The following is a 107,754-nucleotide window of genomic DNA, read 5'->3' on the forward strand; positions in this document are numbered from 1 at the left end:
TCCAAAGCGGGAGCGAGTGAGTGCGTCGCGTCGTGGAGCTTGTCGTCGTCGCGGATCTGCGGCCACATAAAAACACACACACCTGCGACACACAGTACAGGACCACGGAACCACGGGGACGGGCGAGGAAAAAAAAATGAGGCCAAAACGGTATCGGATTCTACGTCTCACGAGCGCGCGCGCGCTTGGCCACAGTGTGATCCGGCGACCGGGTTCAGTTTTGCTCGCACTTATGATTGGGAACGGTGCGGAGCGTAAAAGCTAATTATCTCGTAATAGGTTGACCATACGATAGTTACAATACTGGGGGCACCGCATCGGTTACGTGCCGTGCCGGTCATTCCGTGTCTCTAATCATGCTTAACTCCATCCGGTTTTTCTCCATCCAACCGGTTGGATGGAGCACATGGTTGGCCCGGGAAGCGGATTTCCGAGCGCACAACTGGCACCCCCTCTCCAAATGGGGCGTCGTTTTCTCTTAACGATTTCGGATGCGATCGCGTTCGATCTAGCTGCATGCATGGTTCGCGTGAAAGGTGGCGCGCGGTGCAGTGAAATTAGAATTGCCGGCTTACGTGGTCCACCTTATGATCCAAGCAACCTGGCGACACTTACGGGCAAGGTACATGAACGTTGGAGCTGCAGTTTTTCAAATAGAAACTACAGCCTTGATAATGAGATTACCACTGCCCGATTGAACAACATTATTGCAGCGTGCAAAATCATCTCCCAACTACGGAAATTTTTTCTTTCAACGGCTTTGTTTCCACTTGGCGCCGATCAACAACAAAAAACCTAACCAAATTGAACCACAAAAAGACAGGCGGTAATTAGTTGAGTAGCAAGCAGCTCCCTACAAATACCAAGAAGCGCCGTCATTCATTCATCGAATCGAGTCCGGAGCGCCAGAACGATTCCACGGGACATTCTGGGAAGCCACCAAGGGACAACATTTGCACAGCGGCGTGACGGTTGCACCCATCCTTTGGCTGTTGATTTTCCTTAAAAACGATTATGTTTTATGCAGGCATAATGGCCGTCTCCGGTGTCCCTACGCTCCAGGACAGCGGATCCAATTACGACCCGTGGTGGGGAGCAAAGGGGACGAAATTGGCGCTAATCGTCGGGTACGTCAAGGGGGGAAGCGCGTTACAGCGACTTCGATCATCCATCCATCAATGGGCATCGATTGGGATCGAGCGCGATCGCGATCGCGGCAACCCTTCCGGAAAAGGCGGCGGCAACGGCAGAAGAAGATTCGGACGAAGGGCTATTCGGCAGACGATTAGCACAGGACTGCAGCGGTGGACGGATGGCGGTGGACCTGTTCGTTGGTTTGACGATTCTTGCCCGCTGTTTGGTGAAGGTCTACGAGAAGTTTAACGTCTGGGAAGGAAGTTGCAGCCAGATGGTTCTGGAAGTTGTGTGTATCGCATGGTTTTGATAGGGTTGGAACACCGTCAGAGTTTACAATGATCGAGTTTTAAGCAGCAATAAGGAACATTTGTAGGTTGTGTTAGATTGTGAAAGGGAAAAAGGTGAACATATTGGATCAATTTCAGTCTCTTGCAGCTTGGAATATGTTTATCAGTATGCTTTGATACATATTCAATAGCTGAAATATATAACAAAGCAATAATCACTGCTTTACTTTACGCCCAAAGAAATGAGATTTTGCTATGGATTAGGACAGTTTTTGGTACAAAAAGTCTTACTCACGATATTGATCGATCAATAAATAAACATAAATACCGAAGTTTTTTTTATCGATATTTTGAATTGTGAACTGCTTCTTGAGATAATGTTCTGTCTTTTTATCATCAAAATGTTGTCTTGAAGCGTCATAGGACACATCAAATTTGCCCCTGGGTTGGTCCTGCCGGTATATTGGAATTGAGAAATATCCGGAAAGAAATCACTCTGATATGACTATCATGCTTGTTACAACGCTGACATGTTCTACCTTCTGTCGGCGTCTTGAGAATTGCAATCTATTGGGGGTAATTTATTTTTTTAAGATCAATCGCAAAATAAATGAAGAAATCCATCAAAACAGTATCAGAAACAAACCACAAAAAAGACCAGTTTTAGTGCAGAACTTAAATAGGCATAGAAATATAGCCTAAAGAATGGTCGAAATTGTTCTTCCTTGCGCCTTTGAAATATTGAAAAATTGCGCTTTTGAAATAATCAATTTTAAGTGCTATAAATTAGCAATGGTTTTTTATTAAAAATGACGTTAGCTAGTGGCAGTGGCGGATTTAACGGTACGCGGACTGAGCGGCCGCGGAGGGCCCCGTCAATGTAGGGGCCCCGTGTATGGTAATTCCAGCATATAGAACAGTGTGTACAGTAGTCTCAGCAAGAGCTAGATAAGGGCCCCATAGATGAAGGGGCTCATAAACTATAGGGGCCCAGTCCAGGGAAAAGAGTCATAGTGTGCATTAAATCTGATAGCCATCGCAGTCAAAGGTTCATTATCGCTATATGCACGTCTAGTTTGGTCACCACTTAGTAGCCTAAAGTATCATAAAATACGAGCAGGTACGTGAAAATTCAAGTACGTGGAACTCTAGCTAAAAGGTCCGGTGAATTTATCTCTCCTAGAATGATTTTCTTCATTAAACATGATTTGCGCCGTTTCGCGACGAGTAGCGAGAGACTCGAGTCCAAAAATTAAACACCGGGCATGATAACTAGGTCTCGCTGCCACGTTACGCCAGGGTGTGAACTGTAAGACCAAACATTGAAAAATAGAGAAAACAGCAAGGGTCCAAGGTTACTACCCTGTGGCATGCGTGAACAACTCACGAATTCCCTAGATGTCGTGCATTGCAAATAATTATCATGAAGTGATGACCATTTCTTAAGAAATTACCAAAGAAAATTTCAAATGACATCAGACTGCTCTAGACTTTTATGTTGTAATGATTATGTCTAGCGGATTATGTCGAAGATATACTCATTCGATGTACATCGTAATATCATAATATTCAAAAGCGTATTACTAAGGAAATCTTACTACGAATATATTTGTGAGTAGCTTCCGAAGTTCGAAATCCTGCGAAAACTGGATTTGTTCCTGGAGACGGTAATAGCTGTCTGTTCTTAGATGCAGCCTGATTAAGAAGATTGATTATATTGGTTTAATTATCATCAAGATCTTCGTATCTTCGTGTTGTTGGAGTCCAACTTCTCGTGCGCTTTTAATGCAATTACAAACTCAGCCTAAAAACCTTCTGTTTAACATTCACTTTTTTACGCTTTGAGGTATTGCAACTGAATACATTGTCTATCTTCAATGCAAACACACTCTAAAACCCAACGCAGCATGTCAACACACCATTTATCCTTTCATCGAACCTCGAAACAGTCAGCCTGCGTTTAATTCAGTCAACAGTCAACGCCGTCACAATACAGCCCAAACAAAACGTCCCAATCGACAGCCGAAAATCTAATGCATAACAAACGACCCCCGTCGTCGGATCGATCGCGCCATCTCGCCATCACTCGATCTCGGTGCTGCCATCGGTTTTGTCTATTCCTTTCATGGTTTTCACCCAGCCCTTCGGACGGCCTCCTTGGCCGGGAATCCTGTCCCGTCACCGTCGCTCCACGGGGGTGTTTTCGGAGAGAGGCCTCGGTTTGCCGCCCTGACCACACGGCAGGGCAGGATCCGCCCGGTACGGGACTTCTCCGTGACCGCACAAACCTGGCAAGAAACAAGCCGTCAAGCCAGCGGGAGCAAAGGAAGCGGCACCGGGCGCGCACCATCGATGAAAAGCCACCGAAAAGGCAGGTTCGATTTATTTGGGCCGTTTTGTTGTGCAGAGTCGCTTCAAGCCATGGTGACGAAGCATGTTCAAACGGCCCTTTTGAGGGACGCGCCTCACGTGTGTTTTTTTAGACACAAAATGGCCGACTAGAGCTAGCGAACCAACAACAACAACAACAAAAACGATTGTAACAGAAGGAGCTACACACACACTCCCACCCCAGCTGAGCCGACATGACCCAGAAGCTAGAAAGAGAAGAGCCGCCAGCACACACTCACACGCACTGTGTGGGCAAGAGGGATATGATCAAAAGGAAGAAGAAAGGTGAACTAAAATTACGTTGTATATTACGACTAGATGACGGTGCAACAATTGTGCAGGCTCGGGCGAAACCCGTCCGGCCAATAAGGGGGGGCACACGAAACTGCGGCACCGGCACCGGCGGCAGCCGAAACCGAAGGCCAGCCAGCCACAGACCGAAAGTCGATCAATCGATCGACGGCTAGCCGCACCCGCCGAACCGGCAAATCATCATTGCTTCCTCCCTGCTTTGGGCCAGCGTCTTCACGGGTTTCGATTCGCTTCCCATGGTCCCACCGACCGCTGCCGCTGCAGTGAGTGTGGCCGAAAAAAACAAAAGACTTCAATCCACGTCCCACAGTGCGTCCCCGTGTGCACTTGTGCCGACGCAGAGAGAGAGTGAGAGAGAGAGAGAGAAAAAAGGAGATTAATTATTATTTTTTTCCCTGACCGCCCCGGTTAATCTTACACGGCCGCTACACGATTGGGTGTGCATCCTTCCGTAGTAGTGCCGTAGTGGCAGGGTGGCCCTTCCCGAAGAAACGCTCTCCTTCCCACTACACGGGCTGTTTGTTGCGTTCGCCCTCACATTGCCCCATCGTAAACCCTTTCCCGAAAGGCTTAAGATGATGATAGCGTAGCGTAATCGAAGGGAAGCGCAACGAAAAACGGGGCCCCCGAAAACCACTTAAATGGATCAATGATGACGCGCTGAAATTTCGAAAAACAAACGTTTGCTCACACTGTCCACCGTGTGTCGCGGCTCGATTGGCTCGAGTGTGCGGAGGCTCAGTGAGGGAATTGTTACGACACGTTGCATCTGTTGGCAAGCTCCCGTCTATTTGTAGCGGCCAAACATCAAAGTTTCACCTGTTTAAGAGGGTGGAGAGGGAGGTAGGCGGGTTGAGGGAAGAGCGGGTGAACCGATTTGGCCAACTCATGGGCAGGCTTCCTTGAATTAATGATGTTTTGGATTATTGAAAAATGACTCGCTGTGGCCCACTCACCGACGCTCGATCGCGATCTTGCGGTGTGAGAGTGAGTTGTTTGGAAATTTGGGGCGGGCGGAAAATGGAGTCAATTGAATGTTACGCAGCTACATCCTTGAAAATGTAACCGAAAAATGTCATGTTTTAACATTAAACCAACATGAGGCTTGTTCAATCCATGGCTCTATGGCAGATATAGACTTAAGGGGAAGGCTCTAATGTAAAATATCTGAAGATTTCGTATACGCTGCACCTTTCAACTTCAATTTTCTATTCTCTATGGGGTCTTTACGGGACTACTCTTCTCATTTGGCACAACAACCATTATTGGCCTAAGGACTGCTCTACTCACTGTAATATTTGTTGGACTTACAATCTACGGGGTTGAAGGTGGTCGCTCAGTCTGCTTACCGTAAAACCCGCCAGTGTCATTTGATCATGAATTAAAGCTCACGAACATAGTAAAAGACTGCGGAAAACTCTTTTGATGCAATAGTTGGTATTCGGAGGATTATTTTTAGGAAAAAAGTTGATAATTTCTAGCACAAAATTGATCATTTTTTTAAATTTAGGAATCTTGCTATGCCATATACTTTATGACAATTATACTGAATATTATACCTTATTAAACAGAACAATCTTGCTTAGATTACTTATAAAATACAGTCTTAAAAAATGCTCTCATATGAGGAGCTCAACTTCAACGGTTAATGTACATTGAAGTCTCTTTAATTTTATACCTCTCTTAACTATAACACTGTCTTCCTTTCATATTGGAGAACACGGTTCCGATATTTTAGATACATTTGTTGCTTCTCAAAGATTGAAGTCTTTAGAAGGCGAATATTTTCTGCAGAGCTATTCATTGTGTGGGCTTGTTCAATTGAAATAGTTGTCTAACCTTAAAAATCCGCCTAAAATCCATATGAATCTTTAAAACCTTCAAGATCAAGTTCACTTCAATTTCCGATAAACAAATTCCCAATAAACATCTCTAAAGGAAAATAATATCGAAGTCAACTTCATCAAAAAAGCACCCCAACTTGGGTCTGTAACATCTTCCCTCTAAAACAAGTATGCAACATCGCGTGTTTAAAGTATGCAAATCACAAAAATCTGTACCAAACGTGCAAAGATGTCAAACAGCTCGTGCTGGTGATGTTTCTCCCACCCAAACTCTCATACACACGATGACCGACCGGTGTCATTTCCTTGTGACACAACCCATCGTAATCCATTAAGGGATTATAACTCCTCCCGACGCGCGTGTGAATAATTTCGGTCGATTTTTTTTGCTCACTGCAATCCCCTGGAGAAACATGATCCCGCACTATCCACGAACGAGAGACCCGGGATAATCATTCATATCTGACCGACATTGCATGCGCACCGTCTCTCTCTCTCTCTCTCTGTCTCTCTTCCTACTGTCACCTGCCCACGAGCGTTCCACCATTTCCGGTTGCTGCCCATCACCGCCTATCACAAAAACCCATCATTTAACCCGGGCAACAGCTTCCGGGACGGCACGGAAGACACGGTTACTGGACTATGTGCACGGAAGCGGTAAAGCGAAAACCTGCCCGTTCCCGTTGCCCGACCAACCAACGGGCACGGGAGTTTCTTATCGTCAGCACAGACATCCTCGACGTTTCTCCCCACTGCCTTTATACCCGGGAATGACCCGGCAGTTCCCATCCGTGAGGCAATATTCCCGTGTCGCCCGTGTCGTTTCCGGTATCGTAACCGACCGACGGGCTGTGACACTGCACGTGACTCTCATCCGCGCCATCGTAAATCAGATTTCTGCGCACTTCCATCGGATTAGCTCGCCCGAAACATTCCCGGCACGGGTGGCACGGGAGGTTCGAACTATCTAAATCCTTTAACGTGACATGATCATGGATAACGGACTGACAAGAGGGAAAAATGGGGAAGACGTCCGAAAGGACTTGCCGAGAAGGTGGCAAAAGTACAGCGCAATAAAACAAGCTCTCGGGGTGTGTTAGAGCTGGAGAGTCTCGGCATGAAATATGAAGATTATCTTCTGCCAAGACTCCCAGGTGAATCGAAGCATGTGAATATTCGGGGAATACATTTTTCTCATCGTTAGCTCCCTTTGGGATCATACGTGAGAGCCCCCCTGTTTGGTCCCATTCTTCGCTTCACCAAGCAAAAGTGCATTTGAGGTTCTTTTGCTTCTTATTTTTAGGTGTTTTGGGAATTATTTTATCCCACTTGCCCTTCAACAACCTTTACCAGAGCGTTTGAGCAGTGATTTGTCTTCCGTGCGCTTCAATCTCTTACACGCCGAAGGAAGTTGGTGGAAAACAATATTGCAAAAAATGTACAGAAAGCTCAGGACCTCCAAACCCCAAAAAAACAAGTCTATAGACACAGATAGACGGAAGTGGGTTGGGCCAGCGATAAAATCTGTTTCTTTCTTGGCGAGGCTGAATTTTTCGATTTAAACCCCCGTTGCTGTCCGTTCCATCCGTTCCACAACAGCAGAAGCAAAGCTTTAAGGCTTCTTTATTGTAAGCCCTTTTACCCCTTTACAACTCGTTCTCGTGATTCACCCGAAAGCCGCCCCAAAACGTTTGGCTTTCATTCATTCAGCTTTCATTTTCATTCATTAGAATGTGCTTGCTTGCACATGGGTAAGGGCAAGGAGTGATCCCGCAGCCGCCTTCAGTCCAGCTGTCCAGCGGTCGGCATATTTCTCAACCTCTGTCCACGCAGCAGGGCGCTGGGCCTGCAAAACTGCATCGTTCTGAACGAGCCTGAAGGACGGCGTTGTTGGCTGAAACTTAATCAAACCTCCAACACTGGCGCGCATTTTTGGCCGCCACCAATGCGTTTGCAGGGCTAAAATAATGGCCAACTAAAATGCATTCCACGTTGATTTATTAATAATCAACATTGTTTTGAATTATGCACAGTTCCATCGAGGGTAGATTTTGCCTTTTTGTTTTGTTTTATTCCTGGTGCTTAATCAAAATGGCATAAATCAGAGCAGCGTTCGTTCTCCCTCCCTTCTGCTGGGTTATGCATTATTCACCAGCCTGGTTTGTTTTTTAATTACAATTCCAATGCTCCAATGCTGCATTATGTGAATACGAATTATGATTTTGCAACAGTTTTGGATTTACTTTAAAAAACCGTGCAAACTCATAAAAGCTGAAGATATTCATGGAGGACATGGACATATCCTTTGCTCTACCACCGACCATCATATTTCACGTCCGATTTTCTGTCAAATCCTGCCTTCCTATCCCATTCATTTGGTGCTTTGATCTTCCGGCTTCGGTATTGAACCGGAGCACCATCACTTCACTTCTGCTGCTGATAAGCTTGAGCGCGCTCCCACCATCGATTACACACAAAACATGCTCGCTTCTGTTTCTGACTGACTCAGGACATTCCTAAGAAGACGGTATATGAACCGAAAAAAAACACACACTCACCAAACGTCGGCAAACTTCTCTAATCTCAACCGTTACAGCAGCAGCAGCAGCAGAAGGTGGATCCGTTGCAGCCCGAGCAAATAACTATATTTATGCACCCAATCTGGGGCGTTTGTTTGATAATTCTTGCACGTGACCGACGGTGCGACACGTGACACGCGTGCGGGGACACCTTCCGCCGGCAAGGAACTGATGAGGGGGAAGACGGTGGAAGTGTGCGCCACGTGGCTGCGTGTTTCCCATTGTTATCATATCATGTTCCACTTACTGCATTTATTTTGCTGCTGAGCAGTGGCTTCTGCGAAAAGGATGGAAAAATCTCCCACTTGGAGTGAAGCAGGGAATTTCCTCTTGGCAGGCAAATCCTCTGCACCTTAAATTTCACCCGAAGCTTCCCCTCCCCGGAGGTAGACCTTGCGAGGGGTCTTGTTACGCGGCCAGTTAACCGTTTCGCTATGGCGCTCGTACTGCCGGAAACGGTTTTGGGGTGCTTGGTTTGCTTGGGTGGTGGTAACGCAATGAATAGGCGACACTTGCCAGATTTTTTTTCTCCTCCCCTTAGCTAGAATGAATGCGCAAAGGGGGAAAATGTGAGTCTCAGGAAGTCGTTCTATATTGCCGGATCGGGGTGCCCAATCCAATTGGAATTGGTAATGGTTTAACACATTAGCTTCGCGCACGTTTGAGCTGAGCCAATTTTGACTTAATTGAGTTATCGAGGAGTGGCGTTTGGACAACGGTTTTGGAGCGATTTGCTTGAGTGTAAATGTGTAATAATTGCTGCGGTGGACAAATTGTTCGGTAATGAATAGCGATTTTAATGCGTTATGAATTGTGTCAGTTTCATAATGTCTTGTTGAATCTGTTTCAATGTTTTCTAAATTAAGGTCAAAAGATTCTTATTACATAATTATATTTTTAGACCATTTCTGTCACAAACTTCATAAGTTAGTCGTATTTCTTCTGCACTTTACAAGTACAGTCAGAATTCAATAGTTGAACGATTTTTAATTGGCTGACAGTTCAATTAAAAAACAAGAGTTTGTATGGAAAAACCGGTTTTTGAAAAATTCACAAAAATCTCATGGCCTGGCGAAAAAAAATCAGAATATTCTTGTATGGTAAAACGTGCCAACTAAAAGGCTCATGTTCAATAGTTGGCAGAATCGAAGTTCAACCAATGAGTTCAGACTGTATTTAATTTTTTTAAACAGACAGAAAATTTGAAATCATGGCTTACTTATAAGGCAAAATGCATTGATAGCACGACAATTGAAGGAGCCGATGCAGTTCCACATTCAAATCAAACATTAAATAATGTATGTGCTTTCAATGTGGCCTTTTGCTTGTAAATATGGAAATAGTAATAAAATTGATGCCTTAAACTTGAGAATAATCTTTTTTAGCTACTTGCATTTCGAACTAAAATTCTATAAAAAAAATACAAATAAATATAAATAAGCTGGCTCAATATTTATAAAAAGAATGTACAAAAATAGAAAAATGAAGTAACAAAAATGGACATAACTTTTTAAAACTTAAGAAAGACGAGAAAACAACTAAAGGTTTTGATTAAAAATACTCCCATCGTTTACAAATTATGTAAAACTCTTAAAACATTTTAAATTGTGAATTATGAGGTTGAATCAAAAGTGTGAACATGAAGAGGAACGTGAAGTTCTGAGCTGATGGTCTCAAACATAAACGTCAATAGAAATTCTTGTGTTTTCTTTAGCATCGTTTTGTTTTCCTTTGAACTCTTTGATTGTGGCATTATAACAGACCTGTTCAAACATATTTCTCCGTGATAAATTTCAACTAAATCGAAATAAACACCACAATTCTGCCACAATACACCAAACCATCTCTTCCTCACGTCACAATAACTCACAGGAAACTGGTACGCAATTTTGTCATTGTTGTCCCCTTCTCACAAATACGGACCAAAACCATACGCATCAATGCCAAGAGTCAAATCAACCAGCACGTCGTTGTTCATTGCCGCTTGTAAGACCGGTGATAAAATTATCATAAATATCTAACCTCATTGTTTTATTGTTGTTTTTTCCCCCTACTCTCAAGCCCTAGCACCCCAAAAATCCCCTTATCCACCCGCACACGCAGCCCGGGATAGAAACGATATATTTATTTCGATGTGCCCAAAGCCAAAAATCAAATTGTTCCACTTTCCGAATTCGACCAAACCGAACCAAATGCCTTCCAGGGGGGTGCGTTACTGCGTTCTGTGGCAGACAGCACAGCCACACCATCACCACGCGAAGACAGCGCGAACGCCTGCGACGCCCGTTTCGGGCACACACCATTTGGCAAGGACCGGAACAGTTTTTCCCTCTTAATTTGCACACCATCTGTCGTCGCCGATGTCGTGCAGCGGAGAAGGGCTCGTGCGTAGTCGTAGCAGGGAGTGGAAATTATAAAACTGTTACAAGTTTGATATTGTCCGTTAATCTTTCGCATTTTTCCCTCCCATCCGTGTACGTGCGGGCTCATCTACCGTCGGCTACAGTACAGTGTTCCGATGCAGTTCTTCACCGCCCTCCCCAAGGGAGAGTGTGTCCTGGGGTGTGCTTACGGTACGCAGGGAGTTACGGTACACAAGTGTCGGGGCAAGTGGATGACAAATTTGAGGAAAAATATAAACGGATTCTCCTTAGCCGCGCGCACGATGACAACGATGTGCTGAGCAAACACATGGGACTCCGGTGTTCGGGTAGTCCTTGGAAGTGAGCGCACTTGAACACTTGTTGAAGGACGGCGAACAGTTGCAAACATATTTTAGTACACGCAATTCAAAGTGTTTGCTTCCCCATTTGCTCAATAAAATATCCCATGAATCTCAGGAACGGGCGATGGGCTGGGTGAATCGCGAATTGTGTTGAAAAACAGAACTCACACAGATGCTGTTCCGCTGTGCCCGAATGCCCATCGGAACACAGCGACGTTGGATTTTATATTGTCATTATTTTACGATTATTTATCAAACTGTTTGCCTTCCGAGGAGTGTCCTGCATACACTCGAAGCACACCCTTTCCAAAAAATGTGTCATCCAGCACACAGCAGGAACAGCGCGGCGAGGCGGGAAGTCTTCTTTTGCATCCCCCGGGGGAACGGGAAAACGATTCCCTATGGCGCCTTCCACAACCAACGACTCGTGTTGTCATTCGCAAACCTGGCAGGACAAACATACATACAAGGAGCTCTGTGCTGTGCTCATAAACGAGCGGTATGGTTATAAGAGTATTAGCAATTATGATTACCGATTCGCATACCCAACGGGATTGACTTTTCCATCCATCCAGTGTTGACGTCGCCGGGGTCAGCAAAGCCGAGCTGCGGACGTACAGGGCACAAAGGGAGACCCCTTTTGCTTTTTATTTGGTGCCGGATTTTTATTGACACCTCGGTAGCAAAATAGTCGTCATAAGGGAGCACAGTTGTCAGATCGCTCGCTGGCTCTCTCTCGGGAGGGAATTCCCTCCCGCCGTGGTAGAAGGACGATTTGGTGTTGTGATGATGAGATTTCAGCATGTTCAGGTTCGTATGCAAACATTTGGGTCGATTGGTTGTCAACATTTTATGACCATTATGATTACGAGCAATCGTCCACCGGGTGTTTAAAACGGTCATATAGTGGCCCAAGGGTGTGAGCGTTGATTTAAAGGGTTGGTTGGAGGGAAAACTGTGGTGCACGTAAAGGAACTCTTGCTGAACTTTATCTTTTTACATTTATTTCTTTCATATTTACTAAACGGTTGACCATTTGATGTAGAAGCAACGTCCATCAATCTAGCTTTTCTAAAGTTCCAGTTTCGTTTAATGAAGTACGCAATTTAAAAAGTCTGGTTTTATGTGGAATTTACATAGTATAAATTAGAAAGAAATGAAAAGAAAAGGAAGGAGAAGAGATACACAAGCAATACAAATTCATAATAAGATAACAATAATACAAAACACAGAGCAACAACAATAAAATACAGATAAATTAAAAAAGAAGAACAATAACAATACTCTAAAGTATAAGCCGCTAACAAGTAAACGAATACAATAGATGCATAAAGAAACAATACAAAGGTAAGTAAAAACAACGCAAAAGTAATTAGGAAAAATAGTACAAAATAGCTAAATAATGGCTTTGTAAAAATAGGAAAGTAGTCAATAAGAAGACATATACAATATTGAAAATATCAAAATTTTAATTTAGTAAAAGATCAACCAACAAAAAATGTAAAAGAGCAGATTGAAATAGAGTGTAAATCACAAAAAAAACCCGAAAACATAAACAATAGCAGCTGGTAAATAGATTTAACATTATAATCGCTTACCTAAATGACCACAACCAATAGCAAGGTGTGGAAAGGACCCGCTGTTGAACAGTCCAATTTATCAATGTCCAGGAGGGATATAGCAACAAAATTGCGAATGTACGAAAGGGTTAGTCTAAAGGGGTTGGAATCACCGAATATCCGTGCTAATCTCACTTGATCACTGTTGTTGCTCGTGTGCCAATCCCTATCGTTGGACCAACTGGTATTAATTTTAGTTCGGTTTTTGTTTTTGAAATAGGACACTGTCTCTTAACTCGCTAGGCCTCAAATTTAGTGGCAAATGTTTCATTTTTATGTCTAGCTTAGGTCTCAGAATAGATACTCTTGCTCTGTTACTGACTTGGTCTCAATATCCCAACATATCAGTATCCTTTGTGTAAAGAAATTGGATAAGACATCAATCGTATGCTATATGGACCAGTTTACTTCACTCCAAACGCTAAAAAATACATTTTTTCTTGAAAGAATATCTCATTAAAACCATTTTGCCTTCAGGCAAAACAAAACAAAACTACCTCATCAACGCTCAACAGCTCTATCCACCTCCATTCACACTGCGAAGCTTATTAGAAGCAAAAATGCTACACATTCCTTCGCCCTTCGGCTTCAAATTGTTTTTCAAATGTGATTTTCGCCTGCCACACATTCTACCTTTTTTCCAAGATCTTGCTACTAAGTCCACCGCCACCACCGGCTTCGAGCTGCAGTGTGGTGTGTTTAATGATACTTTGTAACGCTACCCTTGGACGCGTCTAACTGACATGCCAATCTACACAGCTCCCCAGCAGCAGCAGCAGCAGCATCGTCAGCCTCGCACTATCCCACGCCATATCGTCCTACACGGTGGTGGAAAAACTAAAACCCCCAAACCTATACAGCGCATCTGCGCTTCGGTGTCTACTTTCCCATGATTTCTTCATCAGCGGTGCAAAACGGTGTGTATGACAAGTCAAAGATGACACGTGTGTGTGTGTATACACTTCGAGTGCGCCCTTTTGCTCCCCACGTTCAACGCAGGGGCAGAGTGGTGAGCCGCATGAGCGAAAACAATCTGTCACCTGTCATCTATCGGAACACGACAGGGAAATGGTACTCCTGTGCTCTCCTCCCACCCGCCCCCACAGGAATGCACACAGAGTGGCCCAAGGGGCAATTGCTACAAATGGTCGCTTTTCCGGGCGCACTCCAGGCGGTTGTGTTGTGGAAAAGTCGTAAAATGTAGCAATGAAATACACGAAGAAACCTCAATAGCTCATTGGCTCAGTAGGCTGTACATTCCACAACGAAACACCTTGGCAACACTGTACACAGCCTGGGCTGAAGGAGGCTCTACCAACCGCCCGCTTATTGTTTAATTTTCTCGCTCTCGATTGAATCGAAACGAATCGGTATTCGACATCCTTCAAGCTTCATTCACATCTCCGCCCGAGCAACAGATCGTCTTCTTCTACCGTGCCCCGATGAACTCCGGCCATACATACACACGCGCGAGCTTAGACAATGTGTTTCGCAACCCCTTGTATTACGCTACCGCCACGTGGATTCGTTCCGGGCGAAGTTTATTAAACACCAGAGCGCTCTAGTCAAACACAGGCGAGCGTGGCAGCCGTCCGGAGTCCGGTGCTGGGTGGAGCGAAGGTCTGGCGAAAGGCCCAAAACCGGGAAGGCGCTTACCAAGTGGTGTGTTTACAAATAAATTCAAATTAACACACACGCACCCGTTCCCCTTTGGCAGAGCTGACCTTGCCACGTTCGAAACGGTCAGTCTCGAAGAGGCGTGAAAAACGGAAAATGCTTCTCTGGGGGGGTTTTGGGATGCGTTGCTTTCGCTTTCCCATCGAGGGCGCAACGATTGTAGGATGCAGAATCGCACTGTCCGTCGGGGCCGTTGAGTAGATTGCACATACCCAGGTGCAGGTTAGGTAAATACATCTTCCCAGTACCGTCGCCGATTCCAGGATCTATCCGACCTGGGCCACTTTGCACGCGTTGAAACATGGGCGTTGTTTTCCTTGCCTCCTTCTTCTCCATCTTCCACTGACTCTGTTTCCCTCTTGCATTGCACGTGTGCGTGTGTGTGTGTGGGTGGATTGTGTACAGTTCCCCTGTAAATGTCCCCCCACCCCCCAAAACCGGAACGGAACCTAGGAATTCGTGAATTTTTACGGATGGTCATTGGAAATCGATTCGCTCTGGCATCTGCACTTCGATTCCACATCCCTGCTTCCCGGGGCCGGGGACTTGTAGTTGTAGTGGGCTGCGTACGCGTCCAATTGGTTCCGGTTTCGGTTTCGGCACCGGAAAACTCACGTGCGTCAGCAAAAAGTAGCTATGAAGCCCCCCTCTAGCGCGTACGACTTCTCGTTCCGAATTCTTGCCACGGTTTTCGTTCTGGGTTGTAAGAACGCCAGCCAAGCAAAAGTGCATTGGAGTTCGTGGATTGAAATGCGTTACTTTCGGGTGGAATTTAGTGGAAGCAATGATACGCATTAGGAACATCAGTATCATCGAGACGAATGGAAGGAAGAGGCGTAATAAAGTTTCAAGAAAGTGTGAAGTGGAAATGTGTAAGGATTTCCATCGTCGAGTATTCACGTAAAGATGTTTCTTGTCTTGTCTTGACCTCACCATCGCTTGGAGATTGGCTTTAGTTTGGCTATAAGAAACACCGAAGGCTATTATATGTATTATAACATAAAGAAGAATCTTTGTCTCGGTAGCTCCATTGTAAATCGTACCTGCAAACAGACTTTGAACGATAAGACATCATTAGATTACGAGATATGTCAACTCCAAGATGCATCAATCAGCTTGTAATCTTTAAGTTTAAGAAAGAATAAAGATAATATTCAGCAGATCCTTTGGACGAAGTTGTGATGGTGTCACACAAATATCCCAAATAATGACTTGTTGTAAGCCACCTTCATAACATTTTACATTCACATAAAATTACATTGAAATTACTCCATTAACCCAACGTGTACACGTGCGAACCCTTCGCAACGAGCAACCTGGTCAGAAATGATTGCCTGTGATTCAAGTCAAACCCCCTATTTCTAGTAAAACAACGACACAAATCCTTTTTTTAATCGCTGTACAGTCCTGCACCTGTCCATACATAGCCACGTCCACCAAATGCAACCATACCGTGCCGTATATATTCCCTATGCACCACCCGCACCATTGCATGATCCAAACGCATAACAAACTATCGCATTGAACCGTTCCATCGGGAAGAAAGAAAACAGGGCCCGCGCGATGTCAGAGTGCACCTCGTGAGCACCTATCAATCAACAAATAATTACTTATCAATCATAGACGAGGCCGACACAGACACTCGAGAGAAAGAGAGAAAGAGAGAGAGAGAGAGAGACAGCGAAAGAGAGTTCGAAGGATCGCACCCGAAGTTGTTGTTTGTTGTTTGTTGCGATTGCGTTTGTTTTTCCCCCGTGCGTTGCGTAGCCCAAGGCACAAGCTTAGGGAAAGCTCATGGCCCTCTGTATGTGTGTTTTTTGCCTAGTTTGCCCTTCCATTCTAGCCGAAAACGTTCTGGAAAAAAACGCAGAAACCCTTCAACAGCAGCGGCGTAAGCTGGGCAAAGCAGGAAACTAATTGCACACAATTAACTTGTCGTCGGTGTCATTTCGGGAAAACAATTCCGGAAGCGAGCTTGAATATAAAAATACACACACAGCACAGAACGATAGTCGACAGTTTCTGTTCTAGACAGGCCAGTGTTTTACTTTTCAAGACAGTTCCGATTCCGGGCGAGACACATACAAAGGGAGGGGGAGGAGGTAGACAGGAAAGAAAAAGGGAGCACAGTATAGCACATAAAAGCCCATCGGGGCTAACGTTTCGTTGACATGCAGGTGGGCAACCGGATCGGTTCACGCGGCATATAGCACCACGCCGTGTGCTGGGACATGATGGCTGCGCACACATTGATGTTTTGGTCCCCACTCGCCCGGGTTTTGCGGTTTGCTGCTGTGTGTGGCTGTTCGATGATATACGACGATGGATAACGGCCTGGTCGTCGGATGATATGTTCCGGACGTGACGGCATCAACCTTTTACCACGAGCCAGCACACCCAGGCCAGGCCACCCAGGAAGGGTGGGTTTGGTTTGGTCAGCTGGCCGGGGCGGTATTGCGGTATTGCTACCGGGACCAGAGCCTGCGCCTGCGGGTCCCGGCCACAAACAGTGTCATGTCTGTCATACTATTGTTGCTACCGTTTTTGTTGCTGTGGCACAGTACAGTGGTCGCCAGAACAGTGGGCGCTAAATTCTGGGGGTAGACAAAACGTGGTCGGTTATATTAAAGTACTACGGAACGAACTTCTAGTTGGACATCTTTAAGTACTTCCAGTTGAATGGAAGTTCTAGATGCACTCTCTTCATCTCAAAAGGTCAATACTAACACTCAACACATTGTTACAATTTCCCAAGGATTTTTTTATACGCCACAAATAGCGCAAAAAATCCCGTCCCGTCCATCAAAACCTCGAAAAGAAATTAATCTTGTTCACAACACACACACTCAACGTACAATAGTACCTCTGAATTACATGAACACAACCACGCACGCATCCTTCACATGCTGCCCTGCTGCCACTATTGTGTCGCTCAGTGTGTGGTGTCTCCAGTGTCTGCCCCCCCTTTGCGTTCGGCTCTATCAGTCATTCCGTTCGAGCGCTCTTGCTTGGCAGGTGCCATTGCCGCCTCCTTGCTGCCAGTCCACGGGCTCGGGACGAATGAGAAATGGCACCACCGCCTGAAGGGAAACGCGTCGATCATTGAACATCGATGAGCTTCTGGTCTTATTTGTCCGCCCGTCGCCCCTGTTCCATGCATCGAGCACACGGTAAGAATGTGTTTTCTGTGCGGTCGTCGTTTGCGTTTATTGCAAAACGTCGAGGCGCAACAACAACAACAGACCGCAACAGACGCAGCCACATACGCAACGCCAACGCCATCTGTCTTACGCATATGTAGCGTCCAAGAAGGGGAAGAGTTTTGTTTTCCGCAAAAGAAGAAAATGATTGATTTTCTTCTACAATGAGTCGTTCTTTCTTTTTCATTGTCCTTCAGCTTCTTCAAACAGAGCTCCGTGTTTGTTGGCACGATGGTTGTGCCGTGTGAATTAGCCATCGCCACGCCAAACCGGGGCAAGGAAGGACATCTTTCTCTCGCTCCTCAGACACGCCGCCGAAGGAGACGGTCTCCGCCCGCCAAAGTAGTCCATGAATGATGAACCTCTGTCACGCCACGCCGGACAGCCGACAGAGAGTGGTGGGGAAAACCTCAAACAACTCATCATGTAAGCGCGTACAATGTAGGAGGAAGGTGTTGGTCTCGGTAGGCGCTGCTGTGCAGGTAACCCCACCTCCATTTCGTGACATAGGCCAAGGTAGAGGTTTGTTAGCACGCAATCAACACCTTCGCCACTGTCCTGAAGGATGTAGTGCGCGGGACCCAATACAAAGCGGGACAATACAAAAGCGGCCACGTTTGGACATCCGCGCTAAACACTGTTTTGATTGTCATCGAAATTGTTTGGACAAGAACAGAAGGGAAGAACAGTCCTGGACACCAGTCGTAATCCATTCCAGTGGTTGCTTTAATGGGTTGTAGTTTGTACGTGTTTCGATTCATTTGGGATCGACACCAATCTAAACCTGGTTAGATAGGGATCAGCAGGAAACTCCACAAAAAAACACCCTAATTAAAAATGTTTGTTTTTTTACTCGTTTAAAACGACATTCCGTGTTAAGCTGCAATAGCGATTTATTTTCCCTACGAAGGATCATGTCGTGTATGATATGTAAGATTAGATCGGACTTAAAATTCAATGTTTTATTTATTCAACCTTTCTAAAACAATATCATACTCAAGTTAACATTCTACAATGATTTAAAACAAACTCAACCCCTAATCGATTGAACCGTCCAACGCAAAAACCCACACTGAAGGCTAACTTTTGCATTTTTTGCACAAAAAACCGATTACTGCACCCGACCCCCACCGATTAAAGCGGAGAGTTGTTCCGCAAAGAGTTGTAATGCTCCAAACTTCTCACAACTTCTGTGCACCAACAGCGTGTGCAAACGCAACAGGTCAACCGTTAGCGCTGACCTTTTCAACGGCAAAACCATACGCGAGCATATTAAGCGAGGCAAAGAGGGAGCAAACTTCTTTATGGCCATCGCGCCCTCGTGTTGGGGGGTTTCGCTCTCCAATTAGGCCAACGGGCGCGCGCCAAGGGGTTTTTTTAGTGACAACCGGTTTTCGTGAAACCGGCATGATACGATTGCTGCTCGAACAACTATCATTAGAACGGCACACCACCATTTTGCATCGGCAATTTGCTCGCGCTTATTATGATGTTTAACTTCAACACCTAGAAGCTAATTGACATCTTTACGTTAGAACCACTTAATATACAGGCGCTCCGGGGCCTGCCGGATTGTGACCGTGGTTTTCTCACGGTATCATTTTTCCACCCCCCCTCTCAATCGTTTATTTTGTAGCTTTAACACACACATGCACCAGCGGGGAAGACTAAAGGTAAAGCTTTATTATAATTAAATTTTCGCAAAATATCAAAAATGAAAGCGAACGCGGGCGGCACATTTTAAAGCGCGCATAAAGTGTGGCATCAATCTTTACGAGCGGTACTAATTTTGCTTTACTACACCAATTTCCACCAACGTACAACAGCCCGTCCGCGCACACTACTAAGGCCAGGTCCGGGACAGTGTTCTTTATTAGTATAACGATCATCATCATCAGTTCATCGTGTTCGACATAAATGCGCATAGTTTTGCAGGGTAATTAACTGCGTTACGATGCGTATCGCACGGCGTACCAGGGACCGGCGAAGACAGCAGAGCCCTGTGTTCTTCACCCATGCTGCGTGCCAGTCGTATGCCAGCTCGGGCCAGTTGAAGTGTGACTGCAAAATTTGTACCGACACTTGTGCCTCTTCCGTGACGAAACGAAAGCGGCGAGAGTTTCTTAATGCAACCAAAAAGGGTGCAAAAGAATACCCTTCAGTGCTTCAATCCACGGCCAGATTCACAAGAATGCCATAAAAAATCCGCTCCGCATTACCGGTACTCTGGGCCGTACCGAAATTCCAACTCCCGAAGGAACCTTTCCCCCGGTAGCATTCCCCATGGGAGTCCTTGCTTTTGTTGCTTTGTTGGAAGGGATTTGGCCTTTGGCGCACAGATAACATTCAAATACGACGCATCTGTCATCATTTAAACGACACTAAACAAACACTGCACCACCTTCTGGGGTAGGCGAATCTCGACCACGCTCTGCGAGTCCGAAGAGTTTTGGGTGTGGGTTGAATGATTGATACGCGATACACGGTGCGTGTCGGACGGGCGGTCGGTTGGTCCTGTGTCCTGTCCTGTTCCGCGTTCTGTGCCCGTGATAAAGCCTTATCAGGGTACGGCCACCATGCCACCAAACGGCTGCGCTGTCTCCTATCGACAAGTGGCCCCGACAGAATCGCTCGCCTGCAACTGCTTTAATCGTTTTCGCTCGACCCCCTCGGCCGATGAGAATGCGAACGATTTCCACCTCCCTGTCCCTCACGCGTCACCACGCACCACGTCAGAGAGCGAGCAGAGTTTGGGTTGCAGGGAAGGAGAATCGTAGTAACCGATGCGTGGATAACTTTTTACCGACGTCAACAGCAGTAATCGAAGGATGGGAGAGGATCGGCAGAGGAGGTAACACAGTACCCGAAGGGGATGGTGATGCGTGCGTGCGAGGCAGTTTACCAGGGGTTGAGCAAAACATGTGCTTGACTTGTTGTTACAGTGCGTGTCGGAAAAGGGGAAACGTATGGTAGGCTGATGAACAAGGATATCATAGGTAAGGGAAGGTAGTATCAATTGGCAGAGAGAGAAAGAGAGAGAGAGAGAGAGAGAGAGAGAGAGAGAGAGAGACATTATATGGCTTTTTTAATTTAATATTAAACCAACAATATTTTTTCAAGGATATTTCATTAAATGCATCACCAAGTTAACAACTTTCATGTGGAGCTTTACGGAACTACAGTGAAATTTCCCCAACATGAATCTTCAAGGGACCGTCAGCTTAGAGAGATATTTATGTTAGAGACTAATGAAACTGTTGCTATGAAGTATTCAAGAAACTAAGAAAAAAATCCCCTTTTTATTCCCCTTTTTACCAATATTTGTGTGAACTAACTCTCAAAATTCATCTAGGAAAATATAAGACGTCAAGTTACATGTGCAACTTACAATATATTTGCCTTAGTGAGATATTCATCTTGAAGCGGCAAGAAATGAATGGACTGTGACAGGACCGTCAAAATGTTAATCTTAAAGAAACAATTAATCTTTAATAGACTCCATCTTAGAGAGATTTCACTGTAATTAGATTTGACAAACTACAGGAATACGCCAAACTATTTCGTCTGTGTATATTATAACTCCAGGATTCTGAGTTACAGGATAAAAAAAATGAGTTCTCAGGCTTCTTTGCAATCCACAGGCATGTTTCTAAAGCACGACTAGAAGTAAAACTGTTCCTAAGCCCATATCGGTTTTGGCACTGATCCTAAACCCAAACCAATACTGAAACTGATCTTTAAAACTCATCAAATTGGGCCAAACATTGTTCCCGAATTCAAGTAGCTTCTTGAACTAAACCTCAATCCATACTATTAATGGAATAAATCTCCAACTCATTCTCGTCCAAGAACTGATCTTGTTACCATTATGACACTGATACTGAGCCCATACCATCCAAGGAACTGATACCAAAAAAATATACCATTCCTGGACCGGATTCTGAACTCCAATATTCCTTACTCCAATACCTGAATTCTGATTTTTGACAACGAAATTTAGATTTTTCTAACTGGAAATTACGACGAATTTTATCTTTCATCATATAATACGATATTTTGTCTATTTCCTATTGTAACTCAATCTACAGTGAAGCACAACATTTGTCAACCACTGTACACCGCATCCACCGAAAATCTGGCCAGAACATCCCGGGGACAGAAATGCTGCGGTCTTATCGACACGAATGCAACCGACCGTATACACGCCCGGCCACGGGGAAAAGGCAATTCGTCGCCGGCGCTAGGGTGAAAGAAAAGCGTTCACTGCAAACCCCTGATGCCTTGCCAGCAAAACACACACACACACCGAGAGGGAAGCATGGTAAATCTGTTTCAGACCTGTGCACCGCACGATAAACCATTCATCCCCGGTGGTACCCGGGCCCGATCCGGCCGCACTAATCCCACGGCACCCGAAAAACACCCCTCTACCAGGCGGCCGGGGAAGAAAAACCAAACCCTACGCAACCCCTCATCAGCATCACAACGAAAGGGCCACCAGCCACTTGTGTGTGGAAAACAACGAAGAAAAAAAGCGAAGGGGCGACGACCCGGTATTTTATGATCGTTTGAAAAATGTTTCATCTTCCGCATGAGAGACATCTTGCCATCCCCTGGCCGAGCCACCGTCGAAACACGGACATGGACGCCCCGGGACCGCTTCCTGATTCGATTATTCTACCAGAAATTGCGGAAAAATTAGCGGCTGATTTAGTTTTAGTTTAGTGTTGTGTGTGTCCTCGGGGTGGTCGTTCCCTTTTTTCTTGCAGCAGAGGGGCATGTTCGATGTTCGCCTGTCCTGCAGCATCAATTTTCCGACCGACCGGGGTGCCACAGCAGCAAAAGGTGCCAATTGAGAGGGGAAGCTATACGAAATAGAGCGAGAGAGAGAGAGAGAGAGAGCGAGCGAGAGAGCACGGATCGAAGCGCATGGCATCCTTTGTGGCTGTCACAGCGTTGTTTTGTAAGCGCTGTCGAATTTATGATTATTATTATGATTAGTTCCATTAGCCGGTGGGCCTATCATTACCCGTGGCTCGCTTCACGGGGGAACTTCTACAAATGCAACCCAACAACAAAAAAGGTGCCGAAAAACATATCATAATTGATAATTTCAGCCTCTCTCTCGTTTCGTTGCCAGCACACACATATCGAACCGACCGAACAGAATTCCCGCGCGATGGTAAACCAACCTCGCCTACTATGCTAATTAGCTTCCGACATGCAAAGTGCACCCTGACATGCAGCGCACAACGAAAGCCCGAACGTGAAGAGGGGATTCTCGGCCATCCCTGGCCAACGCTGGAATTGGGATGGATGAAGACATAACCACACACACTTCACGCTACGCTGTTCGCACGTGATCATTCGAATTCCGGAACATTATTTCACCACAATTCGGACACATGTTTTCCGGCCCTGCTTCCCTCCATTCCGGTGGACCGGTTTCCATCGGTGGTTCGGGAGTCTTTTTTATTCGTCGGTGTTTCGAACCCGGTAATCGATGTCATCATGCTGGAGTGTTCATTAATTGGGTAAGCCTTCAGGTAGCCGACGGGAGGGACAGGCGCGAGCATTAAAACTTAATCGACGTACAGAATGGACCACCACCAGCTGAAAAAGGGATCGACGAAAATACAAAACAAAACGTGGAAAAGATTCCTTTTTCTTTCTTGCTTTCACACGCTTACCTCAAATGGCGCGCCACTTGTCCACTTTGCAGAGGGCTTAGAAATTAATTAACCTAGAATTAGGCGGCAAACTTCCTTCTACCCACAACTTGCCAGATTTCTCAGCCACCAACAATGCCAATGGTAGAAGCAAAAATCACAGAATAATCGAGTTTTTCGGAGGGGGGTTCATTGTTCATTGTTTAACACCTCCAAGTGCAAACAAATCCTTCCAAGTGCTGTGATGCGGGGTCGGGGGGATCGGCAAGTGAAAGTGAAGTTAGCGAATCGTTTCTTTCCCGCTGAGACGGTTGGATGCTATTAGTAGTCGTTATTATTTTCATTTATTACTTCTCGCTTCACCACTCCACATCATAACGCCCATCTTTACATAATTGTTTTCGTGTTTTTTATGATTTTTTTGTCATCTTTTCTTTCTTTTCATTTGTTTTTTTTTCCATTGTTACTTCACTTTTCTACTGTACTGCGCTGTGTGTGTGTGTTTTGTTTGATTTCTTCCTAACTTTACTCTGCTTGTCCTTAAACAAATAATAACACAATTGGGTTGTTGTTGTTGTTGTTGACGCTTTCCTTTTTCATCTCATCTCCTGATGCGATTTCTTACTTTCCTGTTGTTGATGTGTTTTTTTTTTGTTCATCTTATGTTCATTCATTTTCTTTTTAATCTTTTTACTTTTTGTCATTCAAAAACAACTTGCCTTACTTCTGTTTTTTCCTCTTATTTAGACTCTCTACAACACTACCGCCACCTCACCACGACCTGCCTGCGGCGGGAATATGATTTTGTTTCTTTGTTGTTTTTTAATGTTATTTACGCGTTTTATGCGTTTGTTTGTGTGTCTGTGTCTGTGTGTTTATTTTCAAGATGCCCATATTTGTTTACTTACTTTCACTCTCTCGCAAACCACTTTACTTGTTCGCTAAAATTGTTAATTTTACAACTCACTAAGCACAATTCGAGAAGACCCTCGGAGGGTTTTTGTTGGTGTTTTACCGCTCCGGGAGTATGCTTCTCTGTTTTTTTTTTTTACTATTTTAACCGTGTTTCTGTTTTGCTGTTTCACTGCAATTCCCATTCAATTTGAGCTTCATTTATCGGGTTTCTTGAAGCTTTCCTGTTTTCTTGGGGCTCGAGTTTCTATTTACATGCCAGCGCTTCTTCTTGCCCTCGCTCACGCTATTTACACACTCACTCACTTCTCCGGTTCGGTCCGTACAACGAACGCCGATACCGACGGGGATTACACCTGATTTTTCGCGACAGTTTTACCACTCGCACTCGGATTGGTGGGTTATGCCTAAAACTTATAACATTCACCTTCGCCAGATCGCCGGAATCCTCGGCTCGAATGTAAGGACAAAGCCTCGAGAAGCAAAGCTTACAGCCACCGCTCGAGCTTTATCTTGTTCATTGTTTTTTTTTTTTTACATTAATCTCCCATCTACTTTTGCCATTTTTGCTGAACCCATTCTACTAAACTTCTGTGCAGCTAACATTCATACTAATCCGAACCCACTGGGGGGGATGCGTGCACTACCAGCCACTCCGCCCCTCTTCTAAACATAATTCTTCATAATTCATAATCGATTAACTAGGAATTAGGTAATATACATACACACGGGCGCCTAATGATGAAAGGCTTGGGGAAAGCATAAATGTGTGGGCTCTGTGCCTCCTCCAAAACCAAAGCGCCAAAATGCCAAAATGCTTTAGGTAAAGGGGGAGAACGTTGTAATTATAAAACAAAAACGAAAAATGCTGACCATCCACAGCACCGTCCAGCAAATAATTTAATTTACCGTACCTTACACACGAAAACAAAACTATTTAACACTACAAAACAACAATTGCTTCTCGATCCCCGCTGTTTGCCGGTTGGAACAGTTCTTACAAACAGATAAATATCTTACGAGCCGTGTACGAGTCCCTGTCAACTGCCACCAGGATATGATCGGGTTGAGGGGAACAGCCTGACCCTGATTGGCTCTAGAGCCTGCCGATTGTGTTGCTGTGTGTGCCGTCATATAATGCTGGAATTCTGTGTGTCTGTGTTGATTATTGTGATTGCTGCTGCCTTGCGCTTTTAATACTGATCGGTTGATAGTTCCTGAAGCGGAGATGGTGGATGGTGGATCCTTCCCTCCTCCCCCCTGTGTTTTACTATTGTCAAAATTGCTTCCAGACATTGCCCGCATACCCACACACCACGATTGCCCTGCTCGTGTCCCTGTGGCATCATTCATTCCCTCATCTTCCCATTGCATTGCAACGACTTGTTGGTGGTTACGTCATCTTCTAGTAATTTGCCCTCCACTAGACCTGGACTTTGGACCAATTTGATTTACGAGCGCTTCGGGTCGGTTTGACATTTTGTAATAAGCAAATAGCTCGAAGCGAACCCAGCTCACTGCTGGCGCCATACATGCGTCAGCGAACGAAATTAAACATTACACCGTGTGTATGTGAGTCACCGAAATTGAAACTGTGGCGCCTGGCCAATGGTTGTCCAAATGCACAACCAAACGCAACAAGTGAAATGCACGCCTTGGAGCCTCTCATTATGCACGCCTAACCGGGTTTTGTCAACGAGCACTGGCGACCATTCGACCAAGTCCCAAGACAGTGCGTGCCGTTTGGCGTAAACAAACGCGCGCCAAAAGGTCACGGCACACGCTTTCGGCGTGTCTGGGAGTGCAAAATACAAACCACACATTGCAACGTAAAAAGGAAGAAGGGGAAGAAACCCCCTGCAGAACTTTACTTTCCCCTACAGTCCCTCGTCACGTCTCGCACGACGACACTCTGCCCTTGGGTCTCCGTTTGGGTCGCTACAAAATAAATTAAAACTCTTCCTGCTCCCGATCCGCAAGATAACAACCGTGATAAGATGCTGCCGCTAGCAGGACCTGCTGTGCCTGGGAGGAACGGGAATGCTGCTGGTGAGCGCTCCTATTCCCCAACCGCACTTACCACACCAGGCCCTCGCTCTGCATGTTCTGCGACTCGGAGAAGTTGCCGGACGTCAGGAACTCCACTGGACTGCCGCCGCCACCGCCGCCGCCGCCGGGCCGGGAGGGTGCATGTGGACCACCACCACCGCCGCCACCTCCACCACCACCACCACCGCCACCACCACCAACACCTCCGCCCATCATCCCGTCCGGTCCGTGTCCTTGCTGGGGTCCTCCCGGTCCGCCCGGTCCACCCATAAATCCGCCAGGACCACCGCCCGGCCCGCCGGGACCACCCGGTCCGCCGAGCATTCCTCCGGGGCCACCGTCCGGACCGGCCATGCCGAAGTCGCCTACCATTGGGATCGGGTGATCCATGGGTCCTCCTGCATCGGTGAAAAGCCTGTCATTAACACCGCACTGTTATTTGCAACCGAAACGTGGGGGAGGGGGTGTGTGGAAAGGAAAAAGGGGGAGGTTTTTTGCACACTTACCGGGACCGCCGAACGGCATCGGGCCTGCGCCCGGGTGTCCACCGAAGAATGGCGCGTCGTGCGGATGGAACGGGGGCCCACCGTACCCGAAGTCGAACTTACCGTCCGCGGCAAAGTACGGGAAGCCGGGCTCGTCCAGCCCGCCGGGCGACAGGTTCATCGGGAAGCCGCGCATCTTCCGGGCGCCGCCGAAGAACGGACCGCGGCCCATGCTGGTCAGCTGCTTCAGCCGCCGCTCCTTGGAGCGTTTGTTCTGAAACCAAACCTGGGGGAGGGAAAGCCAGAAGCGAGTTCCGATTAATTCTGAGCTGTTCGATCGGTGCTCGGGAAATCGAGGAGTATGATAATCGCATTAGGATCACACTTTGTTGCGTAGCGACACTAAATGACAGGTTGCCGGTAAACATCTCAATACCGAAAGCCAGTATCGTTGCTGACTGTAAAGTGCGATAGTGCTGAAGGGCTTAAATGGCCGCTTAACGATTAATTTACGTTAAGGAGCTTACCGCAATCAATGGCAAGTGTCGACATGTTTAATATCGCTCTAAGGTTATGTTTGTCAGTCTCTGATATCTCTGAGTTACGTCTGAGTCTCTGGTCTCTTTGAAAAGAGAATATTTGCTTTCATAGTTCCTTTATATTCCTGAGTTTTTCTCTTCCACCCATTCTATGTTCGTTCTATATTCCCTACCTCTACAAGTCACAGCTCGTACTGGCATAATGAACCCTTGCTAAACTGTTGCCGACAAAAATACTACCACTGATGAGTTCTATGTAATAGCTAGTTCATGTAGGCAATATTCTAGATTAGTACATCTTAAGTCTCTTTCAAACATTGTCTTTTTGAGATTAAGAAGAAAACGTAAGTAGAAGAAGAAGAAATTTTGATGTAAAAAAACAACTACTACATTGGAGTGAGTGCTCGTAGTAATTTAAATCAATATATCATTTTTAGAAGCATATTTAAATTTTACTCTGTATTTTTCAAAATTGGAGTAATTTTCTCCAGTATTTGCAACAGCACTATCCTAAATTTCATAAATACATCTTTTGAACAATGCTTTTGAATTGCAAATAATAACCACTTGGATGATTGCTATAACGCGACAATAGATTTAACTAAGATTCGAACGTGCGACCTACGCTGTGACGGCCCCGAACAAATGCCGCGACACTATCGGCTCCGCTCATTATCATTGAGCTGTTACCGCCAATAAAAGCTCTCGTGCGATCATCTTATCAAATTATCATTCCACGCCACACTGTCTAATTGAAGCCCTGCTGTTCGAACACTACTCGTATCCTCCCCGGGTTTCGTAATTCACACAAAAATATGTGACAAATATTGACTACAATCATTACGACACACACACATGCTCATTCTGCTTGTACAATTCACGCTTATGTTCTCTCGCACGCAACCTTCTTCTTTGTCATTGTTTCCTCTCATGTTCAGATATTTTCATACATGTTTTGGCCCAAACGACCTTCTCACCCGATCGATATGGACATTATCACATCATGACTCGTAATCTACTGTCGCCCGAATCGATCGAGCCCGTTTTGGCGGGCGGTCGGAATTGCAAGCACCGAACGCGATCGTACGTTCTCCCCCGGCCCAAGCCCCGGCAAGGGATTAGTGCCGGCTCTTGTCAAGCAGAGAATAAAATTAGCATAACAAAAAACCGGTGACAACAATGCCGCTGACGCTGCCGCGCGTCGACCGAGCCCCGGTGCGGTTCGAGTACCCCGCGACTGGAACTAATTTTTAACGACTCCTTTTTCCGGCTCCGGGCTGCAGAAGCAGGCTGGGGACCGGGAGACATTTGTGGCCGCAACAGAATGGGATGGTGAGACTTGTGAGAACGATGCCGCCTTTACGGCATGCAAGCACATATGGGAGAGACACACAAACCTTACCGGCGCACTAAATGTCCACCGGCTGACCGATCAATAAAAAATCTCAAAGAGTCAATAAAAATCGGGAAAACGGTCCCCGTGCCGACCGACCCCTCCTCGGTGCGCACTCCCGTTGTCCCGAAGAAGCCGTCCAGCCGCCGCATTGTCACCCGCGTGTCATAATGAGGGAACTGATGCGGCGGCGAACGATGATGATGATGATGATGATCTTCTGACGGAACCCCGGCGCGGCCAGCGCGAATGTCCACGAGTCGCGTGAATAAAATCAATGAAATGATGACTTTCCAATGGTTTACGGCACCGGCGTGCAAGCGGCAAGCGGGGGCCACCTTTAACGGGCGCGTTTTATTTGCCGCGGCCGGGTCTTTTTTTGCCTCCGAGCGGCGGCTTTTGCCGCTTGCTCGCCACACCCTGCCGAACTGCTGTGTCGAGAGCTTCCCGTTGCCGCTAATGCCGCTAAATGTTGCCGCAACTGCTGCTGCTGCTGCTGCTGCTAGGGGACTGCCGATGCTGCTGTTGTCGATTATTATTAACATCATCGAAAACATAAGCACCCCCCGGGGGGAAATTGGACGTTTTGTTCGGCACAACACGACACAGCATTCACCACCGGCACTGACACACACGGACGTGATTTTGCGCTTTCGCTTCGATGATCGAGGCTGCGGTGAAAGAGACTTCGGCCTTTTAACACAACATTCTGGATGATTTGTCCCGCCGGACGGAGAAGACGGAACATCAGAACGGCTTTTGGGACGCGTGCTTATGTGACTATGTGTGTGTGTTTGTGTGTGTTCGTTTTGGGTTGTTTATTATTTATGACTCCACGGTCGGCGCACCGGTCAGTTTCGGTCATCAAAAAGCTTAAGATGCTCTCGGACGGTACACGTCCGCGCGATCAAACATAATTTTATGTCTGGAAGAATGTATTTTATTTCTGTGTTTTACGATCGTCATTTTTTTTTGCTTTCGTTATTTCTGTGGCTTTGACTCCAGGAAGAAAATAACCGATTTTCAACCACTAATCACCCCGTTTTGCGATAAAAATTAGGCTCATTCCATTCATAACGTTCTAGCCAGCGCAGCGCTGGTCTATCGATCGTGTTCGGGGAAACGATTCACCTGGCCCGTCACATGAGAACAGGTCCCAAAATGAGTTGGAAACGGTTTGCTCAAAAAACGGCCACAATTTAACCAATCTACCGGAAGATTTATAGCCCCTAGACGTGAGCAATTCCGAATACCCAATATCTTTTCTTCCGGTTTCTGCCGCAGCATCTCAGTGTTGCATTAGTCACAGAAGAATTTTACCGCGAACGAAGATCATCAAACGACACTTTGGAGTCATCATCTCGTGGTAAATTTCAAACCTCAATATAACCAAGCCAAAAGCTCTCCAGAAAAACGTGGAAGCAATCGCACAGCGAAGCCACAGCTACCTCACAACCGCACCGCGAACAACAACTGGTGGCCACAACTGGTGGCCAAAACATGCAACACATGCTGTGTTTGAACCGTTCCTTCATGCTCTCCGATCATCCTCCATCTTCCGCAACTCCTCCAAAACACCGTCTTGAAGCGAAACATACACACAAATCACCCCGTCATCGTTCATCGGCTGTCTATCGGCAACCGGGCCTTACAGCAATCCGTCACCTCCGAGAGGAAACATCAACTCCGCACCGTGGCTGCCGGACATCATAAAACCTTGAAGTCGCTGTCTGTGTGTGTGCGCCGAGAATGGCTCAAACGGCACTGCATGCTAAACCACAACCACACTCAACCCCCCCGGTTGGATGACTTTTCGTGTACGCGGAGGTTTCGGTACGCCCCGGGAGATCACCGGTAGGTTGCGCCCATCGGAAAACAGGCAACAAAAAAGCAGGGCAAGAATTGGTTACGCCACAAGGCGCGAGAGCCACGACCCGGACGAAGTAACGCCATTACGGCCTAGCGGCCTAGCAGCAGTAGGTAGCGAGCCGAATTGTGTCCGCCGGTTACTCGTGAGGATGATGCGGACAAGCTCCACATATCAACCGCCGGAACTCTGAAGCTCGATTTGAATGCTCCGCGTGTCCGAGTGTTACCCACTCCTCCAGAAGGTGAATCTTCCGCCATCGCCGGACCAAGAATCTTTGTTTTTTTCTAGCTGCCAACATGAGCTTGCAAAAAAAAGAAACCGTGGGGGCAAAACAGAAATACACTTCTTTTTTGCCCTCATTTCCCCGTCTCGCTTTATTTCTTCTAGCCCTCTAGCCTCGCTATAAGCCGCCTTTTGACTTCTTGACTCTTATCGAACGATCTGTTACGCTTCGGACGCGCTACACCCCGGGGTCGGCGCAGTGTTCTCTCCAATGCCCCGGGCACCCGGGCGTATCTTGGCGGGATCTTGGATATCGTTCGACGCTACAAATGCCATGACTTCAACACCTTTCAATCGAATGATTGTGATTGCGTTCGGGAAACACGTCTTTGCTTCACACGACACACACACTGGTGGAGGCAAATGTCATAGCAAAGCTCTCTCTCTCTCTCTCTCTCTCTCTTTCCCGTCCTCTCCTGATTCTTCCAGTTCTTCCAGTGTGTCCAATCCACTGCGAACGACTCAATGCGGCACAACTCGGGCGATGGAGACTCCCGCTGGTTTCTCAAGGTTGGAAAATGAAGCGCAGCCCGTAATGATGGGCAAATGGTGATAACAATTTCCCAACCATCCTCCCAACCCGTTTCACACTGCAGCCTTTACGGATAGAAGCGTGGGAGCTTCAGATGGGGGCGTGAAAAGAGACACCATGTCGGCTGGGGCTTAATTCAGTTTAAAACTCACGTTCTCCGTTTCGTCGGCAGACATAAATATAGAATTGAAGGCAACACTAATTGAATGTAAAAATGCAACTAAGGTGCTGTGCTGCATATAACTATAAACTTTATCTGACAAGACACACGTACACAATCACACATCAAGTGCACATTCGCAGTAATGCATTCGCAAAGCTATAAATTATAGACAATCGTAACTCTCTTACGCATCGAATGCTAATTAGAACGTTTATCACATTATCTCTGCGCTTTACACCGTGTTATCACTCGAGCGAAACTGACAGTATGTGAGTGAGTGTGATTTACACTTAATTGCCTCTGTTCACTATCACTTAGCGCCAGGTTGTTTTTTTTCTTTTTAATTAATGACAGCATTTCATGGACTTTTAGTTAGGCTGTGAGTAATAGTATGTAGATTATGGTTTGTGTTGTAAAGCTACATTTATTTAATTTGCGTTTGTTTCTTCCATAGATTGAATTATTGTTATGCCTCAAAATTATCAAAACTTTGCCTACAAACGTAACAATACATTTAAAAAAACAGACCTCAAAATTGAATTGAATGATTGATTGTTGTTTGGGCTTTTGTTTTTGGCCTCCGAGCTTTCTCAGAAGATGTTGTGCCCTAATTAATTTGCAAACCTAACGTTTCTTTTTCTCTCTTCTACCAATAAATCACTTCCAGCAAAAGGCAAAAAAGGATTGTTTTCTTTTCATTTCTTACTGGCGCTTACCTTCTGCAAAAGGTTTGCTACACTGCTTAAAGACCCATCGTAGTTGAGTAAAAAAAGTAGAGCAATCATCCGGCAACTCGGCCACGAATCGATTCTGAACCATTTCGCCCCCGTTTTGCACACACACACACACAATGGAAAGCATAAACGATCGAACGATGCAACGGCGTGTAATCCCTTGCAGGCAAAGCGCTTCCCCGAAAGCCCAACCGAACCGAAGCAACTTTGACCCCGTGAGCGCTAACCTTTTGCCGCTTTCTAACTGCGAATGATCGCGAGGTTGCGCGAGGAGCGATCGCCGTAAAGTGGAGTGCAATTGCCGCTTGGCCTGCCTCGAGCTAACGGCTGTTTTTGTAGCCCCTTTTTGCTTTAGGCCACTCGTTTACTGGAACGATCTGCAGTGTGGACCAGCAGAAGCAGCAGCGGCGCAAACCAGTCCCCACTTGGAGGCGTTGGGTAAGCCTTGGAGGGTTGGATTTTATGATCCTTTCGCTCTGCATCGCCGCATCGCTGCCTTGAATTATTACACGTTTTGTTCTGCGATGGTCCGAGATGGCTTACAGCCAACAGTTTACGAGTGAAGAAATCCCGAAAATAAAAAGCTTTTCGTACTCTACGCGGTAGTTTGTTCGGAAGGTCTTTCAAGTGGTACAGTCGCACTGCCACTGCAACGGTGCCCGAGATGTCTCACTAAGTTTATTGCACAGTTTACACTGTCCCAGCAAGCCCGCCGCAAACCAGAACCTATAACAAGACACGGGTGCCTGTTGTTCTATGTCAGTGTCAGCACTTTCAAACGGACCACTCTCCAACTCCAACAGTCCTCGTGGAAAGAATTATTGCTCCACAAATCCTTGACATATTTGTGAGCGTGCAGCGGCAGTCCAGCGGGAGTGAAATTTTTGCATGTCTAATGATGATTTAAAGCACGGCTCAGGTCACCGACCGTCCGTGTGTGCCCCCTCAGCCCTTGGCACTACACGACCGAAACTGTGCACAACGCGAAAGCGTAAAACTCACATTATTTTGACAGGCTATAATAACGATCGATAAATTATGTGTCGTTGGTCTCGCGAGGGTCTCGTCCTCGGCGGTAGCTGCCCTTCCGGCGCGGATGAAGGGAATCCGTCCGTCAGTTGTCGTCGACCGGCGGGCTCTAGCCCTTTACTCGCTTTGATCCTTTGTTGGGCTATGTCCCTGACCCCCGGGGGGAGAATGAGGACAGAGTAGACGAGTAGGGGAGTCTATTTTCCCGGGGCTTTAGTCTAATCAAAATCATGTTAAAGGGCGAGCGAGAGCCCGCTGGATGGACTGACGGATGATACGGTGAAGCCACTTTCAATTTCACAGTTCAATTCGTTCGTGCTCATCTGTGCACGGAACTAAACGACCAGTTTTTAACCGGACAGGGACACTAAGCTCGACACGAACACCACACAAAAAAAACCGTGCCGTCACACTAACACACGAGAGAGTCCCGGATCACTCACAGCTCGCGGTTGAGAAACACGGTTTTTGGAGAACAGAAGAGCACCAAAAAAAAAGCATCGAATGGAACGATACCCAGACAAACAGTGACATGTGTCGGGCACGCCCTTCACCGCTGACCCAGCAGGATACCGGAGGGTCGGGCAAGCCTGCAGCGGCAGCAACAGCAAGACCCTCTCAAAGCCCCGCGGGCTGTTGTTGAGCATAAGGCACCGTGAGCGGGAGAATTCTCCTACTTTTTTTTTGTTTTGTTTTGCTTTGCCGCACACCGTACCGAGCGTGGATCGTTTGTAACACCTGTCAAAAATGTTAACTATGAGATACTGACGCGAGAAGCTGCGAAACGATACACGATGCGCCGTGGACACACACGCGGCATAGCTGCGGGATTTCGCCGTTCCGAACAGCGGCCAACCAACCAAACAGTCGTGACCAGGGCAGAAGGGATAGCACGGTGAGAACCACCCTTCTCTCAGCGGTCAGCATTTCCCATATTCCCTGTACGCTGTTCGGGAGATGCCGGGTTCGGGATGCCATACTGTGGTAAAGGTTTTTTTTGCGTTCCGAACTAAAGGTTTGAAAGGCTACAACAGCTCATATTTCTTGGCGAAATTCCTGACGTCAGAATTTATGACAACAAATCTGTGTTAAACGAGCATCGGTTGAGACGGGGGGGTGCGGAACAGCGACAGTACAGCAACAAAAAACCACAAAAATGCCCCTAAACGGATTGATCATTAGAAACAAGGCTGCGGATGTGTTACTTTGTGCTACACGTCCTGGGATGTTAATAAAAAAAACACACACACACACACAGGAACACTCATAAGCGTTAAAGTTCTTCCAAGAAATAGTTGAGTGCGTTACATTCAGCGCTACACTGCAAAGTAGGTGGAAAGTTCAAATCTAGATGGCGTTCGAAATGATTCATTGAGCATTTTTTCCAGTAGAAGATGTTGCACAACTTGTTTTTCCACGAAAATATTAAAGGATTTCTAACAAAATGTGGAATGTTGATTCTAACTAAACTATGTAAAGTGGATAACTAATATCCTAATAACTAATAATCCGCCCGGAGTCGGAGTTATCCAGAGTCGTAATCGTCCGGGTCAGAGTCGTTCTGAGTCTTCTGAAGTCCTCCAGACGCGTCCAGAGTCAACTGGAGTCTATTGGAGTCGCTCGGAGTTTTTCGGAGTCGGAGTCGTCCGGAGTCGATCGGAGTCAACCTGAATCGGAATTGGTCGGAATCAACTGGAGCCGTCCGGGGCAATGTGCTTGTGATTAGGCATTTCATTTTGTTGTGTTTTTTGGCTTTCCCGTAACGCGTGTATTTCGTTTTCAGGTCTTTGCTTCAAAGGCCCACGTCGACCTACCTACTGGAGTAGGTTTCGAAGTGATCGGTGTCGGTTCGGAGTCGACTACAGATTTTTACCAATTTTAATCAACATTAGCCCAAAGTCTCATAAGTAGTTTAGGGCATAAAAAAGGAGGCTACCACAATTAAAAAAATCCAAAATATAAGGAATGGCTCAAAAAGCACACTAAAAATAATGTTAAAAGAATTGCGTTTATTTTGAAACACAAACCTCTATTCAAAACGCATCCTTCCATCTTCACAACCACTGCTACAACAATTGATCGATTATTGTTTCGAAAACCCCCTTCAGTTGTCTCGCTGTTGTCTACACCATGAACAAAATGATACATTAAGCCACGGACCAACCAGCAGCCCGCGCGAATCGTCCGTGCCCGTCGTCGCTCAAAATTCACGAACTGAATGAATAATTGCATATCTTCTCCCACCGTCCTCCAGCTTCCCACTTTCCTCAGCTGCCCACCCAGCTGTGTGACTGTGTGCGCGCCCACCGATTATGATGTAAACATCGTCCATCGTTCTGCAGGGCGCACCCAAAATGGGCCACGACAACGGCCAGCCGATTCGCCTCGCGTGGAAAGCGTGGAAGCTGCCTCCATTGCATCACGGTGCAACTTCTATATAATTATATCCTTCCGTACAATCGGCTGATGCTGCTGCCGTTACTGCTGATGCTGCTGCTGCTGCTGCCGCCGACGGTACTGCCCAAGAAGAAAAGGGCGTGAACGATCAAGGACCTAGAGCATCACGGAGCGAACCACCGAGGACCGAGCAAAATGATGCAGCACAAGAGGCGACCAGGGCCACATCAAACACAAAAGAAGCAACAAAAAAAAGGCACAGAGCGAGCGAGATAAAATCGCAAAAATGGAAGAAAATCCATCCCTCAGTGAGAGCTCGTCTGTCGTCTGTACGCTGCACATACACACAACACGAGAAGCCTTCCTTTCCCGCACACGGAAACCACCTGAGACGGTTGAGACGGTCGAAGTCGCTCCGATCTTGCTAGCGGTGGATAAAATTGTCCCCCAACCCGTTGCTTGCATGATTTTGCACCACAAACGCAGAGCTGAACTCTGAGCACAAGCGGGGAAGGGTTGGCGCATAGCCCACCTTCAATATCCTTCTTGCCGGTTGCACGAAACGGCGAACACGATTTTGGTTGGAAAAATCGAACCGCAGGGAAAAGGGGGAAATATAAAAAATAAAGAAAAGCTTGATAGAAGTACGTTCAAGCGTGAAATTATATACGATAAGATTCTACCACAGCGTGGGGAAGCGAAGACGAAGCAACAGAAACAAGCCCGTGCAAGCGACGGAAGGAAGCGCACCGGGGCAAGAAGATAATCGAAAGACGAAAGACCGAAAAAAGGGGGATGGATGAAATAAAACCACCTCACCACCTCGGCATCTCTCTCTCCCTCCGCGAGCTCACAGTTTGGCCAAATAACGCCACAGCGAAAAACACAGGCGAAATGCGAATGAATGAACGAACAAAATGGTTCCCTGGTTCGCGTGCAATCGTGATGCACTTTTGCGGCTAAGCGCACCAACCATACTACTCACATAATCGGCCCACGGATCGGCCCACGGTTTCTCCAGCTTCAGTGTGTGTTGTACTACTATAAATAAAATCAGCTATCATAATATACCACAACGCGAAGCACCGCTTATTACCATCCTCTGATCCGTGGCAGCGTGAGAAACTGAATGAAAACCGGTCCAATTGCTTGCCGAACGGAGAAGAAGCAAAAAAACGGCACAGAGAGTAGCACAGATCGAACGAAAGCGATCGAGGCGTAGCTCCGTAGCCTACCGCAATAAGTTTGGGCAGTAAATTTCTCATTACGGCGTGAAACAGCCCGGTAATAGTACACCAGTGGTTGGAAAGCCCGTGCTAGCCGCTTCTAATGACAGCCGCACTAGTCAAAAGTGTCACTCGGTAAGTGGGAAAGTCAACCGCCAAAAGGCTACCGACCAAAGGCACACAGAGAAACAGATTAGCCGGCCATCCTCAAACAGTGGCTGCGTGCCGGTGGGACTTGTTGCACCTTCTTCTTCTTAAAAAAAAAACAGTGGCCCGCAGTGCTGATCACGTCCGATCGTGATCGGAGAACGGATCACATTTCAGCCGCCTGACACTGCTTTTCGGCTCACGCGGCACACACCGGAGTCGTGTGTCATGTGTTTCGGGGTAGCGGTTAGTTGTCGCCCGAAAAAAAAAACAAATGTGTCAAGTGATTTGTCATCGAACCGGGTGCAGCCTTTTTCTTGTCCTCTTTCGTTTCGGTGCCGAGGATACCGGCAGCCAGAAAGGGTCCAGTTACTTTGTGTTGGTCCTTGTGTGTCGTTAGTTCGTCGTGGGTAGGCGCGCTCGACGCCTCATGCCGCATGCTGCGAGGCGAACCCGCATACCGCATCCGTGTGCTGTTTCGTTTTCCTAAATGGTACCGTGCTCGATTATAGAGACATTATAGGTTTTGAATTCGGTGTGACAATCACAGAGCGGTCCAAAACAAAGGCCACTAACGGCTCATTTGAAAGAGTTATTCGGGTGTTGTCAAGACCAAAGGAGATTTCCGCCACAACAGATTATAATTGGTGGCATTGGGGTTCGATAAACATAAATATCAACATCAATTTCGAGAGCATTGTTGAATATTAGACCCATATTTTGATATCAATTTAGTTATGTGCTTCAATATTTGCTTTGATCTCCATCAATAGTGTAACAACACAGGATGTGATGTTCGATGTGTGAAATAATGCCAAGTTTGTTTTCTGGAACATTACAATAAGCTCTGATCAACAATGATGTAAAGCAAAGTTTCATAACAAAAGTCCTCGTTAAATGTCCATCCAAGGATTGATCTCATGTTCTTCTTTACACCAAACCTACTCGCATACCATTGTACTATAGCGCCACTCCAATCAGACGCACGCTAATACCGAATACAAACAATAACCATATCCATGACTCACTCCTACTGCCACTCCAATGTCAATATGTTCTTTTTTGCATTCCAAATACATTTGTGCGCGCTACACACTCGACGTTTATTCGCCCAAATATCAGCCCCACAGAAGATCTGCAGCAGATCGTTGAAAAGCGATAAATACCATACATAACCAAATACACACGCCATTGTGTACGGGCCCCGTGCGTGGTGACTACTTTGCTGCTACTGTAACTGTGTTCCGGCTTCAGTGCCAACCCAACACAGGACAATCCTCCATTATTTGTGGCATCAAGAGGAGAAGAACAAAACAGGAATAAAAAAGGAAACAACAACAAAACGAGAGCACCTTAAACCAACCCAAACGAGATAATCGAGCAAGTGATGGACGATTTATTTTCCCCCTCAACCACCGGCTTTCTGCTTCAGCCGGGACAGAGCTTGCCTTATGGTTTAATATCCACAGGACAGGAAGAGGAGGCTCTCGACTTGGGCCTTGCTAGTCGTTTTGCTGATGGATCCAAATCTCGTTTTCGGAAAGCATGAATGATTTTCGTCAAATTCGTCGAACGGGCCGGCGCGCGCAAGCACACGCACCGTCGCTGGGTCGCTGCTCGGTTGTGCTGGGACAGTCGTCCACAACCCTTGCGAGTCGTCCCGGGACAGCTCGGGATGCAATTTATCAAATAAATGATGATGAAAGCATCCTTCTCACAGCCCCACAGCTGGACACGGGGAGCCAACGGGGTGAGGTCCTACTGCTGCGGAGGCTGCATTTGTTTTGTTTTGTTTTTTCGTGTACACACACCGAGAGTATTATTGCTCACTCCTTTTTTTGTGGGACGGTGGGAGCTCTCTATCGTAACGACAAAACCGGCGTCACCGTAATGGGCTTTTGCGTTTGGTTCGTTATGAGTTATGAGGTTCGGGTATGAATGCGTACCATTCTCCACCGGGGCGTTTTGGAGCCGCCCGGCGGACGGTTCTACTGGTGGTGGTGCGCGCCGTTGTGCGCCATTAGTTTTCGGGGTGAGTATGATGATGAGGTTTCTCGTTGTGGTTAGTTTGTAATGCGTTTTTTTTTTGGTCTGTGTGTACGCTGCTGATGTTGGCGAGACTTTTGTTTTTAGCCATCTTCTAGCATTGTGGCCGTTGCGGTTACCCCAGTACTCGAAATTAGTTTCCACCCGTGCGCTTGTCGTTCGTGTTTGGTTGTTGGGCCGGCCAGTTTTTGCTCCCAATTTGCCCCCATAACGTCGCGGTCGCGATCGATCTGGCTAACGATCTTGTACAGTCTGGACGAGATTTTATCGTGAGAACGCAAGAATTGTCTGGCCTTCAGAAATATCTTCCACTGAAATCATCAAAACGGCTAACTTTTTGTAGAAATACTCCGAAAATCTTTAGTCCAACAATAAAGGCCCATTTCCACACAATAAAATGCACTCAGAAAGTACAAAGCAAATCGGTCTTGGCTCTTAGAAACTTCCTCAACTTCTTTTCTCCAGGGTTGCCACAACAGAAGCCAATCATGTCTCCTCTCTTTCTCCAACCCCTCATTTGCAACGGTTTAACGCCGATCCCGTTTGGCAAAAGCCGCACACAACAGCACCAACAATATCCTTCCGTCATGCTGGTTTTCGTACCGCATCTTCCAAGGGAACGAATCGGCAGCCAATTTTCCCCACTTTTGTAAGTCACTGTAAGCACTGTGTAGTATCGAAAAGGCACATTTGCTTGAATACGAACCGTGGTAATCCACTGCGTCATCTTCATCATAATTATCATTATTCAAAGCCTCTCACAACCACACATCAAGTGGTCGAAGTCACCACGAAGTCCAAACTTTTGATGCGTTTTCGGGTAAAAGGTGAAACGCAACCCGGCCAGGGCACCCACCGATATGATTTATGGCTTATTTTCAACCCCGCTGCTCCTCTCTACGCTCCCGGCCCCGGCGAGTTCTAGGTGAACCTTTTTTACGCTGCGGACATGTAGACCGCTATGATAAATAGACATCAGAGACGTTCGGGCACTTTCCGTCCGTGAGGGACGGTATAACCTTTAACGATTGATTGGCCAGGCGCTAGGCGCACTCGTACCCACACACACACACAAGCTGGGGTCATCACCGACGAAAAAGAAAGGACAAGGCGCTGAAACGCAAAAAAAAAAGGATTCCCAACGACCACCACTTACCTGTATCACCCGCATCGGCAGTCCCGTCTCCTTCGCCAGCTGTTCCCTTATGTGTCTAGTGGGTTTTGGTGTTTGACTAAATGCGTTCTTCAGCACCTCGAGCTGTTTGGCTTTGATCGTGGTACGCGGCCCCCTTCGCTTCGAGCCGGCCCCATCGTCCGGGCTCTTGTTCTCTGCCTGCGAGTCGCCCCTGCAGTCCGGATCGCCGTCGAGCGAGCCCTGGTCCGAGTCGTCGTGGCCCGTTTTGCTGTCCGTGCTCATGCTCTGCACGGACAGGTCGGACGCGCCGAGCGGTCCGTCGCCGTGGTGCAGACCGGCTGCGCCCGCACCGCCACTGACCAGGCCCGCCAGCACGCCGGGCCTCATCTGGTCCTCCTCGTCCTCGTCTTCCGAGGCTGAACCCATGAGGGAGTCTGCAGGGGAAAAATAAAAGAAAAGCAAGAAATACATAGAACATTAAAGAACAACTGGAACACACAATTGGGGAAGCGCAATGAAAAACCTGCTGCTGATAAACATACATTTCCGTCTTCCCATCCATCTCCCCTCCATACCAGCACAAATGCCACTCGAGGTGAACGAGCAAGTGAGTCGTGAAAATCGATTTTACCCCCGCCCGAAAGAAAAGCCCCGAATCTGTTTTTGCCGTTTGTCAGTGATACCCCCTCCTGTGTCATGTTCCCGTTCAAACCCTATTTTCTTCGTATTTATTTGTGTGTTTTATACGTTTTCCTTCTTGCTTTCCTCCTGTCCGAAGCCTTCCCCATGCAGGCAAAATACACATTTTCCACCCTAACCAAGTCGTGCGAGATGAATGCAGGAAAACCGAGAATGTACGACGATGCCGATGAGAGTAGGGAGGAATCCGTTTAAAATCTCTTTATCAACGGTCCACATCCGGACGCGCTGCCCAAACCACCACCAAGTAGTTGCCCTAACCACCACCGGAGGCCCTAAACCTTACCCGTAAGGCAAACGCCCAACGATCGCTGTGTATTGTTACAATAAATTGAGTGCGCCCGCTCAAGGACTTCCCGAGGAGAGTGTGCGCTCCCTGCTCGAGTGGTGTCCTCGCGTATGACTGCGTTGCGGCAGAGGGGTTGGCGTGCCTGTTTACCTTGTTGTTTTGCCCACTTCTCGTCCCTAAAACAACAACATGCTGTTCGAGCTGCTGCTGTTGCTGCTACCCTGGGGAGAAGGGTAAATTGGTAGTTGTGTGCCAAAGAACGGGAGGAAAAAAACACAGCCACCTCCACGGTCGGACGCCTCGCCCGTCGCGTATTCGCGTTTTGGGAAAATCGGCGGAAACTTCGCTTCGATCGGAATGTGTGTTGTTGTTGTTTTGTTCGCCAGTAGCAAAAAAACAACGCCATGTAAAAACACTGTTTACACTTGGCTCGGGCACAGTTCCAGATAGATCGAAGACCGGCGCGAAACCTTGGGAACTGCGGCCATCCGGTACGGTGCACATGACGGATTCTCCAACACAGGCACAACCGACAGCCGGCAAGCGGCCAGACGACGGGAAAGATTGACAATCGGTGTACGGACGTGTAGCGTGTAGGCAAAATATCCCCTCAAGGAGGTACCGCAACTTGCCTCGAGGTGAAAAGCGAACCCCACTCGGCCGCCTCGGAACTTCGGAGGATTGCGTGCCGCACGTCTCGCCGCAGCAGTGTGTGCCTGGCTGACACCGCCACCGAACAGCCGCCACGCGAGGGCGGAAGGTTGCGTACTGAAATTGACAGCGTTCAAGTAAACCCTTGCGCCTAGGCTAGTCGGACTTTGACAGCTGCACAGCACAGACACACTGTGTGTGTGTGAGCATGCCTGCCTGCTGCGATCTGCGCCACGGAAACCAACGAAAAGGGTGTACATATCAAAAGCGCTTCCAAACCCGGAGGGGGGTTCGTCTCTTCACTCCCTCACCCGGTAGTAGAAGTTCCTGTAGAGCTCAGAATTTCTGCAGCAACTGTCCGGAGCACGGGTTGGGGGTTTGCTCGCATTTTTTTCCACTTCCCTGTCCCTCTCCTCCAAAAACTCTACGGCGGGTAAAACTGGGAATAAAACTCGCTCCGAGCCTACTTTAACTGACAGGTTGCTGCGGACTCCACGGTCCTGATCGGCCGACTTGGCCAGTGTTTGAGTGTGAGTGGGGGAAGTGGGCTGTCAGTTGGCTTGTTCGTTTTTGTGTTTCCTTTTTGTTTTCGGGTAGCCCCCGTGAGCAAAGAATTTCTTTGCCTCCGTAGCTGCTAGGTTTCGTGCCAACTGTGTTGTGATCGACGACTGTGAGAACCCTGACCCGTCATATCCAGGGTACACGTGAACCCATCAAAAACATTCGTGCTCCTCTCCCCCTACACGGTGTTGGCAAGCCCTGCAGTAATGGGCTTGCCCCCCCCCTCCCGCTCCTGAGGACTTACGACGACGTGCTGCTGCGAGCCGGAACGAATGTGACCTTGGATGTAGTTCCGGGGCGAAATAAAATAGCAAAGCAACAACATTATGTCACTGTACATCGGGTCGAACATATGCTACGGTGCTTTATACACAGACTTTTTTTCCTGAACGTTGCAAATGACCAAAGTCTTTAACAACACATACCATGGAGTATCTCGTCGAAATTGAGACCGGGCTCTGTACGGCAATGCTCCCGCGGAAGAGGTCATCCATAGGCGAACGCCATGTCGAATGATTGATGAGGTTTGTTTGGATCGTAAAATCTTCATCTTCGAACTGGACAGACTGATCGGATGACGTCCAAAGCCCGTACCCAGTTGATCGTGATCGTTCAACAGCAAACAAACTGCTGCTGCTGCTGCTGCTGAAATCGATTCCAACAGGTGTCGAAAGCAGAAACCCAAACAAATCGCGCGATGAGTCGAAGATTAATTATCTCGCAGCAGCAGTGTGTGTGCACTCGGTGCGCAATGTACGCATGGAGGTTTATTGGGCGGACTTGCCAATGCTTAATGAGCATGGCTTAAAGCCGTAAAAATAACGTGTCAAGTTTATTTGAGTATCTAATTTAGAGGGGTTTTTTTTCAATTCGATTAGGATTTTGCATCCTTTCACCTGGAACCGCGAACATTACATCAATAAGGCTCCAAACTGTGTCATCGATACTATTATTGTACAAGTCGTAAAATAAACAACTGCATTTAATAAGCAAAATTGCACTTCCTTTGGCGACAGTGTACTTTCTATTCTCGTTTGTTCACTTCTTTAGGGGGGTCGTCGTCATGGTGTCTGGTGTTATACAGGCGCATCAAGCCGATTTGGACCGAGTACGAATCGCGCCGTTTGGCCTTTCTCTTTTGGCCTTCCAGCAATAAGCAAACAATTTGCAGAGTGGGCAATCAAAAAAGAGCTGTATGATAGGACACATATTGTCAACCCTCTATTAGTTTTCGATCTTCTATAAGAAAAGAGAATGTATTTGACTTTTTCAAATCGACGTGACGATTCTCTCCATTAGAAAAGCATGCAATTGTACAGAGAAATCGTATTTTAACTTCAATCGTGTTTATGAGAATATTGAAGTATGTAAATCATGAAAATATTGAAGCATTTCTGTATCTATTCTTGTATAATATTTATCTGGTTTTTACATACTTGTTGTCTATTTTGATATTTTTATCCTTTTTTTATTTTGTTCTTTGATTTATTCTTTAGCTCGCTTTCTGTTTCTTGTGTTCAACATTCAATTTATGTTCTTTTTTCTATTAGCATGTTTAATATTTAAAAAAGGCATAACATTTTTAGCTTCACACACAGAATACATTTTATTGTACAGGGAAATCATGATTTGTAAGTTTGCCTTTAACAATTTTTGTTCGGAAAAAGCAAGTTTAAAAAAAGCGATGAAAAAAAAACGCGACAAATCCTTTATGCTTCCCCTATTCTTCTATTACGTATCTAAGCTTTTCGACCCTCACATCCCGCAAAGCCGCAGTACATCACAAAACATGACATGCGCCCGAATGAGATAAGACGATCCATTTTCCACGCTGAATGCGCATTTGATTCACACTACACTCCGACGGATGCGAGAGATTTCTTATCGGCTTTGCATGCGCCATCGCCGACACCGTTGTCGTTTGGCCGGAGTTCGAGGCCACAGCTTATCCAAGCAGCGGAACAGAACAACCCCGTCATCGCGGTCGTGACACACCACGGGAAGAGATAAACCACACCCGTGCCAACTGCATACCCGGACGACGACGCCGGTGGTCTGTCACTTCCAGCCGCAAACGCTTCGCGTTGCTGCGCGTTGATTGTGCATCGATTGCAATCTTCCCAGGTGCTGCTGGGTGGCCATATTTCCAGCAACCTTCTTCCCCAAGCGTCCCACGGATTCGGCCGCCACGGTGTGCGATAAAAGTGTGCAGCTTAGAAGATCGGTGCGCTTTTAAAACGCGCGTGAAAAATGCATCCATTTGAGAGCAAAACACACACACACACACCTCACACAACGCGGTGCAGCTAGGCTAGAACACAGGCTAGCTGTGCGACAAAGTGGCGAGCAATTTCACACCCTTTTTACGGGAAGCCGCCGCTGCCGCCGCCCGACCGCCGACAAAGCGGTGGGCGGTTTCACAAATCGTGCTTGATTTTACGCTCGCACGGTGGTATCGCCGAGAGCAAAATTAGCTTTGCAGATGTAGTTGGTTAGCGGTGTTCGGTATTAATAGAGTGTACAAAAATAATGCAAAGCGAATTTCAAATAAACCGTTGAAAGAAATAATTTGTAAGTGAAAAATAAAAACACACACTACGAACCTCAAAGCCTTTTTTAATTAGCTTTTATCGCAAAACATAATTTAAATTATTTCCACAACATTAAACCGATGCTTTATAAACATCCAAATGTAAGTATGTGTGTGTGTGTGTAGGAGCAACCCATACCTTGGGCTAATTAAATTTTATCTTAAAACCAACATTTCGTACGAACCACAAAACAGCGGACCATGCACAAAATGCATTCATCCGGCAATAGTTATACCCGCCATTGTTCCATCTTCCACCTTTCTTACGGCCCTGCTGTAGGGTACGTACATGGTGCATTCTGCACGTAATTTATGCTAAACATGTGCACACATAAACATTGCCCAGTCTAATCAGTCATGCGACAATCGTGCACGCAAGACAGGTGGCTGGTCCGCGCTAGGTCCGACGTTAAAGCCGAGATCGAACTAATGAAATCGTAAAGGGATCACCGGGGTAAGTACGTTGGCACAGGTTGGCTTATCGACTTTTTTTTTCCTCCGGGTGGGACCCGGTTTTGCCGGTCTCCGGGGGCTCCGTGTGCGTGCGTGCGTGCGTGCATGGCTACCTGTGTGGGCTCGGAGGAAGCGCACGCGCTTACACACGACTCGCCGGCAGGAGGATCTGCATAAGTTAAGCGAATTATGTACGACAGGGTAGCAATGCAAAGGAGAGTTAAAACCAAACGAGAGAAATTTAACGAGCTGAAGAAAGACAGAAGACAGACAAGATGAAACGACAAACGGCTAGCACAAACCACAAAAGCAAGCAAGCGAGGGCGGGCGGTACAAGTATACCTCTGCAACGAAAAAAAAACCCCCGGCGAGGAAAGCAGATCAGTCGAGTGTGAATGGAAGGCTGCTCATCCCGGGATTCGAACGGCCAAGACCGGCCGAAGCCGAAGAAAAGCACATCACCCGATGTACGATCACATTACGCTGATTACATTTCAGGCAGGCGAAATTTGGCGAACAGCGAGAGAGAGAGAGAGAGCGATGGATTTTGCCATTGCTTCCCAAAGTTAGAGGCTTAACATACATGGCAAGCTCCCTGGCTTTGAGCTCAAAAGCCGATCCCGCCGCTAACCGGATCAACCATCAACGGGACCCTAGTCAAAAGGATCAACCGAGCCGAAAAAGGACGAATGAGCGTTCTGCCAGGATTTGCGCCGGCCATTTTTCCTTCACCCGCAAGCGTGTGAACAAACGAACGAACGGACCCGGTGCGTCACCTACCGCTTACCGGTGTTTCGGGATGGACAAGGGTATTTCGATTGTTTTCCATCTCACCGTCACCTTCCCGCTCTAACCAACACCGTCGGGTTGGTTTTACACATGTAAATCTGGTTAGTCCACCACCGCCAGCCCGGTGAATGTGTGCTTATGCCCCTTTTTGCCGCGACCGTGCCCGGTATGTTTACTTTTCATTTCACTATCTCGTTTAGCATGGATTGAGCAAACAAAAAATCGCACGCATACAGCTCTCCTCGCTGGTCGAACAAAACCAATGGAATTGGATGTAGCGAAGAAAGCCCGAAAAAGAAAGAAAATTCCAACACGCATCGGTGAAGGTGAACGAGAGCAAACCGAACCGAACGGGAAAAGCTTAAGCTTTTGCCCGATATAGAGAAATAAAAGAAAACAATCAAAACTGACCGGCAGCAGCAGCGGCAGCAGCTTTGCAGCTTCCATTCATTTCATCTCGCTTCGGTGGAAATGGAGACAAAATGGTACGGAAGTTGGGCGCAAATCGGATCCCGTTCCCCGGGTGTTACCAAAGATGATCGCATTCGGGCGGCTATTTAGCACGGCACAGATCCAATATGTAAATTGATCTCTCGATTTAAGCTTGTAAAATTTTGACAGGTATTTTTCTCGAATCTCAGGTTGACATAGGGTGATTATGAGACGCTTTAAAAGCCTTGGAAACCGATTAACACCGTGCGTTTATGCGGTGGATTACTATTACTACTATAACAATAAAAAGATTTTACATGGCGACGCAGACGAACACAAATTGAAGATATATGAACGAAGATATATCAATAATAAAAGGAAAGTATTGGTTGTAGATGTCCCGTACATCGAAATGTTATTGAAAATTACGTTTCACTTTTTTGTAAAAGTTTTGCTTATAATTTACTTTATGTGTTTATATGTTTGATTCCTATTAGTATAAGTTAAGGCAAAGTTGTTATAGGAAAATGATTACTTATTGAAGAGGAAAGAAAAATCTCCCCGTGTCGATCCATTAGAGATTTGAAATCACCACACATGCTATGCAAATCCAAGCGCTTTGCACGATACCAAGAAGTACGTTGTCCGGCTTGTGGTTTAAACTCGTATAGTAGAGCACCAATTTGTTCCATTTATGATTTTTTTGTTTATCATTCAGTTAAGTACGCAAAGGAGAGCTAAACATAAATTTAATAATAAAATTATATTATATTAATATTTCTTGCATACTTAAACAGGGACGTCAAGTGCAATATGTAACATTTTGTCTCTATTATTTTGACGCTTCGTATTCTTGAGCTGACATCCAAACGAAACCCCTCTTCCGATACAATTCCACACAGACACACACACAAAAACATGGATGCAGATTGAACATGGGTTTAAAAATGTCCTAGCCACACCCCAGAAACAAGTTGTTGATGCGGAGCCACCGCTTAAAATAACATAAATTCTTCGAATGCATTCGTAACACTTCTAGCGCACGATGCATATCAAGGGCAGCCGAAAAGCAGGGTTGGTAAAAATGCGTCCAGCTGTCTTTTGCGAAAATAAAAAAGGCCATAAAAAGTGCCGTACAAAAAAATATCTCTCACCGTCCGTCCGTCCGTTCGTCTACCACCCGCCCGTCCACTCTTTCCTCTTGCTGTCATAACTTTTTGGTAAAACTCACGATCGGTTTTTTTCGTTTTGCATTTCATTTCCTACAACCCTTTAGCGAGACCCGTGTTCATTAACAATGTATAAACAAAACTAATCACCAAATCCACGCCGTGGCTTCTCCCCTGCTGGGTGCAGATTTTTTTCTCGTTGTTTTCTCACTTTAAAAAACCGCTGATGCCACGAACCGCTGCCACGAACGGGGCCAGTTTGGTCAAGCGGCAAGAAGCGTACGCGGAACGCAAGAACGTTACTGCCAAAAACTGCGTACTGGGAACCTTTTAACGCAAGCGGTCAAAAGAAGCGCATAAAGTGAACGAGATGCACCAACTGGTTTTTTTTTGTTGTTCTTGCAGCCATGCTAACCCTTGCGCATGTCAATACTTTCCCAAGCAAAGGAAGAAAAAAGCGCTCCAAATTAATGCAAAAATCTGGGAAAAAGAAGGCTCAATTCCACCGAAAATGGCTCGTTATGGCTCGTGCATGTGTGTGTGTGTGTTTGGCCAGCGCGAATTCTAGACACTGCGCCAGTCGTCGGTGTATTAAAACTGGCCCTGCACGACAAGAGAGCCATGGTTGAATCGAAATGTATTAAAAAAAAACATCACCTATAAACTAAGCCATTATACAAGGTCGTAAAGGTACAGAAAGGGTTTGGCAGCGAGTGCACAAAAAAAGAACCAAGCCGATCCTTTTTATGGTGTATTAATTATGATCGAAGTTATGATCGAAGGCAGAAGGCTGCTTTTATTTCTTTTATAATATTTCCTGCCCAATCAAAACCGGATCGAACACCAACATAACAAAACAGGACTCTCGAGGATCATAACCGGCTGTATAGAATACAATAAACCTCTGGCTGCAATAAAAATGCATCACACGAATATGAACGCGTTATATGAAAAAAAAACTCCCTTTTAACATATAAAATATCACACCAGCCGCCAAACCAAGGGAGATTCAAAGCATTGAAATCATTCTTTTGGATTTTATTTCCCCCAATTGCCCCAACACAACAGCAGACACACACCTCGTTTGGGGCAGAACGATTTGCCACGTGACGGACGGCAACAAAGCGCACACATTAACTCATTTGTCGCAATCCCAACGAGTGGCGTCGAGCAGCAGCAGCAGCAACAGCAAAAAGTGCACCCGGCCACTGCAGTAGTAAAAAAAGAAAAAAAACAAGGAGTTGAAATGTTTTGGTGGCACTCGACGGGAGGAAAAAACGGCAACCAACCCAAACCAACCCAAGAAACAAGAGACGAATGGGCCGATTCACAACAACCGCCGAACCGCCGAACACACGACACAACAAGCGCGACAACAGAACTCGTTGCCCACCGTTGTACCACCGTTTCCCCCCGGGCTCTTGTGACCAGTGTCCATGCACATTGGGAAATGGAAGGAGGCAGCATAAATTATGCTTTAAATATGCTAATCCCTACCATGCATCGATCGGGTGCGGTGGTGCTTTTTTATACTCGCTTTTAACCCACCAGAGAGGATGTTGGATGCCTTCGGGAGGTACAACTGTGTGTGTGTGTGTACGTTATTATTGCTCTGTCAAGGGCTTGTTTTTATTTGCTTGTACTACCACCACTGCTGCTGCTGCTGCTACAGCTACACCGCCGCTTGCTACACTTTCTCGCAAGTATGACAATTTTTGCATGATAATTATTCATCCGCAAGCTGTCCAAGGTTCCTCAAAACCAGCGCCATGCGTCCTGTTTTACGAGTGCGGGAAGCCGATCTTAACTACCCAAACTTGTAACCGGAACGAAAGTGTTGCTTAACGTGTGCAAAAATGGCTACTTATAATGGCACGTTTTTTTAAAACCCCTGTACCGTCTGTACGAACCCCCTCTTCTGTTAGCTTCAAAATTGCAAGGAAACGCCGGCCCAAAACCGGACCAGCCGAGAACGATAAATGCAGACCAATAAAAAGCTAAGTACGCACACAGGGCTCCACGTATAAGTTATGGGGCCTGTTTCGTAAGCATTCATATCTCGACGGCTGGGCTGGGTTGAGAGCACACGCTGCACCGCAGCCGCGGGACACACAGGTCCGGAAAAGCTCGAACGCAGGGAGGGAAAAAGCTTTCGTCGCTGCGATGGTCAGTACCGATGCTGGCACAGACTGCTTGCCTGTTTGCTGGATAACGTTGTACATCGATTTATTGCCGAAATTCGAAAAATGTGTCTGCCCGTCCGTGCTGAGGTGGTTTCCCGTGGCTTTCCACTGTGCGGCACCTTTCGAGTTAGCTGTCGATATGGCTCGCTTGGCTGGGCTCGTTGGCTGGCTGGGCTGGGTAAGAAGATTTACCATTTGCACAACCGTTTGGATAATTTATAGTGCAATGTTTCTTGTGCGATTTTTTTAAACTTTTCCCCACACTCGTACACTTGTAAAGCAAACCCCTTGTGTAAGGGGCTGAAATAGGGACGATGAAAAACCACCGTGGAACAAGACAGCAAACGCAACGCAACGCTACGTCCGAAGCCGCGTTGTTTATGTTGCAAAACGGCCCATCTCGCAGGGCACCATTAAAAATGTATGCCGGCATTTCGCGCTGGTACGGTACCGTGTACGGTTTATTTGATTTTTCTTCGAAATGTGTACGTATAAGTCCTTCGAGAGAAGCTGCAATCATGGCAGTGAAGCTACACGTGAGGTAAAATATATCGAAGTACTTTACATGCAAAATTGGAAACTGTTGGAGCTCGGGATGGAATGGCGCATTTTTGTGGAGTTGAAGCATTCCAATTCCCATGCAAATGTTCAACATTAATTCTTCCAAATAAAAAAACGATGCCCAAATGTACACTTGAACAACGGTCTTGGTTCTTGTCAGAACTTGACAAAATAAATGAACACCGCACACAGATCAAACGTCTCCATCAACGCCAGAAGTACATCTTCATTTTGCGATGTCTGACAAATGTCACGCAGTTCAGATCTTCTAAATAGAAGACATAAAAAAACACCTCCATTGGAGCACACCAAAAGACACACACACACGAAACGCTTTAAAATAAAAGAGCTCTTAGTTCTTGGGAAAAAGAACTAAAAGAAATACCATCAATCGGAAGGAAAATACCCTTACATTGACGCTGGAAGCCATTCGGCTGCTACGGGTGCATTAAATCCTGTACAAATACAAACGCGTAAATCGGCCCATCATGCCCCAACACAACATAGAGGACACCCACTATGTGTGCGTTCCATGAAGAGCATGAAAATCCTCACACAAATCTCACCACTACCAGTACATCGCAGTCTTCCAACGTTTGGGGAAACGCGCACCAGACAGAGACCATGCGTGTCTTTACCCGACCGGAATGCGCATGACCGGGAAAACATCACACCTTCCCCCCACACGCCCCCCCCCCTCCATATGAAGAAGGAAGGAAAATGGAGCCGGAAAGGAAAATCGACTCACCCCGGCCCGGCACTACAAGATGGAGTCGAGCGTACGGTTAAAAAGCAGCAAACTGCGGGGCGAAAATCGAATCCATCACATGCGGTTTAGGTCGTTCCGTTCCGCTTCTTCGCACGGAGATGGCCTCCCCATCGTACGGGGCACACATTCAAGCACACACACACACAGACCAAAGGGATTTTCGGAAAATCGATTTCTCTCGCCCAGACACGGGAAAACAACGTTCCATATCAAACCGCGTTCGTGGAAAACGGGAAAAGCGACTCATCCGTCGTGCTTGGAAGAACGAGTTGGAAGAAGCTATTAGCGGGAAGTGCGCCCCATTTGGCCCTTACCTGTCATCGGGTGGGGTCCCTTGCCGAGGATGTAATCGTCCTTGCAGATGAACTTATTGTCGTCCAGCACGTACAGCTGCTCGCCGGTGCTGATCTGCTTCCGGCAGATGCAGCACGTGAAGCAGTTCAGATGGAACACCTTGTCGCGCGGTTTCCGCACCAGGTCCGACGGTGCGATGCCCTGCCCGCAACCGCTGCACTTGGTACCGTAGCGCCTGAAATTGAGACGGAGGAAGGGAACAAGAAGATACGGTGAGTGTTATTAGGCTTAGAAGAGCTAGAAAGCTTTAATGTTACTGTCGATTATTGCAGATTAATTTAAAACGTGCTGTACTTGGCGGATAGAATGGGTGCAATGAGGTGGGCACGGCAATGATAAACATACATGATGGCGATGCACGATTAAGCAGGCTAACAAGAACGTGATCTTATGCCATTTTCCACGCTTAAAGTTCTTACTAAAGAGACCTAAGAAAATTACCACTTTCCGAGAATTTTTGTTGTGCAGTTCAATACCTAAAAGATGTTTTCCCCCATACTTTTTGTCTAGTTCAATTAATAAATGAAATGAATGTAATAAAATTAAACAAAATGATGTTTGTTTTACATTAAACAATGTTACAATTTAGCTTTTTTGTGCATTGTTGGCATGAGAAATTGTAGGACGACCCTTGAGACACGACTTCCTCGAGTTGCGACGACCCGCAGGTACAACGATTTTGGTTTTGACAGTAAAAAGCTGTCATTTAGAAGAATTGTATGTACTGTTTTTTAAATTCTTACTGATAACCGTTACATACACATTTATGAAGATTCTTCAACCATCCAAGCTTGAATAGTTATATCGTGTAAACGAATTTTGGAATTATATTAATTCATTATCGAACATTTGGTTTTAGTTAATATACACGATATCATAGATTTCGACTCATCAACTTGGGTTATAAACTATATATTGACAGATATTCGACTTACACCTTGCTTTGGGACATTTTTTTGGTTTTTGGTCGTCGGGGGTCACCTGTACAATTGCATACAATTGCGATCATGCTAAACAGAAGGACCAGATATTGAGTCTGGCGCATACAGAGCTTCCCAAGAAAATGTCTCGCATATTTTTGTGTAACTCTCACCATTTTGGAGACTATTTTAAATATAGTACATTAAGCAATTTATTAAAACAACGAGAAACAATCATAAAACCGTAAAATCCTTGGAAAATCCTGAAAGTGTGGTTTCAAATTCTTCCAAGTCCAATTAATCCAAGTCGCGTTAAAAATAAATCTGAAACCTATTTAATCTTCCGTTTTACTAAGTTCTCTCAATCTCTTGAAAAAATCTCTCTTTTATAGCGTTTACCAAAGAAAGAAATACTTTAAAATTAATGCAGCACTTTAAATCCTACTCAAAACACGTGGAACTATTGTTTCATGAATCCAAAATCTCAAAATAACCCAATCTAATTAAAGCTGCCAATTTTTTATTTCCTCTCACTTCTGCTTCCCATTAATAACTCAATCGCAAAACTGCATCTGGAAAAAATGGTTAAAACAACAACACAAACACACGATGACACGCGCATATGCGCCACCAAAGCGGGCCCAATCGATCCGGATTTAATTGTGACATTAAAGAGGCACCCTCCCGAAGCTCCATCGAAGCTCGCGCACCCACGGCGAGTTGAGGTAGGCCGTTTGTTCTGTGCTGTTTTTTTCTGCCTGTCTGTCTGTCTGTGTGTGTGAAAACAATCGATCGCTAATCGAGTTTGATATGGGAATTGCGGGATGGTGGTAATGGGATGCTTTCGATTAAAGCCTCGCTCCCAGCCGAGCCCAGCCTACGCACAACGGCAATAAAACAAACGAACGAGATCTAATCAAACTGCCGTTTCTTCTTGTGCTGTTTTATTTTGTGCGTGTGTGTTTTCGGGATGGGATTAGGGCATGCGAGATTGTAGCCGTCGCGCTGGCAAGAAACCAGTAATCCTTCCGTTCGGAAATCAACAGGCTCATACACAGCCCAAACCGATCGATCACCGGGACTCTCGATATCAACAAAAACAATTCAAGAAAAATACAAAGCGAGAGTGAGAGAGAGAGATGGCTAAAAACGGGACGATGATTGAATGTGACCTCCGGCATGAAGCTGTTACACAGTGAAGCTGCCCCATTTACACAACAACAATGCCCGCGAGACGAACACGTGATGATACGTGAGCCAAACAGGGGGGCTGCTCTGGCTGGCTGGCGCGACGAACTTGGACGAAAAATCGCACTCAATGAATCTCTTTCTCGTCGTGGGCTGGTTTCCCTCCGTACAAAAGGCAACAGCAACGGCCTACTCTTAACCGCCCCAAAAAGCCTCCACGCCGGTACGCCCAAGGGGAGAAGCAGGAGCGTTTCGAAGGACTGGAAAACCGATCAATCTCGGATGCTCATCGCTGCTGCTGCTTCTGCTGTTGCTGCTGCGACCAAGGTGCACACCAAAACGGTGAGGATCAATTTTGAGACAATTTCAACGCCGACCCTTCCGTAACGCAGAAAAAAATGGCAGGGCGTTACCGACTGCAAAAACACAACCACAACAAAAATCCCTTCTGAGGTGCACTTTTGTGGTTTGAGGCATATTTTCCCTGTGCCGTAATGGGAAATTTTCTTCTCCATTTTTGGGTTTCGTTCCTTTTCCTCCGCTGTTTTTTGGACAATCATCACCATCATCATCCAACCAGGAGTATGATTGCATGATCGTTCGGGGGGAGTTTGCACAGAGAGATCCTCCTACCATGATGTTTTCCCATACCGCAGGATGCAACAAGGGACACCAAAGCAAAAAAAAACAAGACCCAAGATAAATGCTTCGCGATCACCGCACGGGTTGATAATTATAATTTGCGCGTCTCGTCTCGAAACAAAAAAAGCTACAGAAACAAAACAAAATCAAGCTGATCAACTTTTTTGTTTCCCTGCTTCATTTCTGCCTTCGCGCAAGCCGTGCCGCTTATTTAGCATTTTCCATCCGTCTCGAGACCAGAGAGGGCGTCGTCGATCTGGAGGCTCCCGAGGGCTTGACTGTTTTGCCTACCGTTTAAATGGTGGTTTTGTGCTTATGATTGTATGTAAATCATAGCGTCATAGCCGCGCGGTGCTTCGGGCCAGATTTTGATGAGCCACTCCCACTCCCGACCCTGCGAACGGAAATCGGGATCGGGCAGACTCCCAAAAGTATGTTTGTTTTTTGTTTGTTTTCCGTACAGCTGCTACCGGAAATCGGTAGCGTGTGGGCAGCGACTTAAAGGGACAGCAATCATACAAACACTCCCTTTCCCTTCCGAATTGTACTGCTTGATGCTTACCTGAAGAAATCGTTCCGACAGTACAGCTTCGATTCCCGGCTGAAGCATTTGTCGGCCAGCGGTTGGTGACACTCGCAGCACCGCACGCACGTCGCATGCCAGCCGCGCTCGAGCACGTTGAGCAGGAATTTGTCCAGGATCGGTTTGTTGCAGCCGGCGCACGGATCGCCCAGCCCGGACGGTGGCTCTCCCCGACCTGCGGGTGGACAAGGGATGGTACAGCAAAGGAGTAAAAAAACGGTAAGTGAATTGGTTTAGGTAAGGAAATGTGTTCTAAGTGGTCTGTTGATTGAACGTTCTTATACGAAATAACATAACAGCGTGAATATCGAATTGTAATTTGTATAGTTTTATGAATCACAATTGTAAATACATTGAACACTCCATTGACTTCTATAATGGAGAAAAAATGATAAAAATAAAAGATGAATAAGGTCCCGCACATTCTTGTTAGAGAGTCCCGAAGGTAAAGCACGTTGAAGCGATTTTTCGTTGCAGCCTTTAAAATAGCATTTTTCCAAAGTCTGCACAGTTGGGAATTAAGAGACGTACGTTAGAAAGAAACCTCGGCAAATGAGAATAATTTGCTAGTCCCTGGAATTCTCTCTTAACTCCATTTCACATGAATTAGTTAAATGTAAAACTCTAACTGGAAAACATAACCCAACTAGGTTCTATTTTACGCTGTTTCGCGTGGATTTTAGGGTTGTTTCCCCAAAAACATTTGAGTTTATTAATGATTTATTAACCGTCTTCTGCATAGTGTTTGATTCAGCCCCACAATTTACTGTCAATCAATCAAAATCAATAAAAAATTATTCAAAACATTGGGGAGCACTAAATAAATGGTGGATCGAAAACAAAATGATGTGAGAAGCTTTCAAAACATTATTCGAAAGGAATCAGAAAATCATGGAAATCCCTGGGAAGGTTATTTTACTACTAATCTACATCCGATCCGATAGTTGATTTAATTGGTGAATAGTTTGTGAGGAAGTTAATTGTTGAAACACTATGCTACTCTGAAGAGGTGTACTGCTGGTGTTTAAAGTGATTTCCTAAGAATTTGTTCAATAAGAAATAATTTAAACACTGCTACTAACGCAGATTCTATGACAGTAACGTATCAGTCTCTACTTTAAATAAATCATCACAAAATGTAAAGAAAGCTTGACAAAATTTTGATGGCATCCTTATGAGACATTTTGGTAAAATGCTACAATAAAAAAACTACATCTTGATTTCTCTGCCGAAAGCGAATTACAAAAGCAAATGCAAAACAAACATTGCGGCAAAATCAAAATCTTTTATTTCTTTGATTTGATGCCATTGCTCCTTTTCTCAGCTGGTACCTTGTTTCCGCAATATCCTTTTATATGCGAGAAGAAGAAAAAAAACATTCACCAAAAATCAACACCAACCAACCTATCACATCACACCGTCACACCTTTTTGCCTGTTTTGACAACTTTAGAAAATCCCCGCTTCTATCGCTTTCCACGAAAATCTAACCAACCGATCCCTTTTTCCGGATCAGCAACAGATATCCTTCAGCACAGCGAAGAGCGTAGGTAATTCCCGCCGCTCCCATCGCTAACAAATGTCGACCGCACTGATCTCGGTCCGCGAATACATAAGATCAGAACAATCGTGGATCATGTTACAAGCTGGCGCCCCGTTCAAAAAAAAAAACAAAATTGCGTCACGAAAACCGGAGCAAACCCCGGGCGAAGCGGGAATTTTCACACATGCGTTACGGATTTGCGCACATAAAAGCGCACCGAGGACCTTCCAGATCCTTCAACTTCCAATTGCGTGTGTTTTGGGTTAGTATTTTTACAGCCGACAGTATCAGTTACCAGCCCGTGGGCCAGGTCGCCCCTTCCCGTCAAAAGTGTGGTTTGTTTTTACAGCCACTCAACCGCCAGGGCAAGCAAAGCGGCCAGAAAGGATCCGCCACTACGAGGCATGTTGATGTGTGGTTTGCTGTTGCGTTTGTTTTGGCAAAGCACCGCCACCAGAACCAGAAATTTGATACGATTTGTGTAAGCGATGGCGGATTTACGGTACCTTTTGCTTTGAAAATGATACAGCTTTTCTGCCCTGGGGATTTGGTGAAAATTGCCGATTTGTGATTTTGGGAGACGCTTTGCAATTGCAGAGATCAATCATGCCGTTCATGGTTACAAAATGGCCACCAAATGTTCGCTATGAAGCATTTTTACATTTTTATCTCAACCGAACCATACCTTGCATTGCAAAAACTCCATTAAAATCTCGTTCAAACTAAAAACACTTCCAGAATGTTGACAAAAAGTGTTATTTTCTCATTATCCCGTGTGACGAACATCCAATCACTTTGGGCCTTAAAATCACACTACCGACCGATTCTAATCTCTACGGTAGTAGACGCTGTGCAAACTGCCGGCATTCCGTATCGTTACACACACACCCATGTTGACATAGGACTAAGTAAAACAAGCTCAAACATCCTCGTTGGAACGAGTTGTGCTACCGCCGGTGCCGGTAAAGGATTGTTATCAGGCGCAAGTGTAATGAGCTTCACCAGGGGGTTATCTATCGCAAGGAGGTGGATCGTTTGTCTAATCGAGCATAGTTTTGTTTGTGTTTAGTTTCACCGGGAGAAAGAATGGATAATGAGTTTGAGGCTAGCCGAAGGATTCGCTAGGTTACGAGCTGCGTTTAATTATGCGAAAAAGCATTCAATTAAACTGGTTTCCATTGGACGGTTGTGGGATTTATCGGCTTTTATTGAATGGAATTAAATTTACCGGTTCTCTTAACCTGGTTATCATTGCGGATTAGTGTTTGGACTCAAAACAAATCTTCAAACAAGTGCCTGATCTTTTTGGTTTGTTTGCCATCAATGATTTTTAACAAAATCTAGAGAATTGTTTCAGTCTTTTCGTGCTTTTGTATTTCATTTTCTTCTTCTTCTTCTTCTTTTTGGCGTAACGTCCTGCGGACATGTCGGCCTATACAGGCTTTCGAGACTTTATTAATTACCACGCAGCCGGATAGTCAATCCTTGCTACGGGGGGACGTTCCCTTCTGGGTTTGAACCAGGACGCTTTTATATTTCATATCAATATCAATTTAATTTGCTGTTACTTTACCATAAAAAGTTGCGACTAAAGATAAATTGAAACAGTTCCAATCGCCTTAGTTTGGAACTGAATATTATTTTTAAAATGCAAAATTTTACAGTTTTTCCACATTGAATTTTTGATTGGTAGTTTTGAGCTTGAAGTAAACGAAAGCCTGCGGAGCTTAACAGATAGTTATAATTTCTTAAGAATTACAACACTTGTCCACAATCATTCATAATCAAGCATTGATAAATGAAAGAAATGAAGAGATTAGTATAACTAACTCAATAAATTAAGATAACTTTTTTTTCTTATAATTTGAGCATAAAATTGAGAAGGCGGCAACGCAAATGTTTATAAAGAAAACAGAACCTCTAGATCAATGTTAGTCCACAAGAATAATAAATCAACCAATAGTTTACATAAAATTAGATAAAAAAAAGTGACACATCGATTATTCCAGTACGCACCGATATTGTGCTGGTTGTGCTGCAGTACCGAGCCGAACGCCATCAGATCCTTGGCCGGTGGTGCCCGGGCACCGATTGCTGCGTAACTGTCCCCCAGAAAGGACGCCAGCGCGACTGCCCGTGGGGGCGTTTTGGTCGCTTCCGTTAAAATTTTGAAATCCGTTTCACCGAACCGGTGAGCAGGGTGAGTGAGTGAAGGACGGAGAGACAACAATCCTTCGGGCACGCACACGGACGGTGACCGAAGGTGTGTGCGTACGTTGGTTTTAAATGTTGCGCTTGCCAGCAGGCGCACGGAGAACTGAAAGGGTAATTTTCGATTATCCCGATAGGAATTGGACAGATGCAAACAAAAACAAACACAACCACAACTTTACCGGCACACACACGCACTCACGCACTTTTGGAGCTCTTTTACCTCTCAAGCACTTGCTCAACTCTTTTTTTTTGCTAATTTTTCTCTTTCGGTGTAAATTGCATTCCGATGCGGGAAATTTCTTTCGGTCACGGGTCACTTTGATTTACTATCTTCCCACATGTACACACACACACACATACACACTGACACACTGTGTTATCCTTTCGGTGGTGTCGGTTCCCAACACACCGTGGGCACTGAAGGAATTTTCACTTTTCGGCTTTCCACACTGCCGTCGGGTTGTTGGTAGAGAATGTTGGGGCACCACTGTTTTCACACCACAGTCGCGCTATTGTTAGCTGGACCTTGTTTAAACTTGCTGTTTAAACTCCATTCCCGGTTCCGTCGCCGTCCTGTCGTCGACCTTCCTGCACAGATCCCATGGGCAACTTGGACCGATCGAGAGATGACGTTGTGTCACGCCGTGTGATTTGCACCCATTTCTTGGCCAGTGGAAAATGCTCGTCTTCGGACAAGATGATACAAACCAACAAACAAAAAAACTCAACCCCACACACGCACACGCACACTGCCCGGCCACTACGTCACTTCAAAAATCGCGCGTCCACCACGAACGGTGTGTGTATCGAACGGTTTCTCACGCACGCCTCGCTCTGTCGAACCGCACCGAACAAGGGATAAATGTTGACTTGACTGGTTGTGGTCCGCGCTCGAAACACCCGCACCCGTTCACAAAACCCCATTACCGTGTGAGCGAGACCACTAGCACTCACCGACACTTGGCAGCTCTCTTTCCCGCACACAGCGTTCCAGGCGCACCGAGCGAAAAGAAGGCGTTGCCCCTAGCAACGTGGCAAAGCGCAAGCACGAGAGCGAGCTCGCACGTGCGTGAAAGAGATGCCACTGCCGCTGTTTGTTCTGTCCAATCGGCGTGGACGATTTCACTCACTTGCACGGGCACATCGTACACACGCATGCACATCGCACTTTTGTCAACACCCCCCCGTGTGTAGAGGCTGCTGCCACTAGGGGAGCGGGTGTGTATGTGTGAGTGTTTTTTCTTTCCGCAAACGGGAGCCTGCTTTGAATAAGCGTGAATGAATTTCGATGGACGATGGCGTCGTCTTTGCCGTGGATTTTCTCCGGGCGGGAGGGGTTCCCTGGCTTATCCTTCTTTTTTTTCTACCACGCAAAGGTGTGATTCTGGGAAAACTCCTTCACCGCCCTTCCCGCAACGCTTCTGGCAGGCATTTTCCACGCTGTTCATGAGCGGGGGAACGCCATAGATAGCTGTGCTGTTTCTTCCCCCGTCGTTGTGCTCGCTTTCTCTCTCGCTCTCTTTCACACCCTTGCAGAGAGTTTTCCTTCTGTTCTGTTTGATTTTTCCACTTCACCGTTCAAATGGGGGGGCGAAATATGGGGCGCCCTTTTTTTCGCAGCAGCAGCCAGCAAAACGGCACACACAGACACACAGCCTCACCACCTTGTCACACATACACGTGTGCACCTACACGCACCTTGACGCACGCGGGAAAAAGTCATCCTCCGACCGACACGGCGCAACACTATTGATCCAGTGAACTTTGATTTTTCTTTCTACCACCTCACTTCCTCTCGCTCTCTCTCTCTCTATTCTATCTCTGTCTCTTTCTTCGTCCTCTAATCCTTCCACCGTAGCAATAAAAAAGGGGGAAAGCCAAAGAAAGCTACCTGCTAAGAAAACTTTTCCACCCAGTCCTTGGCTTGGAATTGTATGCGCTTGGGTGGGTGTGTGTGTGTGTGTGGTTCTCTTGGGAGGAAAAGGAAACAAACGACGGGCCCACCGGGTGAATTTAAGGATGGATGTGCACACATTAATTATTACGTAGTTTTCGATTATTAATGGCGAGACTTTGGCCGACTGGCGTCGAGCGGATTCGGTCTTTGTCTATGCGGTATCCTCCTTCTCTTTTTCCCTAGAGCCCAGAGCGGATGAATTGTTTTCGAATTGTTGTTTCTGTTCGCACACTGCCCTTGAAAAAATGTGGAAGGTCCCGGACGCACTTTTAGGCCGCGAAGCACCAACATAAAAACGGGAAGTTTGCTCGTTTGATCCCAAAACGGTGGATTGGAAAAATCGATACAACACAGCCCCCATATCAGCAGCATCATCAATTTTTTATCATATTTTTATCGTTTTGTTTGTCGATTTTGAAACGATAAAATTGTCTCCAATGTTATTCATTTTTACAACACAAATAAATAAACAATTCATCACTTTTCCGTTGCTCTTATTTTCTAAGAGCTCCGATTTTTACAATTGTTGTTTTTTTATTTATTGATGGCTTTTCGATATTTTATCAATTCGTCCCACGATTGATCGTTTCAAACATATTTTTGAATCGTTCCATCGCCTACGATTGTCCTAGACTTTTTGTAAACAAATAATTAGAAATCAGAAAAAAAACACAAAACTAAGTGTCATATTTCTTATTGTTATCTATTATATTTTACTCAATTTATTTCTAATTGGTTCTTAGGCTATTATAGGTTCAGACTTATGTTAATAGTTTTCATATCCTAGGATAGCAAAAAAAACTACACTAAAATGATTTCTATTACGCTTTTATGAACATAATTACATTTTATTTAGCCTATTTGCGTCGTGCTATTCAAGAAATAATCGAGAAACAAGAACCAACCAAAATAAATAATATTTTGGCAAAAGAAACAGCTTCCATCGAGCTAATTCTTAAAGCACATCCAACACAAGGGCTCGAATAACGAAATCAACGCTCATTAAATTAAACACTGCCAATGCCATCGACCGTTTAAAGCCTGCTGCACACACACATACAGCCAAAATAACATTAAATTCACATCCGACCGGCCTACCAACGCGCCAAAGCGTCGGAGATTTAACCATCCTCTCGGCCTTTCTAGCACGATGCGCACGATGCGAAAAAGGGCTTTAATTTAATGTAACGATTAATCACATTAAAGCGACACATCCGCGGCCCCGGCGCGCTTCCCAACCGGCAATGTGGGGCGAAAATGGGCAAAGCTCCCCCCATACTCACACACGTACGCAAGGAGAGTTTAAGTTCACAGGCACGGGAAAAGCGTGAGTGAAAGGAGCACACTGAGGGGAGAGAGAGAGAGAAAACAGTCCAAAAACAACCATCAACAACAACAACAACATCAACAACAGAGCCATTAAACGAACCGCGCCCGTTCTCACTTTGGTGTGTGTGTGTGTGTGTGAGTGTATTCTGTTGTGTCTAAATCGGTCCGTTTAAATACCAATTAATAATCGCTAATGTGTGCACACGCCGGTACACATTTTGCGCTGTTTTCCTGCGGATGAGGGTAAAGGGTAGAGGACAGAGGGGGAAGTGAGTGAGTCGATATGTAGGTGCACAAAAATGAGGAGCATGATAAAAAAAACGACACAAAAGCGCAGTTAACAACGCAGTTGCGCTCGCTGTGAATATGAAATGAGTGAGTGTGTGTGTGTGCAGGCATTTGCATAATTCACTGTTGTTTCATGAGGACGACATGAGGGTGACGGGGTCCTTGTCCTTGTTCTTGCGTGGAAATGCTTGCGTTCGGTTCGGTTCGGTTCGTCATCGCCCATGGTAATGATTGCTCCAACATGCAATTATTACGAATTACCTGTGTGTGAAACAGTTGTTTAGCAAGTGGAGTGTTTGTTTGGGGCACAACTTTAAAGTAGCTTCTTTTTTTGGGAGGGATAACGGTTGCATTACCAAATTCTGTGCTGAAACATATAGCAGAAGCTTTAAGAGGAATTTTAAAATTACGTTTTGATTTTATAACTTTAAAAATAATTATTTTATTAAATAATGTTCTTCTAATTTTGTTTATTCTGTGCTTTAGATTGTCTTCAGTATGTTAATGGTTCTCCCACTTTGAATTACTTTCCACTAGCAAGATGTACAATGTGGAATTAAAAAGCTAAGTAGAATAAATAAAAAAAAGAAAATTATTTAATTTAATAATTATTTTTACGATTATAAAATCTAAACTTAATTTTAACATTCCTCCTTCAAGATGAATAAAATATAAACCAAATTTTAACATTCCTCTTAAGAGGAATATTAGAATTAGGTTTAGAATTTATAATTTCAAAAATGATTATTAAATTAAATTATTTTCTTCTAATTTTGTTTATTCTGTGCTTTAGATTGTCTTCAGTATGTTAATGGTTTATGTTTCTCCCACTTTGAATTGCTTTCCACCAGCAAGTTGTACATTGTGGAGAAAGTCTTACATATTTTCAGTTATTTTAGAAATCTTGTTATTGGTTTTTTTGGAATACTCAATTGATGAAATCGCCTCTTAAAACTAGGAAATAGATATAAAATTAATAGCATGGTTGAGGTCAGCAGCGGGTTTACAGTGTCGGGGGCCCTAAGCAGTAAGAATTGTTGAGGCCCCTTTGTACATGATTACTGGGGGTACTCGGCATCCGTCTTTGATTATGTATCATTTCAACTTAAATTTGGTTGCTGCCGGGGGGGAGGGGGGGGTGCTTAGGGTTCGTCTAGCGCGGGGCCCCAACGTCCATCGCCCACGGGGTCCTCCTTGCTAATACAGTGCCATATTCTATCAACTGTTATGGATAATGGATTAAAGATTCCGGGGCCCCTCATTGACAGGGCCCCACGCAATTGCTTACTTTGCTTACCGGTAAATAAGCCACTGGTTGAGGTTCATTTAATGGAGAAATGCAATCATAATTTTCAGATAAAATTTGATTTTTTGTCATTTATTATGGATTTAAGCATACCTGAATTATTAGACTAATTTATCAATTTGATGAAAAATAAAGCTTCTATTAACTTCGCATACGAAATATGCAATAACCCTGTAAAATTGGGAATTTTTGTTAATAAAAAATAAAACAAAAGTTTGAAATGCATGAAAATAATCCTCCATTTTATTTCTGATAAAATCCGAACAAAACAAAACAAACCTTAAACAAACCTTAGTCACGCGAGTTTGACCTATGACCTTTTACCACAAGAGCTTAAAAATGAATAGATATGCAAAAGAGGAAATTGAAAACAACAAACCTTTCAATAGCATCATTAGCTTTCTTCGAGATATCACTTCCTGTCATAAAAAAACACACACACAAATAAACACCCACACAAGAGACGCAAGATTTACCGCAAACATCAAAGGACCGTGCCTCATTGGGTCACATTTCCAACCGAAAGTTAATATTTCATCACTTATTACAAATTTGACATTTCGTGCGCAGCGACAAGCAGCGACGCAATCGATTCTCACTTCATGCCTTCCCTACTTAACGCCTACTTCGACCTGTCTTCCGACTACGGAGATCCTTTAATTTACAACATTTTCGGGTGTCTTTTGCTCCGTGTCAGTCTTGTTCAACATAATTTCCCCGTCAGGCACGTGTGAAAGTGTTTGAGTGTTTGTGTCCGTGTGGAAGCGTGTATTTTTTTCCCTGGTGAGTGTAATATCTTATCTAAAATTAAGTTATACTACAGGCTCGTTCCATTCCCGAAGGCTGTCAATTACACGGCCCGTCAGCACAGCACAGGCACGCATCGGGTACAGGAATCGGGACCGGAACAACTGCGTTAACAGGCGAGATTCGGCCGGGGAGCACCGACCGGATGATCACAGAGATCAGAGAGCAGAGACCAGCCGCATAGCCACATGTGCGTAAAATTACGTTCACCAGTGTGAGTATGTGTGTGTGTGTTTGTATGTATGTTGCCCGCATCCACCCCAAAAACACGGTCACATATGGGAAGCTAGCAAGCCAGCCATCCCGACGATCCTTCTGCTTCCTTCCAGTGCGACTGCGACCTCAGCAACCTGCGACAAACACGAACCGGGTGTAACGAAACGGAACGGATGTGTGGATTCCCCAAAAATGAACACGTGAAACGAGCAGTACAACATATTACCAAAGGAGATATGCGCGCTGACCCATTTCCAGACCGCGTGAAAGAACTTCCGAACAAGGCAGCCAGTCGGAGCAGGAAGCAAAACAGAGCAGAAGATACAGAAACACTCCCAGCAGCAGCCGCCGCCGCCGCCGCCCGAAAATGCCGGTGATAATTGCGTTCAATTAATCAAAAGATCACAACCATGAAATTATTAAACAGACAGACAAAACCCCGTGTGCGTGCGTGTGTGTGGGGGGAGAAGAGAAGAGAGCAGATTACAAAACGATACACCAACCGGTACCAAACAAATGAGGATCAGGAAAGCTTACCGGGGCCGGACGGACGGGCGTGGGAGGAATTCGGTGAAACAGGAAAACCAGAAAACCAGGAACAACCAGGAAGGATCGACACTCTTTGACTTTTTTTGGCTTTTGATGACTTAATACGGGTGACAGAATAATATCAGAATAATCGGGACCATTTTTAAAGGAAGACATTTTGGATCGAACTATGAAATGAAGGTAAACATTATTGAAGTGCTTGAGTTGTCGCTTGAACTTAGTTGGTTTACCAGCCTTCAAGTCAAATCTTCAACAACACTCAACCTTTTATTGCAATCCAGCAGTCGTCGGGTAGTTAATACTGGTCCAAATCAGAGGATGAATAGAACAAACTTGATCACCAAACGGAGGTTGTTACAAGTCATTATTCTTATCAATCTAAACTATTTTTCAAAGATGAATGCCTTTCGAAATGTGGCCATCGGCAGGACAACAAAGAAGGTTTGTAAGGCGTACACCCAACTCAAACACGAATCAGCAATAATTGGATTTCGAATCAATGAAGACGAAAGACGGAGTACCTGCTTGCCGGAGACTCATACCACCTGGGATCTCAGTGTATTAGTTGACGGCGACAATCTCAAAGTAGTAAAGGAGCGCAGCGTAATCCGGAGACGCATTGTGCAGGTGAATCGTGCATGCTATGGGCTTCACTGACTACTGCGATGTGAGATATATCGCACATTGTTTCACCCGATTGTTCTCTATGGACACGAGTCCTGGACCATCCGAGTGGAGGATGCAAACGCTCTGGGCGTGTTTGAGCGACGCATCCTCCGGACCATCTTTGGCGTTGTGTTCGAGCATTGAGCGTGGAGAAGAAGGATGAACCACGAGCTTGCTGAGCTATACGGCGAACCGAACATCCTGACGATTGGCCAAAGCGACTGCCAGGATACGATGGCTAGGGAATGATAGCATGCCCCAAACGCATGCCCCACCAAGAAGGTGTTCGACAGCGATCCCCAGTTCAGCATAAGACGCAGGGGAGCACAGTGAACTCGATGGCTGGACCAGGTGAGACCTGTCGGAGATCTCGGGTATCTACATGGATACCAGGGACCGAGCTTCCTGGAGAATGATTATAGACCGGGTCATGTCACATCGACGTGCTCTATCGTTACCTGGCCAACAAGAGAGAGAGAGAGAGAGAGAGAGTGACGACATTGAGTGATAGATTCATGCTTTTATATTCAAGAGTTACATTCATGGAAATTTGCTTGCGATCGGGAGGATTGGGCCCCAAGCGGCTGATTAGTCAGCATAGTGACAAATCTGCCTCTGAATCATTTTTTTACCCATACGATTGATTATTTCTAAAAATAGATTTTTTAGCAATAATAATAATAATAACAACAGTAATAATATTCCGTAACATAACCAAAACTATAATAATAACAATAGTAATAGTAATAATAATAATAATAATACAAATGTGCAAAACATATTTTTTTGTCACAATGCAATCATTTTCGAACAGAACAACCCTGCAATATGAATATTGGTATACAGTTTAGCAGATACACAATCCCTTCCAGGTGTATAACAAACCAGCGCGCCATCTACAAAGCTTGTTATACAGCCCTGTTGTACCAAAAATTAAAACTCTTAATTTTAGACCGTTAGAAACCGTTACGTTCGTTAGTAGGACACTCAAAACAATTTAGTAGTAGGCAATTATAGTCATGCAAAATTGACAAACTACTCCCCTTGTTACTCTTTTTCTTTAACAAATAAACACACTCACTGGACTGGCACACACGCGAGTTAGATTGCACTTTCCTCTGACTAAATTATAACGAGTCTCCTTTATTCAAATATATCCGTAAACGATGTGTCTTTGTATGTTTTGCTGATCTGCACCACACACCTTCATGCATCTTCCGACTATCCCTCCTCGCACCACCCACACATTACCTCTCTTCCTCTCGTAATCATTTGTAATAAATTGTAATAATTATTGCTAAACAATCCAGCTGAGGGTATTGAGTGGTATGCATTTTCTTCATGGTTTTTTTTTCTCCAACGTTCGTTTGAGCGTATATGTCTGTTAGCCGGAACCAAATTTTGCGCTCCTTGTCCAAACCAATCATCTCGCGCTCGCTTACAAATATATGGTTTTGTTGTATATGATTTTTTTTGTTTTATTTTTGGTTTTGTTTGTTTTTTTTTTGTATGATTACCTCTTACCGTTAAACTTGCAATTGTTTTTTTTGTTTTGTTTCTTACTTTGTTTTGCTTGCTCCGCTTGCAACCTGATTGCATATTCTCTTCTAAAGCTAGTGCCGCGAGGGGACCCGTCCCCCGGGCTGTTGCATCTATCTAAATTCCTTCCGTGTACACATTTTATAGGGTTTGTTTTTTTTTTTTGTTGTATTACTTGTTTTTGCTGCTCTATCATTACCATTTCAATCCGATTATCTAACAATATCATCATCGTATTTGTTTGCTTTGTATGTGTGTGTGAGTGTTTGTGTATGTTTTCTCACTTAGTAAGGTGATCAAAGGGTGATGAAAAGGGAGTGTGTGAAATAGTGTGTTTTTAGTTTTGATTTTAGAATCCATGTTTACGTTTACGAGTAGAGAAATTACGATTAGAAAGGAAGGCTGATGGTATATGTGTTGTAGGATTGGAATTTGAATTTTCTTATAAGACATCCTGGTTACGACATTGCGTGCGCGACTATGAACGATCATCATCATCTCCCCGTCAGTGCTGGGATCTCGCCTACTCCGTTCGTTCGTATCTAAGAAGTGGCAAGCGTAAACGAGTAATGAAGAGTGGTCGAAAGTTTTTAGTCGTTTTGGGAGGGAAAGGTTCGAGCCTTTCGTGAGCCTTCCAAGACAGAGAGAGAGTGAAAGTGATAGAAAGAGAGTGAGAGAATGGTGTAGAGAAACAGGAATAGATTTGTGGAACCATTAGTTATCTGTTCGCGTATCTGTATCCCGCCCTTTTCGCGAGACGGTTTGATTATTTACATTTATCGATTTGGTAGAATATATATATATTTTCATGGATTCTCTTTTTGCTTCGTTTGTTTCGTTTGTTTAGCTTGTTTGGGGATAGTTTTTAATTTTTCGTCCTGCTTTTGCTTTGAGATGTATTCATATATATTTATACTTTTTTTTGTATGTATAACGTTCATGCACGTGATTAGAATATGCCCTTTTTGTAGCCGTTTTTGCCATGCGTCTATTACACACACCCTCCCTCTTCACAATTCCCTCTTTTTCGCCCCTATGATAACTGGTCAAGTGTGGAACACGCTATTTGTAAGTGATGTGTACGTATGTGGATGTATTATGTTTATGTTTGTGTGTGTGCTTCGAGACACCGCAAAATCGGTCATAAAGTGCTAATAGTCGGAGAGGAGTAGAAACGTACCTTAAAAATTAAGGAAGAAAACAAAAAAACCTTTGTTCAACTCCGAAACAGTTACTTAGAAAGTCAAACGAAAAACGTATACCGTTGTGTCTTCGTTCTTGTGTATATATTGTGTGTGTGTATTCGAACGATCACTAAAATCACTTGCCTCTACTCTAAAAACTAAAACCATTCGATTAATATGTAATGAAAAACAGCCTTCTGATAGATCGCTCTAGTAGTGCTTTTCTGCAGCAAGGAACCCAACCAACCAATCAATCCACCACCTGCCTCCTCTCTACTGCGGGGTCTAATCGTTCTTTTTTCCGGTAAAAGCATAAAAATAAACAATAAAAACGGCGACCACGTTCCCTGTCGTCAACGTGTGCACTGATCGCGCCTTACCTTCAAACCACCGTGTTTGTCTGCGCAGTCGTAATGATAACACGCAAACACACCAACGCGTAACTTTTGCCCTACTTTCGCGTGTTTCTTTGTTCCGTCCCGTTTCCTGCCGGTTGTAAATACTGTACACAGAATACCCACACATATGGCTTCCAACAAACAATCATTTTAACGACACTCGCGATCTCGCGCGCCACACACTTACGCGGCCACAACTTCGAATGAGGAAAGATGCACGCCACCGCGCGCACGCCCGCACACCCCTTTGTTGTAAACGTAAATAATATCGGTCCATTAACCTTTAGTTTAGTAGCGCCCAGGGCGCACACACTACCCCCTGTCCTTGCCCTTCCCTGCCACGGATGAGAGTTCGATGTAAACACACACACACTAATGGATGTGGACGCGCACCTTACTTCCGCAACAGTCGGTTCATGTCTTTGTTCTGCTTGCCGATCTTCACGTCCACGTCCTCCACCCGGTCCGAGATGTCGTCAATCAGATCGTTCTGGCTGTCGATTTCCTGATTCAAGTCCAAGGCCAAGTTCTTCAAGCGCGACAAATTGCCCCGCATTTCGTCCAGATTTTGGTCGAGCTGGTGGCTGAAGCCGGCGCCTCCGTTTGCCATCTGTTGCTGCTGCTGCTGCTGCTGCTGCTTTTGCTGTTGTTGATGGAGGTGCTGCTGCTGCTGCTGCTGTGGATGGTGCGGATGATGGGGATGATGATGGTGGTGGTAGTCGCCGGGCACCTGCGACGGTGGCACCGGCGATTGGTCCGCGGTCCAGTACGGGTCCGCAATGCGGAAGTCCTGCGGGTTCGGGTAGAGTTCGTCCTCCTCGGTCGGCGTCGGAGATGATATGTTCTGTCGCGGTATTCCACCACCGTCCCCGTGGTGAACGACGCTTCCGGGCCCGATCGGTCCCCCGCTGCCTCCACCACCACCACCGCTGGCCACCATCCTGCCGGAGAGATAGTTTTTCAACCCACCGAACACACTCTTCAGACTGTTCAGATGCTTCTGGCTGAAGCGGAGCGAGTTGTTGATCTCGTCCAGCTGCTTCTTGGTCTTTTCCAGCTGCTCCCGCTGCCGGTGCAGCTCCTCGGCCGTCGCGATGCCCACCTGCTCCGTCTCGCGCAGCACCCCGAGGCACCGCTGGGAGGTGAGCAGCGTGCTTTCCTCCAGCTCCCGGCGCCGCTGCTCGAACGTTTGCCGCTGGCGCGCGATCTCGTCGTCCACGTCGGTCCCAGCGTCCGACCCGAGGCCGGCGTACATGTTCGCCGCACTGCCGTACACGACCGTCGGCGGTTTGCTGCTAGGAACGCCTGCACCGTAAGCACCGTACGCGGCCGCCGGCATGTCCATCACGTAACCGCCCGGCCCGACGCTAACGACACTACCGCCCGCGCTGCCACTACTGCCGCCGCCATACCCGCCGAGCCCGCCGTCAAATCCTGCCGCGGGCCCCAACACATCCGGACGGGTGTAGGGGGCGCCCGCCACCTTCGACATGCCGTACTTATCATCCCCGGGTAGGTAGCCGTCCTAAAAAGAAAGAGAAAGAGAGGGGAGGAGGGAAAACCACCCCATCATACAACCTCATTACACGCTTTTGTTATCGACCGCGATTTGGCCTTTGTTTTCTTTGGCGTTGCACACAATCAATCTCACCCACACGCACGCACATACACACACACACACAAACACACTTACCGTGCGACGGGCGTTCCTCAGGAAGAGCTCATCGTCTATTTCGTCCTCGTCCGTGAACAGGTTCGCTGGGTTCGGTACGTATTGATGGCCGGACATTACCGTATCACCGCCCCCTCCCCGTACCGAGACCGATGATAATTTCTGGACGTAATTCCACCCCCCACCACTGGAATGCTGCTGGTGCTGCTGATGTTGGGCCTTAATTTAGTCGCAGTGCCTTATCGTTCGTGAGGTGGCAAAGGATGGGAAGAATGTTGATGTTCCTTCACCGTAGAAGTGCAGCGATTGCTTTTTCCACACCGTCGTCCACGTAGGCGTACTGGCTTATCTTTAAACGAATCGAAGGTTTTCTCCGTTTTCCTACGTCCGACGAGCAGCACACCAAAGCGAATCACGGATTTTTCTTGCCAAGCCTTAATGTTTTTTTTGTGTAATGATTTTTTTTCCTCTACCATTATTTGACAGCTGTCAAGGGGCGTAGGCCGCGGCTACACAGGATGGTTCGGGATGGTTCGATTGCATTTCGATTTCTGTTTCTCCGATCGTGATCAATAAAACTCTTCTTAAATATTATTTTTTTTATTTATAGACAATTGATATGAAAAATATGTCATTAAACAAGAAAAATGACAGTTTATTTCCCTTTCTAATAATTATTATTATTGCCGGCAGAGTTTTGAGCCACCCTGTACCGACCGTGCCTACCTGCAGCCGTATAATCGCTCATTTATCAAAACATTCCGTGGTGCGGTGAAACTCGTCCAACTTTTTGTCGTGAATTGTGATACAAATGTGTTTCTAACGATTAATTAAGTATTTTAATTGGAATCCAAACTTCCTAAAGATCATCTAGAAATTACCATTTCGAGGAATAAAGTGTCGATTCACCACATTCCTCGATGCATCAAAATCTCGCCGCTCGCTGTGCTGATGAGTCATAGCCACACGCAGGCAGAACAAGGAAAGCAACAACACGGGAACAGCAAGTTGCAGACGAACGCCCAGTACCCAGAATGGCCGAATCCGGAATAGAATCTCCGGCCGCCCCGGAATGGTTGCTGAAGCTGGAAAGTCGCCGTGAACAGATCAAGGCCAAGCTGAGCCACGAAAGCGGGAATGGTGCACCGTGCAACGTTTGTGGTAAGAGTCCAGGGATTTATGACCTTCAGCGCGAAACAAAGAGACGATGGATCGACTTCCTATACCTCTTCTTTGTTTGCAGGAAGCTCCTGTCCCGGGCTGGATTTACACTTTTGGCGTAAAATCTGTCGCAACTGCAAGTGCCGCAAGGAGCAGCACGACTGCATCGACGACGATGTGAGCGGATGGGCACAGTTTGAAATCTTGGGCGCAATCCGATCCAAGCCGGCATGTACGTAAAAAAGCACTCGCTTAAGCACTCTTCACAATATTAAGCACATGTTCTCTCCGTCCCGTTTAGATATTCGCATCTCCGAGCTTACCACCGATAAGCCGGTGCAGCTGGCCTGGGTCCCACCGAACGTAACGCCCGAGCTGGCCTCGGACTACATGCGGACGCTCGGCCAGCAGAACATCCCGATCGTGGGCAGCGAGGCGGCCGAGAAGCGTAAACAGCAGCTCGAGTATCAAGTGCCCGCGCACGATCTCGACACGAACCTGTGCCATAACCTGACGCCGTACGAGGCCGGCCAGCTGAGCGATTACGTGGAGAAAATTAAAACGCACTGCGTCGGGCAGGGCACGGTGGTGCGCGTTGGTGGCGATACGGCTGGCCTGGTGCAGTACGGCACGGTCGTGCAGCAGCCGGCGCAAAGCATCGGTGCAACGGCTCCGGCCAGCAGTGCGCCGGTCGACACCACAAACGGAACGAAGCGACCGGACTACATGGAAAGTCCGGTGCTGTCGGACAAGATGAAGTACAAGCTAAATCTGATGGGCATCGGCAGCTCGGAAATGGTGGCGCAAGCCATGCTGTACGATCCTGCCACCGTGCTCAGTGGAGTGGACCAGAGCGTACCGGAAGCGATCGTGAAATTCCACCAGGAGTATCAAGCGAATCCAAAGTTTCGCGCCGAAATGGATCACTTTGTGGATCGGCTAAAGTTCCCGACCGCCCATCAAGCCGCGTACAGTGAACCGGTGACATATGGTGAAGGCGGTGCCACGCTTGTGCCGTCCGGAAGTAACGATTCCGGGTTCGGGTCCATCCCCGTTAGTCCATCGCACGCCCAGCTGCTCGGACCGATGGAAGCGTTGGCACTGGGCGGTGGTGGCGAGCAACGCGGTATGCCACCGGCACAGCAAGCCGTACGGGATGCGGTTGCCATGACGGCGCACCACTGTACCGGCTGCACGCAACCGATCGCGGTCGGGGAGGTCGCGGTAAAGGTGGACCGGGCAAGCAGCAGCGACCGGTCGATCTGGCACCCGCAGTGCTTCAAGTGCAACCGGTGCGGAGAGCTGTTGGCCGATCTGGTGTACTTCTATCACGGTGGGGCCGTTTACTGTGGGCGTGATTTGGCGGCAATGCTGAAAATACCGCGCTGTGCCGCGTGCGACGAGCTGATCTTCACGAAGGAGTACACGGCGGCCGAGGGGGCCACGTTCCATGTGCGCCACTTCTGCTGCTACCACTGCGATGGACCGCTGGCCGGGCAGCAGTACGTGATGGACGAGCGGTCGGCTCAGCCGCTGTGTTTGCCGTGCTACAAGGGCCACTACGCGCAAACGTGCGCCACGTGCAAGCGGTGCATCGGGCCGACGGAACAGGGCGTCGGCTGGGACAAGATCCACTGGCACAAGGAGTGTTTTCTGTGCAGTGGCAAACACTGCCAAAAGTCGCTGATCGGCGGGCGGTTCTGTGTGAAGGCGAACCGGCCGTACTGTAGCGCACAGTGCACGAAGGATATTTAACGCACGCACGGAAAGGGGTGAAGCGATGCCATAGTAAGGGGGCAGTGTGAGTATTTTAAATCTTCCTCCCGATAGTAGTAATAGTAATAGGCAGATTGGAAAGATGCATTTAACAAAGTCGATCACTCGCAGGCTAGTCGAAAAGATACGGTATACGGTATTTTGGGAGGTTTAAAAAAAAGGGAAATTTTCCAAAAAAAAGGAATTTTATTTTACAGGGGTTTTCAGGGAGTTCTCATAGTTGTGGGACACTTCCTTGACTCTTTCCTATTGGAGGTGAACTTCATACGTTGGAAATTGGACTCGATGGCACGCTTTTTGAACAGGCTCCTTCGAAATTCCTATTGGATTTGTTAACAAGAGTGTTATAGAGTCCAATTCCTATTACATTTAGTTCATTTAACGTATGAAAGAGTCAATACAGGGTTTCCCACGATTTATTGGTTGGTTCCCACGATTTATTGGTGCGTTCCCACGATTTTTGGTCATTTCCATAATTTTTGGTAGCAACCCACGATTTATTGGTCGGTTCCCAAATATTATTGGTCGGTTCCCAAATATTATTGGTCGTTTCCCAAATATTATTGGTCGGTATTATATTATATTATATTTGGGAACCGACCAATAATATTTGGGAAACGACCAATAATATTTGGGAAAGAACCGACCAATAAATCGTGGGTTGCTACCAAAAATTATGGGAAATGACCAAAAATCGTGGGACCAACAAATCGTGAAACCCTGTAAAAAGTGTCCCACAGCTATGCAAACTCCTGCAAAACCCTGGAAATTACAAAATAGGCAGCTTTATCCACAAGGGAAAGGGATATAGTATTTTGGGCTTGTAATTTAGGGCTAAGAAAAACAGGAATTGAAAAACACTCGCACGTGCCTGAAGAGGAAGTTCTGATTTTCGGCAAAAAAAATAGTCACAATTATTCATATACGTATTTACCATAAACATATATTTTTGATACAAGATATACGTGCATGCACTCCATTTATCTCGATAGCTGATAAGTATTTCAACAACAAAAGGATAGTTAAGTGACCTGCCGCTTTGAATGTGTAGGAAGAAGGTGCGTAAAGTATAATCACTCCAAGAATCTTTAAATGCATTTTTAAATACAATAGAGTTAAATCGAATAGTGCCTAATCACGAAGCCACGAATCCACAATTTTTAAACCATGCCAACCGAACAAAATATAGTACAACGTGTGTGTGTGTGTTTTTTTTATAATAAAAAGGTAACTATTTTGATGTCGAACTTGGGAACAAGAATTGAACTATTGCGCTACAGTATTATCTTCATATTGCTTAAATAAATCCAAACGAAGTGGGAAACACTTAAATGGAATGTGACTTTCAACCTCCTTTCGATCCTCACACTTGATCCGAATGAGCTTTCAGATACTTCTCGTAAACTAACCTGCCAACGGTTACATCTTCCGTGGCCATTCCAAGCGACTGGAACACACTGATACCGCCCGGCTTCGGTAGCAGACTCTCCTCCTGCGGCCGGTTTTCCCTCAGTATCACCTCCCCAACCTCGCCGACAATGTTGGAGCGCAGTGTGGCCAGCTCCTTCCGTGCCCCTTCCTGATGGTCGATGTACACCTGACACTCGTCGTACACGTCCTGGGCCAGCTCGGCATGATGAAACTCCCCAGCACCAACCGCTGTACCGAGCGTAAAAAAGTTCAATTCATTGCTTTGGGTAACGTCACAGCCTACTCACCATTGATGTGAACGTTCGGCTTGAGGAAGCTACGGTACACGAGCGGTTCGCTAGAGCCCGTTACCGTGACGATCACGTCACAGTCCCGGCAGCAGTCCTCCACCGTGTCGCACACAAACACCGAATAGTTGCTGCCCGTCTTCTTGGCCTCCTCGGTCAGAACCTCCTTCAACTGTGTCGCACGGCCGGGCGTACGGTTCCACAGGCGTATCACGCGCACACGTGCCAGTGCTGCCTGCGTACGCACGAACCCGATCGCATGCATCATCCCCTGAAATCCGCAGCCAACGATGCCCAGCTGGATGCTGACCGTACCGTCCGGGGTGCGTGCACGAGCCGGCCGCAGGAACAGATGATCGGTAGCGACGAGGGAGGCGGTAGCCGTCCGGATGCCGGTCAGATGGTTCGCCTCGACGATCGCTTCCAGCTTGCCGGTGGTGCTGTTAAACACAAACACCTCCCCATTGATCGAGGGCAGCCCGATGGAGGCGTTCTTGCGGAAGCCCGTAATCAGCTTACATGCCAACGTTGAAAAGCGCTCGGAAGATCCGGAAGCAAGCCGATGCTGGCCAACAAAACCGGGCATGCAAAGAAGCACTCCTAGAAGGTCGGAATAAGAAGGGGCATTAGCAAAATACACATTTTTCTATACGTCACACACAACTTACCACCTTCCGCCTGGACGAAAGTTCGAGCCGGCTGGGAGCTTACGGGTTGATCAGCAAAGCGTGCCACCGGATCACGGGCCTGATTCGACACCGACACAAACGACTGCTCGATGGCGTACCGGGCCTCATTCCAGTCCAACAGCTGCTTCACCTGATCCTCATCGATAAACACGGGTCGCGAACGCGTATTGGTTGCTGCGTGCTTGCTCATGTTGTGCTGCGTTGTTTACGTCTGTGCTGCGTTTTCTTATTGGATTGTTGTTTTCTTGTTAGATGCGGAACGATACGCAGACGGACGTCTTGAGGTTGAGAACGTTGGTGGAGAATCCATCACGAGTTGTGCTTCGGAGCTGCCTTTTTATAGTTGAAGCAACTCTGTCTGTTGCTCTATTTCTTTTTCTTATCTTGTGAGATAATCAGCATAACCGCAAATGTTTTTGTTGCGCGTATCGAGATGATTGTTTCACAATTTTGGTTAAATTTAAAAAGGTCAAAAAGCGGGTAGTCGTCTGCCTTGTGGTTAAGCGTGTTGCTGATATCATTGCTCTTCCGTCCGTTAGCTGTAGCTGGTTCTGGTTCAGATTGATCATTCTATTTCTTGGGGTTGCACATGGCACATGCCAGCTGACCACACTCATCTGTGGCCTTTGATGATGCTGCGAACTGGACCAATGTGCCAATGTGATCGACGACTTACCACGACTCCATAGCGTACGATAGCATTTTGTCAAGTACAATCTGCCTTTATGGTTCCTTATTGCTTTTTATGATACCTGAGATCCTGCTGATGGTCTCAAAGATGCTATAAATCACATTTTGGAGTCATTGCTAGGTTGTCGAGGTGTCCCAAATCTGTGTTGAGGTGTAGGTTTTAGTACTTCTATACGACTTGTTGCACTTTTGGGCGACGCTGGGACTGATTCTTGTCACATTCCAACGACTTTTGAGTAGTTTAGAACCGATCACGATCTCGGTTATGCTCAATATAGTCCTAAAGATGCTGAAGATCACATTTTAGTCTTGACAAGGTGCCTCAAAGTTGTTGAGTTTTACTTGAGATGAGACGACATTGCGAGTGTTGTGTTAGGCTACTTGGATCTCGGAGTTCATGAATTTGTTCGCAGAGATTCTGAAGATCTCATGTTGGTGTTATTGGCAGGTTGGAAAAATTGTTGAGGCGTAGGCTTTAGTTCCTCTGTACAATTTGCTGCACTTCTGAACGACGCTGGGACTGATTCCTAAAACATTCAAATGACTTTTGAGTAGCTTGGATCCCTACATGATCTCGGTTATGCGCACTGCAGTCTCAAAGATGCTGAAGATCACATGTTAGTGTTGACGCGGTACGTTAAGTTGTTGAGGTTTACTTGAGATAAGACTTGTTACAGTTTTGGACGATATTGCGACTGTTACTTGAGTTACTTGAATCCCGGAGATCCTGAATATGATCGTTAAGATGCTAAAGATAACATTTTGGTGTCACGAGCAGGTTGTCAAAGTTGTTGAGGCGTAGGTTTTAGTACCTCTATATGGCTTTTGACACTTTTGAGCGACACTGGAACTGATTCTTGGTGCATCCCAACAACTTTCAAGTAGTTTGAGCTCCTTGAATTGGACCTATGAATTGCTAACAATTTTCTAATAATTTTTACATACTGTTCTATAGAAAGTTTTGTCATCAAACTAACCCCAACAGGGCAAAACCAAACAGTAATCCCCGTGCAGCGCGGATATGATTTTGGAATATTTTTATTATAACAATTCGATAAATAATAATAAATTGCAATAAAAATAATGATAAAAATTGCCTTTTTGTTTGACTACGTTTGGGCTAAAGAAGAGACAGAGATACAGAGAGACAAGGTATGTGAAGAGGGGGGGATATTACGCGTACTTACTCGTCGGTGTTTATTATCATCGCGATATAATGGTATCAAAGATAGTTTTATTTTACTTTTTACTGCCGCGAACACTACCTCATTTGTGTGTTCTCTATCATTATTATAGGCTTTACTTTCCCACTTTTGCTTTACATCTTACTAACGATACAACTTCGAAAAAAACCTCCTCTTCCTTTGCTTGGTGCGGTGTGTCTGTGCTGATCCGCAATTCCAATGCATTTTCTCTTTGCGTCCTTTGTCCTCGTCGGTGGCGTGGAAGATACTGACCTTCAACCTTCGACCATAGGAGATACATCAAAAACACTGAACTAATTCATTCTCCAAATAAAAGCTACAGTTAACCTAATTTAAGTAGCAAATAGACAACAGAGTAGTGAGTGGTGTTCCACAACATCGATTGCAAGCAGAGAGTCTTAGGTTTTGCCCTCGTTTCTCTCTCTCTCTCTCTCCCTCTTCTTGTTTTGTTTTCATAGCACAGTTTTACGCACAGTTCGTATTAAAAATTTGTTCGATTCGCTTGCCCTAGATCCGATTTTTAATCATTCTTCTACTCTCATATAATCAAGTCCACTGCAGTGTGCCTAATACTAACATCTTTCAAACACGGAACACCGGTACACAAGATTAGCCGTTGAAGAAGGGAAGAGAAAATTCGAAACATAAATACATATACATATTTTTTCTAAACAGAACGCGACGTTCGAAGGGAAAAAAAGAAGGGATAACGTCTCTACTTAAACACGATACACGATATGCTTGTGAAGGAAGAAATGTGGTAATAAAAAACCTCAAAACAGCTCTTTCACACACACACACACTCGATAAGGGTTTGAGTGTGTGTGTGTCTGTGTCTGTATCTGTGCAGTCATAATATGCAGAGACACATGCTGATCCTCTTCTCTCAAGGGCTTGGAACACGATCCAGATCCTCAAATTAAAGATTATTCGATTGCTTTTTCTCATATACCGCATACAGCTCATAATAAGCACACTATAATATACGTTTATATATAAATATGTATACGCGCGAATATAGACAATTTTTGTTCGTTTGTTTTGTTTTTGTGAGTTCCTTACTTTTCTTGATTGCTTCGCTAGTTACTTTTCTGACTGTAGGTGTATACCCGCTCTGATCTCGATTATTGCTCAATCGGATTCAACATTCTAATGCCCCCCCGGGGCAAGCGAGTAACCACCGCCATGTACCGGCCTCTATTCCCACGAGTAGGGTGAGTAATCAATTTGGTTTCTGGTTTCGATTAAAAAGTTAAGATAAAAAGCGAAAGAAGCCGAAGCCGGAGAAAAGGGGAGAAAATTGCTGCTCGAATATATGTGTCAATATATCAATAGGGTGGTTTTTCTTCCCATTTCGTAGGGTATTTCTCTTCATAATAATATGGCAAAAGGAGTGTGTGTGTGTGCTGCACTGCGTAGGAGTTTGGGGAAAACGGAAGCGCATTTTGCATGTTTGGTTGGTAGTAGTTGGCTGGTTGGGCAAGCCGTTCAAGCGAATGACGAATCGTCCAGTGTGCCACCGCCTTCGCCATTGCCATTGCTCAATCTCGTGCCCGAAGATGGTGCTGGTGCTGTTGCTGCTGCTGCCGCCGCCGATGGACTGCTTTCGGAACCAGTAGCCATTGTAAGTGTGATTCTGTTGGAGGGAAGGAAATGAAAAAAGCATTAGTTTACACTGTAAAATCGAATTTGTTCGAACAAATAACAATAAAGCTTCAATAAAATAATTTACAATTTGAAAACAACGGAAAGGAAAACTGTTTTAGGCAATCTCACTCCTTTTCATTATTAGAACGCAAGGGACGCAAAAAGGGAGCACTGGCATAGCGCACATTCTCTGTTAGCATTACGCGCTCCCCACACACACACGAACACACACACGCCGGTTTTACCCCGCTACCTTTTACGGATGTTGCCACCAGTAATAGAACGGTCTCTGTCGCTGTTTACTAATGCTGTTGGTGCTACTGCTGTTGCTGACGGTGCTGTTGCCTCTGCTGATCGTTCTCACAGTCGACGGTTCCTTCTTCTGGGCGCAGTTCGCAGTCCTGGCGCGGCCATTGCACCTACTCACGATCTCATTGCAACGTGCCGCCGTCATCGGTTTGCCCTTCAAGCGATGATTGATACTTAGCGCCCGCCTGTACTCGGTCAGCATGCTCGTATAGGACGACGGTGCAGGCGACGAACCCACGGACCTGGGCGGCTGGTACTGAGGCGGATGGCGCCTTTGGTAAAAGCTAGCTCTGTTGAGGGATTTTTTGTTTTCGTTTTTGTTTGAGGTTTTTCGAAAAGGCAATTCAAAGAAAAATATAAGGAAAACAGGAATTCATTTCCGACCGTTTTTGTAAAGCAGTGTGGAAAAAAACACAAATACAGCACACAGCGCACATGGAGGAGGTTAGCGACTGCTTTGTTTGTTGTTTGTCTCACGCGCATTGATGCATATTATTGAATGATGAAAATGCAACATGAACAGAAAGGTATGAACGAGTGGAAAAGCAAAACAGGCAACCGGCATTGCGTCGAGCTTTTTGTTCCGGCAAAAGGGAAGGAATGGCAACGAACGATCAACTCGCAACAAAGGATTTTCCACACAGCTTGGGGGAAGGAGAGGGCCAGCATGTTAGAGGCATTTTCCTGCTGGTATGGTATGGTGGTGGTGGCAATTTGGCGAGCATTTTGGCGCCACCCAGCGACACTTGGAAATGGAAAAAGTTCAAAGGCAGATGCACAGCAAGCAGGAGCAGGAAAAAAGAAAGGCAGGGCCGGCAGCAGGCATTATTGTGCCACTCGGTATGTGTAGTAACTTGGCTTACATTGTTTCTGCTGGAGGTCATTGTAGCACAGTGCGATTTTTGCTTGTTCTACCACAATTCCAATTGGTCCCTTGCAATAATTCAAAAGCGATATTCCTTCTTTTCATCCTTCCCGTTTGGTCGTGTACACTACTAAAAATGCGTCCATAAATGACTCGCTCCATTCACTCGGTTGAAATGCACCTTCATTACATGTTGGATTCTTTGGCTTCCGTGACTGTTGTGGCAGTCCTTCCCAGCGTGTAGCAGGCGCGTGCTCTTTTCTCTTACGAGAGTGGTCGTCCCGTGCTGGCCGACCCAGTCGAGGCGGATGTCGTTATGATGCCGGGCGCCAACAGTGCACTGCCGCCCCCATTGACCAGCTTGTCCATCGAGCGGGACCGGCTACATTCGATCGCTTTCTTAAACTCGTGGATCTGGTTCTTCAGGTTCTTCAGGTCGACCAGATCGATCTCCGTGCTCGACTCGTGCGACTCGTCGCGTATGATCTGGTTGAGCGAGTGTATCTTCTCCTTGATCGATTTCAGCGTGTCGATATCGAAGGGAAACTCACACTGCTCGCCGCTCGGTACGGGAGGCAACGAAAGGGCGGAGTGTGGCTCTTTTTCGGCAGCAGCTTCTTCCCGTTGCATGTTGGATTCGCTCATACGGCGACAAGCTTCGGCCACCGTCTCGACATGTTCCTTGTCGGCTGCCGCTTTACTGTCCTCGCGCATCGGCTGACTGGTTTCCAGCGAGGTTAAAAGATCCGGCGTTTGGCTGACTTGCGGCAGGGAACTGGTGGATGATTCTGTGCCCGCTTGATCATCGGTCAGGTAGCTTTCGTCCTCCTCCTTAATCGTCGGATGCAGACGCTTCTTGCGCCGCACGCTACCGAACAGGCTCGGACGAATCCTAGAGTTTATGATTTACACGCATATGATGATTGCAAAATGGTTAAATGGTTCCGATACGAGGGAAATGTGAAAATATAAAACGAAACCGCGAAACCACGTCATGATTGACCATAAACAGGGCTTACAGGATGATGTTGAATTTCTTATGCTTTGTTTAAATTTAAATGAGATTAATGGGCTAACTCACCTGGGATTGTTGCTTTCCTTGCGCCCATCCCGCGTACTGCTGGCCAGACTGCCGACGCTGCCCCGGCTGCTGCCACCGTTCGTTGTGCCGAAATGGTCGCCGCTTCCGACGCTCGGTGATTTGCGCGTTACAGTCGATTCGTGGAATGAATCCATCGACGACGAACTATCGCTCGTATCGCTGGAAAAAAAGCAAAAACAAATCACACATTTTTAGCCTGATCGTATCGATTTAAGGTTCACAGAATCCTACCTATCGGATTGGTAAGAATCACCCTCTTCTTCCATCGCCTGCTGCAGGTCGGCTATCCGCTGCAGCGCCAGCCGCAGATCCGCCCTCGCCGATGCCGTCTCCGATTCGGCCGTCTCGATGCGCTTCTCCAGCTCCTTGCGCTTCAGCAAACCCTCCTGGTCGCGGTTCGCCAACGTCGACAGCTCGTCCCGCAGCTCGCGTACCGTTTTCTGTCCCTTCTTGAGCGCATCCTGTGCCTGCGCCTCCCGGTTCCGCGCCTGACTCAGCTCGCCCTGCAGCTTCTCGAGCGAGTCCTTGTGCCGGGCGAGCTGGATCTCGATGCGGGCCCGCGTCGCCTGCTCGAACTCGAGCCGTGATTCGAGCTCTTTGGTGCGCAGCTCCAGCCGCTTGAACGCCATACTGTTGGACGGTTCGCCGATCGTTTCCACGCTCTCGAGCCGCGTCGCCAGCTCGACCACCTGCTCTTTGAGCGACTTCTTCTCGCCCTCCAGCTCGGACACGCGCAGCTCGTACTCCGCGATCAGCGACTGCTCGCTCGACAGCTGCTTCACCGTGGCACTGTACTTCTTCATCAGCTCCGCCATCTCCTCCTCGTTCTCGTCGATTTGGGCCTGCAGTTCGGCCCGGTCGCGCTGCGCCACCGTCGCCCGATCCTCCGCCTCGTTGCGAGCGCGCTGCGTCTCCTCGAACAGGAGCTGCGCGTCCTGCAGCTCACCCTCGAGCACCTGGCGCGCCTTCAGCGCAGCGACGCGGGCCGATTCCGCATCCTCCAGCTGGTTGCGCAGCTGTCGCACGAGCGCCTTGCTTGCCGAATCGCCCTTCGCACGATCGAGCTGGCTTTGGGCGTCGCGCAGCAGCGCCCGATACTTCCGCGCGTCCCGCTTCAACCGCTGCACCATCGCTTCCTCGGCCGCTCGCTCCGCCCGGTCCTGATCCTCCAGACTGGCCAGCTTGCGCTCCAGCTCGTGCTTGTCGCGCAGCAGCTGCGTGCGCTCCTCGTGCTCCTGCTCCAGCTGGCATTCGAGCGATTTGATCTTCTTGTACGACGCGCCCCGTATCTCCTCCATCTCGTCGTCCCGCTGCTGCGCCTCCTTGCGGGCCTCCTTCCGGCTCGTCTCGAGCGACATCTCCAGCCGCAGCTTGGCCTGCTCGAGCAGCTGTATCTGGCCGGCCATCTCGTCCAGCTCCTCGTCCTGCTCCTTGCACCGCCGGTCGAGCTCGTTCTTCTGCCGCTTCAGCTGCGCTATTTCCTCCTCCGTACCGCCACCGAACGCCATCTCGTCGAGCTCCTGCTGCAGTGCCGTCACCTTCTCCTCCTTCAGCTCCAGCTCGAGCCGAATGTCCGACACCGTCTGCTCGAGCTTGCACTTTTCCGCCATCAGCACGTCCTTCTCCCGGGCCATCCGCTCCTTTGCCTGCCGCTCCTGCCGCGCACTGTCCTGCAACGTTTGGCATTCGGCGTCGAACTTGCGCTGCCGCTTCTCGAGCAGATTGTTCCGGCTGTTCTGCTCCTCGTACAGCATGCGCAGATCGTTCATCTCGTTCGTCATCTTCTGCGCCTTGCGCTTCCACTGCGCCACTACCTGGCGCTGCTCCTCCACCTCCTCGTACGCGTCGGCCAGCTTCTTCTCGAGCTGCTTCTTCAGCCCGACCAGCTGCTCGAGATCGTGCTCGTGCTGCGTCTGCAGCCGCTTCTTGGTAAACTCCAGCTCGCGGGCCACGCGCTCGTACCGCAGCCGGTAGCTCTTGGCCAGCTCGGCACCATCGGCCGGTCCCCCGCCGAGAGGCAGATCCGCACCGTCGCCGGTGCTGTCGTACTCGCCGAGCGTGCTGCAGTCGTCAAAGTCGCAGTTCAGCTCCGACTTGGCGCACAGCAGCTCCATCTCCATCTTTTCGGACGACTCCTGCAGGTGGCGGTACTTCGACTCATACTCCTTCACCTCCTTCTCGAGCCGCAACCGTTCGGACGTTTCGGCGGCGAGCCGCTCGGTGATCAGGTTCGACGACGAGTGTTCCTCCGTCAGCTCGGAGGTAATATCGCTTAGCTGAAGTGAAAGAGAAACAGTTAAATAAAATGTTAATTACAGTTTAACAGCAATTTGGAAAGGAATGTAAAGATATGCTTTTCCCCACTTCTTCTTGCCAAGCCGTGCGATTTTTGTTTTAGGAATTTCCACAGCATTTTCCCCCCCTATGCAACGACTCCTTTCTTGTATTTTTCCTTCGCGTGCGGCAAACAACGCTTTACCTCTTCGCTCATATCAACCACCGTGCTGCAATCGTCGTCGTCGTCCTCCACCACCCTCTCGCCGATGTTTCGAATGCGGCGGCGACGTAATGCCAGCCCCGCCGGTCCACTTTTCTTATCACTCCCCGGCAGCTCGCAGTAGAACGAGGAGCGCGAGCTAGACCGCGAGACGACACTCGAACGGCGCGCCGGCGATGACGATTGCTCCCGCAGCAGCTGCAGCCCGCGCGCAATAATGTTCGACACGCTGCGCGACCGCACCGTACCGCCGAGCCCGCTGACGTCACCGATCGTGCCGCGCACCCCGTAATCGTCCCGCCGGCCCAGCGTACGGCCGAGGTTGCGCCAGTCCTGCATCACGTGGTCGGTGCGGCGCAGAAAGTCGTGTATCTTGCTGCTGAGATACTGCGAGGCGGAGCGGGCCAGCGAGCGGTTGCTGCCGAACCGGGGCAGCGTTGCACCGGCGGGCAGATCGACGGCGATTTCCTGCGGTATAGTGGCTAAGGATAGTAAGAACTGTTCCAGCATGGCACCGGACCGATCATCCTCCAAGGGCCCGCAAGACAGGGCACGATCGGTCATGGAACGCTTCTTTATGGCCCAATGCTTCCGTTCGATGTGTTGCTGTTCCTTACCAGACACCACGGCAACCTCTTCAACCTTCTCCGTCGATTTTGGGGCATCCTTCAGGTCCTTGAGATCTTTCTCTTCCTTCACAGGCACACTCTTGACAGCACTCTTCTTCTTCTCCTTCTCTTTTTCCTTTGCAATTTCCATCTTTGTTATTTCCACCATGCCCTTCACCACCGCACTATCAGCCATCTCATGCGTAATGGTCGTTTCCACTGCCCCCACCAATGCTGGCGGGGAGTGAGAATCGTCCTCCTTTTTAGCGACTTCCGCGTTCGTCGCTTGCTCCTCCTTCCCCGCAACAGCTGCATCCGTCCCTTCGGCTGCCGCTTTCGGTTTCTTTTTGATGATCTTCTTTATCACTTTGCGCACCTTTACAACCGGCCGACTTGATGATGCTGACGACGTTGATGATGGAACCGTCGCAGTGGACGTCAGCACGCTCGTTGTTACATCACCATCGCCTACTTCCTTGACCTCTATCGTCGTCGTGGACTTGCTGGTGGTGGAGTCTCCCTTTGCGGACAGACTTTTGGAGGAGGCGGATCGCAGCGGGGTCTTCTCGCGCCGTACCGCCTCACCCAGTATGCGCCGCTCGGAAGGTGATTTTTCCTTCGGCATCCCGTCCTCGATCGTACCGCGCACCGGGGAAGCCCTTGCCGCCCTAATCGGGGTTGAAATCTTTTCCGTGCGGTCCGGCGTTACCGATCGGCTCGGTTTGAGGGACAGCCGCACCCCAATCGGACCACTTTTTTCCGTGCTCGCCGTCTTTGGGACGGGTTTTCCTTTCGCCAGCGATTTGCCCGCCTCGTCCGTAAGCAGGTAGGCGGATCGTTTTTTTTCCTTTCCATCTTCCACGCCCCCACCGACCCCATTCGTTGGCTTTTCCGTTCCATTTTCTTCCACCACGGTGGTCGTTGCTACGCTACTGGCCGTTGTCAATCGGTGTCCACTGGGGGACCGTTTCAGTTCCAGCGTTTTGGTCGAAACCTTACCGATCGCGGTACTAACCAGGGACGGCTCATTCTTCTCCTCTCCCTTCGGTGCAATTTTTACTTTAATTTCGCTTTTCACACTTTCCTTGCGCGCCCCAGTGCCATTGACCGTCGCCGGCGGAAGCGGAGGCGTTCCATTCACCCGTTCGCCGTTCGACTTTCGCTGGCTCGCTGACGGTGGTGGTGGTGGTAGCTTTTCTTCACTTTTCACCGCCCCACCATTCGATAGCTTTTCGGTGGTGGTGCCATTTTCCTTCGATTTCGCCGGCTGGCTTTCCCCATTTTGGACACAACCATTCGTCGCGGCTGCTGCTGCTCCTTCCTCCTTAATCACGGCCGAGTGACAACCGTTTCCGTTGTTCGTCGTCATGCCCTCGCTCATCAAGCCTGCCGTCATTTCGTTGTTGTTTTCATCAACAACCGTTGCCTTCTGGGCGTGCGTCGGTTTGTCATTTTTCACGGCCCCTGTAGCATTTTTGCTGGCCGACGCCATCGTCGTGCCGCCGCCGCCGCCCATACCGCTGGGAAGATACTGTCTCCACGACGACAGCTTTCCGCCCACGGGCGGTGGTTTGTTGGCCACGGGTGGCGGTTTCACAAGTGGCGCTTCGCCCGCCGTTGATAATGGCGATGGTGAAGGTTCTTTTTTCACCTTCTTTACGATGCCAAAGCCGTTGGTGGGGTTGTTGTTATTGTTGCTGCCGTTTTGCAACAGCGGCGGCTGGTCGACGCCATTGCCAGGGTCTGCTTGTGTCTGCTGCTGCTGCTGACCGTTCGTTCCGTTCTGTCCCGACCCTGCCGCCGTCACTGTTGCTGGGGGGAAAATTCGGGACGATGAGGGCGATTGCACCACCGCGGATGGCGCCGATATGATCGGACGCATTTTCGATGCGTTTTCCCTTCTCTCACTTGCTCAGTTATCGGGGTTTTTTTCCCTTAAAATTATACACTCCTTTCTTTTTCTCTGGCGTGGTGTTTTTTTTTTTCGAGTGTGATCGCTACACGCTATTTCTTCTCCAAAAAAATGATCTATTTCGATCGCCCCGTTTTATGGGCGAGTTTTATTGCGACACCGTTACTGCAATCGCTGCCAGCAGCTGCAATCAGTTGCCTCATTTCTCTAACAGAAGACAGTCCTCCACCTCGTCCGCTCCCACACAAACTGCGCACTGTTTTTTGATCTTCCTTTTTCTTTACGATCGATCGCACAGTGTGTGCCGTAATTTCTTAAAACAAAATAAACACCAAATACGACACACACACACAAACGACAATTTCTTTAAACAATTGTCACTTTCTCTCTCTCTCTCTCCTCCTTTTCCGTTTCGTTTGCCTCTGTTACTTCCTGCCACCGACACACACAGACTTTCGCGGTTCGAATTAAAAAAAAAGCCAATGCACCCACAATTCGACACAATTTCGTATTAATTTCGACACAAATTATTTCGACAAGGGGAGTTGATTCAATCTCCCACCGGATATGTAAAACCGGGACTACGCGAGCACTCTATGACCCGAAACCCGAGCAGCAAACGGGCGACAAGAGTTCGACACCACCGGGAGGACGGCGCACGCACGGCAAGATTTGTCTTCGTTGGCCGCGATCGATTAAGCGCGATCGTGGATTAAATTTGACTTTAATGCGTGCGTGATTACTCGCTACGCTCCGTTTCTTGGTGAAGACACACAGAGACACACAGAGGGCGCGCACTAAAATACTGTGAAGCAATCTGGGGTGTTGTAAATCCGTAAATCGGTGGTCGAAAACTCTCCTCAACCGCTCACTGAAAGATCGAATCGGGTAGGCAAGGAAGAGGTCGCAATTTCGTCGTTTGTTTCGTCCCTGGCTGGCTGCATCCGTACGCAAACGCAACCAGTACTGAACTGACGAGGGCGCGCGATCGTGTCCGGGAGCGAGATGACCGTCCGTGCCCCGTACGGCGCTGCTTTGCCCCAACCAAACACCCCGCTGCCAAGCAAGCAGCGGTTGCGTTGGCGCAGAATTTGTCGTTCTTGCCAGCATCTTCGTTCGTTGTGCATGTATCTATAGGGGAGGGAGAGGGAAGGGCCCACTTTTACTTGCGCGATGCGCGCACACTTTGGGGCGCACTCTCATCGCTTCTATTTAAACACCATGGAATCGGTGGTCCATCCGATGGTGGTCAAAATGTGGGTCAAATGTATATTTCGAGCCATTGTTCAAGGAACTCTTCTTCTGTAGACATTCAGTGAACAACATCTCAATCCATTCAAATTCTTTGAACTCATGCTAGATTTGAACCCAAAACGTCTAAGATGCGAGGCCCTTCATTTACCTGCTTTACCACGAGGCTAATTTGCAGACGAGCTGTTCATCTACAGTTTTATGTAAATCCTGAATATAGAAATTCCAATCAACAAATGATCGTACACGTCTCAACCGTACATTCTGAACCAAAAATCTCAAAAACTCCTATAAATTCCACCTCAATTTTGTCCATCACCTACTGCAAACCTTCATCCACTGTTCCCGTTTTCGACCAACGCACTCGGGTCGTGTATTTTGCCGAACATCGCTCAAACTGCACCCATCCTCCCACGGGCCCCATCATCATGCGCTACCGCCGCAAGGGCGGCCCACCGGATTCATCGGTGACAAAATATACCCCTCGGAATCCCTTCCCGCCGCCGGTGGCTCCTTCACCACTACCAGCAGCCAGAAGCAGAAGACAAATCAGTCAAGTGAACGGCACACCACGGCGCGACAAATGTAACATCGGTATTATGGCATACACACATCTCTCTCGGCCTCTCTTGCCGTACTCCGCGCTTCGGCCTAGGTGGTTGAAGATGCTGCGGTGTTGTGAGCGCAGTGTGGCGGCTGGTCGGAGTGTATCGTATTTTTAGAACCACCGCAAAGTGTGTTGTGATCGACGTTTCGTGTACGCGAGTGACGCGCAACCCTCCCTTTCCTTGGGGTTGCGCTGCGTGTGGGTTTGATGCAACCACGCAAAAAGGGGTAGCCGTTTGTTTTGCACAATCAAAATCAATAATTTAACGCGTATGAGCAATCAATGCATGTGGGAGCTGTTTGGGTTTCCTAATTTCTGGGCATTGATGTATTATCGAGCGTATTTCAAATTTCCTGAGAAATTCTGAAGAAGACTATGAACGATTTTTCAGGAGATCTTCAGTTGGAAAATTATCATGTTCTAGGAAACCGAAGTTAACATTTCATGCCAATGTCCCAATGGCAGAAGAAGTGCAAAGAAATTAGGGAGATGTTGATTCTAAAAACGAGATCAGCCAAATTCTTAAATAATCAGTGCTTCCTTCCTTCGGGACCACATCTCTACACACCCATACAGTACACAAATAACTGAGCAAATGCTGAATGGGAGACATAAAGATAGAGAACCATCCCCACCGGTTCAGCCGTTGAACGACATCGGACAGGGAGGAGGGCCCGTAATTATCAACACCAATCGACGGCGACCAGCTTTACGGCGAGCAAGATACTCGCTCAAAGCGACAGGATAAATCTTGCTCCCTTCGGTCTGTTGGCATCTGCGCCGAGAGTCAGCTGTTTCAAGCGTGCAAAAGTAGCACATCAACCGAACATGTCGTCGTCCGGGAACATGTAACGGCGCTACCAAACCCCACGGGGGATTGCCGCCTGTGTGAAATTGGATCGCTCGGGGTGTGTGTGTTGTGCGCTCGAGCGATTCGCAGTTGAACCATTCCCTGAAGGGTCACCCCACGTTGGATGATCGAGGAAAAGGCACTTCCTTCACACTGCGGGATTTGGGCTGAAATCAACCGGGTGTAATGAGAAAGTGAGAACAACAAATTGCCACAGTAGCAAGAAGAAGAAGAAGCAACAGACAAGAACATTACCGTGCCGTATCTTCGCTATCGCCAAGAAAACGGCGATCTTCCGTCTCCCTGACAAGTGAAGCGTACATGAATCTTGGCTCCATCCCGCGTTCACACCGTCCTCCTCTATTGCTGCGGGATATGTGCACGCTTACAGAAAAAAAAAACACAACTTACAGGCAGCAAAATTCGGTCACCCGGTGTTTAAATTAACGCGGAACTCTTGCCTCTTGCGCGCACAACACGCGGCAGAGCGATTTCGGTGTACGCCAGAGCGATCACACACTAGGTCACTAATGAGCTGCTGATGGGAGGAGTGGTTGGGGTTCAACACAACACCGTTTCTGCTGCACTATGATACATTGTTTTGCTTGGCGCGATATGGAGGAAGCAGCCGAGTGGATTTGCTGTAAATGGGAATAACCGATGCAACAGCGAGGAACAGCGCGCAATGCCGAGTGCAACCTTTCAAAGAAAAAAAGGAACGCTTTAATGTAAGCAATTAAAACGAGCTCCAATCGCCAATTAGCTCTAATCGTGTCCAGTTTTATCAATGGGCAGGAGGCAAAACGGAACGGTAAGTTCCGTTCACTTATTAAATCACCCGCGCGCAAGGGTTGAGACTGGAGATTCGATTAGATGCTCGATCGTACCGTTGTTCGTAGAGAGGATATTTCCTGAAGGTTACGTGGTTTTGAGACATAAAACTGATTTGGAGTTTAGAACACCATCTTTTCCAAGATCTTGCATTCCATATTGGGAAGTATAGTTAAAGATAACACGAAATAGAACCAAATTAGGAGTTCCTAGAATATTCCTGGCTAAGCTCTAAATCAGGGGTTGTTGAGCTTGGAATTGGAATGGATGGACTTTCTAACAGTTAAGTCCAGGTTGAAGAAATTAAAAATGCTGCCGATCCGGAGATTTTAAATATCAATTCCTATATCCAATATCGAATAATCATCATATATCATCATATATCATCATCATATAATATCATATCTTCATCAGCTCTATAATCCAGATACCAGACTTCAGTAACTTAAATAATAGGCTTTAAAAACTGTGAATCTTTACATATTTTTGCCACCTTTAGTTCTAATGAGACTGTTTTAATTCTTCAAAATGAAAAATAAATTATTTCATCTAATAAAAATCTAGTAAAATTATCTTTGTCCTGTTTTTTAATGTCTGAATCAGACAGGACAGGCCTACGTAAGGTTTTCACCGCTAAGGATTTGGAATAGACTTCACAATAAGTTGCTTTGATCTTGCAAACTTCAATGGAAGACTGTTTAAATGTTTAAATTATATCCATGTCTTTCTTCTGCTCAAGCTATTCTGCTTCAATATATAATTCAAATTAACCCGCATTTGGCCCTAGGGTCGCCGATCTCGCCTGCCATCAAGAGACATCAACACTGAGCAATGCGAACACTCAACTTGATCTACATCAGACATTACAACAACAACAACACGTCAACAAACCACATTTGATATGGTGGAAGTTCCTCGGCGGAGAAAATAATGCCCCATACAGACACAGACGACGCCACCGGATTCACTACTCAGCTCGAGTTGTTCCCGTGAAAGCGAAATCCGAAATTTGTAGCGGGTGGTTGGGAGGGTTTGTGTTGTGGTTTGTGTAGAAAATTCGCAACGTCTCAGTTACACACAGCACAGTGTTGCAGAAGAGAAATAAAGAGGGTAAAAAAAACTCCCATTTGCTGCCACAGCAGACGATTTATGGCCGATATGTAAATCTAGCGCTCGGGATGTACAAAACACAACCTACACACACATACACACAAGGGCGAAACGTAAGAAACGTTTGTTGGAAAACTGAGACTCGGTGTACGTTGTTGGGGCCTAATGAAATACGAACGGACTGTCCGACTGGAAGGCTAATATGCTTGGTTGTTGTTGTTGTTGCTGTTTTGTTATGGTTGGAGACTTTCCAAAACATCAACCACCATCGATTGTCCATCGGTCGGTGGACTTGCGTTGTGATGCGATGTGTTTTCAATCAGCTCTTCCAACCCTGTAGAGCCCACCCAGGCAGCGGACATCATGTTCCACATCATCGAGCAATGGAGTATTTCAGAACAAACACGGATTCGGACATGTGTAACACGTGCACGGGAGTTCCTTCGGCGCATTACACATCCCCCAACAAACCACCTGCACCACCACCTCTTACTACACTACAACTTTCTCCCTCGACGGTGTAGGCACGAATTTCACGAAAATTCAACAATAACAATACCAATTTCACGTACCAGGGAGATTGAGGGTGTGGTTTTGGATTTTACGTTTCGTTTTCTGCCTCTGCCAACAGCACTCGAAGATATTCACGAAATATCCGACCGAACGCTACACACCACTTCGACGGCACGGTCACGGCTTGTGTCCATGACAATCAGCAACATCAACACGGCGGGCGAGGTACACTAACGTTACATACACACTGACGCCCTGGCTCTCGCTCTGGCTGTGTGGTTGCACCAATAGGCGCGATAATAAATTTGCCACCCACATTTCACTCTCGCATCGGTCGATCGGTGGAGGAGATCTCGTACGCCTCCTCCTACATGTCTTGCCATGTATGCACCCTGCTTCAACCCCGTACACGTTGATGCAGCTGATGCTTCTAATGACTTTACTTCACGCTGCCTCTGTCTTCGGGCGAGTTCTGTTTCCCCATCCCCACATTGTCCCGGGAAGGTCGAAGGTTAATGTGGGAGTGGGACCTCGCCCGCTAACTTCTAGCACCCTACGCACAGGCTACCCAGGCAAGAAAGAAAGGTCGTGGTCGCGCGCCACCACCAGCAGTTCGTCAACTTACCCGTGCCTCCAGCTTGTGGTTAGTCGCCTTCAGCTCGTTCCGCTCCGACTCGATCTTCTCCAGCTTTGCCCGCACCTGCTGCAGCTCGACCGTGGCCGCCTTCAGCTGCTCCTCCGTCCGGTGGACGGCGAGCAGTGGTGTGACGCGCACGAGCAGCCGCCACCAGGGCCAGTCGCGCACCTTCAGGAAGGCGCGCACGTTGCGCTGGATGCATTTGACGGCCAGCTCCTGCAGCCGGCGGCGGGCGAGCCGCCTCCGGGCCAGATACCCGCGGCAGTGCGCCTGCAGCTGGATGACCCGATCCGACAGCAGATCGTCACGCTTTGCCTCGAGCGCGCCCAGCACACCGGAACGGAAGAATACCTGTGATATTAGAGGGGAGAAGAAAAAAACAGATAGAGACATTCAGAGGGCGTATCACAGCAACAATTAAAAAGGTAAACGGAACTTCCAACTGTCCGGAAGTAGATAAGCTGTCCTAAACAAGCACACACGCGCGTGTTGAAACATTGTAGGCGTTGGAAAAGCATGCGGAGCTCGTATGACCTTTTGGGCGCCGCATGCTGAGATTTAGTCTACCGTACCAACCACCACCAACCACCACACATTCACCTCCTCATAAGCCCGCTGAAGGTAACAACAGCACGTCTCGTCGGCAATGAGGGCGGATGTCACGGTGTTCGGTGGATACGGTGGCAGCAGAGATAAGGAAAATGAGACACACTTTAAATTCCTGCGCAAACCCCAATTACAACACTTCGCCAAAATCAAACATGTTTCGTCATTTGGAGCATCGCATATTTTTCCACTGCACAACGCAACCTTCGCACCCAAAACGCTTTCGGGCTGTGAGGCATGACGGCGGAGAAGGAGTTTCATCTTCATCCGGACACATACACACATAGCACACGAGAGATGCATGCGGAGCGCACGATTGGTTGTTTATTAAGTTTTGTTCGAAATTTCGAGCTGTTTCGAAAAACGCAACTCGCAACTCCGCAGATAGTTTTGCGTTAACTAATTAGTTTGGATCAGAGTCTGGGCTAGGCAACACAATTTGCTAAATGCCCGTAAAATGCAAGGGTCATCATCATATCAATTTTGGAAATGATCCAGAATCCATATCGGACCTGATTCTATGCCGGTAAACAGGTTCTGGAAATGATCACGAACATGTATCGGTGCTGGAACTGATCCAGAACCCATACAGTTCTTAGATCGAAACCAGGACCCATGAAGGTCAATGGAACTGATCCTGAACCAAGGTGCCTGAATAGACTACAGATGGGTCCTTAGCTCTGATTTTGGTAACCATGATGGATCGAGATTTCTATAGAGATTGGCAGATACGGAGTTAGGGACGCTTAGGAATTACTATGAGTTGCAAAGTAACAATAGACTCCCAAACTTTCAAATGAAAATTTGTCAAAGTATACTGGATGGACAGGCCTGTAGTAATTAATGGACCTTGTCCTGAGCCCATATCGATCTTACAACTGATTCTGAGTCCACACCGGTTTTGAAACTAATCGCGTACACGTACTAGTCCAGGAACTAATGGTGAACCTATACAGTTTATGCAACTAGGTCAAAACCCAAACCGGTCCAAGAACTAACACTGCGCCTATATCGAAAATGAACCGGATATATGGGTCCGATTCTGGAACTGAAGCTGATCCTACCCCAGTTCTGGACTTGGTATGGGTTCCGATATCGTTCCTGGATCTGATATTGAACCAACATCGGTCATGGAAATGATACTGAACCTTTACAGGTCCTGTACTGATACTGAATCCAAATTGGTCCTGGAATGGACACTCAGTCCATGTACGTCCGGGAACTGATATTGAATTCTTTACTCAGTCCCACAGTCCTGGACATGATCCTGAAGTCACATCGTTCCTGGAACTATTGCTGCACCCATGCCGGATTTGAAACTAATCACAACCTTCAATCCTAACAACAATTCAATCAAACAATTCAATCCTAAACCTGTCAATCCCGTAATTGGTTCCTCAACTACAACTACTCGAAGCGTAGAAATTCAGCATACAAATTTAGCTCTGGCTTTGTATAGAAATAGGAATTGATGGTTTTGCAGAAACAATTAATTCCTACCCCTTGGACTGTTTGGCCGTGCTAATTTTAGCTCACAAAAGCTCACTCCCAACAACTCCAAGAAGAAAGCCCCAGAAGTACCGGTACCGCCACTTTCGATTTCGTTAGCTCTTCACACTTTCTTGGCACCATCAATCGACCCAATAGAGTCCAAGCCCTCTTTGGTTCCTCTGCTGCTCGATGCAATTTTCACCAATTGTCTAAAACCTGCCGAACGAACTGAGCGGCAGATCGCCGATCGCGCACAATGCACAATTAAGCGTGGTCTTCGTCGTTGCGGCGCATCGCGTGATCGCGAAAAGCAACTTCGCGCACCAAAATAAATGACCAACCAAAAACAACGCAAAAAAAACGACAACAAATCTGCACCCAAATCGCACGAAAGGCTTTCTCTCCCCCTTCACACACACACACTCCGAGAGTTTTAATGTTACCTTTTCGCCGTCATCAACGTCCCCGACGAAATCGGCACCACCGTTGATCGTAATTGTCGGTTGCTCGACCTGACCAGCCTTGCCGGTGCTCTTCTTGCGCGTTCCAATTGCCGTCCCGGCGCCGGCCGTTCGATTCCAGCGTCCGCTCGCGTACTCCGGCAGCCCGCCACCAGATTCCAGGTTCGTCGTCGTAGTCTGTGACTGAGCGTTTTCGAATATTCCCAGCAGACTTTCATTCAGCTTGCCGGGCAGTGGTGCGGTTGCTGTTGCTGCAGCTGAACTGCCATTCGGTTTCTCGGGCTCACCGAACAGGTCCAAATTTTCGTTCGACATGCGGCCAGAATCCTCGCTCCAGTCGCTCTCGTGGTACGTGTCTTTGGTGGTGGCCGCGACCGCCATCGTGCTGATGAGCAGTGGCGCAGCAGCGGGTTGAGCAGCACAGACCACCGTACCACCGTCGCTGACGGTTAGCGAAATCGTCGGAGGCGTCAACGATGGTCGGCAGGTCGTAGTCGTGGACCCGTTTATCGGCGGCGAACCCGTCTGCAGTGCTTTCGACAACTTCACGCCACCACCACCATCACTATCATTACCGCTGCTGATCAGAGAACTCACTGCCGACGAAGAATCGGACGAAATCGGTCCCTTCACTGTACTGCAGCTCTTGTTCTGCTTCACCAGGGCAGGTGACTTCAGTGGCGGTGGTGCGGTCGTTAGGGCGGGCGGTTTGGGCCAAGGCTTGCCCGTGCCAATCGAACTGCGGGACGACCCCTTTAAACCGTTGCAGAGCCTGCCGACTACACCTGGGCTATCGGACGATAGCTTGGACGACGCTAAACGTTTGCTGTCGGTCAGCGCTGCACGGGTACTGTTACTGGCAACTGGGCTGCTGGTGCGTCCACTGCCTACTGCTGCCCCGGAGCCGACGTTCGTCTTGGTAACGGCCGAAGGGTGATGTTTCTTTTCGCCCGCCACCACCGGATGATGCGCCGCTTTACTGCCCCCGACCGAAGGCGTAGTCACTGGGGCGTGATTGTTTTTGGGGCCACCACCAGCACCACCACCACCACCTCCACCGCTTGTGTGAGTTTGGGTCATCACGCTTGACGTGACCACCGTCGCTTGGGGTGATGTCGTTGCACCTGTCGCTGCTGCCGCTGCTGGCGGTTGATAGTGCGTCGATACACGCGACACCGTGCGGATGCGGATCGGGTTAACCGTTAGTTCTTCCACCTTGCGCAGTATTTCCTGGCCCTTCTCCAGACATTTGCACAGCAACTGGTCGCCTTTCAAGGGCTGGTGCTGGTGCTGGTGCTGGGAGCGCCTCACATTACCACCGTTGCTGGCCGTGAGATTACGCTTGCTTTGGGTGCTCATCTCAGCACCACCACAGCATGATTGTTTTGCTAAACTCACGGAGAAGCAGGCACACACAGCAGGCGATGGGCGATGGAATGATGCTGAGATGCACTTCAAACGGCGCAGCAAAGAAAAAAACACTCTCTAATCTACACAGACACAGTACTAAATACCGCTTGCAACACGCACGCACACACACCCTTCAGCTCACTGCTTGCTAGTGGAATGAAATATGTAAACTGTTGAACAAATTAAAACACTCGCGCAACTGTGGCAAATGTTGCGAAGGGGGTGGCGTGTAATTACAGTGTCCTCCAGCGGTAGAAACCATTATCGGTCGCAATCGCGAATGCGAGAGCTGGGCATATCTTACGCATCGATCAAAAGACATGACACAATCGATCACATTCACCCCCACACAATGTGTGTGTGTGCGCGACGACCAGACGGACCGACACAGGGACACCCATTGACGCATAGAGCGGGCGCGCGCACTCACTACTGCGAACGGTACCTACGCCAATTCCGATGAACTCTAATGCAGAAGAGAGCATCAGATTGATTCGCGGGTTCGTTGCTTTATACACCTACACCACTCTATTGCTCGCACAAACTGCCGAAGCCTGGCCTATTATTATTATGATCGCAGCACATCCGCAGGCATCTTCGTTGCCTTCCTCTCACTCCACCACCATCATCATCATCATCATCATAAGACACATTAATTTCCAAGCCCAGCTTTTTGGAGCCATTTTCCGTTGGTGTTGAAGAAGAGGAGAGGAGAATAGACACGAACAAGAGAAGAGACCAAAAAAAAAGCCTGCACGATTGATAGACGCCAACAACAATGGAAATCGGCGCCTGCTACTGAGAAGAGCAGAACTGCAGCAACAGCAGCAGTAGAAAAAATAGGGTTCGTCGCTACCGCACTCGCGAGGGCTTTTTTAAAGACGAACGCGAGAGCGGGGAAGGGGGAGGCAAGGGTATGGTAGCGTTTCCTTAATAGACAAAAACAAAAATTATTAGCCTTGGTGGTGGTGGCTTTCCAGCAGCATACGATATGAGCATAACACAATCTTTTCCTTCCCCACATACACACAAACACACACACACACAGAGGTGTGATTGGCAAAAAGGGGTGGTGGGGCGCACCCTTTCTCTCCGTTGCACTTTTTTCCCCGTTCCTTCGTTCGTTCGTGTCTCGTTGAGTTCTCTCCTCCAGCGCCGTATAGAAATAGAAAAGGTATAATGAAATACGCTTTCACGCGCTTTTCTCTTTCCTTTGGTACAGACACGCACACACACACAGACACACTAACACAGGTACAATATTCACTCACACGCGCCGATCTACACGGCGCACCCGATGCAGCGGAGTAGGCTGTTGTGGTTCGATTTATGAGAGATCTTTCACGAAAGAAAACTCGGAGGCCGGGTGAAAGCACGCCAGGCGACGAACCTTTTTTTTTCGCTTTGCTTCTACGCGGCAATTTTCTGGCCAACACGGGAAAGGATATTCTTTACAATCGGCACTACACGAAGTCCCACAAAACAGCAACCCCCGTTTAACACGATCAACACACGCTGAATGCAACACGCACTGTACTGTACGGCACGGCACAAATAACGCTTGGCTTCGCTAAAACTGGACAGGCGCGAGAGCGCGGGCCACGCTGCACACGTTGCAACGTTGCACCGACAGCCAAAAACAGACCGACAGCTTGCACCGTTAATGCCTGTACTGCTGGGATCGTATTGCTTCTGATAAAGGGAAAAACAACATTCGCTGTGGAGGGAGGGGGGTTTCGTCGTTTCCTGCTTTGTTGAAACGAACGACTCAGCGCCGACCTCGAAACTTGGCGCCCCAAAAAAGGGCGAAACGGGAAGGTGGGTCGCGATCGATTTCGTACCGTGCGCGACGACGTCTTGACTAGGACTGGAAACTTGGGGGACAAACACACACACACATACACAAACACTCGGAGCACAAGCCGGTGACTTGGTGATCAATTTTCCCTTACGTTTTTTTTTATTTTCGCGGGCAACTCTACACACCAAACCCTTTTCGAACAGATCGCAGCAAACTTGGCAAACGATCCCACCGTGGTCGAACGTTTGTAAGCGAATGAATGCTGGGCTTCACCGTTCGCCGTCTTGTTGGGTGATGCTGGAGCAGCAAACCAACATCACCACCACCAACACCACCATCACCATGGGAGCAATTGATCATCAACAAGACGAGCGACCGTGAGAGTGCGAGCGAGAGGCATTAACACAGCGTGCGGCTTTTCTTCTTCACTTCCGATTCTATGCTGCTGCTTCTCGAGCGGGTATGCTTTTTTTATAATGCCCCGTTGTTTCGCTTCTTTTGCTTCACCTCTATTCTCCACTAACTGTCCCACACACACACACGCACAAAAAGACGATCAAGGGGAGTGTGTTTTTGAAACTGTGTGCCTGTGCGAGTTCTTTTCGCTCTTTTGCCAACCTGTCCTAAGAAAAAAAAAACCACTTGCCTCGCTGGCGGCTGGCTGGTGGCCCCGGAATGCTAATGCTCTACCTTACAACCGGGACAACCACAGGGAACGATCGATCGTTTTGAAAGCCCCGGTGTTTCACACATACACAGCCCTCTGAATAGGGGTAGTTTGTGAGTGTGTGTGTATGCACGATGTGTTGGTAAGCATAAGCAAGTGAAAGCGGCAATCAAACCAGCATAACCCAAAACATTCGAGCACCTGTCCGCTGTAGGGGCTTTAAAACTGCTCGAATAATCAGGTGTGAGCTGGGCGCACGTGTGTTTAGGACAGCTTTAACGTCATATTTCTTTTCCATCGCTTTGCTTTAGGAATTTGCAATAAATCTCAACTTCTGCCACATAATTCCCCTTACCTGACTCGTTCCAATTCGATACACGGACGAATCGACCTCGCAGTTGCTGAGAATGTTATCGACCGTGGCCGCTTCACCGTTCGCGCCATTCGCACCGCCGCCGGCGCCGCCAACGCCCGTCGTGCCTCCCTCCGCCAGCAGCCCGAAGCGAATGACAAACTCGCCGAGCGGCACACTGATCGGGAAGCCGAGCCGATACAGCCGGGCAAAGTCAAGCATTTGCGAGCCGCGGAGCTGTAAAGGAAAGAAGGGAAAACCAGGGTAAATACAAGCATACAGCAACCCTAAAACTACCCCCGAAAAGTACAAAAAAAGCTTATCAATCTTACCTGACTGCGCAGCAGCGGAATGTTGATGATATCGTCCTCCGCCCGCCTACCGTTCATTTCGTGCGTTAGTTGGTGGTGCTGTTGCTGCTGCTGCTGGTCAAACAGGCAGCCCGTCATTGCCATCGCCGTGCCACCGTTGTGCTGGGGCAGATAGCAGTACACAAAGTGCATCCCGGTGCGCCGGAGCGTATCGATCAGACAGTCGACCGTGTACTTCACCTGCACAATCACGCTGTTGCGCTTCGGGAAGCCCGTCCCGGTGTACGTCCGCCGGATGCTGCTCATACGCCGCAGCGATTGCTGCTGCAGCTGCTGCGACGAGCCGCCACCGCCGAACGCCAGCGAATCCATCGCACCGCCAAGCGTCCCCACGAACAGACCGTTGATTTCCGGCTTCACGCTGTCGCGCAAACAGTTCAGCGCCCGCTGCGGCATGTAGTGAGCTTGGGCGGCCGCCTCCCGCAGCCAGCTGGTGACCGAGTACAGCACCGGATTCGTACCGAGCAGATGCTGCAGCACAACATCGCACGCACCGGTTGGGACGCTCGCACGCAGCAGCAACGTTTCGCGCGTCTCCCGGTCCCCGTACGCCGCAAATAGCCGTTCCAGGAAGCGTGCGTCACGATCGTCCGGAGCGCCATTTGCTCCACCGACACCCGTATCGTCGTCAAAATCGTCCACTGTGCTGGAATCTCCTCCCTTCGCCATGCCGACAGGGTTCAGCAGCTGCTCCTCGTCCAGCATCCACAGCAGTCCCTTGCGCGGCTCGTGGCTCTGGGGCACCTTGTCGAGCAGTGCGACCATCGCGGCCGGGCTGCTGTGTCCACTGCCCGCGCTGTCCGTTGCCATCAGCGCGAGCGAATCCTCCACCGTGACCATCTCCTGCGCGTACCGTGCCCTCGGCTGCACCAGCATCGCGTTGTGGAACAGCAGCTGCAGCCGCTCGTGCAGGTAGTTGAAGCGCAAATCCGCTAGCGTGCTGGCCGCCGTACCGCCGCCAACGCTGGCCGGGTTCTGGAAACCGGGCACATCCACCAGCAGCACCGAGCCGATCGTTTGGTGTGGCGTGACGGCCGCGATGGATTTATTAATCAGCCCCACGAGCGTGTAGAACAGCTCCGTGTACAGCGCTTCGGTAAAGGCGGTCAGTCCCTCCGCTACGGTGGCCGTGCTGAGGCTCGCCTTAGACGTACCGCCCGATCCCGTCTCGGGAAACACGTAGGACAGCAGATCCTCCATCGGGATGCCAAGCAGCATGGCGGCTTTTTGTGCAGCCCGCGGGTTTACAAACTGCACCCGACCGGCGACAATGACCGCACCGGACTGTGAAAGATGGTGGATGGCCGCGAGGACGTACCAGATGCCCCGCACCGCTCCCTGGTCGATGTTGAGCACACGGAACGCTTGACACAGCCGCTGATAGTCGATCGATTCCTGCTCCACCGTGCCATTACCCCCGGCGGACGCATCCCCAGCGACCGGTTCCAGCAGCAGCTCCTTCCGCAAAGCTCCTCCATCCACTCCGGCCAAAAAGCTCCACCGCGGTACGCCAGCCGTTCCACGGTTCGATCCACCCGCCGGCCGCATACGGTCGATCGGCATGATCTGAATCGACCCGGCCACGATCTGCCCACTGTGATCAAAGTCCAGCGCAAAGATTTGCGTAAACTTGGTCGCATTTCCATTCAGCGCCGTTCGCTCGTTGCCAAACGCGTCCAGTATCGTCCCAATGGCGCTCACCTTCTCCACCGTCAGTGCTCGCTGCACTGCCGGCTGCACCTCCGGCCGACTGGCAAGCGTCAGGTAGTACAGCGCGTGCTTAAAGCTGGTCGTTTTGCCCGCCCCGGACCGGCCGAGAAAGATCAGGCTCTGGTCGCGGCGCGTCTCCAGCATCGCGCGGTACGCCGTCTGGGCCTGGGCGAAGATGTGCGGCGGCATGTCGTCTTCCGCCTTGCAGCCGCGAAACATGGACGCCACCTTCTCCGAGTACAGGGCGAGCGGTGCCATCGGGTTGACAATGAGCAGCACTGGGCCGGCCCGCGTGTGTATCAGATTGTTGGCGAACCGCTGCCGCAGCACGTGCAGCACGGACGATTCGTTCAGGTGCGGCAGCTGACACACGTCCTCGACGAGATCGAGCGTGGCCGGGTTCGCCACCTCCAGATCGTCCTCGTCGATCAGCAGCTCCTCCCCGGTCGCTTCCAGCCGGATCCAAACCTTCCCCGCCTGATGGTGCGAAGGCATCGCAACGGTCGAGGGAGAAAGCTGCTGTTTGTACGCCGCCGTAAAGCCACCCCGATGGATCAACCAAACGCGCCCACCGACGGCAGACGGGTCGAGCTCGTGTCTGCCAGTTGGATCGGTCACACCAGCCCCCGGGCCCGTTTGTACCTTCTGGAAGCGCCTGCTTGCGCTGCGCTTCAGCGTGTTGCAGTCCTCGACAGGGGCACCGCTGTGCGGCGTAGCGCTTACACATCGCCGCGACAGCTCAATCAGCTCCGCGATCGGTTGCACCTGTACCAGCACCGAGTCGCCACTGTTCCGTATCATTTCGATGATCGTTTCGCGGCTCAGCTCCTCCACCGGCTGCCCGTTGACGCGCAGCAACCGATCGCCGGGCAGTAGGCCCGTCCGCACCGCACCGGTTGCGCTCGGTTCGGCGAAAATAATGGCCCTCATCTGCGGGGGACCACCGGCGGGCCGCACCATCGACAGCCCGGCCGATGGACGGTCGAGCACAAACGCCTTGCGCAGGCTGAAGCCGAAATCGTTCCGCGGGCCCTTCTGGCGCTGTATTACCAGCTCCCGGGGCGGCGGTAGCGCTTGCAGGTTTATGGGCGGTAGGGACAGTGTGACGCTCCCGTTCGCCGTGACCCGCTCGTCGAACGGATGGACGCGCCCGATGCGCCCCTCGTAGCCTTGCGATTCGCCGACCGGGCTGAGCGAAAACGGGGGCGTCGCGAAGGACGAGTTGGTGGTCGTGGTGGTCGTGTCGGTGAGGCTGTCGGCGCTCGGGGACGGTGAGGCTAGCAGCTGCAGCATGGCGGCCGACGACGAGGGGGATGCGACCAGTCCCGCGTCCACCGGTCCACTGCTCCCGGTTCCTGTGAGGCTCGAGCGTGAACCTTTCAGTATGCCACGCTTCGGCGGCCGTGGTGGGATGGGCGGTAGGTTCGTTTTCGTACCGCCCGGTGTGTGGGGCGGCTGCGAACCACCAACACTACCATCACCCCCACCACCGTAAGAAGAGGGCGAGGTGGGTTGCAGTGTGGTGGTAGTGCTGCAAAACGAAACGCGCTCCACCATCTCCCCGTTGCGGTCGATGTAGGTGGTCGTGTTAGCGACGGCCAGCACCTCCTCCGTGCCCCGGTCCAGCTCCCGGTGGTCCACGTCGAGCTGGGCGAAAAAGGACGCACTGTAATCCGCCGTGATGCCACTCGGCAGCTTTTCCTTCTCTTTCCGTCTGCCGCGTATCTTGAGCGATCGACGCACCTGCGAACGAGAGGAGGAGATTTTTATTGAAAAACATTGAAATAAATTGCATTAAATGGACAATTTTTACCTCATCCAACCGCAGCAATTCCTCCGCGCTCATGCTGCCCGCATGCCCGCCAGATGTGCCACTGCCGCCGCCCACCCCGAGCAGCAACTGTTTGCCCTCCTTACGGGCCTTTTTCTCCTTCTTGCGGCGGTCCTTCTCATCACCGTCCAGCCCGGACAGTGCGCCAATGACGGACAGGCCACCGGATGATCCAATACTACCACCAGAACCACCACCGCCCGCTCCACCGCTTCCGTTGCCTGTGCCACTGTTATTGCTGCCGCTGCCGCCGCCGCCTCCTGCGACACCGGCCACTCCTTTCTTCATAAAATTAAACATTTCTGCGTATGTGTGTGTGTGGGGAGGGGAGAGTGTGTGTTATATCCTTTCCTTTCCGGTTGCAAATATTATTCTTCCGCTTCTTCTTCTTTTTTTTATTATTTAACGCCGCTGATCCGTGGGTTTTCCTGTCGTGGAAAAGAGAAGAAGATTGTGTTACTTAAAAATGTTTTGCTCCAGCACACACACACACAACCGGGCGCGTTTGCTGGTCGTGTTGCGCTATCTTTTGCTTGTTTTTTTTCTGTCTTTTTCGTGTAGGCCCAAAGTATGCGGTATCCCGTTATGATTTCGTCACCCCGTTCGCGACCGCTGCTGGGTTGGCGGCGACGGGCTGGGTGTGGAATGTTTGTGGGCCAACCGTGTTTTTACTCTCTGTTTACCATCCACTTCACCAAACGGGGAAGGGAGGGGGGGGGATGTTTGGTGGATTTTATGTGTGTGTGTGTGTGTCAGCCCTTCCCTTTATCGCCCGTTTCCCGCAGCGTTATCAGCGTTACCGGAGACGGTTCGAAAAAGGTGAATCCGCTCGCTTGGCTTGGCTTTATCTTTCACGCGCAAACAACACCACAGCCACACCTGAACTTACGCAAATGGAACGTGTCACCAGCAGGGCCAGCTACGATCACATGCCTTCGTGACACTTTCCACAAGCAAGAAGCGGTGGTTTCTAAACCACCGCAAAGACGCATTTCGCGACCAGTCTCGCGCGGCAGGCAAATCTTGGACCGTGTCTTGGACTACTTAATATAGAAAGGGGCGTGTGTGTGTGTTTGTGTGTGTGCGTTTGCGTATTATTAATATGCATCGATGGTTGCTTTCTTTTGTGGCCGTTTGTTTTTGCTGCTGCTGCTGCTGTTCCTGTTTCGCTGTTTTTGCTTCTTGTTTTACCCGCCCAAGCCCTTCTAGCGTTTTACGATGGTTCCGTGGCTTTTTTTTGTTAAACAAACAACAGACACGGTGGTGCGGCAGCAAAAAAGGGAAAACAATCCGGCGCTGTGGGGAGAGACCCTCCCCTCCACCGTTTCGTCTCTCGTCTGGCTCGCGGCTGACCGCAGCACGGACGCGCGGGTTCGATTCCGCAATTTTCCGCCACGCAAAAACGGTGGGAGGGCGCGGTACGGGTTTTATGTTCGATTTTTGCGGTTTTGTTCTAAGGGTGTTGACGTCTGCTTCGTCGCTCCCAACCAACAACAGCCGGATACATCACCGAGCGCGCGTGTGTGGGTGACGGAAGACGACCAGAGACAACCAGCAGAAAAGGGCTAGCACAAAGCAAAAAAATACACACACACACACACAAACACACTCCTAACGAGGGAATTGGTGGTAATAACAACCGTCCGTCTGGCTGCTTCCTCTCTTCACCCGCAATCCGGGCCCTCTGTCCCTTGGCGAGACGGCCGGATTGTTCTTAATCAAAGCGACACCGAAGTCTGCTTCGATTCCGGGAACAGTAGGCAGAGACTTTTCCGCACACACACACACTCTTTTGTGTCACTTTAGCACTCCGACGGGACCGAAGGGCGTGTACAGTCTGGTGTGTCCGCGGGAGTCAAATTAGGAGCAAGAATGCAAGGAACGTCAACTCCAAAACTTGAGGGAGACACAATTGAACACAACTTTACCACACACACAGGGGCACTGCTCTCTGTCACTGGCCAAAAGTCCCGCAACCCTTAGCCCTTCTCTTCACTGTTTTTTTGCGTGGGAACAGGTAAGTGACCCAACTAGAGCGGAGGAAACTGTGGGACAGTAATTGTGTGTCGTGTTTGTTTGTACCTATTGCCAGCAACCCTCTTCCAGGCGGCCGGGGTTTTCGGGAATCGGGTGGTCCGTCCAAGATGACGACGACAAACATCTAAACGGGGGAAAGCACTCTACACACGCACGCACCGCACCACACACACGGCCGCTCACGTTCGCGTTCGCGCTGGCAAATAGCACGGGAAGCAGACCAGAAGTCAGAAACACACCAAATAAAACGCACGCACACACACTCACACGTAGGCACTGAGGGAAAAGTAGTCCACACTCTTCTGGGCTCTTGCTGGCTGGCTGGATGTCGCGCTTGGCCGTTGGTGTGTTGTGCTGTTGTGCTGCGCCGCGCGGCTATTCTCTTTAGAAAGAGCAGCAAGCGAAGGAAAAAAAGGGTCGAGTGCAGCTGTGCGAGAGAGTGAGTGGGAGAGCGTGCGTGAGCGAGCGGTGGTGGTGGTGGCTGGAACGGCAGCAGCACAGGCCGACAACAGAGAGCGCCCGTCTCGTGAGAGCGTGAAGGAGCGAGCGAGAGAGAAAGATGGCTTTTAAAAGTTTTTTTTTTTGCTGGAGCGTTAGGGTTACGCTGCCGGGTTGAGTGCTTCGCCGCTGCTGCTGTCTGGAAGTAGTGATGGATAAAGTTGGCAAAACTCCGGAGTCGACTCCGATTCGATTCCAATTATTTCGGAATCGACTCCGGAAGGTAGGTCTGGTCAGCATTGTCCAGAGTCGTTCGGAATCGCCTGGAATCGCCCGGAGTCGTCCGGAGTTGTTCGGAATTGTTTGGAGTCGGAGTCGTCCGAAGTCTTCCAGAGTCGGTCGGGGGAAAGACAAAAAAACAATGAAATGAAATGCCTCATAACAAGCACATTGCACCGGACGGCTCAATCACACTCGATGACATTACTTTGAAAATTACAACACATTTTTGAAATACAGAAAACATAAATATGATCTTAGAAAGTAAGTTTAGGCATATTAAGTTTAAGTAGGTTAGTTATGAATTGTCATAGAGCATTCTTTTCCAAACACTCGTGTACAAAACACAAAATCTGCCTCATGGCACTATTGTTTATGATGGCGTAAAGCTGCTGTAAAATCTCGCATATGATATGTTCTAATACACAGCAAAAGCTCCTGGAGTTGCCAACTGGACTATGAGGGACGCTTTGCGTTGCTTGGCATCGAGGCATTGAAGCAACGGAACTGCAACGCTCAGAAGCTGTTAGTCGCGGAACTGTTTGACAATGGGATCGACACGCCCGCGGTTCTTTAAAACAGGGGTCTCCAAACTTTTCAGTTCGCGGGCCGCATTGCTTCACTTATAATGGTTTTGAGGGCCATCTTTCAATTGCCTGTAACTAATGCAAACGGTTAAATTTCGCCTTTATAGCAAAATACTAACATGATATACAAAACTTCTACAGTTTTATATTATTTAAGCTTGGTCTACGTCTCTGAATAGCAACAATTACATTTTATTTAGAAATAGTCCCAATAATTAACTATTTCTTTTAACCTTAACAAAGCCGCCAAGGGCCGCATAATAGGCTCCCGAGGGCCGTAGTTTGGAGAGCCCTGCTTTAAAAGCTCAACATGTATGTCCTGCCGAGCTCGCTCCGAGCTAGATCGCTACTCGACGTGCAGGAACGCCATGGCACTCGCTTTGGCTCCTCTGATCCGTTTATTCGTATGTGCCGTGAGTTTAATGTCAATTGTGATCGTCATCAACATGACATGTTGTGCGCCGGATTGTTAAAGTGACAAAACGATATCTAATATATGACTGTAATGTAATGTATGTTAGCACATTTGCTTCAAGAGGGCCACTCGCGGTCCGTTGAATTTTAATTGATAAATTATAAATAACAAAGCAAAAGTGAAAAACAAACTGAAATTTTAACAACAACAACACCGAACGGCTCTTATTGACTCCAACCGACCCCGATTCCGGTCGACTCCGATCAACTCTGGACGACTGCAAATGACTCCGATTCTAGACGACTCCAAACGACTCCGATTCTAGACGACTCCAAACGATTCCGATTCCGAGCGAATCCGAGCAGAACTAGTGGTTTGGATTTGGCCGGTGTCGGAATCGGAGTCGAGGGTGCGCTCCAAAGAGCACATCACTATCTGGAA

At 47.7% G+C, this 107,754-nt stretch overlaps 5 protein-coding genes and 1 long non-coding RNA gene across 15 annotated transcripts; 2 read left to right on the forward strand and 4 right to left on the reverse strand.

Moving 5' to 3' along the window:
- Nucleotides 1-23,767: 23,767 nt before the first annotated feature.
- LOC120901171 (LIM/homeobox protein Lhx1) lies at nt 23,768-60,684 on the reverse strand. The gene is made up of 7 exons (XM_040308881.1): nt 58,771-60,684; nt 55,192-55,387; nt 51,840-52,054; nt 40,401-40,813; nt 26,908-27,172; nt 26,611-26,799; nt 23,768-26,568 (listed from the first exon to the last, which is right to left on the reverse strand). The coding sequence occupies exons 1-7, from the start codon at nt 58,811-58,813 to the stop codon at nt 26,429-26,431; spliced, it is 1,461 nt and encodes a 486-aa protein (XP_040164815.1). The 5' UTR covers nt 58,814-60,684; the 3' UTR covers nt 23,768-26,428.
- Nucleotides 60,685-64,539: 3,855 nt separating this feature from the next.
- On the forward strand, nt 64,540-65,731 carry LOC120901945. Its single transcript, XR_005739348.1, has 3 exons — nt 64,540-64,631; nt 64,691-64,869; nt 64,985-65,731. It is a non-coding gene; the product is annotated as an uncharacterized LOC120901945 (long non-coding RNA).
- A 1,456-nt stretch (nt 65,732-67,187) lies between these two features.
- LOC120902175 (synaptosomal-associated protein 29-like) lies at nt 67,188-71,349 on the reverse strand. The gene is made up of 2 exons (XM_040310721.1): nt 70,901-71,349; nt 67,188-70,732 (listed from the first exon to the last, which is right to left on the reverse strand). Exons 1-2 carry the CDS (start codon nt 70,994-70,996, stop codon nt 69,602-69,604), a joined length of 1,227 nt encoding a protein of 408 aa, XP_040166655.1. The 5' UTR covers nt 70,997-71,349; the 3' UTR covers nt 67,188-69,601.
- Nucleotides 71,350-71,606: 257 nt separating this feature from the next.
- On the forward strand, nt 71,607-73,996 carry LOC120903022 (testin). The gene is made up of 3 exons (XM_040312202.1): nt 71,607-72,040; nt 72,123-72,272; nt 72,342-73,996. The coding sequence occupies exons 1-3, from the start codon at nt 71,914-71,916 to the stop codon at nt 73,793-73,795; spliced, it is 1,731 nt and encodes a 576-aa protein (XP_040168136.1). The 5' UTR covers nt 71,607-71,913; the 3' UTR covers nt 73,796-73,996.
- A 747-nt stretch (nt 73,997-74,743) lies between these two features.
- Nucleotides 74,744-76,519, reverse strand: LOC120903023 (ketimine reductase mu-crystallin). The gene is made up of 3 exons (XM_040312203.1): nt 76,203-76,519; nt 75,535-76,134; nt 74,744-75,475 (listed from the first exon to the last, which is right to left on the reverse strand). Exons 1-3 carry the CDS (start codon nt 76,411-76,413, stop codon nt 75,180-75,182), a joined length of 1,107 nt encoding a protein of 368 aa, XP_040168137.1. The 5' UTR covers nt 76,414-76,519; the 3' UTR covers nt 74,744-75,179.
- Nucleotides 76,520-77,933: 1,414 nt separating this feature from the next.
- LOC120904873 (unconventional myosin-XVIIIa) lies at nt 77,934-106,015 on the reverse strand. 10 transcript variants are annotated; one of them, XM_040315316.1, is made up of 9 exons: nt 105,640-105,748; nt 103,540-103,985; nt 99,978-103,469; nt 99,649-99,882; nt 92,846-93,208; nt 82,273-84,317; nt 82,021-82,200; nt 80,019-80,364; nt 79,638-79,754 (listed from the first exon to the last, which is right to left on the reverse strand). In XM_040315316.1, exons 2-8 carry the CDS (start codon nt 103,855-103,857, stop codon nt 80,022-80,024), a joined length of 6,975 nt encoding a protein of 2,324 aa, XP_040171250.1. In that variant the 5' UTR covers nt 103,858-103,985; nt 105,640-105,748; the 3' UTR covers nt 79,638-79,754; nt 80,019-80,021. The 10 variants fall into 10 exon arrangements, with proteins under 10 accessions (XP_040171251.1, XP_040171250.1, XP_040171249.1 ...); XM_040315315.1 differs by lacking the exons at nt 80,019-80,364; nt 105,640-105,748 and adding exons at nt 80,938-81,831; nt 105,862-106,015 and having other exon boundaries at nt 79,642-79,754; XM_040315310.1 differs by lacking the exon at nt 80,019-80,364 and adding an exon at nt 80,938-81,831 and having other exon boundaries at nt 79,642-79,754.
- Nucleotides 106,016-107,754: the final 1,739 nt, after the last annotated feature.

Source organism: Anopheles arabiensis, chromosome 3 (assembly GCF_016920715.1).
Source record: "Anopheles arabiensis isolate DONGOLA chromosome 3, AaraD3, whole genome shotgun sequence".
NCBI lineage: Eukaryota > Metazoa > Arthropoda > Insecta > Diptera > Culicidae > Anopheles > Anopheles arabiensis.

Bases quoted from the DNA above. Each gene is read 5' to 3' on its own strand.
- LOC120902175 (XM_040310721.1), bottom strand. From the start codon at position 70,996: ATGTCCGGCCATCAATACGTACCGAACCCAGCGAACCTGTTCACGGAC. The intron at 70,733-70,900 runs GTAAGTGTGTTT...CTTTCTTTTTAG, and splicing joins TGAGGAACGCCCGTCGCACG to GACGGCTACCTACCCGGGGA.
- LOC120903023 (XM_040312203.1), bottom strand. From the start codon at position 76,413: ATGAGCAAGCACGCAGCAACCAATACGCGTTCGCGACCCGTGTTTATC. The intron at 76,135-76,202 runs GTAAGTTGTGTG...CCGACCTTCTAG, and splicing joins TTTCGTCCAGGCGGAAGGTG to GAGTGCTTCTTTGCATGCCC. The intron at 75,476-75,534 runs GTGAGTAGGCTG...CGCTCGGTACAG, and splicing joins GCCGAACGTTCACATCAATG to CGGTTGGTGCTGGGGAGTTT.
- LOC120903022 (XM_040312202.1), top strand. From the start codon at position 71,914: ATGGCCGAATCCGGAATAGAATCTCCGGCCGCCCCGGAATGGTTGCTG. The intron at 72,041-72,122 runs GTAAGAGTCCAG...CTTTGTTTGCAG, and splicing joins TGCACCGTGCAACGTTTGTG to GAAGCTCCTGTCCCGGGCTG. The intron at 72,273-72,341 runs GTACGTAAAAAA...CGTCCCGTTTAG, and splicing joins AATCCGATCCAAGCCGGCAT to ATATTCGCATCTCCGAGCTT.
- LOC120904873 (XM_040315315.1), bottom strand. From the start codon at position 103,857: ATGTTTAATTTTATGAAGAAAGGAGTGGCCGGTGTCGCAGGAGGCGGC. The intron at 93,209-99,648 runs GTAAGGGGAATT...CTAATATCACAG, and splicing joins ATCGAATTGGAACGAGTCAG to GTATTCTTCCGTTCCGGTGT. The intron at 84,318-92,845 runs GTAAGTTGACGA...CTTTCACTTCAG, and splicing joins ACCACAAGCTGGAGGCACGG to CTAAGCGATATTACCTCCGA.
- LOC120901171 (XM_040308881.1), bottom strand. From the start codon at position 58,813: ATGGCGTTCGGCTCGGTACTGCAGCACAACCAGCACAATATCG. The intron at 40,814-51,839 runs GTAAGGGCCAAA...TTTCCCCTGCAG, and splicing joins GGGACCCCACCCGATGACAG to ACTCCCTCATGGGTTCAGCC. The intron at 26,569-26,610 runs GCGGAGGTGTTG...GTGGTGGTGGAG, and splicing joins CGGACCGGACGGGATGATGG to GTGGCGGCGGTGGTGGTGGT.